The following is a 144,179-nucleotide window of genomic DNA, read 5'->3' on the forward strand; positions in this document are numbered from 1 at the left end:
CGGAGATTAATAGGTACAAAACAACGGCCATTAGGTTTCTCTGGAGGAGCATTAATTTGTGCAGCCAGAATCTCCTCGCCTAAGGGTGAGGTGAGGTTAGTACGGATGGTGGCCAGTATATGGTCCGGAGGAATCACAGGAGTAGGGGTTATCTCCTCTCTAGATGGAGGGGAACACTGTCGGGACAAGGCATCAGCCCGAATGTTTTTAGTACCGGGCAAGTAAGGAACCACATAATTGAATCTTGATAGGAAGAGAGCCCATCTAGCTTGCCGGGGGGAAAGCCGCTTAGCTTCGGAAAGATATGTAAGATTCTTGTGGTCTGTGAGGATGAGAATTGGCACTGAAGTACCCTCAAGAAGGTGCCTCCATTCTTTGAGAGCTAAAATTATGGCTAGAAGTTCTCGATCACCAATCTGGTAATTGCATTCCGCCGGGTTCAATTTCTTCGAGAAATACCCGGACGGATGCCTGGAGCTCTCTGGGTTAGGATGTTGAGACAGGAGGGCGTCTACTCCTGTCTTAGATGCATCGACTGCAAGAATGAACGGTAAGGCAGGGTTAGGGTGTGCCAGTATAGGAGCAGCAGCAAAGGCGACTTTGAGAGACTCAAAGACAGTAATGGCTTTCTGTGACCAATGCTGTGGATCAGCATCTCTCCTGGTCATATCCGTGAGAGGTTTAACCAAGGAAGAAAAGTTACGTATGAACTTCCGATAATAATTGGTGAAGCCAAGAAAACGTTGTATAGAGCGAAGACCCGTAGGTCGAGGCCATTTTAGTACAGCCGAAAGTTTCTTTGGATCCATAGAGAATCCAGCATCTGAGATAACATAGCCCAAGAATGTAACCTGTTTGCAGTTAAACTTACATTTCTCCAATTTACAGAACAGATTATTTTCTCTAAGTCTCTGTAGGACACGAGAAACGTCTGCGTGATGGCTCTCGAGCAGGGCCGGACTGGGATAAAAATTTGGCCCGGGCATTTTTTTATCAGAGCGGCCCACTAAGAAGGGGCAGGGCAGAGAGGGTGTGTTTTGTCGTCACTAACGACAAACACGCCCCCTTCTCAAAGTGCGGGCCAGGGCAGACCATGCGCAGAGCTCTGCTAAAGATCTCTAGCATGAGAAAAAAGCCCTGTATTTGTTCTGCACAGTGCAAGCAAATTGAATAACATGCTTGCACTGTGTTTCCTTGCAACTTGTCTCTGGTGTCTCTATAAATGGATACCAGGAGACAAAAATGCCAGGAAAGAGTATTGTGCTGTGTTTGGAGCCTGCTTGTGGGATTGTGTGTGTGTGTGTATAGTGAGCTGATTGTGGTGTGGTATTGTGTAATAAGGTCGGTTTTAGTCGTGTTGTGTTTGTGGTGTAATGTAATGCATATGTGGCTAGGGGCTGTAGAGAATGTGTGTATAGGGGATGTAGCAAGTGTGTGCATACAGGCTATAGTGTGTGTGTGTGTGGGTGTGTGTATATATGTGATGTAGTGTTTGTAGAGAGTGTGTGTTTAGGGGTGTAGTATGCGTTTGCTTACAAGGAATCTAGTGTGTGTGTATAGGGGATCCAGAGTGTGTATGTCAGGAATGTAGTGTGTGTGCATATATATATATATATATATATATATATATATTTGGAAGTATTGTGTATGTGTGTGGTGCAGTGTGTTGGGGAGGTTCTGTGTGTATGTGAGGGGTGCAGTATGTGTGTATAATGGATGCTGTGTATGATGTGTGTGAGGGTGCAGTGTGAGAGTGCTGTGTATGATGTGTTTTGTGATAGTGCTGAGTGTGATGTGTGTGAGTCCTGAGTGTGATAGTGCTGTGGATGATGTGTGTGAGTGCTGAGGTTTAATGCGTGTGAGAGTGCCGAGTGTGATAGTGCTGTGGATGATGTGTGAGAGTGCTGTGTGTGATGTGCTTTGTGATAGTGCTGAGTGTGATGTGTGTGAGAGTGCTGTGTGTGATAGTGCTGAGTGTGATAGTGCTGTGGATGATGTGTGTGAGTGCTGAGTGTGATGTGTGTGATAGTGCTGTGTATGATGTGTTTTGTGATAGTGCTGAGTGTGATGTGTTTTGTGATAGTGCTGAGTGTGATGTGTGTGTGAGTCCTGACAGGGGTCAAGTTCTGGGATAAAAGTGTGGGAACTCACCCAAGAGTCCCGCCCCCCCCCCCCCTTAAAAAAAAAAATGCAGTTTGTAGTGAATGCAGAGTATGAATAAGAAATGTAGTGTGTTTGTAGTGAGTGCAGAGTGTGTATAACGAATGTAGTGTGTGTAGTGAGTGCAGAGTGTGTATAATGAATGTAGTCTATTTGTAGTGAGTGCAGTGTGTATAATGAATGTAGTATGTTTGTAGTGAGTGCAGTGTGTATAATGAATGTAGTGTGTGTAGTGTGTATAATGAATGTAGTGTGTATGTAGTGAGTGCAGAGTGTGTATAATGAATGTAGTGTGTTTGTAGTGAGTGCAGAGTGTGTATAATGAATGTAGTGTGTTTGTAGTGAGTGCAGAGTGTGTATAATGAATGTAGTATGTTTGTAGTGAGTTCAGAGTGTGTATAATAAATGTAGTGTGTTTGTAGTGAGTGCAGAATGTGTATAATGAATGTAGTGTGTGTAGTGAGTGCAACGTGTGTATAGTGAATGTAGTGTGTTTGTAGTGAGTGCAACGTGTGTATAGTGAATGTAGTGTGTTTGTAGTGAGTGCAGTGTGTATAATGAATGTAGTGTGTGTAGTGAGTGCAGTGTGTATAATGAATGTAGTGTGTGTAGTGAGTGCAGTGTGTATAATGAATGTAGTATGTTTGTAGTGAGTGCAGAGTGTGTATAATAAATGTAGTGTGTTTGTAGTGAGTGCAGAATGTGTATAATGAATGTAGTGTGTGTAGTGAGTGCAAAGTGTGTATAGTGAATGTAGTGTGTTTGTAGTGAGTGCAGAGTGTGTATAGTGAATGTAATGTGTTTGTAATGCGTGCGTATAATGAATGTAGTGTGTTTGTAGTGAGTGCAGTGTGTATAATGAATGTAGTGTGTATGTAGTGAGTGTGGAGTGTGTATAATGAATGTAGTGTGTTTGTAGTGAGTGCAGTGTGTGTATAATGAATGTAGTGTGTTTGTAGTGAGTGCAGAGTGTGTATAATGAATGTAGTTTGTAGTGAGTGCAGAGTGTGTATAATGAATGCAGCGTATGTAGTGTGAGTGTGTTTGTAGTGAATGCAGAGTGTGTAATGAATGCAGTGTGTATAGTGAATGCAGTGTGTGTAATGAATGCAGTGTGTATAGTGAATGCAGTGTGTGTAGTGAATGCAGTGTGTATAATGAATGTAGTGTGTCTGTAGTGAGTGCAGAGTGTGTATAATGAATGCAGTGTGTGTAGTGAATGTAGTGTGTTTGTAGTGAGTGCAGAGTGTGTATAATGAGTGCATAGTGTGTATAGTGAATGTAGTGTCTTTGTAATGAGTGCAGAGTGTGTATAGTGAATGTAGTGTCTTTGTAATGAGTGCATAGTGTGTATAATGAATGTAGTGTGTTTGTAGTAAGTGCAGATTGTGTATAATGAATGCAGTGTGTGCTGGATGAAGTGTGTGTTGGATTATGTGTGTGTGTGTGTGTGTGTTGGATGATGTGTGCTGGATAGTGTGTGTGTGTGTTGGATGGTGTGCGTGTGCTGGATGGTGTGTGTGTGTGTGTGTGCTGGATGGTGTGTGTGTGTGTGTGTGCTGGATGATGTGTATGTGTGTGTGTGTTGGATTATGTGTGTGTGTGTGTGTTGGATGATGTGTGCTGGATAGTGTGTGTATGTGTGTTGGATGATTGTGTGTGTGTTGGATGGTGTGCGTGTGCTGGATGGTGTGCGTGTGTGTGTGCTGGATGGTGTGTGTGTGTGTGCTGGATGATGTGTGTGTGTGTGTATGTGTGTGCTGGATGATGTGTGTGTGTGCTGGATGGTGTGTGTGTGTTGGATGGTGTGCATGTGCTGGATGGTGAGCGTGTGTGTGCTGGATGATGTGCGTGTGTGCTGGATGATGTGCGTGTGTGCTGGATGGTGTGTATGTGTGCTGGATGATGTGTGTGTGTGTGTGTGTGTGCTGGATGATGTGTGTGTGTGTGTGCTGGATGATTGTGTGTGTGTGCTGGATGATTGTGTGTGTGTGCTGGATGATGTGTGTGTGTGTGTGTATGTGTGTGCTGGATGATGTGTGTGTGTGCTGGATGGTGTGTGTGTGTGTGTGCTGGATGGTGTGTGTGTGTGTATGTGTGTGCTGGATGATGTGTGTGTGTGCTGGATGGTGTGTGTGTGTGCTGGATGGTGTGTGTGTGTGTGCTGGATGGTGTGTGTGTGTGTGCTGGATGATGTGTTTGTGTGTGTGTGCTGGATGATGTGTGTGTGTGTGCTGGATGATGTGTGTGTGTGTGTGTGTGCTGGATGATGTGTGTGTGTGTGTGTGCTGGATGATGTGTGTGTGTGTGTGTGTGCTGGATGATGTGTGTGTGTGTGTGTGTGTGCTGGATGATGTGTTTGTGTGTGTGTGTGTGCTGGATGATGTTTGTGTGTGTGTGTGCTGGATGATGTGTGTGTGTGTGTGTGCGCTGGATGATGTGTGTGTGTGTGTGTGTGCTGGATGATGTGTGTGTGTGTGTGTGCTGGATGATGTGTGTGTGTGTGTGCTGGATGATGTGTGTGTATGTGTGCTGGATGATGTGTTTGTGTGTGTGTGTGTGTGCTGGATGATGTGTGTGTGTGTGCTGGATGGTGTGTGTGTGTGTGCTGGATGATGTGTTTGTGTGTGTGTGTGCTGGATGATGTGTTTGTGTGTGTGTGCTGGATGATGTGTTTGTGTGTGTGTGCTGGATGATGTGTTTGTGTGTGTGTGTGCTGGATGATGTGTGTGTGTGTGCTGGATGATGTGTGTGTGTGTGCTGGATGATGTGTGTGTGTGTGCTGGATGGTGTGTGTGTGTGTGTGTGCTGGATGATGTGTGTATGTGTGTGTGTGCTGGATGATGTGTGTGTGTGTGTGTGCTGGATGATGTGTGTGTGTGTGTGTGCTGGATGATGTGTGTGTATGTGTGTGTGTGTGCTGGATGATGTGTGTGTGTGTGTGTGCTGGATGATGGGGGGGAGCATTTTTTTTTTTACTTTATGTGTCTATATTTGTTTACTTTATTCCCCCCTCCCTGCTTCTTACCTTGTCAGGGAGGGGGGAGATAGCCTGCTGGTCCGGTGGGGGAGCCAGCCGCTGCACACAGGGCCCATCACACACTGTGTTTCCTCTCCAGCTCTACTCTCGCGAGACTCGCCTGTGCGGAACGTTGCCATGGTAACCCGTGGCAACGCTCTGACAGCCGCGGGTCTCGCGAGAGTTAGAGCCGGAGAGGAAACACAGTGTGTGATGGGCCCTGTGTGCAGGTAGCAGGGCAGGTCCTGCAGGACTGGCAACGGGAACGGCGTTCCTGCTTTGGAAAAAGTGCAGGAACGCCGTTCCCATGCGTTCCTGCAGGACTCGAGCCCTGAGTCCTGAGTGTGATGTGTGTGAGAGTGCTGAGTGTGAGAGTGCTGAGTGTGATAGTGCTGTGGATGATGTGTGTGAGAGTGCTGTGTGTGAAAGTGCTGTGATGGGTTTGAGAGTGCTGTGTGTGATGGTAGTGAGAATGATGGGAGTGAGAGTGCTGTGTGTGAAAGTGCTGTGATGGGTTTGAGAGTGCTGTGTGTGATGGTAGTGAGAATGATGGGAGTGAGAGTGATGGGAGTGAGAGTGCTGTGTGTGATGGGAGTGATAGTGCTGTGTGTGCTGTGTGTGAATGTTAGAAGGGATTGAGTGTTGGGGGGTAAAATAAAATGTAGCATTATGCCCCCTCCCTTCTTACCTGTAGCCTGGGAGGTGGGGGGGGACCGGCACGCTGGTGAGTGAGAGGGGGGGACCGGCACGCTGGTATCTTCCCTGGCGGTCCAGTGGGTGAGTGAACTCTAGCCTGCGAGGCTAGAGTTCACTCTCGCGAGATCCGGTCGTTGCCATGGCAACGCGCCGGATCTCGCGAGAGGAACCCGGCGGAGCTGCAAGATAGAGCTCCGCCGGGTCCTCTCCCTCCCTCCCCAGCCGCAGGTCTTTCCAAGTGGGCCGGTGAGGGAGATCTTTGATCTCCTCACCGGCCCTTCATTGAAAACAGCGGGGCCGGCGCTCAGATAGTGCCGGCCATGCATAGATCGGCAGGGGAGATCCTTCCCCTGCCGGCCTCGGCCCATGGCCCCGCGGCGCACCGGGCATTTGCCCGGTGTGCCCGATGGCCAGTCCGGGCCTGCTCTCGAGAGATGTGGAATGGATAAGAATTTCGTCAAGATAAACCACCACACATTGCTGCAGCATATCTCGCAGGACGTAATTTATAAATTCCTGGAAAACCACCGGAGCACTGCAAAGACCAAAGGGCATTACTAGGTATTCCTAATGCCCGCTCCTGGTGTTCAATACGGTTTTCCATTCGTGGTCCTCTTTTATCCGGACGAGATTATATGCCTGTAACGGATCGCCTGGCACCCCGACTGGGTACCTCCGTTAAAGGATGCTCCTAGCGCTTCCTGAGGACTCCAAGCACTCTGGCAGACACCACAATCACCGAATCAGAGAAGCATATGAATCCTCTCCAGCCTCTGAATGCTGTAGACAGTTGAATAGGAACCATACGAATAGGTTTGCACTCCTAGCAGTCAAACTGGAACAGCATGCAATAAATCCTCCCCCAATAATGAGACGACACTTCACTTTGAGGGTAAAACAGGAACTCTGGGGGGGCGGGGCCGGGCCGCCGAGCGAAGCGGTCGCAGGAAAGCACAGCTCCTGCAAATAACGACCCATCAAGCCTGGAAATCACGGATTTTATTACCCACAACACTCACCACTGTGACCGCAGATGGGTAAGGGCCACCGGAACTGGGGAGAGGCTTGCTCCCGGAGTTCTAGCCCCCCGGAGGGGAGATCCCTGCGATACCAGGCGGGAACTTTCCTGGCAGTGAGTGGAGTGGACGGCCGCCGCTCCACTATCCTGCCCGACGGAACCCGACAACCATGCCGCACCGGTGCGTGCCCGGCCCCGGTCCCCCCCCCTTTGGGCCGGGGGGGTGATCCCGGTCCTCACCTCGCGGCCAAACCCAGAGGCCGTATCTTGCCAGGCCACTGTGCAGGCCCAAAGCCCGAATCCAAGATGGCGGAGGCCGTGACAGAAAGCGCTGACTCACAGAGCCCAAAACAGGCTGCTGATCCCTGCGGGCAAGACACAGAGGGAGCCAGCAGCGAGCAAACACCTCAGGGCCCCAGACAGACGCTTACCATCAGTGGCAGAGGGGTGAAGAGAAGGGGAGATGCACAGCACAAGGCAGCGCAACAAACACTGCTGCTGGCGCCATGCAACAAACTACATACCTCCAAAGAGCGGGAGTGCCGGAACCCAAAAGCCTGCACAAAAGGCAGCACTCAAAACTGCACAGTTAGTCTTCTACATGATATCTTATACTATTTTCTTTATAAGTGGCCTCCCAGGAAAACTTTTCTCACTCAGCTATAGAGCGTCTGTTGTTCATCTTTATTTTTGTTTCATTTGTCAGATGAGTCACTCACCAAGCTTTGTTTCACCTTTCCATGTATGTACTGACTCTCAAGCTTTCCGCGCTCACGCTCAATATTTCATAAAATGTGCAAAGTATTTGCAACGTTTTTTACATGCCAAGCTAATGTCCTTTACATGTCTTTTAAAAAGCTAGCAAAAGTTAATGTGGCATTGCAGACGTGTCGGTACCATCTATGCACCATAAATAGTCATGTATCGTATCCTACACGCAAGCAGATAGAAAGTTATTGTCATAAAGCTGTTAAAAATATATAAAAATGTGCTCGTTATACCAATGCTCCTAATGTAATGCTTGACAAATTGCTCAAGGAATGCTGTTGGGGCACCAAGAGCTTGTATGTATTAATCACCCTGCACACCAAAATAAAGAATTAAAAAAAAAAAACAGCAACTCTGGACTGGCTCATCCAGCCTGGCTTTTATTTCCATCTCACACATACAGGCCACACCCAGGGGGAGGCATAAAATGACCAATAGTATCACGGGTGCAACCCACACATCCCCTCCCCTTAGTGTGACACATAATCCCATTATGCATACAGTTTAAAATATACTTTTTACACAACTTTCATAACTCTAAAACCATACATCACATTCACATAAAAATACACATCCACAATCAATCCATCCAGGGGAACAACATATTAAAAAATGGCATGAATCCGACCAGGGGTTCAAAAGTTACTAAAAGTATCTTTTGTCCCTTTCTAGCCGCATGGCAAACCGGTTTAGACAGGTTTTACATAGGCCTCTATCCTGGAGACAAAGAGGGAAGTAATCCAATTATCCAGGGCTAAGAAGCAGACTCCATTAACCACATGGTTACAGAAAGACATAAAACACTTTAAAATACAGAAAGTTACTTTTTATCCATAACACACAGACATTTCACATATCCCCAGATAGCTGGGATCTGAGCGCACAAAACTACCGAATAGCGCGCAGATCCTATTCACACAGTACAATTGCCATGGAGCTAAAGTCTTTCCCATAGTCTTTCATTATATGAATAGGCTCCATGGTATAGCTATCTGGGTTAACACATTCACCTAAAGTCTGGTCCATAGTCCAAAGGCAAGAGGCGGGCAAGCAGCCCCCTACAAGGACACGTGGCGAGGTCGGTTTCGCCACACTTCTCCCCTTTTCCAAATAGACTAACAGGGTATCTGACCTCCTGCCGGTCAGTGCCCTGGTTAGTCCAGCAACCCACCCACAAAACAGAAACAGCAGTACAGCACACCCACAATAACTGGTTACTACACCTGGGTAGAGGAGAAATTGGTCCATGTCCAGGTGCCTCACCATGGCTGTGTGGGGGACTGGTAGGCTGCCTTGGTGGGTTGCTGAGTGGGCAGAGACCAGCGGTACTCTGCCCGGATGCCAGCACTACCACGGGAGTAGTCGGGTTGAAGCCTGGTTGCTGGAGATCGACTGTCTCCCCTTTAGATACACCGCTCTGCTGCTGGAGACCGACTGTCTCCCCTTTGGCTAAACAGCCCTGTCGTGGGGGGGCAGGACCGACCGTCCCTACCCCCTGTGCTGGAAGTGCAGAGACCACGGTCCCATCTGCACAGGTGTGGGGCTTACAGTCTCCCCCGGTACATTAAGCTGCTGCTGGGGAGAGGTGGTAACCAGCTCCTCTCCCATTAGAACACTCTGCCGCTGGGGAATGGAGACTGGGCTCTCTATTCCCTGTTCATTAATAATCATGCCGCTGGGGAGAGGTGGTAACAATCTCCTCTCCCATACATACTTCCAGTTTCTGCGGAGGGAGACCGACTGTCTCTCCTCCCAACACAGAGTCCTGCTGTTGGGGAAAGGAGGCTGGGCTCTCCATTCCGTGCTGGATACTCTGCCGCTGGGGAATGGAGACCGGGCTCCCAATTCCCAACAAATCACACTGCCGCTGGGGAGGGAGGACGGCTCCTTCAGCTCCCTGTAACTTGGGCGCAGAGACCACTGTCCCATCTGCGCTGGTGTGGGGCTTACTGTCTCCCCTTGGTGTGCTAAGCTGCCGCTGGGGAGAGGGGATAACAGGCTCCTCTCCCTGAACCGTAGACTGCCGCTGGGGAGCAAGGACGGCCCCTTCAGCTCCCTGTAGCTTGGCCGCAGAGACCACGGTCCCATCTGCGCTGGTGTGGGGCTTACTGTCTCCCCTTGGTGTGCTAAGCTGCCGCTGGGGAGAGGGGGTAACAAACTCCTCTCCCTTACACACTTTCAGCCGCGGGGAGATGGGATAACTGGCTCCTCTCCCTGAACCGTAGACTGCCGCTGTGGAGGAAGGACGGCACCTTCAGCTGCCTTTTTGTCTGCTCGACCCTGCAGATACGCTGCCGCTGTTTTCCTTGTGCTCTGTATGTATTTCTCCTCCGGGGGTTCTGGTCCAAAGAAAGCCAGCAGCATTTTCATCATAGTGTCAAACTCCTGTTGACTGTAACTGGGCGCCATGCTTGCCCTGCCGACGTTGCTTCTTTTGTAGATAGGGGCGCTGTATGGGTACTAGCGTTGCCCTCCCTTTGTAATCCAAACGAACTGTGTCTCCGAGCTGCTTTACCTCGCACTAGGACGCCATCCCACCAATTTATCGGATCGCCTGGCACCCCGACTGGGTACCTCCGTTAAAGGATGCTCCTAGCGCTTCCTGAGGACTCCAAGCACTCTGGCAGACACCACAATCACCGAATCAGAGAAGCATATGAATCCTCTCCAGCCTCTGAATGCTGTAGACAGTTGAATAGGAACCATACGAATAGGTTTGCACTCCTAGCAGTCAAACTGGAACAGCATGCAATAAATCCTCCCCCAATAATGAGACGACACTTCACTTTGAGGGTAAAACAGGAACTCTGGACTGGCTCATCCAGCCTGGCTTTTATTTCCATCTCACACATACAGGCCACACCCAGGGGGAGGCATAAAATGACCAATAGTATCACGGGTGCAACCCACACATCCCCTCCCCTTAGTGTGACACATAATCCCATTATGCATACAGTTTAAAATATACTTTTTACACAACTTTCACTCTAAAACTCTACATCACATTCACATAAAAATACACATCCACAATCAATCCATTCAGGGGAACAACATATTTTAAAATGGCATGAATCCGACCAGGGGTTCAAAAGTTACTAAAAGTATCTTTTGTCCCTTTCTAGCCGCATGGCAAACCGGTTTAGACAGGTTTTACATAGGCCTCTATCCTGGAGACAAAGAGGGAAGTAATCCAATTATCCAGGGCTAGAAGCAGACTCCATTAACCACATGGTTACAGAAAGACATAAAACACTTTAAAATACAGAAAGGTACTTTTTATCCATAACACACAGACATTTCACATATCCCCAGATAGCTGGGATCTGAGCGCACAAAACTACTGAATAGCGCGCAGATCCTATTCACACAGTACAATTGCCATGGAGCTAAAGTCTTTCCCATAGTCTTTCATTATATGAATAGGCTCCATGGTATAGCTATCTGGGTTAACACATTCACCTAAAGTCTGGTCCATAGTCCAAAGGCAAGAGGCGGGCAAGCAGCCCCCTCCAAGGACACGTGGCGAGGTCGGTTTCGCAACAATGCCCCTCTCAGTTCAAGTTTAGTGAAGACTGTTGCTCCCTTGAGGCGGTCAAATAACTCTGTGATCAATGGAATGGGGTAGGCATTCATAATAGTAATGCGATTGAGACCCCTATAGTCGATACAGGGTCTCACTCGCCACTTTTCTTTTTCACAAAGAAAAAGCCAACCCCGGCAAGAGAAGATGACTTCCAAATGAATCCCTTAGACAACGCATCGGTAACATACTCCATGGCTCGATTCTCTGCTACAGACAGCGGGTAAATCCGGCCACAGGGAGGAATGGCACCAGGTTGGAGTTCGATACCACAGTCATACGGACCGTGTGGCGGCAGAACGCTGGCTTGACCTTTGTCAAATACATCTTGGAATTCTTGGTACTCAGCGGGTAAGGAAGAGGCAGAACATGTGCCCAAAACTTTGACCGGTTTCCGGAGACAGGAAAATGTGCATTGCTGGGACCAAGATAATATCTCAGATTTGTGCCAATCAATATGCTTCTGTAGCCAAGGGTATCCCAAAACAACCTGGTAATATGGAGAGGAAATTACCTGTAATTGGATCGTCTCATGATGTAGAGCCCCTACAGCCAGAGATATGGGCAAAGTTTCCTGGGTCACGTGGCATGGCTGTATTGGTCTGCCGTCGATGGCTTTGAAAGCTAGTGGAGAGTTACGAGGCTGTAAGGGTATAGAGTGCTTCGATGCAAATGCACAATCTATAAACAAGCCTGCGACCCCAGAATCAAGCAATGCTCGGATTTTAATGGATGAATCAGGCCAGGAGAGGATAATAGGCACCAAGGGTTTGTCCTCATATATCTCTGGGTCTGCAGAAAGACCACCCAAGATCTGCCCCTGACAGTATCTTGGGTGCGGGCCCTTTACCGGATGAATCGGCCAAAACTTTAACATCTGACCGTGGTGTCCGCAGTATAGGCACAGACCCTCCCTCCTCCTAAAGGCTCTCTCCTCGACAGAGAGGCGTGAGAAGCCTAACCGCCTTGGCTCCACACCGACAGAGGGCTCAGGACCAGGAGGCATGGGAGGTGAGGGAGGTTTGGGTGGGCAAGAAAAGCTCAGTGCCAAATACACAGGAGGCTTCCACAGGCGCTCCCTGGATGAGGATCTCTCTCGGAGTCTGATGTCGATGAGGGTGACAAATGATATCAGTTCCTCGAGATCTTTAGGTAATTCTCTGGCTGCAATCTCATTTTTAATAACATCGGAGAGCCCCTGTGCAAAGGCAGCCACGAGAGTCTCGTTGTTCCAGCCACCCTCTACTGCCATGGTACGGAATTCACTGGCATACTCGACAATAGTTTTCGTGCCCTGAGCATTAGACATGAGTTGTTTGGCAGTAGGGGTGGAGCGAGCTGGAATATCAAAAACCCTTTTAACCCCTTAAGGACACATGACATGTATGACATGTCATGATTCCCTTTTATTCCAGAAGTTTGGTCCTTAAGGGGTTAAAGGACGCAACAAATTCAGGGTAATTGTAAATGATGGGCCTCTCTGCCTCCCAGAGAGGTTTTGCCCAAGCTAGGGCTTTTTCAGACAGCAAAGAAATCATGGACTTTGTCGCTGTCTGTAGGAAATGCCTGGGGCAGCATTTCAAGGTATCCTTTAACCTGATTTATAAATTCTTTGCACTGAGCTGGGTTGCCCCCAAAATACTGAGGGAGCGGGACAGACCCAGTCATTTCTATAGCTGCAACAGGTTTGGAGGCTACAACTGGTGCTAAAACAGGAAGTGAGGCAGAGGCGGCAGCAATCGCAGACTGGCCGGGTGCTGGATCCAGATGGGCATACTGGTCCAAATGGTGGTTCTGCTGGTCCCACCGGGTAAATAGGTTAGGTATAGGTGTATTGCCTGTACCATCTGTATTCATGGCCCTTGCGTAATGTCAGGGACCAGGAACCAGACAGAGACAGAACTAGATGCAAAAACACCTTTATTAATAAATAACAAATAAATAGCCAAAAAGCAAAGTCCAGGAAACAAGCAGGGGTCAGTCACCAGAGCGGGGAGTCAGACAAGCCAGGATCAGGAGCACGGAGAGCAGCGGAGTCAGGAACCAGGAACAAACAGGAAACACAGGAACAAGAAGACTTCAGGGGGGCAGAAAACCACGCAAGGGCAAGGAGGTTCGGGGATTTGCTGCTTAAATAGGCAGAACTGATTAGCAGCAGGGTTGATTACTACTCTCAGGTGAGTAACCGTGGCAACATCCTGAAGGAGCTGATAGTAATTACAGCTGAAAACTCAGTCACTGAAAAAGGAAGTGTTGCTGTTTAAAACAGCAAAGAAACCCTGACAGTCCCTGGATTGTAATCCCTCTGTTTCATTCTCCTATGGGTTTGGGACATTGCACTCTCCTTCGTTTTATTTTTATTTTATTTCCCTACTGAACAAACTACTGAACAACTAGACAAAGTCAATAAGCACCCAACTTTGACCACCCCCCTCCTATTTAAGATGATTCCTCGGACGAGGAAAGAGCAGAGCCCCATTTCCTCTCTGTTGTGGACGAGTGGCGGGCAGAGGTCTCAGACTCTGAAAATGGCGATTGGGGCTCCAACGCCTATGTCGGGGAGACCTTTCTGGGTGAGCCCCAGAGTAAGGAGGATGCAGGGATGACGGAGACGTCCACTGCGCAGGACCAGGAGGTTTTCCTGGATACTACGGGACAGAGGATGCTCGACCCATGGAATATCAAGCATCCCTGCTCTAGGGAGTGGACTCCACCAGAACACCTCTTTAAGTTTATGCACTTTGGATTCGGAAGCCCCTGGACAAAAGTGTCCGCAAGCAGATGAGGGCCGAATGCCCCAGACCATCATTGCCTGATAAAGTGGCATTTAAGCCTGAGTTTGAGCAGATCATGCTGGCATTTATGATACGTGGAAGTCGAGACCCTCGCAGAGGAGTCAAAAGGGGCTTCCGGGGCGCACGCGATAAACTCCTGGACACGATGGGGCCTCTGGCCCGTGTTATCTACCTGGCGGATGACGCATATGCCCGTGCAGACTCTTTCGATGCGGATATGGTGAGCGAGTGGGAGCATGACATCAGAGAATGGACTTAAAGAGGGTTTTGTTTTATAGGCAATACCAATGCGGCCCTCTCGGCTGAGAGGCGCCATGCAGCACTCTACCGCATTGATCCCAAACTGGCGAATCTTGGGGCAAAAAAACTAGGCCCACAGGCTCAGGGAAAACTATTTGGAGAGGCCTTTATGAAGGAACTAAACAAACACGTAAACATGTTAACCTCTCTAAATAAGGCCCATACCTCCATGCGCAGGGTCTTTAGAGGCAACCCCACCAGGGGTGTTTTTTCCAAGGCTGGTTGGCAAAGAGGCCTTGTCACCAGCCGATTTTGGCCATCAGGCCCACGTACAAGACAAGATTATTAATACACTACGCTAGTATAATCTTCAATTGTGCTTAATTGGACGAATATCTGTGATACCTTAAAGCAGGGGTCCTCAAACTACGGCCCACGGGCCTTATCCGGCCCGCCAGGGTCCTGAACCCAGCCCAAGCATTTAGGGCCACCTGATGGGCCCTATATCTTCAGTTCTGCAACTGTGCAATAGCGCAACCGGTCCCTTTAAAAAAAATTGCAGCTGCAAAGTAGTGCTGGGAGAAAGTGACAGCCAGTCTCTTCCTCCAAGCTCTCTCTGCGCGGGAGGGAAGTGAGAGGGGCCGCGAGGACGGGAGAGCCACGCCGACTCCCATCAGCCACAGCCACCCTACTGCAAAAAACGTAAGAAAAATTTGCTGTGTTTGTGTGTATGTCAGTATGTTTGTGTGTATGTCAGTATGTGTTTGTATGTATGTATGTATGTATGTGTGTGTATGTATGTATGTCAATATGTCTGTCTGTGTGTATGTATTTCAGTATGTATGTATCTGTATGTGTATGTATTTGTGTATGTCAGTACGTGTAGGTATGTGTATGTATGTATGTCTGTAAGTGTATGTATGACGGTATGTATCTATCTGTATTTGTGTCAGTATGTCTGTATGTATGTCTGTGTGTATCTATCTGTATGTGCATGTATGTGTGTCAGTATGTGTCTGTGTGTGTGTATTTATGTCTGTATGTGTCTGTATGTATGTGTATGTATTTCAGTATGTATGTGTATGTATGTCTGTCAGTGTCTATGTATGTATGTCCTTATGCGTGTGTGTGTCTGTATGTATGTTAGTATGTGTCTGTATGTCTGTGTCTGTTTTAGGATCTATAGTACGGCCCCAAACAGTGTCTGAGGGACAGTGAACTGGCCCACTGTTTAAAGGTTTTTTTTAGAGCTGAGAAAGCTCTGTCCATTGCAAAAGATTGTATTACTGATGGGAATAGCTTCTCTTCTAGTCTTTGGTGATCACCAGAATTCTCCTGCCATGGACTTATAGTTCTATCCAGACCGAGCCAGCCCAAACTTGTGGAACACTCAATGACTAGACCATACAACGAAGTCAATGCAGAGAATGTTCAATGTTTATTAAACAGGAGAACGATTTTAAGGAGTTCTATTAAGGGGCAGTCTAGAGTGACAATTATTAATTAGCGTGTAAAGCTTGTGCAAACAGAATGGTAAAAGCATACAACAAATCATTGATATAAAACATATATTGAGGAAATTACTAGGTGTGGTATTCTTAGAATAGGAAGGTGTAGACTGTAGAGCAGGGGTAGGCAACCTACGGCACTAGTGCCATGCATGGCACTCAAGGTGTCTTTGCACGGCACTCAAGGCTGCTAGAGCCAAACAGGCTCTGGCCTATCAGGAGTCCCAGTAAAACTTCAGATATCTGCTAATACGAAGGACAATCCTCATTTTATACATTGCAGCACGTAGAGAAACTGATCTCAGATCACTTCATTCCAGCACTTGTGAATGGGAATCCACACTGTAGTAGAGCAGCCCACAGCTGCTGTTGCAGCTCCTGTCCTTGACCTGTACCTGGCCAGCCTGGTCCCCACTGGAACCCAGGGAAGCCACCCACACTGCTAAATATACACAGAGCTGCAGAATAACCCTCCCCTCATACAAATAATACTAACAGCCCACAAACAAACATACACACAATCCATACAAACGTAACCCGCTAACAATCCACATACATGCACACAGCCCCACATGCAGCCTCTCACATGCAATACCCAAAACAGCCCGTCACATACACACACTACCACACAATGTGACATTTCTATTCACACACAATTCCACAAGTAGCCCTCATACACAGCCCACATTCATATGTATCATACACGATACCATAAACTACTAATGAACATATTCAATATATTAGCTCATATACGCACAAATACAACGATACAAAGCAACTGCAGTAAAAATAACACAAGCGGGGGGTAGGGCCTGACCGTCAAGATGGCCGGATGCACATGCTAAATGCTCCGGTGTCAAGGGGCATAATCTGAGCCCTAATGGCGACCTACCGAGCCTGGAACAGCCTACCAGACTGAGGAGGATAACCAGCACATGAAGTGGCACCTAACGGTACGCGAAGCATGCAGCTCCGACCGCAGAAACTGGAGCCTATCAGCAAGGCTTACCACCTACCGAGACAAACGGACCACGGGGGAGACGGCCGCTCTCCTGGGGCCATATTAAGCTACAACCTCGACATGGGTCCCCGTTCCCCCCCCTTTCGACCGGCGGGGGTCATCCTGGTCCCCACCAAACCAGGGCAAACGACACCACAAGCCCCGGCTATACCCTGTAGCCCGAACAACGTGGCCAGTGGGCCACCCAAGATGGCTGCCGCGACTCAGTGGCAGAAGCCCGCGCCAGCCCATCAAAGCAGCCAAAGATACTACACAGAGGAGCAGCATGCTGAGAGACTGGACAGGCTCTTTCAAAGGCTCTGGGAGCGACTGAAGCTATGTTGCAGATGGGAACCACCTGACCCAGTGGGAACAGTAAGGAGGGACGAGGTGCGGAGCTGGAAAAGACCTACATCGGTTAAACCACGCAAAGCTAATGTCGCAGCCCGCCCTGCAATCCTTCCTGGGTTGAAGGCCTCCCGGAGGACACCTCCACGGCACCGACCACACCGCTGGAAGCCCGACCATCGCAGGTGAAGGCAGAACATCCGAGCTCCCCATGGCGCCCAACAGAGGGTAGACCCGGCCTCGACCACGAGAGCTCGAGTTTGTGGACTGCAGGTGCTTGCCTTCATTCCGGCCTGGGGCTGGAGCGCTCCCTCCTTGTACCAACAGCTCACCGGCCTCTTGTTGACCCGTCCAACTCATGGCTCCGACCTTCCCAGCAGGGGTATTGGCTGATAGATGGACCGTAAGCACGCAGCCCCACTACATGCCGCCCACAGCCATGAACTCTTTGGTGGATAATACAGCGTGTTTCCCAATTAGCTAAACGACTCCACTTGAAGTTTGCACCAGGACATTGCTTACCAGACACTCATGCAATTCACCAGTGGGTCCAGCGGTACTACACCACTAAACACTTTACCTGTCGCATCACTCAAACATGTATTAAGCTATGTGCAGTTTGAGCAAGCCCCCATTACGGTGCACAACAGTTATGTTACAAGCGCATTAAATGTGTTCACAAGTTATAACTGCCTGCTCTCAGCTTGTATTACAACACGCAGTTTAGGTACAGTTAGCAGGATACATGGATTACCTATATACAACATACGACTAGCAAATGAATACCAGCTGACTCATAGTTTAACCTAAACTGTATTGCACTGTTGGTACATTAAGACTAGTTAATGCATTGTTAATTTAGCATGTTACATACCGGATCTTACAATCCATAGCTTGTATTTTCATACTACAGTTTAAACATAAAAAAAAAAAAAAGAAAATGAGGCATTGTTATTCTGGAAATGAAACATACTCTTGCTGAATTTTGTATCAACCTTATATTGTAAACCACCCATACATTTCCCCAGCTTTCTCTTATGTATCCCATCTTATATATCCCTTCAATAAAAAAACAGATTGACAAAAAATAACACAAGCAGAATATGGCAGCATACACACCTCAATTAAAAGAAAATAGGACTGGCACGCTACGGGACATAACACTTCTATATCGGCACAGTGCTCCTAAAAGGTTGCCTACCCCTGCTGTAGAGAATAGGGGAGCACAAAGATGGTCATGTACTAAGACTACGTGTATAACGTTCTTCATTTAGGTGGAAAACTACACATTTAATGTCCTTGCAATTCACAAGGCTGTTGGTATTGTGAGTCAGTTGACCAGAAATTAACTCCTTCACTTATTTACGCATTCTTATTGTTTAGGAATATTAAAGAAATCCCAAAACAGTCAAAAATGTAATCTTTATCAAAAGTGACAGAGATTCTTTCATAATGTAAGAAATTTGAATCAAGGTTTGAATGTGTGGTCACATTCACTGCAGTTATCCCAGCACATTTTCTTACCAAGAGAGTAAAACCAGGGCAGGAAAGAATTGTGTCAGAAACAGGGATATTTTACAAGTATCCTAAAAGTCCCAAACAAAGAAGATATCCCGCTCTGACTTAGATAACCCCGTTATTTTGTTCACTGCAGGTAGGGTTGCGTATAAAGTCAATTGAACGTAGCAGTGAGTGGAGACACATTTCCAAGTGATAATTGACAGAGCTGGCTCCGGTGTTTAGAGCTCAGTCGAACTGACAAGCATTAACTGTGCTGAGAGTCTGAGTTTCGGCCAATCCGATGCGAGTTTCCTGGTGACGCTGCCCTTGCTGGTGGCAGTGTTGGTGTTTAGAGCTCGGAGTGGCTGGTGAAGTGATGTCACGCTGAGGCTGTCAGTGACATCTGACTGCAGAGAGAAGGGAAGAGGGAGGAATAACAGAGACACAGGGAGAGAAGACTCACAAAGGGAAAAAAGAGACAATCTTGAGGAGAGGGACAGGTAGAGATATACTGCCCATTGGAGGCAGGTCTGCCATATTATAGATACAGTCAAACTTCAACCTTAACCTGGATGATCTGCTCCCTGTGACGAGCCTACAGACAGCAACACATTATCCCTGCCAGAGACTGTGACAGCAAGGGCAGCAAGAGCAGGGAAGTCTGATCTCTCAGCGGTGACACCTTGGCCCTGGCCAGCCCATCATTGGCCATGGACACCCAGGCTGGAGAGGAAGGCTCAGGGGGTAATGGCAGAGGAGGACCTGTGCTGCACATTGTGGTGGTTGGCTTCCACCACAAGAAAGGGTGTCAGGTGAGCAGAACTGTGCTGTGTCCCCCCACTAATACATTAGTCCCCAGGGTGCACCTGCTCACCCACAGCATTCTCCAGCTACAGAAAAATAAACTTGAGGCATGAATGTATATGGGTCACACCCCCTGCCTTGGTGTGCATGCTCCTATGGTGCTCTTTATAGCAGCACAGGGTTTAGGTGTTTCTTTCAATTCATTACAATCGTTTGTCTCTAGATGATTCTCTATTAGAAATAGTTATACTTTGCTAGTTGTCAAGTCAGATCTCTTCCCAGTTCTATATGTATTTTTATTTACTGTTGACGATGGTATTGTTTTGTGCACCGATTAGCAATATTACGCATATAGTAACGTCAGTGGATTAAGGGATTTCCTTAAAATTACACTGTAATATAAATCAAGTCCTGGGCACCTATACCTATTAGTTTTACAGTATATCTCCCCCCTCCCCCCACCCCTTGCCTGTAGAGCTTTGTATGTGCATTTCTTCTGAAATCCCAAGTGGACATATTTGCCCTGTAGCACATTCTGTAAGTTGTTCCATCAAGGTTGGGTGTTTTTCACTCATCACCTTATGTCCTTGTATATTTACCTTACATTTTATTTTCACGCAGATTGTGTACTTACAAGATGCTTGTTCTTGCTTTCAGAAATGCATCAGTTACTATTTATGCAGGCTATCCTTCAGTACTAGTGGCGCTTATTCCCAAGTATCTCTGTCTCCTAATGGCTAAGTGGCTTGTGGTTAAAAATCAAGATTTATTTTCTGACCTCAATGTAATATACAATTGTTTTGTATAGTGTTTATGTGGATAATGTTAGCATGTGATTTTTTTTTTTTTTTTTTTTTTTTACCCATTATGGTTTTACTTATTTTATGGTATCATGACTGGAATTATTAAAATAACTGAAAATATTTTCCATCACCATTAAAACTGTTTCCTTATAGGCCTAGATGTTTTTATTGTTTTATAAAGCAAACATATACTGCGAGACGTAAAGGTGTTTATTCCTGATTGAGTATAGTTTAATTACAGTAGTGTAATATTTATTCTCACAGTGATTGCTTATTATTATATTTGTAAACTTTCATATAGGTAGGGCCTCTCTGTCTAGACCTGTTACCTCTAGCACTTACTTTGTTGTTGTTAGCTGATGGTTTGTAGTGTATGATATGCAAAAATATGTAGTGATTCTTACCTCCAGCAGGATGTAACATGTATGGTGTAGAATGCTGCAAGTCTTTTGCATTTATGTGGTACATATGCACATAAAACAAATATAATAATTCCAAAGGTGAAAAGGGGGTGGTTATGCTGTAAATTAGTTGCACAGGGGGGGAGAAATTATCATTTTGAAGATAAATAGTTCGACACCATTTTGAATTGCTTTCATTCACAACCATGTACTAAACATGCTGTCTTAAAAAATCTTAAAGGGACACTATAGTCACCTGAACAACTTTAGCTTAATGAGGCAGTTTTGGTGTATAGAACATGCCCCTGCAGCCTCACTGCTCAATCCTCTGCCATTTAGGAGTTAAATCCCTGTTTATGAACCCTAGTCACACCTCCCTGCATGTGACTTGCACAGTATTCCATAAACACTTCCTGTAAAGAGAGCCCTATTTAGGCTTTTATTGCAAGTTCTGTTTAATTAAGATTTTCTTATCCCCTGCTATGTTAATAGCTTGCTAGACCCTGCAATAGCCTCCTGTATGTGATTACAGTTCAATTTAGAGATTGAGATACAATTATTTAAGGTAAATTACATCTGTTTGAAATTGAAACCAGTTTTTTTTTCCATACAGGTTCTGTCAATCATAGCCAGGGGAGGTGTGGCTAGGGCTGCATAAACAGAAACAAAGTGATTTAACTCCTAAATGACAGTGAATTGAGCAGTGAAATTGCAGGGGAATGATCTATACACTAAAACTGCTCTATTTAGCTAAAGTAATTTAGGTGACTATAGTGTTCCTTTAAGTACAAAACTCTTATTATTATTTCTGGCACAATCCTTGTTTATGAACTGATGGACACTTTAAAAAAAATGAGGGAAATATTAAGTAAAATAACATTTATGTACTTCTAAAGATGTTCATATAATGCTACAATGCTAATCTAATTTATAAAACTGATGCTACACAGAAGACATATTTCACTTCCTTAGAACCGGAATGAAATTAGTAGGCGCATAATACTCAAGACCTTCTTTTAGGTACTGCATAGACTAGCTGTGGTCAGGGCAATATTTGCCGTGATGGTGAGATAATACATGATACTTATATAATATAACAATAGATAGTGACACCAGTCGGTTGTGGTGTGCCGGAACCGACAAGGCAGTAGGCCTATAATAAAGAGGGTCCACCTTAGAGGGTGATGTGACGAACGGGAGTGGTGGGAGGGGTCATTCGCCAGACCAACAATGGTAGAGTGGGAGAGGATTGGTAGCCCTTATATAGGGGACCCAAGCCCCTCCCACAACTACAGGCCCAGCCTTCAATTTGTCAAAATGATCTGCAGGTTCATCAACTGGTGTGACACCAGTTTATCATCATCATGAAGTAGAATCTTAGAAACTGTTACAAGTGGCACTGCCATACAGTATAAGTAGTGCATCAAACCAATTTATGCATCTATACTCTCAGATGATAACACAGGATGCTGGGGTAAAGTAGTTTAATTTGCATCTAATTATGTCACCTTTATGCATTATACTATGGCTGGTGATGTAAATGTTGTGGGATCTCATACTCCAAGAGGAACAAACTATTTGATGACCCTGACAAGTCTGCTTTAAATGGATCATAACCCTCTTTGCATATGACTAGCAAGTGAATGCTTAAAAATAGAGAGTCAGATTATTTATTCTTATGAATTAGGGAATTACAAATTGGGTGTTGTGTGCAAGTTCATAATCCCAGCGCATCAACATGTAATCTATGAATGTCTCAAACCAGCTTTTGATTTATGCATTTTGACTAGCACACTGCCAGAGGCATTTATTTTTGCATTACAGCTGCACTCTAAAGCCATAAACAAGTACATTGTAGAAAATGCCACTGTACTATATAAATGCCGCAGATTTTTAGTGTTTGCAAAGCTGTAAAAATTTAAAGAATGGGAGAAAAATATTGAAACCTATATATGTTGGTGTGTGCATGAATGATCCAGTTGATCAATTTTGTACTTCTTTTAATATTGTTGTGCTTTGAAGCTAATGGAGAATTCACTGAGCATGATTTTCAAGAGGCCTCCACTACAGTTACACTGTAGTTTAATGAACTTGGCCTAATTAAGCCACTTTGGTGTATAGATCATACCCCTGCATTCTCACTCTTCATTTAGGAGTTCAATCACTTTATTATAATAATAATAATAATAATTATTTACAATTATTATAGCGCTTTTCTCCCTGTGAGACTCAAAGCACTTTACAAGTATACAAACAAAAAGACATAAAAGTTAGGAGTTTCTGAAGGTCAGATAAGCAGACTGAATTCATGATGGAAGAGATATCTAAAGTTTAATCTTATCTTATTGCACATTTTTATTCTCTAATAATAGTCTACTAGACCCTGCAGGAGCCTCCTTTGGGAGATTAAAGTTCAATTTACAGAGTAGGAAATATAAACTTCTAAAGTAAGTTAACATCTGATTGAAAATAAAACCATTTTTATTTAATTACACCAAAACTATTTCAAAAGGCTAAAGTTGGTTTAATGTCTATAGTATCCCTTTAAAGAATCACTCCAAACACCATAACCACTACAATAATCTGTAATGGTTGTAGAGCCAGGAGTGTCATGGTGCTGTACCACTGTAAGATGTCAGTGTTTTAGCATGATTTCACAGCTGACATGGGTCCCACCAGGCTCCAGCACAGCATCCACTGCATCTGGATCTTAGAACAAAGCAGGGTCGTGGAGGACCGCCCTCTTTGGCTGATAGAGTAACCACAAGGCTATCTCTCAGCCAATGAGTGCTGTCTTGAGCTTTTGTTTTAAAATAGTTTGACATCTTACCATGGGACAAAACTAGGGCACTCATGTCACTAAAACCTCTACGTCGGGGGGGCGGAGCCTGACCGCCGAGCGGAGCAGAAGCAGGGGACACAAGCTCCTGCTCGACGGGCTGAAAAGGAGGCATATACGAGGGCCAAATAGCCCAAAGACCTGCCAGGGTGCATCACCCACATCGGGGGTGCACCCCTGAACAGATAGAAGCCTCTTTGAAGCAAGTGGAAGCTACAAAAGCAAGACGCCGCACGCGGCCTACAGCAGCCGGAGCCGGCGGGAGGCGGCCGCTCTCGCAGACACCGGACCCGCCAAAGCAACCAAACGGGTCTCCAACCCCCCCCCCCCCTTTGGACCGGTGGGGGATATCCCGGTCCCCACTGGGCAGCGAGACCAGGCAAGCTAATCAGCCCTCTAGCTACACCGCCGGCTAGACCGCCGAAATATACACAAGATGGCCACCCAGCAGGAGCTCAGACTGGCGGGCGCACACCCTACAATACCAGCTCGCTGCATGGAGGGCTTTGACAGGCTCTGTACGGGCCTCTGGACGTTGCTTCGTCGCCGCGGGGTGTCCAGCACCCAAGCAGCCAGAACAATCGCCCTATGGATCCGACCTGTGACACGCAGACGCCATTACAGGTACCCACTCCAAGCCAACAGGCCCTCTAAGCGGCCACGAAGGCGCCAGGACCCGTCATGGCGGACCGAGGAGCCAAGCTGCCGGAACCCACGCACTCGCTCCCAGACACACAGCAGCAAGATACACAAGCCATCCCTGCAGCCACATCACCTACTCACACCTAAGATGGCTGAACACCGCGTGGCTATACAGGAGGACGCCTCACGTAGAAACACCACAGATGGAAAGGAACCAGGGGGCCACACTGAGCAGCGAATTTTACATAGACACAGCAAGTATCTGCTAACTATGCCTGTAACAGGCATAGGTTGAGGGGCTACTGGACTACATACATAAGCCCCCAGATCGGGCCCAAAGCTGTGGTGCACGCACCCTCCCTCCACACGACCACATGACCCTGGCTTGAACCAAGAAGCACTAGCTACTTTCATATTGTTTTATTGATATCAGTTACACGTATATCACTTTCATTACATGCAAAATTGTTCCTAGATTGTTTCAATTATGCCTTTCCAAAAAATGTGCACCTCTTGAATGCCATATTGCAATAATAGTGTTTAACCCATGCATGCTTGAATAACTTTTCCAAAGGCATACCCACCCTAGCGTGTTATATTACAAACATTGCCTACTAGCCTGTCATCATAGATAAGCGTTACTTATATACATGATAAATGCGTAGACCAACATGTTCCCTAGCCATTTAGATGCTGTTACCGACAAACACGTTGAATCGTACAATGCTTAATGTTCTCTTAAACGATACTTAAATGAAAAAAACAATACTTAAATAGATTGCTAACACAGTATAATTGTTGACCTTAATATTTTTATCTTTATTTTTTACCTGTTACTCGCCGCGTCTAGTTTATACGCTTTATTATCATTTCTGTGTACAACCATAAGACGTGTATGTATTACTTGACTAACTCTATACTTAAAAAATGTGCTAAAACCTAAATGTCATAACTGTAAAATGCTGTAATAATACCAATCTTGCATATGCTATTGTGGCATTGTGAGATGCTTATGTTCACTCAAGCACTCAAAAATAAAGAATTTAAAAAAATAAAAAAAAAACCTCTACGTCAGGCAGTTGTAGTTATCGTGCTTGGAGTATACTTCACACACACGAGAGAGAAAACGGGGGTAAAAAAAAGTCAACCTCTTTAGACAGGTATTGTAATTTAAATTCTTGAAGGGGCTCTGCGGGCATTATAATTGCTTCATATATTTGAAGTGGTTACAGGGCTGGTGTCTCCTGAAGGCCTGAGCTTCAATGGGCATCCGTGATTAGCTGAAAGTGTCAACTGACTATCACATTTGCCCATTCCTGGTATTATTTAATTTGGCTAAGGATCTCTACCTTACCCATACCTCTAGTGGGGTTAAAGTCCCTCATTCAGTGTTAAACTGCTTGAAAATGTTTTAACACTAAATAAAGGATTACGTCAGGAGATTCGAGGCACTAGAACACATTGAGATGAAATGGTTATAGAGTCCATTTTAAAAGAACACTTCAAGCACCATAAACACTGTGTGCAGTATTGGTACCGATAGTGCACTGGTGTCCACCATTTTAAAGAGTAAAGCCATTTTAAAATGGTTGGATTTCTTATCTGGGGTCTGCCAAGCACTGTTCCCCACCTCCATTACTGCCCAGTAAGTGCCAGAAGCTGTCTTCACTAAACTATGCCTGCTCTCAGACAGTGTGCTAGCCCTGCATGGCTTAGCTCAGGAGAGGCAGTAGAAGCTCCTGAACGGTAGCTTCCAGCTATCAGTAAGAATATGGTGAGCGGTGTCCAGTGGACACCAGGTTAAAAGAAAGTAGGTACTGATTTAGAATGGATTGATTTTTTACAATTGGGGGAAGGAAATAGGGGAATACACTCTAGTGGTTATGGTGCTTGGACTGTTCCTTTAAGTTATTAGCAAGGTTCACTATCTGAAAACACCGCATTTAGTTTTTTTATTAAAGTACACATGCCACGTCCATGTATATGGGTGCAGAGAAAAACATGTGTGGACTGTATGTTATAATGGAGGGTAAGTGTTTGAATAAAGAGGGTATACTACTCATTAGCAGACAGTTCTATCCTCCTCCCCACTCACAGAAGTAGGCCATTCTCCCCTTCCCCATTACCAGTAGTATGCCATTCTCCCCCTTCCCCATTACCAGTAGTAGGCTATTCTCCCCATTCCCCTCCCTGTCCCCAGTGGTAGACAATTCTCCCCCTTACTCTCCATGCTTCCAATGGTAGGTCATTCTACCCCTCCCCTTCCTGTTCCACATAGTTGCCCATTTTTCCTATTGCCAGTTCAGTAGTAGCATCTGGATATTAACCTGGCAATAAAGGCATTCAATTGCATGCTTACTTCTGGTAAGCTAATAATGCATTGTCTCACTTACAAGTCATATGTAATAGAGACCTCCATCGCTGTGGTGGTGTGATATAATCTTCAGGTATTGAATGCTTAGGAAAGCCTCCAGCAGGCTAGTACTGTCATATCTTTTTTTTGTAAGGGACCAAATAAAGCCCTGTCTATACACGCAAATACTGGCATAACTAAGACTCCAGGACACTTGTGTCATCTAACATGTGCAAAAACATCTGCCATTACTAATACAAATTAGTGATGATGTACCTCATACATCATCCGTCAAAAAGCATGATGTATGATTTGTTTGCATTCTTTCATTAGGCACCTGCACATTATTTAGAAATAACTCATCCGACTTACAGTGTACAATTACTAGGATATGTTATTACACACACACACATACATACATACATACATACATACATACATACATAGTTACATAGCTGAAAAGAGACTTGCGTCCATCAAGTTCAGCCTTCCTCACATGTTTTTTGCTGTTGATCCAAAAGAAGGCAAAAAAAAACCCAGTTTGAAGCACTTCCAATTTTGCAACAAGCTAGGAAAAAAATTCCTTCTTGACCCCAGAATGGCAGTCAGATTTATCCTTGGATCAAGCAGCTATTACCCTACATTATTATTACCCTACATGCATACATACATACATACATATCTTTGTTTATGAGCAGTTAACATGTAATTGTTATCCCTTCATTACTGGTCAATCCAGTGTAATATGAATAGGTTTCAATCCCTCTGTCCTCTTAATATATTATTAGGACATTACAAAATGTATGTCAGGCTGACATGCAGCAATATGGGTTAGGACTTTGTATACTAAACGTCTAGTTGTAATAAATGGTCAAACCCTCATTTTGTTTTCCAGAGAAATATGTTTCAGTCTATGGTAAAAAGTAATTATCAGTAAAAATCAATGAATCTTTGAGATATAATAACCAACTTGATGCAATTTTATTTTCCTTATGTCATTGGTAGTTGTACAAATGTATTCTGCAGATTTGTAATCAAGACGATGATCCTATGTGCAGTGTTCATAGTTACATAGTTACATAGTTAGATAGCTGAAAAGAGACTTGCGTCCATCAAGTTCAGCCTTCCTCACACCTGTTTTTTGCTGTTGATCCAAAAGAAAAAAAAAAAAACCAGTTTGAAGCACAATTTTGCAACAAGCTAGGACAAAAAATTCCTTCTTGACCCCAGAATGGCAGTCAGATTTATCCTTGAATCAAGCAGTTATTACCCTACATTGAAAGATTATATCCTTGAATATTCTGTCTTTGCAAGTATGCATCTAGTAGCTGTTTGAACATCTGTATGGACTCTGATAAAACCACTTCTTCAGGCAGAGAATTCCACATCCTGTTTGTTCTTACAGTAAAAAAACCTTTCCTTTGCCTTAGACGAAATCTTCTTTCTTCCAGTCTAAACGCATGGCCTCGTGTCCTATGTAAAGTCCGGTTTGTGAATAGATTTCCACACAATGGTTTGTATTGGCCCCGAATATATTTGTATAATGTTATCATATCCCCTCTCAGGCGACGTTTTTCTAAACTAAATAGGTTTAAATTTGTTAACCTTTCTTCATAGCTGATATGTTCCATTCCTTTTATTAATTTTGTAGCCCGCCTCTGCACTTTTTCTAGTGCCATGATATCCCTCTTTAGAACAGGTGCCCAAAATTGCACAGCATATTCAATATGTGGTCTTACCAGTGATTTATAGAGAGGCAAAATGATATTCTCGTCCCGAGAATGAATGCCCTTTTTCATGCATGACAATACCTTACTGGCCTTGGCCACTGCTGATTGACATTGCACATTGTTGCATAGTTTGTTGTCTATAACAATTCCCAAGTCCTTTTCGTGTGTTGTTATCCCTAATTCGCTTCCATTAAGGGTATACGTTGCTTGTGTATTCTTTACGCCGAAGTGCATAACTTTGCATTTTTCAACATTAAATTTCATCTGCCATTTGAGTGCCCAGTCCTCCAGTCTATCTAAATCCTTCTGCAGCAAAGTAATATCTTGCTCACATTGTATTATTTTACAAAGTTTTGTGTCATCTGCAAACACTGAAACATGACTTTCAATGCTGTCTTCAAGATCATTTATAAAAATGTTAAATAGAAGGGGTCCCAGAACAGACCCCTGAGGGACACCACTTGCCACCTCTGTCCAGCTTGAAAATTTACCATTAACGACAACTCTTTGTATTCTGTTTTTAAGCCAATGTTCTACCCAAGAACAAGCATTTTCATCGAGACCGATTTCCTTGAGTTTGAACACTAATCTTTGTGATCTGGAGGTTTCTGCAACAAATAAAGTTGCTGTGATAGGAGCTCAGTATTTTCCAGCTTTGACCAGCCTTGATCTTGCAATAGTACAGCACGATGCAAATCCAGATTTGTTTGCTCTCTAAAACACATTTTGTGTGTGTCATCAGCTGAGCACCCAGGCATAGACATCTGCAATATTATACCCTTTCCTCACTATGTTTTATTGTCTTATTCATGCATTTCCATGTTGCATCACAGGGGAAAATGTTAGGGATTTATTAAGATGATAATCATATCCTCATTGGAATAATAGAGTGGGCACTGCATCTGGTGTTTTGCCTCTGCCAGAACATTGCATTTAGCCTCAATATTCTGATGTAAGCTACAATATATGTTGGATATGTTGGGCAATGTTTAGATACATAACATATATTGACAAAAGAGTAATTACACTCCATACCCAACTATAGCCTCGATTGTAATATTTTAGGATTAGATTTTATAAATTCTATATTAATAAAGTCTAAATATTTTTCAAAATGTTAAATAATGTAAAAATGTTATTCACATTGATTACAATATTTCAAAAAGGTTTATTCAAAAATATTACATTGAGGCCAGTAGGTAAAATTTACATTGTTGCAAATTTTGACAAGAAAACAGAAACAGAATGTTACATGTAACAATGAAAGCCTAACTTGTACATTACGGGTGCACAGCCTTTTTAGATGATGATAGGCTAAAATTCTAGCTGCAATATGATGTCAATGAGACCGCTGTGCTTGAATCTTGGAAGTGAGCTTTCTAATGTCTGTTTGCAGGCGGTTTGATATCTGTAGAATTTTTTGAAGGTTTTAATCTCTACTCATCCTCTCTAATTTTGCCTCTTGTTAACCTCCCAACCTTCCACATGTCCTTCCCCAACCAATTTTGTCTTTGCCCACTACTTCTTTTCCATGTGCACTCCTCCATGCGTCTTTCCAGAACCCCCTCATTTTACAGTGGCAGCACATCTGGAAGTTGTCTACTTTCTATGTCAGGCTGCTGCTCATCACCATACCATTTACACACACAACACTTTGTGTGAGGAGAAAGCAGGGAATGTGAGGTCATTTCCAGTCCTTACGTCTCATACTTCACACATAGCACTGAGCCATAAAGTTGAGGAAGACCCCCTAGTCCCCAGTTAAAAGGTGATTTACTCACCCTTTACCAGCACTGCGTGGGTCTTGGCCCCTTGACTGAGATCATCAAACTTGATTATGTCAGCCAAACACGAAACACTGCTCTGCACCAATCAGCATCTCCTTAGAGAGATGCATAGAATTAATGCATCTTTGAGGAACTTTCAGTGCCTCCATTTAGAGATGCTGAATATTCAGAACTGACCCAGGAAGCACCTCTAATGGCTGTTTTAGGCACTGTCCTTAGAGGTGTTCCTAGGCAGTAATGTAAACACTGCATGTTCTCCTGTTTAGCCCACTCTCTTCCTGTATTGCTCCAGTGATATTTCATGGACAACCACTACAGGTAGGAGGTTTTGACCAGGGTGCTTATCTGCTGTTGTCTTATGAGTATGCTTTGCCATAACAGAGTGCTGTGATCTTTTATCAGCAGGGCATGACCCACTGAAAAGCTGTATAGCTTTTTTTTTTAAAGTCAACTGGGTTAGTAGACAAACTGTTCTTTGGAAAGGTGGGAGGGGTTGCGTTGGGAACACCTGTTTTGGCAAGGATACCAGTAACAGGACTATTGACCAAGGGTGGAACAAGGAGGAATTTGCCAAGTTGCCAGACGGACCTGGGCTTTCCTGCAGCCTTGTTAGCCATCTCCTGTCTAAACCTCCAGGCATTTGGAGTTTTCTGGTATACATGGAGAAAACCATCACAAAGCTTAACCAGCAGCTAAGGAGAAACCTTTGGTCTACCTATTGCCACCAGTGCTTGCCCTTTGTTGATAAAGGAATTTCACACTTGGACCATTTGCAAGCTAGGTGAATGTTTAGACAGGCCAGTACTGTAGGCCTGTATTGAAGGCTAAGAATTGTCATGTGCAAACGGTTGGTTGCCATGAGATGGCTTACAGGCTTCCGCTGACTGGATATTTTATAACATCCACAGTGACCAAAAAGCCCAAAGTCTGAAGTAGGATGCTTTCCAGACACATTAGCTGCTCCTGCTGCAAAAACCTCTGGAGTCCAGCCCTGTCTCCTTTGAATGAAGTATGGCATGGGCCACCTTAAGGATATCTTTCGCACCAGGGAACAAAGCTGCAGAAGCAATATCATAGCAGAGGTACTTGATGTAGAACATGTGCATGTAAACCACAGCAGTGTTTATGCTGAGCTGAGAGACATCAAGCCACTGGCCCAGGTCCTAAATCAGGCTTGCAGCCTCTTGGCAGTATAGGATCTCCTTGTCCGAGTAACCCCACACCACCTGGATGGGATATTATTCAATTGCTCTTGGTTAAAGAGCCAACACTCTGCTGGAGGTCCATATTATATCATCACTCCTCCTTTTAAGCAGTGCTTCAGACTCAACAGATAGACATGGCATGATTCCACCAATGGGGGCAGCTTTACTGTGTTCCATTTCCAAGGAAACATAACTGATCGTGGAGGAGTTAAAGTATCTGCTACTATTCATTATGTTGTGATGGTAATAGCGGTTACTTCTTCTTCTCCTAGAATTAGCATAATGTCTTAATGTGCTTTGCTTTTGTAGTATAGTTTATTTTAGTCATATGCTACAAAAATAAAAGCATGATCGTAAACATGGCATCATACTACACAAATGTTATAGGCCCGCAGTAGCAATTACATGTTTAGTACGCAGAAAGAGTTTTTAATGATTATACTTGTTCAGTACTTCAAAATTATTCTATGGACAATTTACTGCTGTATTTATTGGATAAAAGTCCTTTTTATAAAATTACTATCCTTTTCCCTCCCATTAATGTTAATTGTTATATTTCTCATTTGTTAATTAATGTGAACATTTAGCAAAACTGAATATATCTCTCATATATTCCTGCACAGCAATTTGACCATCAACACGGAAACTGCTTTAAGCATAATTTCCTTTAGGTATTAAAAAATATCAAGAAATCTACTTAAGCACACACACATACTTCATGATATTTCAAAGGTGTTGACTTCTTTGTTATTTCACACCTATCAGAAGTTTAAAGAGGGTGTGTAGTGAAGATGTGATATGCGTGGTGCGTTAAAGGACTTGTTCCAGAAGTGTTTGAGCAAAGGAATATCTTATATTGGGTGTCTCTCATCTGCCCCCCCTCCCCCCCCCTTGCCACCGCCTCACCCTCTCTCTCCCTCCTGTCGAGCCATGGCACATTTCTTGTATACAAAAACCTCATATTGAGGTTAGCAATCAGTTATGCAGTAGTTCTTACTAGTTTTATATTATAGCTTGTTTCCAAAAGTACAAGAGCCAACGTAGCAGACGTGAACTAGCTCACGTTATTGTAGCTTGTGACAACTCTTCTCTACATAATATAAGTACCACCAGCACCCAGTATGTGTCTATCTACTACAAAACAAATAAAGAACACAAGCCGCTTTGACAAAGCACATTATTTATGCGTTGTTTTGACTTTTAATGTGTCCATGTGTATCTGGATCCAGAACCGTGCCTCGGCTTATACATGTAGATGCCGTTCTATTTTCTACCGTAACTCAATGAGATCAGGTTTATGAACCAGAAAATCACAAAGCATATCTGTTTTGAACATGAACCAGGAGATTTTGTTTTCTTCTAAGTTCTCAGTGACTTATACACAGCAAGAACGCTTATAACCAGAAAATAAAACGGACAAAGCGATTGGAGAGGGGGCTGGAAAGCTAAACAGTTGGTTGAAACAGGGACACCAGAGATTACTTGAGATTAATTACTTGATTTTCTAGTTGAATTTGAGGATGCAGAGCAAATAACTGGTAAAATAGACATGCAGGGTTAAAAATATAATTGTGAATGTCAATGAACAACTAAGCACACCTGTACTTATGGGGGAGTAAAGTGTTAGAGTACCAGGTTAAAAATGGATGCTAGCAAGTAAACACTAATAAGATTATAAAAATAGGCCACTGTTGGAATCCAATTTCTGACCACCTAGTAATGTTTAGAAAAGCAAGAAATAGAATCTGTTCGCATACATACAACTGTGGTTTTTCATGGTTCTTTAATCACATTCATTACATTATAATATTCATTAATAATCATAAAGGGACATTACTTTTCCCCTCAGTAAATTAATTGTCAAAATGTATTTAAACAAAGTTAACAATAACTAAATTGAACAAATGCAATTTTTTTTTTTTTAGAAAGCAGCTATGCTACTATCTAATACCTTCTTTTCCCAAGTGCTAAATCATGTCCTCTCCACACATGACGAGTGTCTGTCCGAGCCCACCAGATAACACCTTTTCGACTTGTATTTACTATCATAATGGGTCAGCAGGTCAATTCGTATTTGCTAAATATTATGCCAAAAGGTTTTTTCTATGGTGGAGCAACTTACTACCGAACATGTTAATCCTTGGAAGCAATCAATGTTAAATCAGACTAATGCAAAGCCATCATCTATGTAGTTACATATATGTACAACCTATCCATCACACTTCATGTCCCGAAATCCGTATATATTGCTATACCGTGACTTGTGTTTTGTTTTGTGTTTCCTCTTTGGGTCCTGCGAGTCCCACCCTGTCTTACTGTACATCCATGAAAACTTTTACAATAAACACTATATTTGCAAAGAAAAGTCCTCTTTCATATTTTGTGACCAGGGTCACCAAGTCCCGTAATAAGCCAGGGGATGACCAAGTGCTCTAAATTTCTTTCTGACCCAGAAGTCCTGCTGCCTGGAACTCTTAGTCAATTTCAATTCTTTATTTTTCATTGTGCAAGTAATAACAATGCGTCTTACACTGCCACGACAGCACATACAAGGATATTTTGACACGGTTGTACATTTGTATGACAGTTTGGTCTTGGCACAATTTTTTAAAAATTATAAAGAGAGACAAGTTGTTATACCACGTTTGCTGCAGGTCTCATCAATTTATAGCATTTAACGTTTTACAAAGAAGAGAGGTAATAGACGTGACCTGCATAAAATAATGATTAGCACTCTATATGACACGTTGAAGTTACACGGGATTAAGTCCCAGGCCATAGGTCTCTATGCATTCTGCCAGTGCGTTAATATATTAGCTAGAACATAATAGGCACAAGTGGAACATATATGTTGGTAAGGCTTTATTTTTAAGCATGTTAAGCAGTATTAGTAGTACTAGGAGATAGGAAGTGTGCAATTGTGGGTACTTTGGTTTTCATTTGAGAGAAGTACTCATATACCCTAATGAAACTACAGATTTTTAACTCGGGAAGAAAACAACAAGTAATGAACGACAGGATAGCATTCGTTTTTGTGTGAGTGTATGCCATAGTCCATAGTTATCGTGGGTGGCCATAGAGTTTGTACAGTTTAGACACTTTACCCGATGCCTGCCTGTGGGTGTACAGTGTCCTGCAGCCATGTTGCTTGCCGCAATCTTACCCGGCTCACAGTGGATCGGCAGGTGGGAGCTGTCGGGGGAGGAGTTCCACCTGGTGCCTTCTTGGTGATGTGCCTTCTGTTGTATCCCCACCGATGTCGCGGCGGTCTCTCAGAAGGGTTCCCGCCTTTTGCTCTGTGAGTGCCAGCAGGGTTGCCAACACTTTTCCGCTTGGGGATAGCTTGTCGATGGCGGGAGCTGGGTGATGGTACGTCGGGCAAGGCGACTTTTAGCTTGCAGGGCTGTTCCCGTTCCAGTTTGTCAGCTAGTTTTTCCCAAAAGGCTGCAAAGGTGCGCTCTAGCCACTTCAAGATATCAGGCTCCTCTGTGCCGTGGCTTATTATCCACGTGGCCACGGCATTGTGGTTTGCCCAGTTGCGGGCTGTCCGCGTGGTCCAGTATGGCCGGGCTTTCTCCCATGGCTGGACCGGGATAACCCCCACCGGTCCGGGGGGGGGAGGGTGTCATGTCTCCCGGGCCGCCAGCGAGAGGACGGGGAAAGCGGGCGTCTCTCCCCAGATCCAGTGCCTGCAGGCCGCGGTTGAACATCTCGGGTTGCTGTGCACCGATTCTCAATCGAGAGGTATCAGGAGATTCAGTGAGGCTCTCTGATCTCAGGTATGGCAAGCTCATGTAGATGCGAGCCTTTAACATCGAGTTTTGGGCGATTTTTCAGTTTTGGCGTGCGTCTACTCAGGAAGACGCCCCCCTCAGTAAATTAGGCATTTTTGTTTGCATGTGTGAATAATGCTGCAAAAACGCTGTGGCTGGGAGAAATGCTTTATAATGTACATATAGTACATGTCAGCTGTTTTTTTTTTTGTTTTTTTAACTACAACTCCCATGATTCCCTGGCTATCTGTTTCATTAAAAGAATCATGGGAGTTGTAGTCTAGCAACATCTGATGGGCTGACAGTTGGAGAGGCCTGCTAGACTGTAATTAATTTAATTTTAATTTCTTTGAGGGGAGGGGGGGATCCATCAAGGCAAACAGAGGCTATTTTGGTGCAAAGTGTTAAATTAAGGTAACTGTTTTTCAAAATGACACACTTTAATATTTTATACCAAGAATAGCCCCTCTTTTACCGTGATAAATCTCCCACATTTTGCAGGTACCCCTTCTGTTCATAGATTCTTGTGATACATAGTAACTTTTTTATACTATAACCAATACAAGGAACTTCTTATTTTGCTTAATAATCCTTCTAATCTGAAATGAGTAATTATTAGAACATACACCCCACCGCACCAAGATAATCTATATACTAAACACTGTAAAGATAAATTGTCAGTTTACTTAATGTGGCATAAACTTTGTAGGATGCTGGTGAAGCCTTTTACAAGCTGTCAATGTCCTAGGGATAGTAATAGTGGTTTTCAAGCAGAGGTTAAAGTTCTGGAATAAATTAGGGTTTATTCTGCAAATGCAGAATAATGGTTTTTGCTTAAATACTGAATAGACCTTTAGTCTTGTGTTCTACTCTTTCCCCTTATTTTAGCAGGTGGGTTTCTAATTGCAGTATTCGAATGAATATTTAATCTCATTTGATCTTTCGCTGCATGACTGTCATTCGCAAGGTCTGCATCCCGCGATGTAGAACAAAGAAGACTAAAGTGAATTCCCAAATGACAGAGATTGTAAGAAAAGCTTGTCTTCAGGCTATATTTATGAAGAAATATCTCTTCTCAGGGGGATTGCAGTTACTGGAGCAACAGGTGGAAAGGCCAAGAATGCTCGGTTTTATATATTCTCTACCTGCCCTGACACACGACTCCTTGTCTGCTGCATTGTCATGCTCTGCACTCCTTCTGTTCTGCATGTATAGGTTTTCTTTTATTTCTTATTTCAGTGGGTTTGAGACATATGTCAACCATGGGATATAGTTGCTATTGTTCTGTAATACCTGCACAATTTAGAGCGGTAATATAGTGCCAGTAGTGCAAAGTTGACACACGTGCAGATACACACACATACAGAAACAAACACACAGATACAACACTGACATGTTGATTCATATTTGCCCTTAATATTGGTCGATCCCATATGTATATCATTATGACTCAAATCAGCATGATTGACTGCCTCAGCTGTCAGGCAGTCCCTCCGATCAGATCCAACAAGGAGGACTCGATCGTTAGGGTATCCTATGCCGCCCTAATGAAGTTATAGCCCTTCTTTTGTAGGATTGCATATTCCTTCCTAACGTTGGGAAGGGATCAAGGGCCTGCAATATGCTATGGCAGTGTTTCTCAACCTTTTACGGAGAAGTATCATTGCAGGTCTTAAAAAAAAAAATTCCTAAGTAACCCTGTCTCAAGAGTCATTTCTAGTGCAGTGTTTCCCAACCCAGTCCTCAAGGCACACCTACCAGTCCAGGATTTAAGGATTACCCAGTTTTGTCTAAGGTGTTTTTTCTTTTTTTTTTTTTCTAAAAACACCTTAGACAAAACTGGGTAATCCTTAAATCCTGGACTGGTAGGTGTGCCTTGAGGACTGGGTTGGGAAACACTGCTCTAGTGGTTTTAATTCCAGATGAAATGTGTAGACACTGATATTTAAGTTAATTCCAGATTAGAGAACAAACCTGATTAAAGATAGTAAATAATATTTGTAAAATAAATTTGACATAATGTAAATATTGTTTATGTAAAGAGAAAAGTATGAACTATTAATCTGAAGTTTAAAAGTCACAAAATAATAATAATATAATGCACACAGAGGACAGTGACATACACACATTTACACACACAGGACACTGACACACGCACTTACATAAAGAGTAACCTGACCGAAAATAGAACCTTGTTTTATGTAACTGAAAATGTGTATGTATTTGAAAATAAAACAAATCAATTTCTTGGGTACTTGGTATTCCTGACAGTTAAATGGATATCAACCTACATTGTATCACCACTGCTCAAGTTAGCCCATTATCCTTCTATTAGGGTCAAAATTCAACAACCAAGCACCAGTGTAGTACTATGGATGCCCTCTGCAGTAAAGCAACCCTCCTACATCTGTTACCATTTGGAATGACTCCAGTACAAACTAGTGTAAATAAATGTAATTGACTCCATTTGCGATAGGTTTTTTCACTGTTTTTGGTTGCGTAGATTATTTGGTTGGGTTATTACTTACTGTATTTTAGACACATTGGACTCCGTTTGTTTCTGTATATACAAATATTGTCTGGCAGGCAGGAAGCTGAGCCCTTCCTGTCACATCTAAAACCAGCCATGGTCACTGTGAGAATGACCTTGCCCTCAAACTCGTACTATCCAACCTCTTAAGACCCGAAGCGTAGGCTGCCTCAGAAGATGACATAATTACGCCAGAGGTAGCTTGGAATGAGGCAATGCACACACCTGTTACCCCAGAGGTGAGGAGGCAAGCCAATTTGGTGAGTTCAGCTGCCGTTAGAGGCTGCCTAACTCTCCTAATTAGACACCTGCCTCTGCGTGCAGAGTAATGGCGGGACAAGTCTCTGACTATTTTGAACTGGAGCTCAATCAGCTCCTAGCGTACCCCCTTTTGGTAGCACATGTTATGAAACCAGGTGCTAGGATATCATCATGGGATTTGCCCAACTCTGATTCAAGAATTATAAAATAGAAATGTGTAATTATCACCAGTTTGCATTTGGATGTTCATATAAGATGAATATATAATTTTTGAACATTTTATTATCTTCATCCTCCATGTACTTTCAATCTTGACGTGTTTTATATTATTTATTGAAATTGAGCTGTTAAGCCAAGAGCTGACATGCTTTTTAATTTTTTATTATCCGTCCAGGGAAACCAGCAGTAATCTAGCTTTCTGTTTCCTGGGATTTGTTGAGCAATAACAGTCTCATCAATCCCCTTTTATAGAATTATCTCCTGATTGCAGTGATATCGTTATAAAGCAGCGGAGACCTGGAGTTTGAAGAGCAAAGTTCTGCAGGTGTAACTGTAGGGTTGTGTTTGTATTGGTGGGAAGGGCTCTGCAAAGTTTCTGATGTGTAATTATGTTCTACAAATATCTGTGTGATATAGTAAAACTGTTGTAGGTAATATTTTCAGCTCTGATGGTAGTTGTTGACTGAGTACATTTTGGGTTATACATTTTGCAAGCATGTTGTAGTGGTTATAGTGTCAGGATAGCTCTGTGAGCCTTCTATTTATTTATTTTAGCCTGTTTAGGAATAAATTGAGCATTGTAACATAATTGGGGCCCTCTCTGTTTTCCTTTTGTTCTATTGCTACAGTATATGTATAAAAATGAACCAAGAGTTCTGTGGGGTATTAACCACTCTCCCTGTAAAGCTGTCTATATGGAAAACTGTGGTTTTATAAATTAACCTTGTTACACCCCTGGCTGTCAATCAGAAAACTGGTCCTGATACAAGGAATTGTTGTTTAGCTCAGTGGGCTGCAGTGGACCATCTTTGATTGGACAGCCTCTGAAAGTCTGGGCTAAGAAAAAAGGGGTGGGGACGTGCAATAGATCTGCAGCCTTTGCAGGACATATCTTAATTGGGGACATATCTGTTAGGCAGTGATTTTTATTTTTTTGTGTTTTGGACTAAGCATACTGTAACAAACCTCGACACATACAGAAATTAACCCCTCTACTGCCAGAGGTGTAACTCCACTTCTTGCTGCGTTATATGAGTGTCATCAGCCAGCCCAGAGCTAAAGTTCCAGGCTGGCTAATATCAATTCTGTACAACTTTTGTAGCACAGAATGACGGTCAATGACGACCCCTGTGGCTTTTGGCTTCTGCAGTTAAAGCCATATCACTAGTCTAGTCTACCAGGGAGCTTTGGAGCCCGCCATGGAACCAGGTAAGGGGGCAAACCGTTACTAAACTATTTTCCCCATTACCAGGGAACCGGACCATGGTAGTCCTGGCATCATAACTACTATGGCAGGCTGTAGTATTTATTATGCTTGGAGTAACTCTTTAAACGGACTTTGCAATAAAGGAAATTACAAATTTGATGTCTCTTTGCAGGCAATGTGTAGGTCACGTGCAGGGGAGATGTGGTTAGGCCTAAATAAACAGTGAATTAACTCCAAAATGGCAAAGAGTTGAACAGTAACACTGCAGGGCAGAGGTGTGAGCCCCCTTTGTGAGGCTCTTTTCTGTGCATGCTGCATAGCACCCAAACTGGCTGTGTGAGAGCCACACAGTCATGACTCCCACACCTGCATGGCTTCCAAACCAGGCCTGATTTAGATTTAAAAGCTTAATCCAACCAAAAACAGTGCATCACCTCACTTTCAGTGCGATAGGTTGCAGGGAGAAAATTGTGGCTTTCTATGCTATCGCCAGCCAACTGCCTCGGGCCCTCGATCCATGATCGATCTGTAGTGGCATTATGTATACACCAAAACCACTCCATTAAACTGACGTTTTTTAGGTGCTGTTCATGTCCCTATAATTCTCATCAATTTACAGTTGAATAAATGTGCTTGAATGTCTGAGTTTTAAGACACAATAACTCCTTATATTATTAAACAATTAAGTAGCTGTTTTCATATTTTTTTTTTTTAGAAAAATATGTGTGTGTCCACACTTTTTATGGAAAACATGTATCACTCACAGTATGGTGTTCCATGGCAACTCATTTACCCCATGCAGCCTCCCCATTACCTCTATAGAATTGAAGCTTTGGCTTTCACAGAGGCATTCCAGTTTTGTAAAAATTGTATAGGGAATGTGGAAGTTCTCTGCAACTGCAACTGACTATTAAAGGAACACTATAGTCACCTAGATTACTTTAGCTAAATAAAGCAGTTTTAGTGTATAGATCATTCCCCTGCAATTTCACTGCCCAATTCACTGTCATTTAGGAGTTAAATCACTTTGTTTCTGTTTATGCAGCCCTAGCCACACCTCCCCTGGCTATGATTGACAGAGCCTGCATGAAAAAAAAACTGGTTTCACTTTCAAACAGATGTAATTTACCTTAAATAATTGTAATTGTTCTAAATTGAACTTTAATCACATACAGGAGGCTCTTGTAGGGTCTAGCAAGCTATTAACATAGCAGGGGATAAGAACATCTTAATTAAACAGAACTTGCAATAAAGAAAGCCTAAATAGGGCTCTCTTTACAGGAAGTGTTTATGGAAGGCTGTGCAAGTCACATGCAGGGAGGTGTGACTAGGGTTAATAAACAAAGGGATTTAACTCCTAAATGGCAGAGGATTGAGCAGTGAGGCTGCAGGGGCATATTCTATACACCAAAACTGCTTCATTAAGCTAAAGTTGTTCAGGTGACTTTAGCGTCCCTTTAAGTGAGTGTTAACTATTTTACTGAACATAAAAACACTAGTCTCTCTGTAAGGTGTCTATTAATTATATTGTTTGATGGTCATGCATAGGATCTAGCTTCATATTTTATTCAAGGCACAGATGTAAGGCCTCCAAAGAGATACATGTATGTGTCAAAAAGGTTACAGATATTTAAAATTTGAAGATACTTGTCATAGATACTTGGAATTCGTCTATTAGGCTAGTACATTTCCCATTAACTTTTAGAGGGTTCTGGTCCAGATAGTATCTGTGCAATGTCCTCACAAAACACCAAATAGAGTCGTTGCTGCATTAGTCTGATCAACTTTGGGCACCAGTGATATTCTGAATATAGGAAGACCATTTGGCTGTGCAATGTCTAGAAGGCATCGTTGAGTTGGTTTAGTTTTATCTCACATGTACCGGTAATGCATAAAATCAAAATCTATAAAAAAAAGAAATATGCATCTCACCATGTTGAAACAAATTATTATATCTGTAACAAGTAGCTATATCTATGTTGGCTCCAGTGAACGAGTTATATAGCTGCTGTACAAATATTGACAATTTTCATCGTTATGATAGCTTCTTTACATTGTGGTCTATTCGAGTAATACTCCACGGGTCAACCAGAGCTTCAAAGTGGTTGCATTAAGTAAAAGAGTGTCCGCAAGCCAATAATGCGATAAACACCACACAGAGTAATTGCAAATATCCTCCCAAGATTGCCACATATTTATGCAGTAAAAATTTATACAGAGATGGAGCTTGCAAGACATACACGTCAATATTACCAGTACTGTGGTTATAAAGAAACTGTCAATTAGGTGTCATTAGCTATGTATAACAACTCCAACATGCAGTGTATGTAAATAATGGTCTCACCTAATCAGTATGTTAATTGAGTTTAATATGTTTAAGTTTCCATTCCCTTTTTTATAGAACTTGGTAACCCCATCTATGTCTCCTATTGTTCTTCCATATGCATGATGGGTTTAAAAAAAAATAAAAAAAAATGGAGGAGAAAATAAATTAATGTACATATTAAACTATATACATAGTGTGTATATATATTCCAGAGAAGGTAAGATACCACCCCGACGTAAAAGTACACTAAATTAATGTTTGCGGGACAGAGATAGCAAGTACAATAGGAATACTGTCCAGGGCTTCTTAACCATTTGTTTATGCAATGTAAATACTATTGTGTTCCCTTGTTGACCTACTCGCTAGTGGTGGTTCAAAAATATCTGTTATCTGTCAATTGTTCCCGTTTAGGAGTTTCCATACAATAGACAGTCACAGACAGCTAGAGGCTCTAGATTTACTTTGCCAGCAGGGGAACTGGGGTATAAAATCCATTTTAACACAAATCCCATTAAACACGCTTTTTTTTTTTTTTTTTTTTATATTAATGTGGCTAGCTGTATGGTTAGATACTCATGTGTTCACTACTGAGTTGCATTATCCTTCCATTTTGGTTTGATGATTTGAGTTGAATATCCAGTACAGGTGACTACAGGTGAATATCCAAATCAAGCTCATTATGAAATGTTTTGTAGGACTGAACATAAAGTACTGGATCAGAACTGGTCAAGACAAGACAAAAACACATATGCAAATATTTCCGAATTCATTTGATGTGCTCAGATGCCATGTCATATGAGCAAAACAGGAAGAATTGCTCACTTCCTGTTTTGAGAACAATCCTATTCCAGTAGTTGTCTCACACTGTCTAGTGCTATGGAGAACATTAAAGGAGCACTCTAGGCACTATAACAACGTAATCCAGGGCTTGACAAATCCCAGGTCGCAATGACGACCAGAAATTTATTCCTAGCACCTGGGATTTGTGAGCTCGTTTCCTGACCGCCCACTGGACCACAGGGAAAACCAATCCACTCCCGCTCTCCCAAAGATAGGGAGGCTGGATGCAATAGAATTGCAATCAAGCAAATAATAATATGTGTGTGTGTGTGTGTGTGTGTGTGTGTGTATATATATATATATATATATATATATATATATATCTGTGAGTCTGTTTGTCAGTCTTGGGGTGTGTGTGTGTCTGGTTTTTTTTTTTTTTTGGGCATCTGTCCGTGTATGTGTGCGTCTGAGACAAACACATACACTGACAGAAGCACAAACACACATACACTTAGAAGCATCCTCAAGCTGATCAAAGCATCAGTGTGTAAGCTGATGCTCTCAGCCTATTTCATTCAGAAAAGTGAGTGAAAAATTTACGTTTCTTTCATAAGTTGAGAAATGTTACTGGCAGAATGAAGCAATCGAGAATGGTTTTGAGTTATTTCCTCAATAACTCACAACCATTCTCGATTATTGTTTAGGGCTTTGTTTGTTGGTTTCAGTAGTTTAAATTGAATTCTGAATGCTATAGAAAGCCAATGGAAAGACTAGCAAAGGGTAACATATGTGAAGAGTGGTGGGTAAGAAAGATAAGCCTGTCAGTGCCGTTCATAAAGGATTGTAGTGAGGTAATACCAGAGTTCCGCTATAGCTATTCTAATTGCCAGGGCTGTTCTGTTTGTTAGTTTGTTTTGTGCTCTGGTTAAGGGGTCCCAGGGTTTCGAGAGGAGCCAGATCCAGGGATCTAGGGGGAGGGCCACTTGAAGTAAGTTGATCAGGTTTGCACCCTCCGCCCATAGTGGTGCCAGCTTAGAGCAGTGCTACCATAGATGGATGTATGTTTCTCTGTGTCCACATTGTTTCCAGCATAGGTCTCAGACCATGTGGTATAGACTTGTGGGCGTTAGGTACCATCTTAGCATGGTTTTGTAGGCCTGTTCCTTGTGGTTTACACAGATGTATATGGAAGCGGTGGCATCCCAAATGTCTTGCCAGTCTGTCGGGTCTTCCAGGGGTCCCAGGTCCCTCTCCCAAGTCGACACATAGGCCTGAGGGTAGGTTAGTGATTAGGAGTAAGTAATTGTCGGTGATCTGTCCTTTATAGGTTGTTTTGTGTTGTGTATGCATGCTCGTTCGAAGGTTGCGAGTTTGGCGGTGGCTGCAGTTGTGTTTTCTGGAAGTTCTAGGAAGCTTTTTATCTGTGTATATCTAAAAAAGTTGTGTGTGTTGTAAGTTGAGTGTTTTTAGCGGTAGGTCATTGTATTGGAGTAATTTCCCTTCGGCAAAGAAGTGGTAGAGCCTTTAGAGATCATTATATTCATAATGCGCGAAATCCTTAGGATACAAGCCTGGGGGAAATGCTTTGTTGCGCAGTATGGGGGTCATTGGCGTTAGATCATTGATGATAGGGAATTTTCTGGTGAGTTTGTCGCATGCGCTTATGGAGTTGGTTAGTGGTGGAGGTATGGTGTTGGGATGGGATTTTCGGGGCACCCAAAGGTAAAGAGATGGGAAATCAAAGCCAAAAAGGTCATGTTCTAGTTCTACCCAGCATTTGACCTGTGTAGATTTTGTATGTGGGTGAGTTCTGTTGCATGGTAATAGTGCTCCTGTTCTGTTAGGAATATACATTGTTTTTCGCTTCACTCTGGGTCGTTTGTTTGACCATATGAATTTATCTATTTGTGTTTGTAGATACTTGAAGTCCAAGGTAGGAGTTGGGATTGGGGGAGAAGGGGGGGGGGGGTTGAATAGGGAATAGGTGTGGTGTGGATGTGAGTAGAATGTATAATCCTTCGTTGTTGGATTGTGTATTCTCCATATGTCTAGCAACTTGGTCTGGGATTTGAAGTCTGCCATGAGTTCGTCCGATCTGGAGGGTTGGGTTTGTGCTTTGGCCTGGGATGGATGTTTTAGTCTATCTATCTTTGGGGTAAGTGTAGCGTTGAAGTACCCTCCAATGATTTTGTAGCAGTTGGGGTGAAGGCTTAGATGGGCTTGTAAAGTGATCCAGTATTCTGGGTCTGGGATTCTAGGGGACGTGATCGTGTATTTGGATGGGCCATTTGTTCCTACTATCAAAAGGAAACGTCTGTGGGGGTCTTTGTGTGTTGGTGACTTGAAGAGGGCATGATTTCCTTAACATAATTGCCACTCCATTGTGTTTGCCTGAGTTTGAATTGGCTAGGTGGCAGGCCTTAGAGTGTCGGCTCATGAGAGGGAAGGGGCGTGCATTCAAGTAGTGTGTCTCCTGCAGGAGGATAACGTTTGCTTTGGTACGGTTGGCCCAACGCATGAGTTGGTCGTTTCGAGTGGTTATTTAGCCCTTTGCAGCTAATTGAGATGCATGTGAGATTAGTAGGCATTGTAGTATGGGTGGGTGTGTTTTAGCGGCATGGGGCTAGCGGAGAGACCGATACCCAAGCAACGTGCAGTCCCCCGACCCCCCAACGAGATGGTATTTCATGTAGCAACCTGATGAGACCAATATAAAACATAGAACAAATAGTAGTAACTGCAGTAGTAACTGAATTATATTTTTAAACTAGCAATCAAACACTTTTAAACCGATATACAAACCAAAATAAAAGAAAACCGTTGCAAATTATGTAGTAAACTTTTATAAACTTAATAAAAACTTTGTCAGATTGCATTATTGGATATGTCTCTCTGCTACAGACGTTTCTTCAGCCTCCCCTCCCCACAAATATCTCTTACCCACTTGGCTCAGTTTCAGACCAGTCCACTAATGACAAAATGGCCACCATTGTGCAGGAAAGAGAAACCGAACACTTAAGTGACAAAGACTTGAGCATTGAGATAAAAGGGGTGCGATTTAAGCACCAAGCTACTTCATTGAGCTACAGTGGTTTGTCTAAAAACTCTAATGGCTTTGCAGTGGCATTGAAATCCGTATCCCAGCCAGTGGCGGAACTAACGTGGCAGCAGGGGTCGCAGCTGCGACCAGGCCTGTCACTCCAGGGGGCCCGGCAACCCTGCGGACCCCTGTGACCGGGGTGAACGCCGGCTATGTAACGCAGCCTCAGCCAGCACGGTATAACTGCTGGGGCCGCAAGTTCTGGGGCCCATCGGGTGGTATGTGCTGTTAGAACCACCCAATGGCAATGGGGGTGCCTGGTTAGCAATGCAGCGCTTTAACAGCGCGACCGAGCCACCTTTTGATAATGTCAGACGCTGGGAGGAAGTGATTGCCCTGGTCACTCCCTCCCAGCTATCATAGAGAGCCGCGCGGGAGGAGAAGAAGGAGTCGAGTTCCCAATCTGACTCATCAGCCTGAGCCATTACTGGACCCCAGGGAAATTCACCCTCCCTTGCCTAAAAGGTAGGAAACAGGAGGATGAATAAAACATTTTGCGTGTGTGTGTGTGTCTGTATGTATCTCTGTAAGTATGTGTTTCATGTGTGTCTCTGCATGTGTGGGGGCGCAGGGTGTATGGGGAAGGGGCGTAAGGGCAATTTTTACCCATAGTTTCTATTCACGCCTCTGATCCCAGTATTTACAAATGGCACACAGGTAAACTAATCCACTCTGAATTGGGATTCTCTGCAGAGAGAATTGAGCAAATGAGTAACTAAGCAAGCAAGTAGATAAGAAGATAAGATGCATTGTAAATAAATGTAAAAGCACTGAAAATACAGGATCTGGTTACGAAATTAACAAATGGAATACTACATTTTATTCTGGAGAGACTGCAAAAGTTGCTTTTGTTTAGACAAAAAATGTGTGTTTGAGGGGATATAACATATAAAGATTCCAGTAACTATAGTGCAAATGTAATATTCATGTAACAACATTCAGTGTTAAATGCATTGAACACATAATATAATAAAACAAATATTTAACTTTTTAGCAGAGGTACTTTTTATTATTTTACACCAAAGCAATTCTACACACTTATTTATCGGTTATGGAGCGGTTTAAATGGAATCCAGGAGATATGGGATTGTCTAAAAGTTGCACTACTAAAGGCAATTGAAAATTGCGTTAGACTTGACCATAAGAGCAAAAAAGTAAAGAAACCAATGTGGTACTCAGTAGAGGTGGCCAAAATAGTAACAAATCAAAAAACAAATTAGCACTGAGTAGTTATAAAATGTATTTATATTTTTAAAAAAGTGAGGGAACATATTTTAGATACATAAATAAGAAAAGGAAAGGAAAATAAGGATTAGTTAGACTAAAAACAAAAGAAGGACGGTGTGTAGAAGAGCCTCCATGAATATTTTTATTCAGTATTTACAGATGAAGAAAATTAAGGAAAGGGACCTCAATTAGGGGAACAAAGTGATTTGTTACATTTGAGCTTACAGAGGAAGAGGTTCTATTTCAGTTGTCTAAAGTAAAGATAAATTAATAGACGGGGCATGATGGAATACACCCATAGTTATTAAAAGAGCTTGGTGGTGTACTAGCAAAACCTTTAACGGATTTATTTAACCAATCATTGTTAACAGGAGTAGTCCCAGAGGATTGGAGTCGGGCAACTATAGGCCAGTAAGCATTACTTCAGTAGTGGGGAAAGTAATGGAAACCATGTTAAAGGATGGGATTGTTGAACATTTAAAGTCACATAGATTTCAAGATCAGAGACAATATGGGTTTACTTCACAGAGATCATGCCAAACTAATCTTATTGAGTTTTTTGATTGGGTAACTAAAATAATAGATCAGGACTGTGCAAGACGCATTGCTTACCTAGATTTCAGTAAGGCTTTTGACACTGTTGCACATAGAAGGCTTTTCAATAAACTGCACTCTTTGAGTTTGGATTCAATATTATTGAATGGGTAAGACAGTGGCTGAGTGACAGGCAACTGATGGTTGTAGTCAATTGAGTATATTCAAAGCAAGATCTTGATACCAGTGGGGTATTTCAGGGAACTGTACTTGGACCCATTCTCTTTAATATTTTTATTAGTGATATTGCAGAAGGTCTTGATGGTAAGGTATATCTTTTTGCTGATGATACTAAGATATGTCACATGGTTGATGTTCCAGGAGGGATAAGCCATATGGAAAATGATTTAGGTAAACTAGAAAAATAGTCAGATTTGTGGCAGGTGACATTTAATGTGGATAAGTGCAAGATAATGCATCTTGGGCATAAAAACCCAAGGGCAGAGTATAAAGTATGTTGACAGAGTCCTAACCTCAACATCTAAGGAAAGGTATTTAGGGGTAATTATTTCAGATGACTTAAAGGTAGGCAGACAATTTAATAGAACAGCAGGAAATGCTAGCAGAATGCTTGGTTATATAGGGAAAGGTTCAAGGATTGCAGGGTAAAACTTACCAGGAAAGGTTAAAAGATCTTAACACACAGCTTGGAGGAAAGACGAGACGGGGGAATATGATAAACATTTAAATATATAAAGGGGCCAGTAAAGGAGGAGAGTTTATTTAAAAGAAGGAAAACTACCCCAACAAGAGAACGAAGTCTTAAATTAGAGGGGCAAAGGTTTAAAAATATCAGGAAGTGGGGGCAGAGCCTGACTCTCAAAATGACCGGACGTGCTCTCTAGTAGCTCCAGCTCTCTATACACTATACAATGGCTAAATCGCCTCTCAGTGACATAGAACTCACCTTCTCTTGGCAGGCAACTGACACTAGACCTGCCTACAACATTCTCTGCTTGGAACGATTTGGCTAGATGGGCCATTATCGCGACTTGGTTCTGCGGCCTGGCGTGCTCAGAGACAGGGAGAAGCATGGGATCTTCCAAGCCAGTGTGTGCGATGAGCTACAGCCTCTTTGCAGTCCCATTACCCCCCACCCCTATGGGCTGGTGGGGTTATCCCGGTTCCCACTGCAGTGCTGGCCTGCTTCCACCTGAAGGATCTGACAGAGCCAGCAAAGCTAACCACTGACCGCATGATGTCAGTTGGAGGGAGGCCTGCAGCAGGAGTCTCATGTGAGGAATGTATTGACAAAACCTTTGAGCAACTATGGTCATGACTCTGGTATACAATATACCATCGAGAAGTGACACATCCAGCAATAGCTGAGGCCCAGACTTGCCATTCAAGCACCCCTGAGGTACCGCGGCCTGCAATGTGAGACTTTGTAGAGGCGCCGACACTGCTGATGCAGAGGAGAGTGCTAAGCGCAACATATGCCCGCCGAAAACCTGGTCCTATGGGTCCTCGTTACTACTCTAGACCGTGATCCATGAAGGGGCATCCCCCTAGGCATCACCTGCTTAGATGACTGATACTCCTTCCAACAGAAAGCAGCCTGGAAGCAGTTTTTGGAAGCAGTTTTCGAGAGCTGCTCCTGATCGCATCTGATGCTGGGTCCCGGGAGCCTATGTTGCTGGACTGTACAGAAGTCTGGGACTGGAGGGGTGCTGACTTGTTGGATTCTAGTTATTCTTCACTCTGGGGTAGCTGTTGTGGGCATAGGCATATTATCCTCCAATTTTTTGAAGTCTGAAGGGCATCGGCTGAATTACTTTTCTCACGGAGAACTCTACTAGCCTGCACATTTTTAGCATGTACCTCGTGACTGGCAGATGTTTTATCTTGTCTCTGCTACATTAATGGTTCCTGACAATCTCTTTTATACTGTGATGCCCTGTTACTGTGTCAACTGCAGTAGTTCAGCATCCAGTGGTATTTAGCACTTGTAATTCTCCACAGTTCCATCTTATAACACTTCTTAATTTCTGACTACCCTAACAGAATTCTGCTCTTCCTTTTATTTCTTATAAAATGTGCACTACTCATTTCATGTAACCTCTACAATATTTTCATATAGTGTACCGTCTTGTGAAATGACCATGCAAACCTGTCTGGAATTATTTGCTAATCAAAAATAAAGAATACAAAAAATATATATATAACAGGAAGTATTACTTTACTGAGAGTGTAGTGGATTCATGGAATAGCCTTCCAGCTGAAGTTGTAGAGGTTATCACAGTGAAGGAGTTTATGGGATAGGCATAAGGCTATCCTAGATATATGCGTTTAATGAAAGTATTTAGAAAATTGGGCAGACTAGATGGGCCAATTGGTTCTTATCTGCCGTCACATTTGCATTTTCTATGATTTTATTTAAAGATGTTAGGAGATACTGAAAATATAAAATGTATTTAGCTTCCGTAGCTCTTCCTTGAAGAAATGGCTAACTCTTATATATGAACAATAATTTAATTGTGTTTATTCTAGTCTTGTTTTGTTTTATGTGGTCTATTTGTTTTTATGTGTTATGCAGGTTGAATTTTCATACCCGCCACTGATTCCAGGCGATGGACATGATAGCCACCGGTTACCTGAAGAATGGAAATACCTGCCTTTCCTTGCTTTACCCGATGGTGCTCACAACTTCCAGGAAGGTACTACCTAGATCAAGAGAAAAATAAGACATTCAATACAATACAGATTTCTTATAGACATACAAACCAGAAAGGCTATTGCTATATAATGGTCACTAGTGCAACCAAACTGAATTTATGCTACTTTTTATTATAGCTCTTATAATAGTGCTTGACATTTTGTCTATACATTGTGCAAGCAGTTTTACTAGCAAATGTATAGATTGGGAGAAAAACCTTTTTAAAACCATCTGTCTTTCATATCCGTGGCAGACATTCAATAATGTTGAGGAATTGAGAGACTGGGAGAGTAGAAGAGACTTCACACAGTCCCTCTGCTCTCCACCCATTGAAACCACAGCATATGTGCTCTAGTTGCTATGGTAACTCACTAGTCGCTGTTGCTTGTGCTGGCTAGGGAGTAAAGAAACAGAGTGAAGTGATGTGACTGCGTTCAGGCACCAGCACTTTGGTAACAAAGCCATTGGTTGACTTCATTGAGGAAGTTTGCCTTGCTTGGGGAAGTGTCCCAAAGCAGGGCTAATCAACGAAGACCAGAGAAGAAGAGTGAGAGAACCAGAGGTGGGTGTTACAGACATGTAACACCCACCTCTTTAATTAGATAATGGTGGGGGAGCGGAATGCCAGGTAAGTGATGACAATTTCACTTTAATGACAAATGTATATATGTGTAACAATCATTACTTTTTAAATGCTTAAAACATTCTAGTACATAAGTTGCATATAATATCAAAAGTACAGTGATGCTTGAGTAAATATATTTATGTTTGCAATAATTTAGTGGTTCTGAACTCCTAGGTAACATTCCAAAATTGATTCCCTGTGCTATTTCAGTGGCTTCCTAGTTGTTCCAGGGGAACCATCACTTCATTTTACAGGAACACTATATTTTCCTTTTTTACTAATTAGACTATTTGGGGTCCCCTTCAAAAGGGTTAAAATAAGCAATTTACTTACCCTATGTTCCTCTGCAGGCTGGTTTTGCCATAGTCGCCCTACCTGTTTGACTGAGATTATCAATATTGATAATCTCAGCCAATCTCATGCGGATGCGAATGCGCATGTGTGGCAAAAATGACTGCGCTGCACCAGTCAAATGCTTCCTTAGGCGCAGAATTTGATTATGAACAGTTTGACAGCCACTAGTGGTCTGTTAACCCTGCTGTCGTAACATTGCCGTCTCTACTAAATGCCAATTTTATTGATTGCAGGGTTAAAACTAGCATCATGCACCCAGACCATATCATTGAATAAAGGATTACACCATTGAATAGAAATGTGAAATTACCCATCACTTGTGTTATCCTCTTTAATGTGATGTTCTGACAAACAACATCACAGTCCATTTAAATCTAGGCAAACCTGGGTCACAGGACATGCATTGTAAATTATGTGTGGAGAAACCTTGTATCTTTACTCATCTTATTTGTATGCTTTCTCTGTGCTTACTGCTGAGTGCAAAAGGCAGAGCTAATTGACTGCCAAGATGAAAGTACCTAGTTGCAGAATAAAGAGCGACACATACAGGAAGTAGTCAAACTGTATATGAACACTTCTGACATTTTACCTGGGGTCTGTCAGGCGCCCATTGCCACCTCTTCTGCTGCCAGCAACTTTTGCAAAGAACTAATGTTTGCTCCACTAAGCGAAGCCCTGCAGTGCAAGCTACTCAATTCTGATAAACTTGGATCTACTGAATATTAAATACATTGAAATAAGTATTATATAAGTTAATATGGTAATTGAAATCTCAGTACACTCGGTGACCACTCTTTTATGTACACCTATGTTCCTGCTCATTAATGCAAATATTTAATTAGCCAAATGTAGTAGCACCATAACAGCATGCAGACATAGTCAAGAGTTTCAGTTGTTGTCCAAACCAAAAATCAGAATGAGAAAGAAATGTGATCTAAGTGACTTTGACTTTGGAATTGTTGTTGGTAAAAGATGTGGTTGTGGTTTTAATACCTCTGAAAATGCGCAAAATCAGAAGAGAAAGAACCAGACTGGTTCAAGCTGACAGAAAGGTGAGAGGAACTGAAATAATCATGTTGCAATAGTCCTATGCATAAAATCTACCTGAACACACATTATGTTAAAGTTTTTAAAGTGGATCTGTTACAGCAGAAAAAAACATAACACTTTACAATGCAGCTAACTTAGATCTGGAAGTTGAGGCATGATGGGCACAATTGTAGCGGAGAGGTAGTATAATCCACAGTATCTCTACTGGGTAACAGGAACAGCATAAAATAATCCAGGCAAATAAATACATCATACAATAATCCTGGTAGCGTTGTAAGAATCCTTCCTTCCCAAGAACTAGACGACACATAGGCTGGGAGTCAACTGAGGTCTTTATTCACAGCTCCAGTATTTATGCAAGTCCCCATGCAAGGAGAATTTCTCCCATCAGGCACTGCTGGACGAGAGGGATACTCCCACTGGAATATACAGTTAAGTGGATTATCCCTCCGTGCAGCAGAACCGGCATTTTACATTAAAACCCATAACTTTTAGAATATGCACTTTATTTAAACGAATGGACGTTTCATGAAAGTACCGCTCAGATCCCAGCATAAATAACCGAACGCCGCACAAAACCAACAATACATATAATTTACTTTCAAACTACCGATTGACTTTAGGGAACCACTTTACCGAAGGACCGGGGCTCCCGAACGGCTTGGAAGTCCAGCGGTATTCGTGCCGCCGAGTAGCCGATTTTAGTTCCAGGCGCTCAACGACAAAATACCGCTGGGCTAACAAAGGATCCAAGATGGCCGACCGCCGCGTGGTCGGTAGCCGAACGGCGGCCACCCTTAATCCTTCTAATTACCGATTGCAACAATGTTGCAATCCTTAATGGGAGTCACACGACCTCCTGTGTGTGGTCTCCCTTCGGTAGTGTGTTGAAATTCACTGTTCGTGAAACTATTGTATGAATGCTGGCGGTTTTCCATGCCGCCAGCATACGAACGCTATTGTTTGCATGGAACCTATGAAGCATACATATACTTGGTTCTTAAAGTGGTACACACATCTTTATGAAAATACAGTAACAAGTGGCTAATTTGCCACACACAAGTGTACCAAAACTGAACAGTTGAATATTGGAAAATCACTTTAGACACAATAGGGTAATCCCTAAATACTTTAATGGTAGGGGGTACTTGAGGACTGTGTTGGGAACCCCTGATCTAATGGCTATTAACAGTACATTTGACATCTGGCTCTTGGGAGATAGTAGTGGAGGCGGAGAGTGGTTTCTGGCAGACTGCAGACAAGATGTTGGCGCCATGCCAGTCTGGCACCATAGTCACTACAGTAAGCTGTTATGGTGATTGGAGTGTTTCTTTAAACAGACTGAAGTAGATCCTACTTTTATAACCAAAATAACAGATACCTTGACATACTCCTTGCATTTTTTTTTAATAAGGAATGGTTTTAGCTTCACATGTATCAACAAGTAATTCTGTTGGTTGGGTACAGTAATCCAGGGAACCACCCATTTTAAATACATTGACTCTATAACTGAGAGATCAAGAGTTATAATATTTACCTGATATCTAACCCTGTATAAAATGCATGGTAATGGAGGAAAAAAGGCCCTATATAGGGATACCCAAAAATTCTAATTAGATAAATTCTGTGTCCCATCACTATGTAAAATGTGAAGGTTTGGCACATGTTTTGGAGTGTGTAGGCACGCTTTTCAAATGGAGCAATTGTAATAAACATGATAAAAGAATCTTGTGGAATCATAATTTAAAGGAGCACTATAGGGTCAGGAACACAAACATGTATTCCTGACCCTATAGTGTTAAAACCACCATCTAGCCCCACCGGTCCCTTCTTGCCTCCCTTAATATTGTAAAATCTTACTTTTCAGGTCTGCAGCTCCTGGCTCTGCCCCCTGTCTGCACAATTCAATCACAGCCCTGGCCAAATAGCAATTCCTCATAGATATGAATTGAATCAGTGCATCTCTATGAGGAAAGTTCAGTGTCTGCATGCAGAGGGTGGAGACCCTGAATGGCAGTGCTGCACATTAGGCACCTATCCAATCAGAGTGCTCTGTGGAATTTTCCCACCCTGTGTAAAATGACAAAGAACTTGCCCACGCTGTGTAAAATGACTAGTCAACCAATCAGAGTGTTCTAAGCCTAATTGCAGGGTAGGGCAAGGCTTTATTTTTTTCTCCCCGCCCTGCGGAGCTCAGTCTGCGCCGTGCCCTCGCCGGGCGAAGATGGATTAATTTTTTAGCGTCTGTTTTTTTTCTTTTTCGTCAGATTTTTTTATTTTATTTTTTACTGGTTCGACGGGTATTATGGTTTTTATTTGGCCTTTTTTGGGGCTGAAAAATTAAGATTTTAGAAAAAAGACATCAAATGGTAAGCTTTTTTTTTTCTTACAGGTAGTTAGTTATTTTATTCCCCCCTCACTATTTTTAGGGTGAGGGGGGGTAGGTAGGGGATTCTTTTTTATTTGGGGAGGGGGGGGGGGTGACTAGGGGCTTGTGGGTACCCCTAGAAACCTTGGAAGGGGGGCATTTTAATTTAGGGCCACCCACCCGCCGCTCAGGGGTGGGGGCCAGGGGGAGGACAATAGGTCCCCCCCATTGTCTTTCATGGCCCCCACCCACCGCTCAGGGGTGGGGGCCGGGGGGGGGGAGGACAGTGTAATCGAGTAGCAGGAAATGCTATCAGAATGCTTGGTTGTAACGGGAGAGATATTGGCAGTATAAAGAGGGAAGTGCTAATGCCATTATGCAGAACACTGGTGAGACCTAACTTGGAGTATAGTATGCAGTACTGGAGACAATATCTCCAGAAGGATATTAATACTTTGGAGAGAGTTTAGAGAAGTGCTACTAAACTGGTTCATGGATTACAGGATAAAACTTACCAGGAAAGGGTTTTTTTTTTGGGGGGGGGGTTTCTGTGCTCCGTTTTTTTATTTTTTACTGGTTTGACGGGTATTATGGTTTTTATTTGGCCTTTTTTTGGGCTGAAAAATTAAGATTTTAGAAAAAAGACATCAAATGGTAAGCTTTTTTTTTTTTTTTCTTATAGGTAGTTAGTTATTTTATTCCCCCCTCACTATTTTTAGGGTGATGGGGGTAGGTAGGGAATTCTTTTTTTTTTTTTTTTTTTTTTTTTTTTTTTTGGAGGGGGGTGACTAAGGGCTTGGGGACCCCTAGACACCTTGGAAGGGGGGCATTTTAATTTAGGGCCCCCATCCGCCGCTCATTGGTGGGGGCCAGGGGGGGAGGACAATAGGTCCCCCTCCCCCCATTGTCTTTCATGGCCCCCACCCGCCGCTCAGGGGTGGGGGCTGGGGGGACAATAGGTCCCCCCCATTGTTATTTATGGCCCCCACCCACCGCTCAGGGGTGGGGGGCGGGGGGAGGACAATAGGTTCCCCCCCCTCATTGTTATTTATGGCCCCCACCCGCCGCTCAGGGGTGGGAGCTGAGAGGGGGCGGACAGTGTAATCGAGTAGCAGGAAATGCTATCAGAATGCTTGGTTGTATAGGGAGAGGTATTGGCAGTATAAAGAGGGAAGTGCTAATGCCATTACGCAGAACACTGGTGAGACCTCACTTGGAGTATAGCATGCAGTACTGGATACCATATCTCCAGAAGGATATTAATACTTTGGAGAGAGTTTAGAGAAGTGCTACTAAACTGGTTCATGGATTACAGGATAAAACTTACCAGGAAAGGTTAAAGGATCACTATAGGGTCAGAAACACAAACATGTATTCCTTACCCTATAGTGAACCCCTTCCTTAGCCCCTCAGAATGGGTTAAAACTCACCTATTTTCAGCTCTCCAAGGGTCTGGCCGCACATCATCAAAATGGCCGATATTTAGCCTATCCAAAAGCATTGAATTGGCTAAAATCTGCAAGGGGGTGGGGCCAAACAGTGTTTTGGCCAATCAGCACCTCCTCATAGAGATGCATTGAATCAATGCATCTCTATAAAGAAAGTTCAGCGTCCCCATGCAGAGCGTGAAGACGCTGAACGGCAGGGCTGCTTATTGTGCAGCCCTGAGCCAGGAAGCCCCTCCAGTGGCCATCTGAGGAGTGACCACTTGGAGGTGTCCCTAGGGGCAATATAAACTCTGCCTTTTTTTTGAAAAGGCAGTGTTTGCATGAAAATGCCTGAAGTGAGCTATTATACTCACCAGAACAACTACATTAAGCTGTAGTTGTTCTGGTGACAATAGTGTCCATTTTACATGTATAGCTTGGAGGGAACACAAGACGGGGGATATGATAGAAACATTTAAATACAGTAAGGGAATCAACACAGTAAAGGAGGAGACTATATTTAAAAGAAGAAAAACTACCACAACAAGAGGACATAGTCTTAAATTAGAGGGACAAAGGTTTAAAAATAATATAAGGAAGTATTACTTTACTGAGAGGGTAGTGGATGCATGGAATCGCCTTCCAGCTGAAGTGGTAGAGGTTAACACAGTGAAGGAGTTTATGCATGCATGGATAGGCATATGGCTATCCTATCTATAAGATAAAGTATTTAGAAAATTGGACAGACTAGATGGGCCGAACCTACATGAAGACATCCAGCGTTGGCTAAAACTACATAGGAAAGCATTGATTCAAACGTTGTCCCACGTTTTTAATCCTTTCTGTGCTTCATGATCTTGCTATGAAAACCATATCGTATAGAGACAATGTTTCTTTAGAAATTTTTGTGCTTCTCATTTTGTAAAACCTTTGGTTCCCTATTTTGTTTGACATATTAATCTCTTCGTTCTTACTTCCTCCACAAATAGTTATAGATTATTCCCAAAAAAAAAAAAAAAGAAGCAGCTTGCCCACTGATCTAGATTTGCATGTCTGAGGTATTATGTTTTTGTTTTGTTTTTTGTTTTCTTTTGTACAGTCAATTTGATACCATAGATAGACACAAAGAAATGAAGGGCAGAGAACCATGTTATCTGTTTTGCAACGTATCTCTTTTTTTTAACCGGTTTCTAAAAACATTTATTTAAAACCGTTATGTACCAATTCACTTAAAGGAACATTCCAAGTACCATACCAGCTACAGCACGCTGTAATGTTTATCGTATCAGGAGTGCCCTAGCACTACCCACCTGTAAGTAGTCAAACCATATGGTAATGTTTTCATTTCATATCTATGGTGCACCAGGACCCACTTTCTACCTAATCTCTGCTGTAAGCTCTGATTTGCTGAGAACCATAAGCCGGCTATTAAACATACAAATCACCTTTGCCTTTTAGTTGAAGGTGATTTGTAAGTTTTATAGCCCTATTTAGGGTTAATAAGTATGTAGAGGTTTATAAAACAACCCTTCACGTGTCATTAGAGATGTTTACACTTTGTCTGATTCCAGCAAATTGTATGTGTAGAAGCCCTATAAAGGGTTAAATGTGAAAGGGTTTATAAAACGTCCTGTCTCATTGGAGATTCTTGGCGGATATCAGCAAATCTAATGGCTAGTGTAGGACTCACCTTTTGGGGCTTGCCTTGACGTGGCAGGTGAGCTTATATTCAAATGGCCATTGGAATAAAACTAAAGAGCCTCCATTTTGTTTAAATGTACATGGGGAATTAGGCCAGAGCGCAGGTAACGTTCTTTGTTCATAAAGTATTGTATTGCTAAATAAAATCCACTGACTTGCTGTATTGGTGATCATTTTGCAACACTGTAATATTATGGAAGAAGTTAAATGGACACTCCAGGCACCCAGACAACTTCTGCCCATTGGAGTGGTCTGGGTGCCAACTCCCACTACTCTTAACCCTGCAACTGTAATTATTGCAGTTTTTTATAAACGGCAATAATTACATTGCAGGGTTAACTCCACCTCTAGTGGCTCTCTAGCCACCTCTAGTGGCTGTCTAGTGTCCACAGCACAGAAAACCTGTGCTAGAACGTCGCTGGACATCCTCACGCTATGTAATTATTATTATTAAGCCCTGCAATTAGGCTTAGAGCACTCTGTTTGGTTGATACCGCCGCTCGGGTGGGGTAGGACAATAGGTCCCCCCCCTATTGTAATTTAGGGCCCCATTTTCATTTAGTTCATTTAGGGCCCCCACCCGCCGTTCATAGGTGATGGGTGGGGGCTTGGTGGGGACACTAGTTAATAGATGCCCCACCATGGGGGGCACTAGTTAGGGGGGGGGGGGGGCTTTTTTCTTATTTACAACAGTGAGCAGCCACTCGCGGCATAGCGAGTAGGGGCATTCGGGAGATTTTTAATCTCCCTTATGCTATTATGGGGGTCATATTGATCCCCATGGAGTGAGAGAGGACATGGGGGGCTTAGGAAATGGCGGGGAGCACTGGTCCCTGCCGCTTCTATTTTTACATATTACAAGGAGGAAGCTGTGCGCTGGTAGCTTATTCGTTTGAAATGTCTATCCATTTATTCGTCTTTCTGACGAATGAATGAATAGATGAAATTCCCATTCGAATGCCCAAGTGTTTAACTGGGCATGCGCAGGAATTTCATAGCGCTATCTAGTGTGGGCAGATGACGTGTCCCACAGGGACTTCATCTACCCACACAAAGATGGCGGCCCCCAGGACCTAGGTCCGGGCACAAAATAAAAATGCAAAAATAGGTAATATGAGGGGCTTAAGGGCATTTGGGGGTGACTAGTGGGACAATTAGATGTAGTGGGGTTAAAAAACGGGGTTCGGCCATGACAGTGTCGTTTTAAAGGGGTCATCTAGTTTGGGATATTTATTCATTCACCAGTTGATTGAGGAAATTGGCTATTAAATTTGCTTATTGAAAATTGATTCCTTAGTAATGTGTTTCTATGGATGTATTTCAACTCTTTTTTGCTTTAGTCTAGTAGCTATAAAAAAACAAAAACCTAGGATGCATTTCCCACAGCTCACTTAATCACAAGCAGGAAATTTCTTTTAACTGCATGCAATCTTTGAGGATGAATAATTTGACTTTCTGATTATTTAATTATCTTTCTTCATTGCAGACACAGTATTTTTTCATCTCCCTCCAAGGAGCGGGGACCGGAAAACAGTTTATGGTGTTTCTTGCTACAGACAGATTGAAGCAAAGGTAGGATTTTTACCTGCTTATTTTTAGAATAAATACATATATACCAGCCTGTGGCATTACCTGTAGAGTCTACAGGTAAGATCAATTTGCAATTGATTTGTTCCGTTTAACAGGAATTTGATTTGGACAAATTGCTTTACACTAACTTTTTGCAAAAGTCTAGTATTTTCCCATTCTAGTGAAGGACGGATCTCACGTATAGTGTAAAGCAGCAATAAACATCACCTCATTCTGTTGAAAAAAAGTATTAGGAGAGTTGAACATGAGTAGTTAAAGAAAGTCTCATTCAACCTTTGTGTTTTGAGAACTTTTTATAATGCATGTTTTATATAGCTACTAGCAATCTGTCTTTAACTTAAAAGAAAAAAAGACAAATACAACTGTTTGCACAAATACAACTGTATGCCATTTGTGTTTAGGTCTGTACACAGGATTGGATTTGGCGAGCATATTCACGTGTCCGGTCATGCACGCACGCAAGCAAACTAATTCTCAGTTTGAAGAAAGGGGGAAAAAAATTTAAAACTAGATTTCGGTGCTGGCAAATATTAAATGTTAATATCTGGCATAAGTCATCGACAGTGGCGGCACCCTCCAAACCCTCTCACCTTCCACTGCTGTCCTTGCCACCCAATACCTTTCTTCCTGCAGTGATAGGAAGTGACTTCACCAGAGGAGGATTGGGCTGCAGGGAATTTCAGGTTAGATTTAGCTTAAAGGATCACTATAGGGTCAGGAACACAAACATGTATTCCTGACCCTATAGTGTTAAAACCACTATCTACCCCCTTGGCCCCATTTGCCTCCCTAAAGATAGTACAATCTTACTTGTATTCAAGTCTGAAGCTGCTGCCCCTGCCTGTGAACTTTCTCTGACATCTGACATCATAAGAAGGGGTGTCCTGATCCAATCACAATGCTTCCTCATATGATTAGCTGAGACTGACAAGGAGGTAGATCAAGGGCAGAGCCAGCACAATTCAAACACAGCCCTCGCCATAGAGGTGAAATGAATCAGTGAACCTCTATGAGGAAAGTTCATTGTCTGCATGCAGAGGGAGGAGATACTGAATGTTTGGATGCATTTTAGGCAGCCATGACCCAGGAAGGATCTGTAACAGGAGTGGCCAGTGAAGTTATCACTAGGCTGTAATGTAAACACTGCATTTTCTTTGAAAAGACAGTGTTTACAGCAGAAGCCTGAAGGTAATGATTCTACTCACCAGAACAAATTCAGTAAGCTGTAGTTGTTCTGGTGAGTATAGTGTCCCTTTAATATCTATATTTTTTTTCTTTAGGAAAGGGGTTACCATGCTAACAAGTGTTTCTCTAAGCCAGTGGTAGTCAACCTTTTTCTACCTACCGCCCACTAATGCATCTTTCTTGATGGAAAAATGTCCTTACCACCCACCAGTTTTCACGCAAGTGCAGAATATTTTTTAGAGAGGAGGGTGTTTTAAAAAAAAAATGTACGTACATTTATCTTTTTATTTCTACTTAATGTTTATAATGTTTTTAACTTTATAAAGTTTAATGAGAAAACATAAAGTAAATTGAAATCACCTTTACTAGTGATTAATGAGATCCTCGAGGTTGATGCTGCGAGACTAAATATTTGATATCTGGTTCAATTTTCGTAAGGAACAAACGAAGGTCTCCTCTTTCGGAGATATTCAGACGACTTCTCTGTTTGCGCATAATGATTTCTCATCTGTGCGTCAACTCCCCTCCTCTTCCTCCTCAATTCCCCTCCCAACCTTTTTTTTCTTTTCTTTTTTTCCTATTTTTTAACCTTCTTTATAGCAATGCCCAGTAGGAAGGCTGAGCTAGGTAGCCACTTACTATAGCCCACTATAACAGACAGGCACACATGCATACATACATACATACACACACACACACTCACAGACACATACATACAGACAGACAGACACACACAGACATAGACACACACATAAGACAGACATACATACATACATACATACATACACACACAAGACATACAAAGGCACACACACAAAATATTTTAGTCACCCTCCTGTTTCCTACCTTTTAGGTGCAGGAGGGTGACATTCCCAGTGGTCCAGTGGTGGCTCAGGTGGATGGGAGTCAGAGTTCCCACTGTGACTCCCTCTGCTTCCTCCCGTGCGGTCTGTGTGTTAGCTGGGAGGAGTGACGTGCAGTCACTTCCTCCCAGCTCTGTGATGTAATCACAGGGGGTCCAGTCGCGCTGTTAAAGCGCCCATCGCTGACATGGCCCCCTTATAATCCACATCCATCGGGTGGCCCTGACAGCATGGGCCACCCGATGGACCCCTTGGACGGTGGCCCCAGCAGTTTGCCGCGCGGGTCGGGGCTGCAAATGGTGATGGCGGTACCCGGTCGCATGGGTACTGCCGGCTCGCACCTGCCCGCCGGCCCAGTCTCTCAAAACGAGGAAATCCCTACCACCCACCTGGAATCCTGAAACGCCCACTAGTGGGCGGTAGGAACCAGGTTGATAAGCCATGCTCTAAGCAAAGAGAGATTAACAAATGACAAGGACAGTCCGTTGTAAAAACACATTTATTAATGTTTGTTTATCCCCTTGTTAACCGAATATATCCAACAATACCTCTTGCAGTCCAATGTCAGACCCTGGAGAGTTCCGCCGATCCTCCATGCCAGGTACAGTGAATGTGCAAAACAGGCTTGGAGATCCCAGCACAGAGGATCAGCGCTACTTTCCAGGGAAGATTCGACGTTGGACCGCAAGAGGTAAAATATTTTGTTGGATGTAGTCACATCTCTTAAAGGTATATTACCTATTTGAGCAGCACCTCACCAACACTTATTTCAGTATCTACCTCTATTCTGAGCCATTAATATTGGTTAGCTCCTGGATTATCTACACTATCCTTCTGAGTGTTTCTCCCTGTCAGTCATCCAACATAGGACTGCAAAGGATTAATAATGAGTCCATGCATAAGATTCAGCTACCATGTCCCTATTATTTAGTGCAGTAATTACATGACACATTAGGGATAACACTGTGATAATTGTTTACATGAATTTGCTTTTGCTTCACCCCTCTGCATTTGTATATTTCTTATGTATCAATTTTTAAAATGTGTTATTCTGGGAAGTGTGGTGTCTTTTAGAAAAATAGTACATTGACAAAAATCTTTGTTGTGTTTTTATTTTTTTCACAGACATTGAAAGTGCGTCAGGCAGATGTTACCAGGGAAACTGTGCAAAAAAGTGTTTGTGTATTGAGTCAGCTGGTAAGACACTGATTTTGTACATTTTACAGGAAATTAATGAACTAATCTGTTTCTTTAAATAATTAGCAATGCAGACTGTAACAGTGTGCATGGTTATTAACAATGTCTTAACCATTGCAATGGATTGATGTTCTATTTCTGCCAGAGTGCAATTTAATTAAGCTAAGATGTGCGGGGATTGGGGGGAAGGGGTGCATTTAGGATATAAAGAAATGGCATTACTATACTAAAATAAACAATATATATTAAACCACTTAGCTCTGTCTGTAGTACTGGTTGAATCTGGTGTTTTTCTAAAATATATATAGCAGTTTGATAAGGAAAACAGCTTTAAATCCATTAGTCAGAATATAATAAAATTGCACAATATAAAATAATAAGCATTAAAAGAAACTTAATGACACGCCAAGAAACTTTCTTGCGTAAGCTTTTGACCTAAATAAGTAACCTGTATTTCTTTGCTGCTAAGTATTACGTATATTGTTTTTGCAAAATAAATGTTTTGCCACATTTTTCATCTTTCTGAATACATGTCCATGATCTCACCACTCTAAACATCCTACTTTTTCCAGACGTCCAAGCGGCAGTCATAACAAGTGGGATGTAGTTGCCCATTTATCACAGGACAGGTAGCATTGAAAAGGTTAAAACAACAAAATTCAGTTCCCACCCCCAGTCTCCTCCCCTCCTAGTCTTATAAAGGGCAACTCCACCCTGAGCTCCCCAGTATTTGCCTGTCCTCGAGAGAGACCGGACAGGTAGCAGAGCTCTGCCTTCCTTTGGCATAATTGGTGAAGCTATTCACCTTTTTTTGTGTTTTGGATAGACGTGGTGAGGGGGCTGCGGCTCCTGGAGGGCGCTCCGTCTTGCTTTTGAAGGTCTGATTGGCCAGTGCGCTTGTCCTTTAATTATTATAGGATATGAACACACGACGGGCTCCTGTGTTTCACTCCTTTATCATTCCGCCCAATCCGTGCCGGGTGACGGAAGAGGCGAAGGTGCATCTGTACGCACAGCTGGGAGGCTCCATATGTAGACAATGCACGTGCACAAAGCGATCTCGGCACCTGGTGAGAACTCTTGAATCTGGAGACTGAGGCAGGATAATTAAACCCAGCAGTAACTATCTGATTAGTTACTGGTGTGCTTTCACCAGCCCTCCAGCACACCAGAGTCTTATTAAGGTGAGACGCGTAGCTTTCATCTTAATAGTCTTTTTCTTTCCTAAATAAGTTAATTTGGAAACGTGTCTGCCAGGTGCAATCCACATTAGCCTCTGTGTGTTCTGCCAATTTGTCCAACAAACAGAGCGGCAATTAGGCAACCAATTCCTTATAGCCTCGTTTTCCATATAGAAGGCACAAGCACTTTTAAGGTAAGTACCTATTGGTTTGTTTCAGCAAGCTTGTACCAAATTCAAGGCTATTTCCAAGGCTGGCTTATCTACGAAGGAAAAGGCTGTACCCTGCCATGCATATGCTGGTCTGAGTGTTGCAGAAAGGCTGGGTTTCCTATAAATGAAAATTTCAATCAGGGATATTTCTCCGAAAGATTTAATTGCAATTATGTATATATTGCCAACATACTTTGTGACGCTGTACAATAAGTTAACTAACACAAACAATCCTATAAAACCTGTTTTGCCATACAGGATTGGAAGGTGAAGAGGGGCCTACCCAACTAAGCTTAATATCTAAAAGCTTAGGTTTTTCTCTATAGTTTGACCATTATCAATTCTGTTTGCTGCCAATCTTAATTACTGGTGGAATTTTATTATAACCTGTGGTTATCCTCAGTTTTGTCTGATTAGTATCAGATCCCCTGCTATCTGTGCAGGAAAGGGATTAACGAGGTAAAATATATTTTACCCTTGAGATTATAACTTCTATAACATATGAGATGAAGCATCAAGACACGAGTTATTAGACTGATAATTTACTTTCCTGTAAATCATCTATATTTTGGATCTAGTTTTATTCTACTTATGCAAGGTGTATCTTAAATTGGTTTCCAGGGCTTTTATGGATGGATTTTATTTTGTTTGTTTGTTTTTTTGTATTCTATGCTGGCTTGGTGTTATAAGGGTTAAATTGTCGTCTACTAATACAATTGAGTTACACCTACATTTAATGGATTCCCTATTTCACATTTCTGATATGTCAGATTCAGGTCAGATGAAGAGCAAGGGTTCTGGAACTTGGGCACTAGGCTGTCTTAGAGTCTCTTTCTTTTCTATAGTGACTGTTATTACTAAGTCATCCTCTGATCATTCAAGCGGCAGATTGTGAGCCCTTCTGTGGATTTCTAAGTTTCATTTTAGCTGTGCTTTGGATAATATGTGTAGTTTCTCCCTCTAAGCAATCAAATGTTTCTTTTTTTTTTTGTTTTTTTGTCCTAGATTTATATTTTAGACTATACATATAACAATTTTAGGATGTGTTTCTCTGTCTAGTATGAAACCCAGACTTGCTGGTAGTAGGAATTCACAGCTTTTTATTTTTACTTTATGTCCATAGTGAGCATTTTGTTTTCCTCGTTTCTTTTAATAACTTCCACTTTCCCCGAGTTGCGTCAAATTTATATCATTATCTTCAGCATGGCCATGTTTCTTAGATTGGTAATTGAATTGGGAAGTGTCTGCCACCTTCTGTGAGTTGGGCTAAAATAGAATATTAACTTCCAGTTTGTAATCATTTTAAGAGGTTAATTTATATTTTATCAAACAAGGTTTCAGTATGTTTATGGTTTTATTTTTTTACCTCACCAATTTATTGAAATACCATGTCTTACACCACAAGGTTCTGCTGCGTAGGCCAGCAGGGCCAGATTGTTATAGGTGTCGCTGGAGTAGCTAGTCCAGGCCTATGCTTTAAAATAAGCTCAAATGGCTAACATGTATGTGGACAGTTTTATTTATGATTTCTTTGTTTCTATGCTGAAATGAGCTGCACCCAGTTCAATGGTGCTACAATCAGAGCAAACTGACTTTATTATCCGTTTTCCAATAGTCAGCATGTGCTGTGCACAGAGGCTGGGCTTCATTTTGTGTGTGTGTGAGTGTGTGTGTGTCTTTACTGTGAGATGGTGGCATCTCAATCACACCTGGAGGAGTCCAGACATTGTATAAACTAGCAGTTGGTTTGAGTTTTATCACACATGTAGGCCATTAATGCTATGCAGTGGAAATGGTAATTCAACATCTCTTATTAGTCTCTAGGCCTTTGCAGCCCAAAATACCACAGTCCAACATACTTCATGTTTAGAGGTGTAGTTTGGGATATTTCCATTTTTTTTTTACTTCTGAAATGTATGTGCTATTATGTATGCATCTATGTATATGATTTTATTTTTGTTGAATCCTTTGTTTCTAGTTATATCACATTACTTATGTGCAGATATATCTTGCAGATTTCCTCTCATCTTTTTCACCAATGATTTTCAAAGATTAAGGCATGGTTTACGGTATTCACTGTACTGCAAACATTTTGATATCACGACTGTAATAAGCTTGCTACGTTAAGTTTTTATAACACTTAACTCTAAAATTGAGATCAGCACAATTCTTCCAGACTTTAACACCTCCAAATGCATTTATTCCCCCTCATCCTATTTTGTAACCACAAACTCACAATCCACTTCTGGGTATATTCTTACCTTTGATCTTAGGGGGCCCTTTGTAGTTTTAATTTTTATTTTCCTATATTTATTCATAGAGTTTTCTCCATATGTTGAAGAATCTCTACAATGGCTAGTTGTGAGGCTGATCACGCTAATGGTTAATTATTTGTCTTATTGTCCCGCATGTTCATCACGGATAGGGATTTATATCTTTTTTATTTTCTGTTTGGTTTTGGTTGGTATTGGGCTATAATAATTACCCTATAATGATGGTAAATATATATTTTTTCATATATATGTACATTTGTCTGTATAAGTGACAAAATACACTAAACCAAACACCTTTAAAGGCCACCAGTGAAAATATGAATAACGAGCAATGGCCCTTCGCTATTCTGAAAACTGGAGAGTATAAGATTCCTCCAAATCTTGACTAATGTCTGTATAAGTGTTTATTTCCATTTATTTGCATATTTAAATAAAAGTGTTGTATGTCCCATTTGGATTTGAGCTCTGGATGAGCTGATTACTAACTGTGTGTATGTTCTTACCCTGCATAAATGAATAAGGTTCTTGTAACGGACCCTTCCGTTAATGGACGCTTCCTAGCTTGCGTCGAGGACCACAAGCACCGGACACCGCAGACTGCGCTACCGCCGTAGCTTGACTGGAGTCTCACGTCTTCCTTCCACCCTGGATCAACTTCTGTCCTCCAGGACCGTGTAGGAAAGACCTTTTCCTTCCATCCTGTATGAACCTCCAGCATCCAGAACTGTGTGGGGAAGACCTCTCCTCCAAGGAGAGCGTATCAGGAACAAATTCTTAAAAGAGCCAAGTGATTCAAGATCAGGGGAGTATGCTGAGCATAGCAATCCCCAGTGTGATTATAGCAGCTCCCTCCAATAACAAGACAAGGCTACATTTTGAGGGATCAAGTAGAACTGTCTAAAACTTTATTTTACTTGGGACTAGCCCATATGGTCATTACATTAACATTGCTGTGAAAACTCAATAAAATTACAAGCAGTCAAATCAAAGCAGGCAACATACAGTGACTTATTATAACACCATGGCATATTTTTAAAGGGGTGGGGGAGACAATATTTAACAGAAAATATATCACGTTCCTGCAGAATTAGCAATATGCAAATCTACCTGAATATGCAAATTAACCAGTCTTGCTATTCAGGTAGTGCATATTGCTGTTGCTACCAACAGAAGGTACTAGACAAGCTCCATAGCCAAATCCACCTAGTTGGTAGCAAACCTCAGCAGTACAGGAGAGCAGGCATTACATTTCACAGTACACACACACACTATAAACAATTACATTACACACACCCTGCACCTATAATGGGTGCAGGGTGACTAGAACATAAGAGAAATAAAGCAACCTACATAAATAGTCTGTCTGAAGGTAGAATAGGGGCTTTAAAGCCAAATACATCAAAGAGTCATAGTCACAGGGGAGGAGGCTGGCAAGCAGGCCTCTCCAGGACCAAGTGGCGAAGGGCACTTCGTCTCAGTTCTAATTTACAGTTTAATACTGGTGTTGTTCCAGAATTACTCCAGTAGGCAGTCCCATCAGTGACCACTTTGTGATTCAGGAGCCATAATTCACAGGCTCCTGTATGGTGGGTTCCTGCCCTGTGTTTTTATCTTGCTATATCATCCCACTTGTTATGACTGCCGCATGTACGTCTGGAAAAACCTAAATTTTACTTACTGTAAATTTCTTTTTCCATAGTCCAAGCGGCAGTCATGATTTCCCTCCCTTTATACTATAGATCCCAGAAAAAAAATGTAAACCTATATCCTTTTATTAGCTTGTTATATACTGGGGGGCTCAGGGTGGAGTTGCCCTTTATAAGGCTAGGAGGGGAGGAGACTGGGGGTGGGGACTGCATTTTGTTGTTTTAACCTTTTCAATGCTACCTATCCTGTGATAAATGGGCAACTACATCCCACTTGTTATGACTGCCGCTTGGACGATGGGAAAATTTACGGTAAGTACAATTTAGGTTTTCTGTTGTTAGGAAGCATTTTTACACATAACTGTTTGTGTCGTGAGGTAAATTGTGATACACATCAAAAGTGTCTGGAAATTTTAGTTCAGCTGAAAGCTTCCGCAAGTAGTAAGCTGATAATTGTGATACATGTTCCAGAAATCCATGCCTCGAGTAGATCTATCCATGGAATAAAGGCACCGCTTCCTAAATAGTTTAGCACTTCCTACACACTCTCCAGTCAGAACAAAAACAAAGGGGGAAAAAACAACCTAGTAGAGTATAATTAGAACCACTAAATATGTCTGTTATCAAAGTAGCAGCAAAGATCATCTGAGACACTTTCGAGACTCTGCTTTTTCAACTGACCTATTGACTGACTAGACATATAATTATTAGTGTATATTCTAGCTGCTACCTTAGCTGACCGCAACACCAGCAAGGTTTCTGAATGCTGCTTTAACAGTTTTTGTAAAAGGGGCAACCTGACATGATCACACATGCACACAACTTTGGCTCAGACTTCTTCAGTAAGCTTTGAAAGGATCTTCAGAGGCAAGGTATTTACATGAATAGATTCTGCCACTGATCAGGCATGCTTATTACAGCATTTTCATTATGAGCACTTATGTGCAGGGATAAACATTTTACCCCGTAAGGACCAAACTTCTGGAATAAAAGGGAATCATGACATGTCATACATGTCATGTGTCCTTAAGGATTTAAAGGACAATCTTGTTTAATAATCTACGGACGATTTGCTTTGATTTTTGGACTGTGCCTTAGTTTATATGTGTAATAAATAAATTACACCACTAGGATTCCTGTAGTATAAGAAATTACTGTAGCAATCTATGATTTTATTAAGACACGGAGACTCCTATTATGCTGCACTCTTTCTCTATTTTCCTTAGCAGCAAAGAAATAGAACATTAAATAAATCATCAAACAACATATATGTATAACATCAGAGGTAAATTTTCCATCCATCGGCATCCAGTTCTTGGTATAATAGGTGGTAACCATTAGATCTTTCTTTGCTGCTCTCTCAGTTAAGTACACTGCTCCCATAGTTCTCTTAACTGTGGGATATTGATAGAATACTGTTTATATTATCGTTGTAGTTTATCACTTTAATTTACCATTTTAACTTATTTACTGTTATTTATTACTTTCTTTTTTATTTATCCAAGTATTGTTAATTCAATAAAATTGCTCTCCTTGCGTTTACCTTTGCCCCCTGGTCCCTTTAGAGAAACCTTTGGGACCAAACAGAAATTCATAGGTTTTAGGTCAAGATCCTCGAATCGTGCATGCGTGCGGTTCGGTACTTTTTACCGTTTGTTTATTCAACTTTTCTTTGAATATGATATTGACGCGAACAACCGTTCGTGTTAGTTACACGAAATTTCAACATTTGGTGAAATTTTGCTCCCTTTGAACACCTCAGTGTCCAGGTCTATGACACAGACTTTGATGTCTGCTATGGGCATGATGTCGACTTTTTGTCACACACCTTTACTCAAGCCTTATTACAGGCTCAACAGTCTTCCCAGCAGACTACCCTGTCGACTGCATCCATACCAACACCGGTTCCACAAGGCTGTAAAGCTACGGCCAAGTCTAAACATTCCTCCAAAATAGACTTGACAGACAGCCTTCCTGCTGTCACGGATGGAGCGCAAAATCAGCTAGACTTTGGAAGCAGGCGAAAGCAATATTGAGGAGGAGAGTGATGGGTCCATAATGGACGCCTCAGATGATCAGTCTGAACCAGACTCCGACAGTGCAGGGGGAGAGGCAACCGCTTCCTCCCGTAGCACCTTCCCCGCTACGGTTTCTGGGGCCCAGGTAAGTGTGTCGGGCTCTGGTGACAGCAAGAAAATCCTGGATCCTCTGGGTTTTCCCCTGTTTGATTCAGAAGAATTGAGACACCCACGTTCAGCAGAGTGGTGCCCTTTGGAGCATGTAGCGAGGTACATCGACTCTAGAGTGCGTAAACCTTTGGACAAGGCAACACGGAACAAGTTGCAGGCAGAATGCCCTCACACTATGGTCCCTGATAATGCATGTAAAACGCCAGTTGTGGATCATAAAATTGTTACGTTTTGGGGGGAAACTAGATGGAAACTCAAACGGTTTGGATTTTTCATTGACCCACTGTCAGGACAAGGTCCTGGACATATTGGGCCCTGCTGACAAAGTTTTTGATGTGGTTGAAGACGACTGGGATCTTGATTGTGACACCATCCATGGTTGGATCCAACGTATCATCTGCCTAGTTGGCAATGTAAATACCGCCCTTGCTACGGACTGCCGCAAGTCCATCTTGCTTAAAATCAAACCTAAACTAATCAATTTAGCTCTTAACAAGCCAGGTGTTCAAGCTAGAGGGTTACTATTTGGTTACTCATTTGTTAAAGAGTTTGGGGTCATTTGTCCACACCTTTGGATAAAGGCCAAAATAATGAGAAACATTTTTAACCCCAACATTTTTGCCGGGACCAGAAGAGGAAGGAGCAGTCTGTCCGGCCGTATACAAAGAGGTTCTTATAGACTGAACCGAGGCTCCTATTTGGGACAAGCTGGTTTCCAAGAGCAAAGGGCAGCACCAGCATTTTTCCAGCAGAGCGGCAGACCCTGTGTCGCCAGGGGCATTCGAGGAGCTCTTTCTGGAAGACGACCTTGTGGTAAGTGTCAACACTTCCCCTTTTTTCCTACTGGTAGTGGGGGTGGGGGGGACAGACTCATACATTTTTCTCAAGTGTGGTCGCATCTGACATCAGATGCTTGGGACTTTTAGGCCGTGTCGGGTTATTAGACGTTTTATCATTCCCGGTCCAAACATCTCCTCCCAGAGAAATTGTTTTTTCCCAAGGAAAATTGTTGTATCCAAGGACATTCTAGAACTGATGCACAAACAAGCCATCATTGAAATCCTGACCCATACTCCGGGTTATGTCACAATCTATTCCTGGTACCTAAAAAAAGGTGGTGGGGTTAGACCAGTCATAACCTAAAACAACTGAACAGTTATGTATCCTACCACCATTTCAAGATGGAAGACGTACATTGTCTTCGCGACCTACTCCAACCAGCGGATTGGATGGCCAAATTAGATTTACAGGACGCCTACCTCACGGTACTTATAGCGGAGCAACATCAACATTTTCTCCAGTTCACATGGCAAGGTCAAAAATCGAGATTCAGGTGCCTCACATTCGGACTGTCTTTGGCCCCATGGTAATTCATCAAGATCATTAAAACCTGTGGTTGCTCTATTAAGGAGTCGGGGTATCTGACATATCCTCTACCTAGACGATATCCTCATCGTGGCTCAGCCAGCCAGTCTTCTCCACACACACCTAACAATGACTCTGACGCTACTAACACACCTAGGTTTCCTAATAAACTGGGAAAATCTGTGCTGGCTCCCTCCCAACATATCAAATTCCTCGTAAATATCAAAAAAGAAATCAGACGTACGCTGGCTACTCCACAACTCTCCCTCAAACATTTGGCCCGAGTAATTGGACTCCTAGCTGCTTCCATCCAAGCCATATTGTCAGGCCCTCTCCATTATCGGGCACTTCAACAACTACTGGCCTCGTACCTCAGAGGCGGAGTACCTTACAAATGTTAGACCAACAGGTGATGTTAGACCAAGAGGCAAAAGACGAACTTCATTGGTGGCTTCCCCTCATGGAAGCCTGGAATGGACACACTATCTTCAGAACCAACCCAGAACTGACCATAGAATCAGATGTCAGCTTACACAGTTGGGGTACGGGTTGTGGAAATATCTCCATGGGAGGGATATGGTCAGATCTAGAATCTACACGGCATATCAATTGCCTAGAGGTTCTGGCCTGATCCTTTGCTGTGCGCAGCCTCTCTCCAACTCACTCCCAATTCATAGTCTTACTGAAGATAGTGTTTCAGCAGTCAGATACATCAACCATCTAGGAGGCACGAGGTCCAAAGTCCTGCCGAACATGACATTCTCTTTTTGAAGCGTACCGCACGGTCAACCTATACCGTTCTGCGCATTCCGCCGAACATAAAGTCATTGAGGGTATCCCTTTTGCATGACATCCCTTTGTCTGTCGCCTCCTTCGCAGAGTGTGTTTTTCTTGTCCTCTTTTTGCCTCGTTACTCTTTTCTCTGGGGCGTTTCTTTTGTCTTGAACTTTCTGGAGTCCTGGCCAGACAATGTATTGCTGTTCCTCAAACAACTTTCCGCTAAATTAGTCATGCTTTTTTGCCTCATATCATTCAAAAGAGTCTCTGATGTGCGTGCTCTTGACATGAACGCCCGTTCTTTTACTCCAGTAGGAGTACTTTTTGACCTCTCTAGAAGGACCAAGTCTGTTCTCTACCCAGCCTTTCCAGAGAGACCTCTCGTCTGCCCATTGGCATATTTACGGGAATATGAAAGTTGTACTGTTTCCTTATGGAATTCTCTGAAACATCAGCTGTTAATCTCCTTCCGCAAGCCACACCTTTCAGTATCCTCTCCTTCGTTGGCCCGTTGGGTTAAATGTATTATGACTCTAGCAGGTGTCGATACTTCAGTATTCTCTCCACATTCTGCACGTGGTGCTATGGCTTCTAAAGCTTCTGCACTTGGCTGCTGATTAGACGATATTTTGCGAGCTGCTGATTGGTAATCAGAATCTACTTTTTGAGATTTTTATTTTAAATCGATTCAACATTTTGCTGGAATGATCATTTCACAGCTGCATCATAGGAGCCTTCGTGTTTAAATAAAATTACCAGATTTTACTATTTCATGGGGTAAAGTCATGATTTTATTAATGACACGGAGGCGAGTATTATCCCTCCCGCACTTCCCAATTGACATACTGGCTGGGTAAGTTGTTGTCTCGATGCATGTTAAGTCTATACAGATTCTATTGGATGTAGGTTAATCCTTTACAAATGTTTTGAATACTATTATATGATATATATATATTATGATTGTTGTATATTTTGCGGAAATTAAGATGCATACATCCAGTTACGGCTTGGATATTACCATATTGTTTCTATCTTACAGCTTAACTTCAAGGTCACGTTGGTGATTCCGTACTGGCTGCCTGTTGTAGATTTGGTTTCTACATGGTTCTGGATGCTCTGTTTCTGTTCGGGATTGCAAGAAAGAGGAAGTGATCTAATGGTTACCACCTATTATGCCAAGGACTGGATGCTGATTGGCTGTTCCCGTTACTAGGAAGATTGATCTCTGTTTTATATATGTGTATGTATGTATGCATATATGTGTGTGTGTGTGTGTGTATATATAATATATATAGATAGATATGTTGTTTGATGATTTTTTTTAATGTTATATTTGTTTTCTGCTGAGGGAAATAAAAAAAAAAAAAAAAGAGTGCTGCATAATACTCGCCTCCGTGTCATTAGTAAAATCTGGTATTTATAGTTCTAAAGGTGTGTTATTACTTTTCCCTGTAACATTTTATTCCAGTAGACTTCTATAAATACATCAAATATAACTTGGTTCTGTGTAGTAGAAGTGCATTAATATGTGCTGCTACATTGTGGTAGAACAAAGTTTTTCTGGTGGTTTGTTTTGTTTTGGGGTTTTTTCAATATATTTTTAATTTAAGAGCATGTTATAATTGGAAATTCTATGTTTTCTTTAAAGTCGCCCAAAGTACAAAGTTTGCTCTTAAACTTCCCATGTTCCTTACTACCAGTCCATGAACAGGTAGAAATGTTCAATTTTTAACAAAGCTTTTTCAACAGCAACATAGTAACATTTAACATTTTTCCTCTCCTAAGCCACTCTATGGATTACTTCAAGCAAAACTCCAGCTTATTACTCATGCCTACTTTGAAGAAAAGGATTTTTCCCAAATATCTATTCTTAAGGTATGAAACATAACCTCATCTTTGGTAGCCTTGTGCATCTTAAATTAGTGTTGTATGATTTGATTGAACATTTTAAAGGATCACTATAGTGTCAGGAAAACAAACTCGTTTTCTTGACACTATAGCATCCTAAGGACCTCAACCTCAGGGTCCCCCTCCCTTAGCGCTGAAGGGGTTAAAACCTCCCTCGACGCTGGTGACCTCTCCTACCCCCGCCGACGTCAGCTCCCGAGTGGAGCGGAATGCACGGCAAGAGCTGCGCGCGCATTCAAACAGTCCATAGGAAAGCATTTCTCAATGCTTTCCTATGGACGTTCTGCACGCTGGATGCAAATTTCGCATCCAGCTTTGCAGAAGCACCTCTAGCGGCTGTCGGGAAGTCAGCCACTAGAGGTTGGATTAACCCTGCAATGTAAACATGTTTACATCTGAATGGTTAAAACCTGGGGGACCTAGCACCCAGACCACTTTATTGAGCTGAAGTGGTCTGGGTGACTATAGTGTCCCTTTAACCCCTTAAGGACACATGACATGTGTGACATGTCATAATATACCTTTTTATTCCAGAAGTTTGGTCCTTAAGGGTTAAACTCCATCCTTCATCTGAAAAATATACAGTATGTAGGAAAATGTATAAGCACACCAGTATCTACAAATATAAAAAGCTAAACATAGTTAAGACTCAAATTAAATGGAAATGGGTTTATATTGCACTCAAAAACGGAATATCAATAGAAGACCTTAAAAAAATCAATGAATATATTTTTCTTGATTCTCAGTTTATACCAAATCATATAGGGAAAATAGGAAACCACAGACACATAGAGTACATCTTTAATAATACAAGTACTCCATACTTTATTACACTTACAAGATTCAAATGTATACAAGCATATCACTAACTCCACTGGTTCCTCATACAGTCTGGATTCCAAGTGGGAAAAAGGTCAAACAGCCATTTGAACACAATATATAAAATCAATAAAAAAAAAATAGCACTACGCATTTCCTCCATGTGCATGAACTTCTTAAAGTATTTTTACCCCCTTATTCCTATATTTTCATTATTTTACTGGTGTTTCTATTTGTTGGGTATAATAGTGTATGTTTTCCTGGAAAATACATAAGTAACAATATTCCTTATACTGTACCTACGATGACAGGGATTACTATTGGGTGTAAATCACTTGACCAAGAGTGTACACCTCATAGTGAAGGTATGAGAGACTGTATCCCTAAATTGAGTTTTAAAGTTATAGTCCTTAATAAAACTCTCTTTTGATACATTCATTTAAAGGAAGAATTTTAATCATTCATAGTTTTTGAACAGTACTTCTAAAGCATGGAACATTAATGGTCATTAAAATCTGGTTTAAGTTAAGAAGCGTTTGATTAACCTATTGATGACAGCTGAATGTTTATTTAAAGCGGCACTGTCATGCCGAACTTACCTTTCCTCAATCTCTTCCTCTTCTCCCCCTCTCTCGGGATCTGTTATTCTTTTCTTCCATTCTTCTTTAGTTTTCTTTAAAATCATAAGACAAAGTAGGGACTCTGTCTTATGGAGGATTCCTCCGCTTGACCAGCTCTGAACAGCGGAGGAGCAAAGTGTGCTTCATTTCCGCTGGTCAGAGCAATTTTCCCATGATCCCTAGCTTTCCTCCCTGTTCCCACAATGCTTCCTGTCAGTATTGCCGAAAGTCCTGTCACTTAGACAGAACGCCGGCAAAACTGCCGAATTGCATCCTAACAGAATGAGCACTGTTTCTCCATTGGTGTTAGGATGCAATTCGGTACTTTGTTCGGATCGGAATTTCATTCAAATGAATGAAACTCCGATCCTATTCATTGCTGTGGCTGCATCTTGCAGCCGCTTAGTAGATAACTCCCCAATTCCCACGGTATCAGGGAGCTATCTACTAAAAGGCTGAAAGACCTAAATTGGTCTTTCAGCCAAATTTACTAACACCAAGTAAAAATGACTTGGTATTAGTAAATAATATGCCCCTACTCGCTATAACGCGAGTAGGGGCATGTCTAGTAAGCAGTGAGCACTGGGCGGCGGGTGGGGGCCATAATAGTAATAAGGGGGGGGGGACCTACTGTCCCCCCCCCCGGCCCCCACCCCTGGGCGGCGGGTGGGGGCCATAATAGTAATAAGGGGGGGGGGGGGACCTACTGTCCTCCACCCCCCCGCCCCCACCCCTGGGCGGCGGGTGGGGGCCATAATAGTAATAGGGGGGAACCTACTGTCCCCCCCCCCCCGGCCCCCACCCCTGGGCGGCGGGTGGGGGCCATAATAGTAATAAGGGGGGGGGGACCTACTGTCCTCCAGCCCCCGGCCCCCACCCCTGGGCGGCGGGTGGGGGCCCTAATGGAAAAAAAGGGGGGGGGGGACCTACTGTCCTCCCCCCCGGCCCCCACCCCTGGGCGGCGGGTGGGGGCCATAATAGTAATAAGGGGGGGGGGATCTACTGTCCTCCCCCCCCCCTGGCCCCCACCCCTGGGCGGCGGGTGGGGGCCATAAAAGTAATAAGGGGGGGGACCTACTGTCCTCCCCCCGCCCCCACCCCTGGGCGGTGGGTGGGGGCACTAAGTAAATTCCCCCCCCCCCATCAAGGTGACTAGGGGTGCCCAAGCCCCTAGTCACCCACCCCCCACCCAAATAAAAAATGCCCCTACCTACCCCCCTCACCCTAAAAAATAGTGAGGGGGGAATAAAATTGCTAACCTGTAAAGTAAAATTAAACTTACCATTCGACGTCTTCTTTTTTCTAAAATCTTCATTTTTCAGCCCCAAAAAAGGCCAAATAAAAAACCATCATAGCCGTCGAACTAAAAATAAAATAAAAAACCCGAGCGCAAAAAAAAAAAACCCGACGAAAAAGAAAAAACCCGAGCGCACAAAAAAATAATCCATCTTCACCCATGGAGGGCTCCGCGCAGACTGGGCTCCGCAGGGCGGGGCAAGGCTTATAAAGCCTTGCCCCGCCCTGCAATTAGCCTAAGAACACTCTGATTGGTGGGTTTAAGCCAATCAGAGTGCTCTTTGTCATTTTACAAGCGTGGGAAAGTTCTTTGGAATTTTCCCACGCTTGTAAAATGACACAGAGCACTGTGATTGGATGGCTTGAAATCCATCCAATCACAGTGCTCTGTGTCATTTTACAAGCGTGGGAAAGTTCCAAAGAACTTTCCCACGCTTGTAAAATGACACAGAGCACTGTGATTGGATGGCTTGAAATCCATCCAATCACAGTGCTCTGTGTCATTTTACAAGCGTGGGAAAGTTCCAAAGAACTTTCCCACGCTTGTAAAATGACACAGAGCACTGTGATTGGATGGATTTCAAGCCATCCAATCACAGTGCTCTGTGTCATTTTACAAGCGTGGGAAAATTCCAAAGAACTTTCCCACGCTTGTAAAATGACAAAGAGCACTCTGATTGGCTTAAACCCACCAATCAGAGTGTTCTTAGGCTAATTGCAGGGCGGGGCAAGGCTTTATAAGCCTTGCCCCGCCCTGCGGAGCCCAGTCTGCGCGGAGCCCTCCATGGGTGAAGATGGATTATTTTTTTGTGCGCTCGGGTTTTTTCTTTTTCGTCGGGTTTTTTTTTTTTGCGCTCGGGTTTTTTATTTTATTTTTAGTTCGACGGCTATGATGGTTTTTTATTTGGCCTTTTTTGGGGCTGAAAAATGAAGATTTTAGAAAAAAGAAGACGTCGAATGGTAAGTTTAATTTTACTTTACAGGTTAGCAATTTTATTCCCCCCTCACTATTTTTTAGGGTGAGGGGGGTAGGTAGGGGCATTTTTTATTTGGGTGGGGGGTGGGTGACTAGGGGCTTGGGCACCCCTAGTCACCTTGATGGGGGGGGGGGAATTTACTTAGTGCCCCCACCCACCGCCCAGGGGTGGGGGCGGGGGGAGGACAGTAGGTCCCCCCCCTTATTACTTTTATGGCCCCCACCCGCCGCCCAGGGGTGGGGGCCAGGGGGGGGGGAGGACAGTAGATCCCCCCCCCCTTATTACTATTATGGCCCCCACCCGCCGCCCAGGGGTGGGGGCCGGGGGGGAGGACAGTAGGTCCCCCCCCCCCTTTTTTTCCATTAGGGCCCCCACCCGCCGCCCAGGGGTGGGGGCCGGGGGCTGGAGGACAGTAGGTCCCCCCCCCCCTTATTACTATTATGGCCCCCACCCGCCGCCCAGGGGTGGGGGCCGGGGGGGGGGGGACAGTAGGTTCCCCCCTATTACTATTATGGCCCCCACCCGCCGCCCAGGGGTGGGGGCGGGGGGGTGGAGGACAGTAGGTCCCCCCCCCCCCCTTATTACTATTATGGCCCCCACCCGCCGCCCAGGGGTGGGGGCCGGGGGGGGGGACAGTAGGTCCCCCCCCCTTATTACTATTATGGCCCCCACCCGCCGCCCAGGGGTGGGGGCCTGAGGGGAGGACAGTAGGTCCCCCCTCATTCCCATTATGGCCCCCACCCGCCGTCCAGGGGTGGGGGCCGGCGGGGGAGGACAGTAGGCCCCCCGTCCCCCCCTTATTACCCTTTTTTTTTTTTTTACAGTGAGCAGCCACAGGCTGCTCACTGTTTAGTGGACATGCCCCTACTCGCGATATAGCGAGTAGGGGCATTGGGGAGATTTTAATCTCCCTTGTGCTATTATGGGGGTCATATTGACCCCCATAGAGTGAGGAGGGGACCTGGGGGGCTTATGAAGTGGAGGGGAGCACTGCTCCCTGCCGCTTCTGTCTTTACATATTGCAAGGAGGGAGCTGCACGCCGGTAGCTCCCTCCTTGTAATAAACCGAACAAACAAACGAACACTGATACTCAGTGTTAGTTTGTTCGTCTGATTTTTTCTATTCATTCATTCGTCTGTCTGATGAATGAATGAATAGGTGAAATTCCCGTTCGCATGTCCAGATGTTTCACTGGGCATGTGCGGGAATCTCAGGGCTATCTAGTGTGGGTAGATGACGTGTCCCACAGGGACTTCACCTACCCACACAAAGATGGCGGCGCCCTGAATATAGATCGGGGCAGAAAATAAAGAATAAAAAATAGGTAATGTGGGGGCATAGGGGCATTTGGGGGTGACTAGGGGGTCGATTGGATGTAGTTGAGGCGGGAGGGGGGTTAAAAAAAAAACGGAATTCGGCATGACAGTGCCGCTTTAAACAAGAAATATAATCGTATCCACACACCAGTAACCTACTACTTTTTTTTTTTTTCTGAAGGAACTCTATGAACATATGAATGGCTCATTAGGCGGAAGTGCACTGGAAGGATCACAACTATATCTTGGTAAATAATGTTTTGTTGATCCTGCAAACAGAACTGTCACTTCCTATTTCATCTTTCATTTTAATTGTCTGTCATGCAAGCCTTGCTGTTAAAGGATTTTTTTAGAACATGTGGCCACATATAGTATTTTATGATGAGTCATTGTGAAGATTTAAAACATCACCTGCAGCTGAACCTTTCACAGACAACTCTCATTTGCAGCATTTGTATAATTTTTCTTATGAATTTATTATATTTTTGAATATGGTTTTTCTATAATCCATAGTGATTATTTTTTATTTTATTTTTTACTTGTTCGATATTTAAGTCCTTGTTTTCTTCCAGGTCTAAGTTAATATTATAATTTTAAAGATGGATTATCATAACATTTGAAAATTATATTTTCAGCACATTTTGCATCTTTATCGTAGGTTCTGTATATAAGATTTTAATCAAAGGCTTATTGTCTTCGTAGCTAACGAAAATGGTGTGTCCTGTTGAAGAAATGGAAAAACACTGACATTTCTTTAGTTTTTTTTAAAATAGGAACATTATAAGGATTAATTTGTAATGTGATTATTGTTGGGAAATCAAAGCAAACTGAAATGAATTTCAAGCTTAAGGCTAAAATAGCCAAAGTGGAAAAAGACCCAAATGCCATTACATAGCCTCCCATACCATTATTATTATTAACATTTGCCAACAGATACACTGGTTCAAGGTGACTGTTTCTAAAATTAAAACTATAACCAGTTGAAGAAAAAATGGCAAACAACAACTAATTTTATTTTATAAACTAGGTCACAATGTTCAATTTTGAGGCTGTACCTTAAAGGACCACTCTAGGCACCCAGACCACTTCAGCTTAATGAAGTGGTCTGGGTGCCAGGTCCAGCTAGGGTTAACTAATTGTTTTATAAACATAGCAGTTTCAGAGAAACTGCTATGTTTATCAATTAGTTAAGCCTTCCCCCTAATCCTCTAGTGGCTGTCTCACTGACAGCCGCTAGAGGCGCTTGCGTGATTCTCACTGTGAAAATCACAGTGAGAGCACGCAAGCGTCCATAGGAAAGCATTATGAATGCTTTCCTATGTGACCGGCTGAATGCGCGCGCAGCTCTTGCCGCGCGTGCGCATTCAGCCGACGGGGAGGATCGGAGGCGGAGAGGAGGAGGAGAGCTCTCCGCCCAGCGCTGGAAAAAGGTAAGTTTAACCCCTTTTCCCCTTTCCAGAGCCGGGCGGGAGGGGGTCCCTGAGGGTGGGGGCACCCTCAGGGCACTCTAGTGCCAGGAAAACGAGTATGCTTTCCTGGCACTAGAGTGGTCCTTTAATGGTATTCAGCAACTCTAATTTAAAGTGTCTGTTCTGTTTTGACTTTTGTGCAATTGGCCCTCTTTGCAATTTATTATGTTTGGCATATCAAGTCAATACAGATGAGAGTTGTTTCCTTTTATACATAATCATTTTGTTGATTTTAGTTTTTATTTTATTTTTTTGTTTTTTTTTTCTCATGACTAATGTTTCTGTTCTTGGTTCTTAGACTGCTTTGGCCTTGATAGAACCAATGCCATTGTTTGCCTAATGTTGTAAACCTTTATAAAATGAATACACTGTGTTCATTTTCAGACATATGTATAAAGGCCACTAATGTATAAAAGGTGGAGTAACTGTTTTGTACATAAGGATCACTGCAAACATGTGCACACTATTTATACGCAAAATCCTATGTTTCTGTCACTTTTACCTAAAATATATTTCATGTAACTTTTTTTTTCACACAGGTCTGTCACCTCGGGACCTCGTCTTACAGTTTAGGCATAAGGTATTGCACTTTGTATATTTATTTGGCCACTACTGAACCAATATTTTGTTCTATGTGCTTTTTTGATTTAGAGGGATACTCTTGTCACCATATACACATTAGCTAATTGAAGTGATTATGGTGTCAGAGTGCAGTATTATATTTGCACAAAATGGAGTTTCCATAAAAGAGCCTGCAATTACACATTCTTTATACGAACTCATACCAGTCTGTTGGTATGTCAGTACGGATGTAAGGGGACTTTCAAATGCCTCTTTCCTAAAGGGAGCATATTTACAATGCTATGTGTTCTGAGAGTCTGAAATTGTAATTGCTGGCTTTAATTCAGAGCTAAGAGCTTTCCTTTTAAGCCCTATTTGGCCTAACATAAGACTTCACGAATGGTACTCTGGCACTGTAACATTTTCAGTAATCTGAAGTGATCATGGTTTCTAGAGTGTATAATTTAAAAATTATATTACAGTTATAAATGCAGAGATGAAAACTGGAATAAAATAAATGAAGTCGGGGCAATACAAGCACTGCCGTACTTATCTGCGCAACAAAAATAAAGAATCATAAAAAAATATATAGCGCAAGATCTGCTATTTAGAGATACTTTTATGCAGTTCAAGTAGGCACCAATGTAGAAAATTAATACAATAATATGTGGTGCTAAAACTACCACACGCCTTTGCTGTGGTAAGTAAGCCGAAAACTAAAATAAAACATTAGAGCAGCCATTTTTCTTTAGCTCTTGGTACTTTCTCACAGGAGCTATATTGTACACTGGTTCTTTGGGATCGCGTTGGACTGCTGGATTTTCCATAGATAGTCTAGCACTTGCGGAATAAAGTGCCTTAGGCATATATTGCGCAATCCTTGAGATTATGCCTGTTCCTATTGGTCATTGCGACTGGCAGTTGGGGTGACTCCTTTTGCCGGAGAGTGTCAATTACATGAGACAAAGAAGTGCCTAAAAATAAATGCATACATAACTAGCAGCTCACATTCTGCAATGCTTACACGTGTCAGGCTGCTGTTATGGCATCTGTGCACCTAGAACACTACATTAAACTATGCTGATTTTGTAGCTTAGAGTGTCCATTTAATGTTTGTTAAACATGTATACCTTTTTTGTGTGCAGGTCTTAATCTTGTTTAAACTGATTCTTCTTGAGAAAAAGGTAAGTTAAAGTCAAAATGTTCTGATTTTCATTTTATTAAAGTGTGCATGATATGTGATAATTACATAGTGGCACATGCATTGTAATAGGCCTTTATGTATGTATAGAATGGATAATGCATGATAAACTATTTGCTAAACAATACATTTCAAAAGATAGGCTGAAAAATAAGCATTTCATCTGTTTCTGATTTGGAGCAGTTTGGAATTTTACCAGGATATGGAGAAACAATATTTCTTGGTATTCATATTATTCATCAACACACTATTATACCACATAACTGTAGTAGCCTTGAATATTCAGTTTTTTTCAAAAAAGCATCTAGATTTTATTAAGGAACACTTTAAGCACCATAACCACTACAGCCTGCAGTAATGATTTATGGTGCCAGTACATTTGTGCCCTCTCACATTAAGTAACCAAATTATTTAAGAATGACAACTTATCTGAGTTCCATCTCCTCCTTTGCTGCTCAAAGTTCCTGCAAGGAGGTTTTGTTGGCTCCACTGAGTTAAGACTTGCAGTTCAGAGCTGTTAATAGGCTGGTTAATAGGTGCTGCTCTCTACTTCCTCACAGCCAGAAGAAAAGCCAGTGACTCCTAAGCAGGAGTTTCTGTTAGATCTCATGAACTAAACCCTACAATGCAGGCTAGTGTGTTGTCTGACAGTGTCAACTGATTGCTCTCATCCATTGAACTATGCCCTGAACTGTTAAGCTTAGCTGAATGAAGTGAGCTTCCTGATAAGTGGAGGTGTGGAGCAGTGCCCAGTTGACCACATGTAAGAAGTAAACTGTAAACCTTGTGGCTTGACTCCTTATATTGTGGGGGGCAGGAGGGGAGGGGTCACCAGGGCACTCCCAGTACCATAACCACTAGATTGGAATGTTTCTTTAACCCCTTCCTGACCGCGGATGTATCTGGTACGTCCGACAAAAAACAGTCCTTAAGGACCCTGGCCATACCTGATATGTCCGCGGCTAATTAGAGCGCTGGAAGCGATCATGATCGCTTACTGCAGCTCTGATGGTATTGCAGCGATACCTCGATGTCGAAGCATCGTATAACACCTCTCCTTACGGCCGGGCACCGGGTGATCGCTCCCCCCGGAGCGATCACTTCTGGGTTGCTCCACGTGGAGCCTGGCAGTGAGACAGAGCATCGGAAACCATCGGGCAGGCTTCCGATGCTCTGCCTGTGTGCGGAGTGCATCTACCCCTCGAAGAAAGAAGAAGATAATTAAAAAAAATACAATTAAATAAATTATTTAAACCTATTAACCCTCCCGCCCCCCTGCCATGTGGCTCCCAAGACAGTGCATCATGGGGCTTCTGGGGGCTGCCTCATCATAGAGTCAGGCTAGGGACATCCAATCAGAGCTTGCCCCTATAACATTGTTTATTCTGACTATAATCCCCATTTGTCTGATCAGGTCAATATTGACTCTGTTCAGTGTGGATCTCCCTCTCTTCACTTGTGTTTTAGTGACAGAGGGAGAGAGATCTGTGTTTTAGGTAGAGAGATTTAGGTAGGGATTTGTAAAATTGTGAGCTCTTTTCACAGCCATTATCTCCTATCTTGCCAGTGATCACTATAATCACTGGCTCTTGCACAGCAGCACTTATTTTGCTGTCTGTGCATTTTTTTTTAGGGGTTACATTTCTTATTTTATTTTTGGTGACAGATCATGAAGTAAAGTGATTGTGATCATGTCACAGAGGTCGTATAACGCTGAGGAGGCGTATGCCATCCTTGCGTTAGTCTGACGCGTCTATGTCTGACTCTGACCCTGATTTTGACCCTGCCAGGTGCTCCGATACATCACTAGATACAGTGTCTGCTGCTAGTGATGTATCTAGTTATGATGTATCTAGTTATGATGTATCTGTGGCTGCTAGTCCCTCTGCCAGAAGGAGACGTGCTTCTCTAGCTGGTAGTACTGCTGAGGAGTGTTTAGTGCCTCATCACCAGAGGCCAGATATCCCACCCTTCACTGCAAATCCTGGCATCAATTTGGATGTCGCAGGATTTAGCCCTCAGCAGTTTATGGAGGTGTTTCTGGGTGATGATGTATTGTGGAACATTGTCGCCCAAACTAATTTATATGTCGATCAGTTCCGTGCTGCAAAGCCTGACTCTTTTTTGGCAAAGCAGCAATGGGCCCCCAGCGATGTGCCAGAATGTAAAAAAATTCTGGGCTTTGACTATGCTGATGGGAATCATAAAGAAGCCCTCCATCCGCTCCTATTGGAGCAGTAGCCCCATCTGCTCTACCTCCAGTGTTTGTCGAGGAAGAGGTATGAAATGATTCTACCTTTTTAATGCACTTCAGCGACAACAGCCTGTGCCCCCCAAGGGAGCATCCCCAGTTTGACAGGCTGTATAAAATCCACCGTCTGATGACCCACTTCGCTGCCAGGTTTGCAGAGGCTTATACACCTCGAAGGAATATATGTGTGGATGAATCCCTGATGAAGTATAAGGGAAGGCTGGGATTCAAGCAGTATATTCCTTCCAAGCGCTCAAGGTATGGTGTAAAGGTGTATGTATAAGCTCTGTGATAGCGAGACTGGGTATACTCAGGCCTTCTGTGTGTACAAGGGAAAAGATAGCCACTTGTCCTTCCAGGTTGCCCAGAACATATGGCAACCAGTGGCAAGATTGTCTGGGACATGATATTCTCCCTGATGAACAAAGGGTACCACTTGTATACTGACAATTTTTATACAAGTGTCCCTTTGTTCAAGCTACTGTATTGTTTTGATACAGTAGCTTGTGGTACAATAAAAAAAGAATCGCGTAGGTTTCCCAGGACAACTTGCACGCCCACGGCTATGAATTGGGGAGCTGTTGGCAGTTAAGTACAGAGACAAGAAAGATGTGTACCTTCTTACCACCATCCAAACTGAGAAGACTGTGGAGGTCTCTGTTCGTGGCAGAGCTGAGAGCCCAAGGAAGCCATTGTGTATCAAGGCCTATAACCGGCATATGGGTGGGGTAGATCTGGCAGATCAGCTGCTGCAGCCCTACCTAATTATACGCAAGACCAGGGCCTGGTACAAAAAGGTTGCAATCTACTGATTGCAATCTCAATGCTTTTTTCTTGTTCAAAAAAGCAAACCCCGGAATGCAACTGAGTTTTTTTTACAGTTTCCGCTCCAGATCATTTCAGGAATTTTGTACCGTGATACACCTGCTCCCCGGGTGGTGATGGGAGAGAGCAGAGTTGGGGCTACACGTTTTATTTTTACGATAAACACAGACGGGTCCATTTTTAATTTTTTTTTACTGCTTGCCGCTCAGTTTTTTTTTGTTATGTTTAGCCTATGTATGGGGGGCATGGGTGTACCCAGGAGGCCTTGCAGAAAACAACCTGGAATGTTTTCTTGCAATAACCAACAGCAGGCTCTCCCAAATCACAGTCAAAAAGCAATGTGTGTGTAAAAACGAAAACTGAAAAATTACCGCCACACACTTTCTACAATTTATTGGGCTAGAACAGTTGCATCAAAGCACTCCATATACAATACCTTGTGGTGTCTACGTTTCAAATATATACACTTTCATGGCAATAAATAAAACTGGGGTACGTGATAAGCCCCAAACTGAAGATAAGCCTATCAGAAGAAATACTGTAAATTTCAACTCCAATTACAATTACAAGTCGTACAATTGTAACCGTGGTTTTATCAGAGTCCATACAGGTATTCAAACAGCATACTTGCAAAAACAATATTCAAGGATATAATCTTTCAATGTAGGGTAATAACTGCTTGATCCAAGGATAAATCTGACTGCCATCTGGGGTCAAGAAGGATTTTGTGTTCCTAGCTTGTTGCAAAATTGTGCTTCAAACTGGGTTTTTTTGCCTCTTTTTTTGGACCAACAGCAAAAAACAAATGTGAGGAAGGCTGAACTTGATGGACGCAAGTCTCTTTAACTATGTAACCGAACATAGAAACATAGAAACATAGAATGTGACGGCAGATAAGAACCATTCGGCCCATCTAGTCTGCCCAGTTTTCTAAATACTTTCATTAGTCCCTGGCCTTATCTTATAGTTAGGATAGCCTTATGCCTATCCCACGCATGCTTAAACTCCTTTACTGTGTTAACCTCTACCACTTCAGCTGGAAGGCTATTCCATGCATCCACTACCCTCTCAGTAAAGTAATACTTCCTGATATTATTTTTAAACCTTTGTCCCTCTAATTTAAGACTATGTCCTCTTGTTGTGGTAGTTTTTCTTCTTTTAAATATAGTCTCCTCCTTTACTGTGTTGATTCCCTTTATGTATTTAAATGTTTCTATCATATCCCCCCTGTCTCGTCTTTCCTCCATGCTATACATGTTAAGATCCTTTAACCTTTCCTGGTAAGTTTTATCCTGCAATCCATGAACCAGTTTAGTAGCCCTTCTTTGAACTCTCTCTAAGGTATCAATATCCTTCTGAAGATATGGTCTCCAGTACTGTGTACAGTACTCCAAGTGAGGTCTCACCAGTGTTCTGTACAATGGCATGAGCACTTCCCTCTTTCTACTGCTAATACCTCTCCCTATACAACCAAGCATTCTGCTAGCATTTCCTGCTGCTCTATTACATTGTCTGCCTACCTTTAAGTCATCAGAAACAATCACCCCTAAATCCCTTTCCTCAGATGTTGAGGTTAGGACTCTATCAAATATTCTGTACTCTGCCCTTGGGTTTTTACGTCCAAGATGCATTATCTTGCACTTATCCACATTAAATGTCAGTTGCCACAACTCTGACCATTTTTCTAGTTTACCTAAATCATTTTCCATTTGGCTTATCCCTCCTGGAACATCAACCCTGTTACATATCTTAGTATCATCCGCAAAAAGACACCTTACCATCAAGACCTTCTGCAATATCACTAATAAAAATATTAAAGAGAATGGGTCCAAGTACAGATCCCTGAGGTACCCCACTGGTGACAAGCCCAAGCTTCGAATATACTCCATTGACTACAACCCTCTGTTGCCTGTCACTCAGCCACTGCCTTACCCATTCAACAATATTGGAATCCAAACTCAAAGATTGTAGTTTGTTGATAAGCCTTCTATGTGCAACAGTGTCAAAAGCCTTACTGAAATCGAGGTAAGCAATGTCTACTGCACCACCCTGATCTATAATTTTAGTTACCCAATCAAAAAAATCAATAAGATTAGTTTGGCATGATCTCCCTGAAGTAAACCCATGTTGTCTCTGATCTTGAAATCCATGTGTTTTTAGATGTTCAACAATCCTATCCTTTAACATGGTTTCCATCACTTTCCCCACTACTGAAGTTAGGCTTACTGGCCTATAGTTGCCCGACTCCTCCCTATTACCTTTCTTGTGAATGGGCACAACATTCGCTAACTTCCAATCTTCTGGGACTACTCCTGTTATCAATGATTGGTTAAATAAATCTGTTAATGGTTTTGCTAGTACACCACTAAGCTCTTTTAATAGCTTTGGGTGTATTCCATCAGGTCCCATTGACTTATTTGTCTTTACTTTTGACAGTTGAAATAGAACCTCTTCCTCTGTAAACTCACGTGTAATAAATGACTCATTTATCCTTTTTCTTAACTGAGGTCCCTTTCCTTCATTTTCATCTGTAAATACCGAACAAAAATATTCATTGAGGCAGTCAGCTAGACCTTTATCCTCATCTACATACCTTCCTTCTTTTGTTTTTAATCTAACTAATCCTTGTTTTACTTTTCTTTTCTCATTTATGTATCTAAAAAAGGTTTTGTCCCCCTTTTTTACTGACTGTGCTATTTTCTCTTCTGTGTGTGATTTGGAAGCTCTTATAACTTGCTTAGCCTCTTTCTGCCTAATCTTATAGGTCATTCTGTCTTCCTCACTCTGGGTTTTTTTATAATTACTAAATGCTAACTTTTTGTTTTTTACTATTTTGGCTACATCTGTGGAGTACCACAGTGGTTTCTTGAATTTTTTGCTTTTACTGACAAGCCTAATGCTATTTTCTGTTGCCTTCAGTAGTGCAACTTTTAAATAATCCCATTTCTTTTGGACTCCATTTAAATTGCTCCAGTCTGATAATGACTCCTTTACACATATTCTAATTTTGGAAAAGTCTGTTTTTCTAAAGTCTAAAACTTTTGTTTTTGTGTGGTGTGACTCAGTCACTGTTCTTATATTAAACCACACTGACTGATGATCACTGGATCCTAAACTTTCACCTACAGTAATATCGGATACCAAATCTCCATTTGTTAACAGTAAATCTAGTATGGCCTCTTTACGAGTTGGCTCCTCAACGACTTGTTTTAGAGACAATCCCAGTAGGGAGTTTAGAATATGTGTGCTCCTGGCACAAGTAGCTATTTTTGTTTTCCAATTTATATCAGGAAGATTAAAGTCGCCCATGATGATAACTTCCCCCTTCATTGTCATTTTAGCTATTTCTTCAACTAGTAGATTATCTAACTCTTCAATTTGTCCTGGGGGCCTATAAATCACACCTACACGAGTTACTGTGTGATTACCAAATTCTAACGTAACCCAAACTGACTCTATGTTCGCCTCACTAACCTTTATTAGGCTAGATTTTATGTTATTCTTTACATACAGGGCCACCCCTCCCCCTTTCTTGCCTTCCCTGTCTTTTCTATATAAAGAGAACCTTCCCCAAATCCTGGCAAACCTATGCATTGGGGGCATGACTGTACTGCTGGAGTGTTTTCTTGCAATAACCAACTGTCCCCTAAGTCACACTAATGTGTGTGTAAAAATGAAAATTGAAAAATTACCACCACACATTTTCTCCAATTTTTTGATTAAAACGATTGCATCAAAGGCATCAAAACACTCCATATACAATATCTTGGGGTGTCAACTTTTCAAATATATGCACGCTCATGGCAAGAAAATAAATTGGGATCTCTAAAAAGGCCCCCAAAAAGAATATAGGCAAAGAAGATATGTCAAATTTGAAAAACCCATGTCAGAAGTTTGGCATTGCACACCCCCCTCTCCCGCCCCCCAAACAACCCAACAAACCTATGCATAGGTGGTATTGTGGTACTCAGGAGATGTTGCTGAACATGGGTGCATGATCAGCTGTGAAAATTCCAAGTTGGAAAACTGGAAGGCGCATCTTTAAAAACAGGTATTTCAGCCCCCCAGAGAACCCGACACACCTGTACATGGGTGGTATCACTGTACTCAGGAGATGTTGCTGAACACATATTTTGGTGATATTTGGCAGTAATCCTTAAAGTTCTCAGTACATGTATTCTTAAATTGCTATGTGTGTCAAAAAAAATCACCAATTTAATTTTTTTTACAATTGGTATAGATTGGTGGTAAAATGGTAGCATAAAAAGAGCACGAAAAGAGTCACTATATAAGTTTAATACCTTAGGTTGTTTTTTAAAACAAAATATATACATTTGAAGGGTTATTCAGGGATTCCGGACAGATACCAGTGTTACAATGTAATTTGTATTAATTTTGAAAATAAAAAAATGGTTTGGAAAAGCAAAGTGCTACTTCTGCTTATTGCCCTATAACTTGCAAAAAAAAAAGCTAAGAACATGTTAACATTGGGTATTTCTAAAATCAGGACAAAATTTAGAAACTATGTAGCATGGGTGGTTGTAGATGCACAGCAGATTTGGGGGGGTGAAAGTCTGAAAAGGTGTGTTTTTGTTTTTAATTTTTTAAACCTATTTTATATATATAAAAAAAAAAATTATAGTAATTCATATGATATGATGAAAATAATGGTATCTTTAGAAAGACTATTTAATGGTAAGAAACACTGTATATAATACGTGTGGGTACAGTAAATGAGTAAAGGGAAAATTACACCTAAACACAAACACCGCAGAAATGTGAAAAGAGCCCTGGTCCTTAATGGTAAGAAAATTTAAAAACGGTCTGGTCATTAAGGGGTTAAGAATGACAACTTACCTGGCTCCCATCATTTTCTGCCCTGCTGCCAGAAGCTTCTAAAGGAGTTTCCTTTAGCTCCACTGAGCTAAGTCCTGCCTCATTTGCTGATTGCTCTCAGCCAATGAGCAGGGCCCTGCACTGAGTAAGAGCTTGCGTAGAGGCAGTTGCCAGCACTTGGCAGACCTGTTCTTAAACAGTTTGACTTCTTGTTCTGGGAAAGTGCCACTACAAAACTTAACAAATGCAAAAGCATTTTTTTAAAGCAGAAATGTCATAAACAATAAGTGAGAATTATACAGAATATTATGTTACAAAGATTTCTAAAAGTCTACACCTGCCTTTTAAAATGGTGTTTACCAGAGAGACATAAAACAGAACTGCTAAAATCTGATGCATAAGTTAATGTTTAATTATGTTTTTATTATGACAATATAGCCTATTGTAATTGGTGCAATGGAAAAAAAATACTTTAAGAGTAAGATATGCATTATTTTAACTGACAGTTGGTAACATTTTAACATTAATCAATGCTTATCTTCTGTAGGTTCTGTTTTTTGTTTCTCCTGTTAACAGACTGGTTGGTGCATTGATGACTGTCTTGTCTCTCTTTCCAGGTAAGATCATTTTACAGTAAAACAAAGCAATAACCATTGATATAGATATGTATTTATGTAACCTCAAATGCAGGTAAGCTGACAATCAGATTTTACCTGCAAATTTTAAGGCAGGGGTGTCCAAAAGGTAGATCCCCAGATGTTGTAGAACTACAACTCCCATAATGCTTTGCATACCTTTAGAATGACAAAGCATCATGAAAGCTGTGGTTTTAAAACATCTGGTGATCTACGTACTGGGCACCCCTGCTTTAACCTCTTAAGGACCAAACTTCTGGAAGAAAAGGGAATCATGACATATCACACATGTCATGTGTCCTTAAAGGATTAAGACAATCTAAGTGTGCTGGGTGGGGTAGAATAACATGGCTTAAATTGCACAGTTTACCATGTAGTAAATAAGGATTTTTTTGAGTACTTCCTGCAAAGCAAAAGAATGTTAGATTTGATCAATTTTGTGATGTTCAAGGATTAGTTTGCCCTTGTGCATGTGGACATAGTAACAATACTAGATCATTCTGAACATTATTGGGGGTTGTAGTAGTTATTTCTTGTGTGTGAAAGTTTACACCTTTCTAAAGAAAAGTCATGCAGGGTTCACTGTATCAAAACCTGTGGTTCCATTTCAGCATATTTTAATGAAAGTTTTGATCGTCCCATAAATAGGTATGATTGAACATGGGTTAACAGACAGTTCACAGTACAGACCACGGAAGAGCATGTCGGAAGATGTGGAATTACCTGCTGTTGTGCCTACAGAGGATTATTTCTCTCCCGTTACTACCCAGGCATCAACTGCAAAAGAAGTAGAGCAGTTTCACAACATCCCAGCTGAAGTGCCTCTTTTTAAATCAGAGATGGACATTAATGGTAGTGTTGAACAAATACGGCCTCCTTCCCACACATCTCCAGAATCTATAGAGAGTGATTGGGAGACTCTAGATCCAAGTATACTTGAGGAATGTATCACAAAGGATGAAGAGGAAGTAGGAAGGCCAGAACAGACTGATAATTTTAACAAGGACCTGGTTTCTTCAGGGAGCATTCCCATTACAGTTCAACCTCAATCTGCCACAGGACAGACCATATTCGTTCCAGGACTTATATCTGGGCTAGAAGAAGACCAATATGGAATGCCTCTGGCCATCTTTACAAAGGTCAGTTGCATGAAACCTTTGCAAAATACAGGTTTTGGCTACTTATCTTGAGACCATAAAAGAATTAACTCTTTTCCGAACACTAGACAAAGTTGGTTTGTTAAAGACCAATGCAAAGAATAATTAAAATGTAACCATTTCTCCTAATAAAGTTATCACATTTTATCTAGGGCTTGAAATTTCAAGTCCTTCACCAGGAGTTACTCACCTCTGCAAGCCCGAAGGGTCCATGGCACACTAAGCAGAGGTGAATTTCTATTTGCCAGGTCTAGATTTTATCTCACCAATGTCAATCCAATACAGTTTAGAAGATGGCACACTCTTCAACTTATCAACCATTGTGTCTGCAGACCTGGGTAGGCAAAGCACATGAAATCAGTAGCGACAAAAAAATAATAATAGACTGGGCACCTGAAGCTGGTTTCTGGCAGGTTTATAGGAAAACAACCATACAACTTTTCACCTCCAAAAGCTCGAAAAACTCTCCTTTTTGGAGACGAAACGTTGCTTTGTTCTTTTTCAATAAATCAGTCTCATGTGCCCCGTCTGTTTTCTTTTTAAGTTTATAAAAACTTACAGAAATATAGTATCAAATGAGTTGCAAAAAGAATGGGCAGTAAAATTTAGGAATCATCAAGACTAGCTTTGGCTGCTTGTTTTTTTTGTTTTTGTTTTTTCTTAAAAACTAGAAGGACTTGGACTTCTTGCACTACATTCACTAAGCTGTATTGGTTATGTTCCTCAGAGTGTCCATTTCAGGTTGCCTGTAATCCTGTTTAGGCAATTAGTATTTGAGTTTAAATACCCATCCACTAATTATCTCTTAATTGTCCATTTTTTTCCAGGGCTATTTGTGTTTACCATACATGGCACTGCAGCAGCATCATCTACTCTCTGATGTTAGTATTCGTGGATTCGTAGCTGGGGCAACAAACATTCTATTTCGCCAACAAAAGCACCTGAGTGATGCCATTGTCGAGGTGGGTAATTCCCAAGAACACAAAGGCTATAAGTAGGGTGTGCTTTAGAATAAATCTGTGTGCATTGTTTTTGAACAGTTTTTAGATTGATTAAAACACAATCAGGGTTATTTACTAAAGTGAGAATTCAGAGTAGCCAAAAAGAAAGTATAGTTGAATTAGAGAATTTTTCCATTGCGACAATTTTAACCTTAAATTTGAAATTCACTTTGAATTCACGTAGGTTTCTCACTTTAATGAATATTCTTGAATTACTTTTCAATAGTGAACAAGAGAAAGAGAGTTTACAGTGTTGATCAAAACCAGCACCGGTGTCTCACATAAAGGTTACGTAGTTACCCAAGGGCATGAACCCTAAACATACGTTTAACAAAGAAACAAAAGAGTGGGATGGGGAGTCCGTCTGCATAAAGCAGGGCGGATGCCCACTCCACCAAAAGGGTACCTCTTAAAATTAAAATTCGTATAAGTGGTAAAAACCTTTTATTAAGCCGAATATTTAAACACAAAAAAAATAATAGTACAAACCTAACAATAGTGAAAACCAAGTTATAATACACCTTTAAAATATGGGTGGAGTTGTCCAAAACAGCCACATTGAATACTAGGAGGGTATTATGTAGCTAATGTGAATGTCCTCCAAAAAAAATCCTATAGTGAATACATAGATAAACACCTCCAAAATATCGGTGTTCTGCAGGGTCCTGGCATTCATATGGAGGTTACTCTGACCACAACGCCTATACATAGAGATTGCTGGAGACCAGAAACACCCCTTAATGGCAATGGTGTTCCCTGATGGCAGTGGCCTCTATCAGCAAGATAACACACTTTGCCACATTACACAAATTGTTCAGGAACGGTTTGAGGAACATGCCCAAGAGTTGAAGATCTTGTTTTGGCCTCAAAATTCCCCAGATCTCAATCGAAGGATCTGCTACTAATGTCTTGATACCAGATACCACAGGACGCGTTAAGAGGTCTTGTGAAGTCCAGCCTCGACACATCATAGTTATTTTGGCAGCAAAAGGGGGACCTGCATGATATTAGGCAGGAATGTTTAATTTTGTGGCGGATTAGTTTATCTGCTTTACAAAAATCATTGAACAATTGAGTTAGCCAAGATGATTAGCAAAATAGAGATAGTATGAATTGTTAGGAATGCCTTGCCTATTCAGCCATACAATATTTGGTGCTGCTGAAAATATGAATGACTAATTGTATACTTATTTGTTTAATATAAATTGTCAACAATGCATGAGGTCACACATTCAGGGTTGTCCACTAAAGTGAGAATCAAGAATCTAAAGTGAATTCAAAACATAGGCCAAAATAGCCAATTTAGAAAAACAAATTGAAATTATTTCTTTGGTCAATTTGGCTATTTGGTCCTTACATTTAATTTTAATTTGAATGCAAGAAGTTCTAACGTCTGTGAATAACCGTATCGTTGAGAGTGAGTAGAGTGAGCAAGTCTGTGATATTTGCAACAATTGTCATTACAATGTTTATAATGTGTGCATGTACGTGTGTGTGTACATTTGTGTAAATAATGTCTGTTTGTGTGTGTGTGTGTGTGTTTGAGTCAGGTTTACAATCATTATTTCTGATTATTGGCTAATTAGGTAGAAGAAACCCGAATCCAAATTCATGACCCAGAGCTCAGGAAGATCCTGAACCCTACAACCGCTGACCTCCGATTCACCGATCACCTAGTAAAGCACGTTACAGAAAACCGGGATGATGTGTTCTTGGATGGCACAGGTTGGGAGGGTGGAGACGAATGGATAAGAGCTCAATTTGCCCTCTACCTCCATTCCTTACTTTCAGCCACGACACAGCAAGGTAATTGTCCTGCTAGAGAACGATGAAAGGTATTTGATTTCTAATGAGTTCTCGTTCATCTTTGTATAAAAAAAATCATTACTGTTATCGGTTAAATTGATATAATCATAAAACATAGGTTTGCTAGTCGAGGCCCTCGAAGGCCGTTCTGGATTAACCAAGTTGTACTGGTACCATCTAAGTACCTAGGCTATTTTGACAACATTTACATGTCTATGTCTCTATGATGGCAATATGGCCTGGCCTGTACATGGTGAACTACTAATTGCACTGTGGATTCTGGGACTACCTAAATGAAGCCTATTTAGCAGATGTTGAATTGGGTACAAGTGGTCCTGGTTTTGTTTCCCTACTGATCCAGCTCTCTTGTGCTGATATTCCTATCTCATTGAGCAAACTGAGAGATTGTGCATGTGCTAAGTTTGCTTTTTTTATGTTTACACATTTACTTTGATTTAGTTTGTTTTTTACTACAATAGATTGCTGTTTGGCATGCGTATTTTTGGACTGTATCTTTATATGTTACTGTTTTTTCGTGCCATAATTTGCAGTGTACTTTTTCCTTCTTATTGCTGAATGTACTACTTTTAAGGTTTACCACCTTGTTTTTTTTGTGTGTTTTCTATTCTGGAATTTTTTTATAGTACCCCATTAGCCCTTTTAGGGAGTTTACACAGATCCGCCTCCTCTTTACTTGTTTAAAGGGACACTATAGTTAGTCACCTGAACAACTTTAGCTTAATGAAGCAGTTTTGGTGTATAGAACATGCCCCTGCAGCCTCACTGCTCAATCCTCTGCCATTTAGGAGTTAAATCCCTTTGTTTATGAACCCTAGTCACACCTCCCTGCATGTGACTTACACAGCCTTCCATAAACACTTCCTGTAAAGAGAGCCCTATTTAGGCTTTCTTTATTGCAAGTTCTGTTTAATTAAGATTTTCTTATCCCCTGCTATGTTAAAAGCTTGCTAGACCCTGCAAGAGCCTCCTGTATGTGATTAAAGTTCAATTTAGAGATTGAGATACAATTATTTAAGGTAAATTACATCTGTTTGAAAGTGAAACCAGTTTTTTTTTTCATGCAGGCTCTGTCAATCATAGCCAGGGGAGGTGTGGCTAGGGCTGCATAAACAGAAACAAAGTGATTTAACTCCTAAATGACAGTGAATTGGGCAGTGAAATTGCAGGGGAATGATCTATACACTAAAACTGCTTTATTTAGCTAAAGTAATTTAGGTGACTATAGTGTTCCTTTAAGGTGCTCTACACTGCTTGTTACTACCAATTGCCATGCCCATAGAGATTTATGCTAAACTACAGAACTTCTATTTGTAACAACAAATTAGTTGTTCTTCTGGCTTTCATTTCTGAACTGTTTCTTATTTGTATCTAGCATTACCCATCAAACTTATGTATATTTTCTACTTTCATATATCTAGCTAGCACTTTCATTGTTTTATAGGATGATGAAAACTTCATGTAGGATTGAGAATATACCCATGTTGCTGAAGGGATGATACTGAGATTATACCTAATTTTCTACATGTTTCTTGGACAGTGACTTAAAGGACAATTGTCAACTGAAAACAATTTTTAATGTATTCATTTTTTTAATATACCTTTACTGTATGACAGGAGCCTTCCAATATTTCTGTAATTTATACGTTTCATAATGTGTGTATATAGCATTGATAAGTAACTGATCTTTTTTTTAATCTGGTAATGAACAGCAATTGCCATTATCAGTCATTTTTGTTCACAACCATATGCTATTTTGCAAATGGTAGTTCATTGCCCCTTTCGCACCGGTAGTATATTGTGTTCAAACTTAATCAGTAATGGATATCTCTGTTCCTGGGGCTCGTGGAGGGGTTTGGCCTTCTCCACACAAACTATGTACCGTGTCCCAGTACCATCTAAAAAAAAAATACTCCGTGGGATATTCTCACTGTGAGGTGAGAGTAGGATGGGCCACGGGTGCTTATTCTACCCCCCTAGCTGGAGCTGGTCGAACTATGGGGATTGCCTGGACCCATTCACAAATTGAGCTTTTGACGGAAAGGTTCCTTGAATCGCTATAGAACTGTTCACTGCATTGAAACTGTGTCACATCCTGGTGAACGTTTGATCGGTTGTCTCTCGGTCACCCAACCGCTGGTGCTATTTGGAGAGGATGTGGAGTAAGTTGATGAGGCATCTAAGGATACCCAAGACTTTAGAGCATGCCTCTCCCCAGATCTCTAGGAACCCCTTTTGTGAGATAGGGAACAACCAACCAGTCAAAGGCATGGTACACCACGCCGGATCAGAGAATAGCAAAGACCCAGTGAAATTTCAACACACTTCTGCTTAACCCTCTAAAAAGCGCCCTGATTGCTAAAGTTTTAGCGTGCCACGGTGACTCTGCGATCCACGTTAAAGTTCCAGGAAAGTTCGGGGTTGCTCCCAGTCAGGCGCACCATGTTGCAACGGCCCCCTGGCCGGTGAAGGGTGACTCTTGAGCCGCTAGGAAGGGGCGCTGGGCTGTGAGACATGGGCTGGATGGTATGTTGGTAGTGAAGGTAGTCTTTTAAAAGAGGGGTGGCATTTGGGGAGGGATCTAAGTAGCTTAGGTAGCGAGAGGGTCCGTCACAGTATAGTATAGTTGCATCATGATAAACTGTAAAATTGCTGGTAATGTATTGTGATCTACAGTGAGATTTCAGCCTTATGGTGACTACTCATACAGCAATAATCATGGCAAGCAGACAAATGCATTTTAAATGTTGTTATATTAACAATCTTATCATATCTAGTATGTTAAACATTTTTATTAGAACCAGTTTTTGTGCCTTTTCACCTACACACATTTAGTAGGACCATTTTTCTTTACCATTTCTTTTTCTACCTAACACTAAAAACTGTCATTATACAGACAATGAAAAGCTATCAGATTATGGATCTGCTTTTGTAAGCACTTGGAAAATTACACACAATTACAGAGTGTGGAACAGTAACAAACACCCAGCTCTCGCAGAGGTGAATCCAAGGTAAGAAATCAAATGTTCTGATTAAATTAATAACAAATGCAAAGGCAAATATATATTATATTTATTTTCACCTCATGTTTTGTGACATACATATTTTTGTACATTAAAATAACTCCAATATGGGCATCTGTCCATGCTTCCTTAATCCTACTGAATACAATATAACCACAAACAAAACAGCCAAAATTGTGTGTGCGTGCACAAGTGTGTGTGTTAGCTAAAAAAAATTTTAATCTTTAGAATAGTGGCGATCCTCTGCTAGATGTTTAGGTCCACTGAAACATCTACATTTTGCTTTGTGGTTGCTGAAGATAAGCCTGCAGGAACTGAGTATACTCAACAGAACAACTACATTAAGCTGTAGTTTTTCTGGTAACTATAGTGTCCCTTTAATGGTTGGATGAAATTATTATTAATCCATCTCAGATTGTCTTTTATATATCTCCAAGTAGCATAGAGAGAGCACTTTCAGGATTCCAAAGGTATTAAAAATAATACTTAACTTTTATTATCTTCAATTAAGAGATCAACGTTTCAGTTTGTCAGCCAAACTTTCATCATGATAAAAATAACATCTTAAAAGACAATCAAATATACCCACCACCAATATACACTTACTCAATAAGTGAAGGGATACTGTCTGAGACAAACTTGGTCGGAGCCAGAATGAGTGATTGACTGACCCCGATTATGTCATCACGTAATGTCCCGCATCATGACGTCATCACTATGGAAACCTGACGCCCAGTCCGTTCTGTATATCCAAACATTAAGCAAACTATGATAACCTGTGCAGAGAAGAGAAATCTTCCTACTGCACATATAGTCTCTGATCCTGATGAAAGTCCCTGCTGGGACTGAAACGTTGATCTTATTTTTAATGGATTACTAATAAACTGTAAGTTTTAACCTTCAAAAGTCCGAGCGTGCTGATCACTACCTGTACGTGTGTGTGTGTGTGTGTGTGTGTGTGTGTGTGTATATATCACCTGATGCGTTTTTTTTATTTATTTTTTAGCTGCAAATCCTAATAACCCCTTAAAACCGGAGGGCGTACTATTACGCCCTATTCTAAGCGGCTCTAAACGCCGCAGGACGTAATAGTACGCCCTCCGGTTTTCTGTTACTTACCCGGTTATCGCGGTTGGGGGGGACTCACCTGGGATCCCGTATATAAATACCGTATATACTCGAGTATAAGCCGACCCGAATATAAGCCGAGGCCCCTAATTTTACCCCCAAAAAATGGGAAAACTTATTGACTCGAGTATAAGACTAGGGTGGGAAATGCAGCAGCTACTGGTAAATTTCTAAATAAAATTAGATCCTAAAAAAAATATATTAATTGAATATTTATTTACAGTGTGTGTATAATGAATGCAGTGTGTGTATAATGAATGCAGTGTGAGTGTATGAGGGCAGTGTGTGTGTATGAGGGCCGTGTGTGTGTGTGTGTGTTGCAGAGCCTTGGTGGGGGGTGGGCAATTTTTTTTATTATTTAAATTTATTTATTATTATTTATTATTATTATTATTATTATTTATTATTTAATTTAATATTTTTTTTATTATTACTATATATTTTTTTTCGTCCCCCCTCCCTGCTTGATATATGGCAGGGAGGGGGGCTCTCCTTCCCTGGTGGTCCAGCATTGGTAGTTCAGTGGGGGGGAGAAGGGGGCTGTCAGAGCTGTAACTTACCTGTCCTGCAGCTCCTGTCAGCTCCCTTCTCCTCCGCGCCGTCCGTTCAGCTCACACTGTAAGTCTCGTGAGAGCCGCGGCTCTCGCGAGACTTACACTGGGAGCTGACCGAGGTGCTGAACGGACGGCGCGGAGGTGGAGGGAGCTGACAGGAGCTGCAGGAGAGGTAAGTAAACTCTTTGACAGCCCCCACAGCCCCTGTCTGTATTATGGCAATGCAAATTGCCATAATACAGACTATTGACTCGAGTATAAGCCGAGTTGGGGTTTTTCAGCACAAATAATGTGCTGAAAAACTCGGCTTATACTCGAGTATATAAGGTAATTAAAAAATATATAGATGTGTTATTTCGTTCTAACTGTATTGTGATATTAATATATATATATATATATATCAAAATACACATAGAACGAAATAATATATATCTATATACATAAATATATACGTGTATATATATATATATATATACCTATGTATAAATAAAAAAAATATTATATATATCTATATACATATATTAATTCTACATATATATTTATGTAATATTTTTCTGTCATATGGTGGCAGTAACTTATGGGTTTTGCTCCTCCCTGTGGACAAGACATCTTAACAAGCATCTTGATTAAAAAGGACCCTCCCCCTTTCCCTATAAGCAGCATAACCGCAAAACCTACCCCAGTCTTCTTTCTTGTCCCGATAGGGAAGGACAGGACATCCACAGGGTGAGACATACGGGCTGTCTGTCTGGGGGACCCGGTCCGAGAGCTGCCTGGGCGGTACGCTGAGAGACCCATGCTCCTATTCGTTACGGAGCAATCAGAGGTTTGTCTTCTTATGCCGAGAATGTTTCCGGCAAAAGGCTCCTGGGAGGCGGAGCTCGTTGCTGAGCAAGCGCACAGCGGTGGAACGCACGCCCGGGTGGTGATGTGTTCCACCTAAGCTTCCGGGTGCGCAAAAACGCATGCGCAATCCTGAAGCTTAAAGAGACATACAAAAAAAAAAAAACGCGAAAATTTGAATTCTGGCGCAAAAAAGAGCTGTGCAGGTACCCACTGACTGCATGGATGCAGGTCAGAAGAGGTACGCCGTGTCACCTGCATGGCTCAGAGGTATTTTGAGGTAAGATTAATAGAAATCTTTACTTTAAAATATTTTCTGAAGAATTTATGGGAATTTTCAATCATTCTAAGCCTCCGTTTATATATTTCTCCAACAGATATGTCTAGCCCAGCCTCTCCTGAGATGGACAAGGAAAAACTGACTGCCTCCATGCCTAGAAAGGCTACGGTGAAATCCAAACATCTAGTTTGCAGTGAATGTGCAACTCCTCTTCTAGACGGATCAAGGAAGAAAATATGCAGTCAGTGTACTGCAAACTCTTTGGAAAGAGATAAGCAAAAGGATATGCAATCTTTCCTAACCTGGTTCCAAGAGAATCTGGCCCAAACCTTGGAGACTATTAAAGTGTCTAAAAAGGTGGAATCCCCTATACAACAAAAGATCAAAAAAAGAAGATAATCTACATCTGAATCGTCATCCGGAGAATATATTTCCTCTATAGATTAGGATGAATCGGGATCCTCATCAAGTGAACCGGCGGGGTTTCCTTCGGATGAAATCCGAAATTTATTAAGGAAGTTAACCTAACAATCCTGCCTCAGGGATCTGAGAATCCCAAAAGAGGTTTTTCTGTTCAACAAAGCCTGGTTGATCTAATTTTCAGGGAAAAATCCTGAAAAACATGCCTTCATTTCCAGACACTTCAAGGATATCTTCAAACTGGCTGGCGAAGTTATCTGGGAAGATCTCCCAAAAGTAGATGTTCAGGTGGCGCAGATTGCTAAAAAAAAAAAAACACTATCCCTATAGGGGAGACTTCAGCTTTGAAGAATCCTATGGATAAAAGAGCCTAAACCTCTTGTAGGCGAGCTTATCAGACAGCCGGTTTTCAATGCAGGGCTTTCTGGCAGGAGCAGCAGTGGCCAGAGCAAATGGCATTTGGCTAAATACGGTACAAGAGATTTTATCTTCTGACCAGGTTAATGAACTTAGTCACATGTTTCAGAAAATGCACTTGGCAAACGAATACCTTTTTGGATATGTCGGTAGAAGTTCTTAAATTGGCGTCCAGGATTATGGGATTGTCTTCTGTAACAAGAAGTGCCCTATGGTTAAGGTCTTGGACGGCGGATACAGCTTCCAAATCGGTCCTTTGTGAACTCCCACTGGAAAAATCTAAATTAATTGGCGCTCCCTTATAGGAAATCATTAGGCAAATGTCAGAAACCAAAAAAGCGCTTCCTCAAGCTAAGAAGTTCTCCTGGATATCAGGGTACAGGAATTTCCAGTATTAAAATAGATCTTATCAAGAGAGACCACATTTTTTTCAAAGATGGGATAAAAATCGGAGATTTGAACAAAGAGGTGAGGTCAAAAGAACCTTCAGAAACAAAGAGAGACGTTTCTGACGCCAGAAGTGTGGGAGGAAGGCTCCAATATTTTTTTCCAGTATGGGAACAGACCACAAGAAATCCCTGGGTTCTAAGGCTTATCCAACGGGGACACAAGATTATATTTACGGAGAAACCAAGAGCAAGGTTTCTGGTATCCACATACCAGTCTTCAAAGAAAACACAGGCCCTATATTGTCAGACCATACTTCTGTTACACAAAAGGGTGATAGAAAGAGTACCACTAAAGCAAACGTTTCGGGGAGTCTATTTGAGATTATTTCTGGTTCCAAAACCAGACCTCTCTTTTCGTCCCATTCTGGATTTAAAGAATATAAACCGGTTTATCCCCTATCACAGATTTTGCATGGAGTCAATCACTTCTATTTTTCCTCACTTCCTCAGAGGCGACTTTATGGTAAAAATAGACTTAAAAGATGCTTATCTACATGTGCCGATTGCTACCGCTTCAAGAAATTTTTTAAGATTTGCGATTAAAAAAAAAAGAAGATCCACCGTTCATTTCCAGTTCAGGGCTCTGCCGTTCGGTCTGTCCCAAGGATATTTACAAAGATCCTATCTCCTCTAACAGTTCATTTGAGGGAATTGGGAATATCGATTATCCCTTATTTGGACGACTGGCTTCTAATGGCACATAAAGAAGAACAGCTGCGCAAGGACCTGCAGGTCACTATAAGATTTCTTCAAAACCATGGCTGGATCTTAAATCTAAAGAAGTCAGTTTGCGTTCCAACAAGAGAAATAGTTTCTCGGCTTCAAGATCAATTCAGTCTCCATGTCAATTTTTCTTCCCAAACGAAAAAGGATGGGAAGTTGTTACTTCAGACAGGCCATGGGCGTTTTGGGACTTCTAATTACCACCTTTCCAGCAGTCAAATGGGCAAGGTCAGAGGTCAGACCATTACAATGGAACATCCTGACTACCTGGTCAAAAAATTCTTGTTATCCCCTCAAGTGAAAACTCAGCTTGCTTGGTGGAAAACCTCAGAGTGCCTTTCAGGAGGATTATCTTTTCGTCCAAAAGACTGGCTAATAGTCACTACAGACGCTTCAAGGACAGGTTGGGGAGCGCACTTAGGCTCCACCATGTTCCAAGGAAAATGGTCGTCCAGGGAGGCAAAGGAATCTGCAAATTTCAGAGAATTATTAGCAGTCCTGTACGCTCTACATCACCTCAGGCCTTGGTTACTTCAAAGAGCAGTCAAGATCCAATCAGAAAATCGTACAGTAGTCTCTTATATCAATCGCCAAGGAGGAACCAAAGTAAGGAAGCTTTACAGTTTTTGTGCAGATATTATGGAATGGGCACAAAGAAATCTGGAAGACATTGCGGCAGTTCACATAAAAGGCAGCGATAATATAATAGCCGACGATTTAAGCAGGGGGAAGTGGGACCAAAAAGAATGGTCGTTGAACCCAGCAATTTTCATAATCTTGACAGAAAGATTCGGAGTGCCGGAGGTAGACTTGATGGCAAGAGCTTCAAACAAGAAGGTTTACAATTTCGCCTCCCTATTCAGAACAGATCAACCCAATTGGATAGACGCTTTATCAATAAAGTGGGACTTTCGCCTAGCTTATGTTTTTCCACCTCTGCCATTAATCCCAAAGGTCCTTCTCAAGATACGAACAGACAGAGCGAGAGTATTGGCAATAATCCCATATTGGCCAAACAGAGTCTGGTTTTCGGCTCTAAAGAAGATGACCATCAATTATTGGGAACTTTCCAGATCAAACCTTCTCATCGTGAACAGGGACCTGCCCTTGAAAGTGCTAGAAATATTCAGGTTGACGGCTTGGCTACTGCAAGGCTGATCCTTCGAAACAAAGGTTTGCAAGAAGACAGAATAGCGGTCTTACTCCATGCTACTAGAAAATCGACGTCTGAGATATACTTTAGGATTTGGTCTAAGTTTCTTCACTGGTGTAAGGATCACCAGTACCCGGTTTTACATCGATCCATAGATAACATTCTCCATTTTTTACAGAACGGGTTTGAAGCTGTTCTGGGAGTCTCCACTCTCAAAGTTCAAATATCAGCCTTAAATATTTTTCTGCTTAAGGATTTGGCATCCAATGTCTTCATCAGAAGATGTTTTAGGTCCATCAGCCTCAAAAGACCACCTAAACAATCAGTGTTTCCAACTTGGGACTTAGCCCTGGTCCTACAAGCTCTTAGTGTTCATCCTTTTGAACCTTTGGAGGAAGTTCCATTAAAGATTTTCTCTCTTAAAGTTTTGTTTCTGGTTGCCATCACGTCGGCCAAAAGAGTGGGAGAACTTCAAGCTCTATCCTCATCGGATAAATAAACCATATTTCACGAAGACAAGGTTGTTCTTTATCCAAGACCGTCTTTTCTACCTAAAGTATTGTCTTCAAAGAATATTAATCAGCCAATTATATTACCTTCATTTTTTAGCGATGCCTCGTCTCCTCAAGAGCTCAGATGGCAAAAATTGGACGTCAGAAGAGCGTTATTTGTATATTTAGACAGAACAAAAGAATTCAGAAATTTGGACCATCTATTTGTTAATTTTCAGGGGCACCTCAAGGGTAAGGTAGCTTCCTGCGGTACCTTATCCCGTTGGCTCATTCAAGCTATCGAATTGGCGTATTCTTCGACAGGTCTTCAGTCTCCAGCTACAGTCAAGGCCCATTCTACCCGAACAATGGCTACCTCATGGGCGGAAAAAGCACTTGCATCTCAAGAGGTCATCTGCAAGGCAGCGTGCTGGTCGTCTTTCAACACCTTTATCAAGCACTATCGGCTAGACATATTCTCTGTCTGTGAAGCTGCTTTTGGGCGTAAGGTGTTACAAGCTGTGGTGGCCTAAGGTCCCGCCCAGATGGGTATCTTGCTATATCCCGTAAGTTACTGCCACCATATGACAGAAAAAACAGAAATTTTTACTTACCGTAAATTCTTTTTTTCTTAATATGGTGGCAGTACTGCTTCCCTCCCTCTTTATTAAATAATTTTTTGCAGTAGATATTTTTGTCTGTGTTTCTTTTCTTGTCATGTACTGGGGTAGGTTTTGCGGTTATGCTTCTTATAGGGAAAGGGGGAGGGTCCTTTTTAATCAAGATGCTTGTTAAGATGTCTTGTCCACAGGGAGGAGCAAAACCCATAAGTTACTGCCACCATATTAAGAAAAAAAGAATTTACGGTAAGTAAAATTGTCTGTTTTTTACATAATTAGGTATCTTAATTAATTACAATTAGCGGGACCTGCCTGACCACCCATGCTGAAAGTATAGGGAATTTAATTTGCTAGCACTATATTTAACCCTATAACTTTCCAAGACACCATAAAACCTGTACATGGGGGGTACTGTTTTACTCAGGAGACTTTGCTGAATACAAATATTAGTGTTTCAAAACCGTAAAATGTATTACAACGATGATATCGCCAGTAAAGGTGACTTTTTTTGCATTTTTCACGCACAAACAGCACTTACACGGACGATATTATTGCTGTGATACTTTTTACTTTTTTGAAACACAAATATTTGCGTTCAGCGAAGTCTCCCGAGTACAACAGTACCCCTCATGTACAGGTTTTATGGTGTTTTCAAAAGTTACAGCGTCAAATATAAGGCTGGTGTTTCATTTTTTTCACATTAAAATTCGCCAGATTGGTTATGTTGCCTTTGAGACCCTATGGTAGCCCAAGAATGAAAATTACCCCTATGATGGCATACCATTTGCAATAGTAGACAACCCAAGGTATTGCAAATGGGGTATGTCCAGTCTTTTTTAGTAGCTACTTAGTCACAAACACTGGCCAAAATTTGCGTTTTTTGCATTTTTCACACACAAACAAATACTAACGCTAACTTTGGCCAATGTTGGTGACCAAAAGGTTACTAAAAAAGACTGGACATACCCCATTTGCAATACCTTGGGCTGTCTACTATTGCTAATGGTATGCCATTATGGGTGTAAATTTAATTGCTGGGCTACTATACAGTCTCAAAGGCAACGTAACCAGTCTGGCGAATTTCAATTTCAAATGTAACGTGCTATATTTGACCCTGTAACTTCCCAAAACACCATAAAACCTGTACATAGGGGGTACTGTTTTACACGTTAGACTTTGCTTTTACTGCAATAAAATACACATATTTGTATTCAGCAAACAGTATTATGACATTGACAGTTAAAATGTCATGTAGAACTAAAAAAATAACATTTCTTATTTTCTCCCATTTTTTTCATATTAAATTATGTTTCATAGCTAAATATTTGATATTAAATGAAAGCCCAGTTTCCCTTGAATAAAATGATATATAATAAGGGTGGTTGGATTTAATATGAAAGAGGTGAATTACGGTTGGACAGACATATAGCGCAAATGCCAGGTTTTGTTTACGTTTTGTTTTGTTTACAACGTGTACATTTGGCTCAGTCCTTAAGGGGTTAAACATCATGATAACCAGTCTTTTGTTTTTCTTTGTTTCCAGCCATCCATTCCAAGGACATTACAGTGTTGCTGATGTAAAGTTAAGATTTTCACAGTAAGTATTTACATTTAGACATATGAATGCAGACATACATGATTTGTGAATTAACATAATATATCTCTGCACATTACAAAACAAGAAGTAAATGAAACCAGGTAGGTGGGGTGGTCTGTGTGGTGAGGGATGGAGTATATACAGTTGTAATCAAAATTATTCTACTGATTTTTTACTATTTTACAAATAGTAAAAAAAAAAAATATATATCAAATGTGGTTCACTGGTTTTGCATCTTTTCCTAAATTGTGTTCCAAGCAGTTGTATACTGCAAACACAGATTAAAAGGAATCCATGTTTAAAATGGAATGAGGCAAAAATGTGATTCTTTGTTAAACTAATTTGCATATGCCCACCCAGAATCCTTTGCGGTTGCAACATCACTGCAGTTTTGGGATTTATGTGGGCAAGTCTTATGGCTTGACTGGTGTACAGATTTTTGTTTAACATTGTATTAACTATATATATATCCAAATACAAGGTATGACCAGCACTCACGGTTTTGTTGAAGGGTTAAAATCTGTAGATTTTATTTAAACATATTTAAAAATGGCAGCTTTTCGAGCTGCCATTTTTAAATATGTTTAAATAAAATCTACAGATTTTAACCCTTCAACAAAACCATGAGTGCTGGTCATACCTTGTATTTGGATATTTGAATTCACCCTGGATTGCAAGCACCCGGGTATTATAACTCAAGTCTGTGTGCAAGGATTAGGTGTTTTTTTATATATATATATATATATATATATATATATATATATATATATATATATATATATATATATATATATATATATAAAAAGGGATTGCATTCTTAATGTTTCTCTCTCCACAAAAGTATGTCTGGGAGTGGATTTTCCATAGCGGAGTTCATAGAAATCATTGTCTGTCTCTGTTACAGCTCTGTTCAGAACAGTGAGCGTGGCAAGAAGATTGGTAATGCCGTAGCTACTACCAGCAGAAACATGGTTCAGACTGGAAAAGCAGTGGGTAAGAGCAATGCTTAGTCATGGAAGACAGAATGATTTTTTTTATTTCTAATTTTGCATAGAACATAGAAGTGTTGTAAATTGAATAAATCTATAGAGGTTGTTTCATAGATCTGTCTAGCCTTTACCGGGGAACAATGTCACCATTGCAGTTATTGAAATTATTACTGGTTTGTGTCACTGTCCTAATACTTTTAGTATAGAGCATTCGATCAGTAGAGGAGTTTCTCAATTTGCTCATTCCTCACACATTACAAAACTCATTAACTTAATGTGAGAGGCATATCTTCCCAGTGCATGTTTATGCATGGAAATCGGATATACACACTAATATGATTCTAATGCATGCTCTGTGATGGGATAACCTCACAAACTGCATGCAGGCAGCAATTCATTCCACGAAGACCTGTTAGACAGGCTAGAGTTCACTGTGATGAACAGGGGTAGAGCTAGTTGTTATGCAGGGTTTTTTGATGGAAACTCTATATGACGAGTACTTAATCCAAAATTTCTGTCCATTTAAGACTGTACCCTGCTGTACTAATACATTTTCACTGATAAACCAAAATAGTTTGGTGACACACTTACCTATTATCCTTGCATACGCTATGTTTCAAGGAGCTTCCATGTCTCCCTTCATTCTGTTTATTGCAGTTTTACAGATTTACAAAAGTCTAGTTCATAATTTTCTTAGAGGGCATGTAAGGCAGCCAAATACATTCACTATAATTAAAAACATACATCAAACTGAACCTTGTTATTTTATTAAAAAGAAAAACTGCTGGGCAGTCATTTACAAGTTGTCTACAGACCTCCAAATGTAAACAATAGATGGCCCAGTGTTGCCTGAACAATCTCAGACAGCCTGATTCCTTTAGAAGCTGCAGACTTGCATTACATCAAGGGAATTCACAAGTGTCTCTTTTTCATTCATTTATGTTTACAGTTTTAATGTATTTTCCAAAAAAGTTAGTGTGTTCTTCCCAAATATCAACAGCAAATATAGTTCAGCACACATACTAAGTAATAACGGACTTCCTTTCACCATGTGAATGTGTAACATTGAGGTAGTCACTATTCTCAACTAATTCTGTGTGCACTGCATAATTTTTTATTTGCTTCTTTGTACTTTGTGGACACACTCGTCACACGTAGCACTTCAGCCAGCTAACATTCTTTATGGGTCTGGAGCATGTGTGCCAAGGCAGAGGGCACCTGCTACTATGGTAGAACCTGCATGGTAATGAATAAGTAGTGTAGACTCACAACTTCTCCTCTCCTCTGCTTACAATGTGACAGTGTGTGTTTGGGGAGGGAGTCATTTTCGCTCTCTAGATAGGATCCCACGAATACTTGGAAGAGATTTAATCGGGAAACTCTGGGGATCAAAATGTGTTTTATTCATGTTCCAATTTGCATTAGTTTTTCAATACAACTAACCGATGTGATCTGGTACTAAGGTGTCTCCTGTTTCCTGTACTTTGTAGGCCAATCTGTGGGAGGAGCTCTAATCAGCGCCAAGTCTGCAATGTCCTCGTGGCTTTCTACATTCTCTCAGCCATCAACACAAGAGCCAGATGAAGACAAGCACTAAATAAGGCTGTGCTCTTCATGGTGTATCTATATAGCTGCACACCAGTGTCCGTGGCGCCAATTTTTATTCATTGTTGGTGTTGGCAAAAGCCTGTTTCATTGTAAGGACAAATAATGTGAACAGTTTGCTCATTTTGCTTGGCCAACCACGGCTTACCCATATTACACAGGTAGCAGTTATTGAATTTGTTCCTCTATAGTTTACATTGCAATTTATCTTCGACTTGAATTCTCTCACAAATTGATCTGCTTTTATTTCTATCTCATTTTATTGATAGGGGCAATTTGTTTGTGGGGTTTTCTGTCATATTTAGCATTAAACTAAAATAGATTTTCTGCAAATTCCAAGATAAATATATGCTAGTCCAAAATTGCAATTTACTCCAATTCCATTGGATAAGCAATCACAGAAATGTTGAATTTTAGGTCTAGATTTCTCAAAACTGTTCTGAAGTTCACTTATCCGGGATCTTGAAAACAAAGTTAAGTATTTGGTGTCTAGGTAAAGCATCTATTTTCCAAAGTATTTTAACATATTATGATTATTATTGTAAAGCTCTCAACTTGCCCCTAAAATCGCAAGAGAAGAGTAGTTATTTCTGTCCGTTAATTATGATGCCCAATCTCTTAAAACCCCATGAAGAATAAAAGCAGAACACAGAGTCTATGAACTTGCTAAACTTAGGGAGAAACGTCAGAGTGTACAATGAATTAAGGAGATGCTGCTATGGATCATATGATTCAAAGAATAAGGGTATTTTACCAAACTTGTAATTCATGTGGCTCTTGGTTTATTACTTGGAGATCAGGAGGTGTTTTTTTTTTTTTTTTTTGTAAGCTTCAATCTATTGTTGGCTTCTATATATACACTGGATTTACACCCCTGTAGTACAGAAATGAAAGGTTTTACAAATCATTGATGATTTTTCTATCTGAATTTGTAGATATGGTCAGTATTGATTAGCACGGTAAATGTTTTTCCTCTAACATTGTTATGTAAAACCGACCAGCTGTGTACCATGGAGTGACTGTTTGTTTTTTGTTTCCTCCCTTTCTCATCTTTTATCCAGTTTTCTTTATAAATTCTAAAACATTTTGCAACAAACATTTTAGAGTATATATATAAAAAATGTAAAAAAAAAAAAAAATACACAACAGTTTTAAATGTTGAGAAGTCATGGTCAGAGTCCTTGTATCATAACCACTACAAAATGGTTATGGTGTTTGGTGTGTCCCTTTTAATAAGTAGGTTGCAGAAAATGTTTGTTTGAAGTGTATTTTATAAGACTGGTTTATACTTAACCAATTCTTTTCATTTTGGATACTGTAATTCCAGTTTTCATTGGATGTTGTCAGGAAAGGTCTCTACAAACATTATTTCAATTATGCACCATTTTAAATATAGTTTTTTGTTTTACAGAAAATAAGATATCCAGGTTTTTTTTTCTTATGTAATTTTAATTGATTTTGTAAAGCATGTCTCTTTAATGCACCAATTATTGCAATGTCTATCGAAGATGTCAGGTGCAATTGGTGATTGCATAATATACATTTTGTTTGGTTTGCAGCAGATGATAGAATCTGGAATGAGCTGTTCATATTTTTTTTTATATACCATATTTAATGCTTTATTACTACATGTGTAGGTAAGGTTAAATTGTGTATATAAAGAGATGGCTCGTAATTACTCTTGACTATTGGGTAGAGAGCAACAAATATACACATCCCCTCCCCCCACTCTACAGTATGGTTAAAGAGATGGGGTGCAAAGAGCATGTATGACTAGTCTTCCGTTACACTACTGTTTGTCTATGTTCAATGCACTAAGTAGAAAGGATTAACACAAGAAAAATCTTAAATGGTTAATAACAAGCTAGCGCTCAAAATTATGTTTTAAGTTCAGGGATAAAAATTTATTACCCACATATCATGCTATAACTTTGAATATACCTGTATGAACTTTTTGTTCTCTCTAAAATGATCTGTTTATTTTCCAAATCCATTTGTGGACAAGACAGCCTTCGTTGTGTGACTGAGTCAAGCCATCCTTATATTTCACAATGGGAACTCTCACAATATTAGAGACGAGACAGGGGGGATATGATAGAAACATGTAAATACAGTAAGGGAATCAACACCGTAAAGGAGGAGACCATATTTAAAAGAAGAAAAACTACCACAACAAGAGAGCATAGTCTTAAATTAGAGGGGCAAAGGTTTAAAAATAATATCAGGAAGTATTACTTTACGCAGAGGGTAGTGGATGCATGGAATAGCCTTCAAGCTGAAGTGGTAGAGGTTAATACAGTGAAGGAGTTTAAGCATGCGTAGGATAGACATAAGGCTATCTTAGATATAAGAGACTAATGAAAGTATTTTAGAAAATTGGGCAGACTAGATGGGCCGAATGGTTCTTATCTGCCGTCACATTCTATGTTTCTATTAGAGTATGTAACCTATGAGAACATGATGGTATAGCACACACATACACACGTTTTCATAACCTAGTTTGTGTACGCATACATGGAGAAAACATAATGATTCTGGTTAGGTATTCATTAGTCCACAATACAGTGCTGAATTTTTAATCAAATGTTATCCTTTTCAGGAATCTTTGCTTGTAAAGATGACCGTGATCTTTCTGTTATATATTGGTCCTGTTCTTAAAATCATCTTTGCGTTCTAGCTGGTATCCTTTACATTAAATATCCAATTGGTCTTGCTTTGATTAGCAAGCACTCCAAGAACAAAAAGTACCCTGGGATCTTGCATTGATATAGCGCAGTGCATGAGATTTCCTTATGTACGGATTTGTGTTTATTCATTTGTGACTGTTGATACGTGGCAACATTCCTAGATTTATTATGTCTTCACGTCTTGTTTTGTAGACAAGACTATGTGTTTGAATGAGAAAATAAATCTATATGTTGTTCAATACTGTGCAAACTGTCATGCCCCATATTTAGTGTATGTTTAGTAAAGATGTTTGGGTCATTTGGAAATGTTTGAATGCAGCCAGTTAGTAGGTTAGTAAGCAAACTGAATGTACTTTTCATAGACCATGCCTGAGATTGCAGGACTTTTTATTTTATTTATTTATTTTAAAAAATTTTTTTTTTTGGGGGGGGGTTATTTTATTTTTTTTGAACCACAAAATGAAACTGATAATATATTAAAACCACAAATAAAAACATTTCCTATGCAGCTGTGCTACAAAAGAGAGGGCATACACAAACATAAAAACGTGGTGGCATTTATGGGAGGAAAGATTTATAACACAGGCTGCTCTTCTCAAAGATAAAATCTGGTGACCAGGCCTTTCATGACATTCAGAACTATCTCTGTTTTTACCACCTTCATTGTCTTTAATACACGGTGTATTAAATCCTCCTTGCTCTTCCTATACCATTCCGCTTCATACAGTTCTCCATTCATACCCACAGTCTGAGATTCAGATAATCCTTAACTCTTCTCCAGTATGTTTACCTACAAAACCTGAATGGTTGCATTGAGAATTGGGTCATAAATAACTACAGTATATTATGTCAAAACCCGCTTTAACTATCTGAACGGATTTCTTAATTAGAAAAAGCTTTCTAGGAGGTCTCGTCTTCTCCAGAATTTTCTATACTTTTAGGTACTAGACTTGTTCAAAAATTAGTTTGAGCATGTTCAATAATTAGTTTGAGCATGTTCAATAATTAGTTTGAGCATGTTCATCCAATTAAGACTTCACGGGTAAATCCTGGAGAGATCAATTAATTCAGGTATGGATTAAAAGGAATTTGATTCAGACAAACCTGCTCAAATTATTTTTTGCACAAATCTTATTGGATACTTTATGGAGCCTTTAAAGCCATGTAATTTACTTCTTATTAAATATCCATACATGCACCCATATTTTGGAATGTATCTGTTAGGCTTAAAGGAATTTTTTTTTTATTATTATTATTAATAATTCATGCATACCTTAACTTATCCTTAAGTTCTCATAAGTTCAATACTGCTTTTCTTACCACAGATCATGTAGGTAACAGTGAGACATCAGGACTTGTAAATGAGCACTATCATGAGCAAATGCTGGCATCTCAAAAACCTAAAGATGGCTGCACCCATGTAGTAGATGATAAGCTTGGGAGAATCAGCATATTTAGAAGGAAATACTTTTCAACACATTTCAAAATAAAGAAAGAAGCTATTATGTGCAATTTTTTCGATGGTGACATCTTTGTTCATGATCAAATAGTGTTGAGAGTTGGTGATGGAGAATGGATTGCTTCAGTTCCTCAGAACTGAATTCTGAACTCTTTAGAATAGATCTACATGATAATTACTTTTTTTTTTTTCTTGTTTGTTTCTAAAGAGGGGGAGGGGGGTGGAATTTGTCTTAAAGGAGCACTATGGGGTCAGGAACACAAACATGTATTCCTGACCCTATAGTGTAAAAACCACTATCTGGCCCCCTTTGCCTCCATAAGGATATTGTATTCAAGTCTGAAGCTGCTGCCTCTGCCTGTGAACTTCCTCTGACATCATCAGAAGTGGTGGCCTGATCCAATCACAATGCTTCCCCATAGGATTGGCTGAGACTGACAAGGAGGCAGATCAGGGGCAGAGCCAGCACAATTCAAACACAGCCCTGGTCAATCAGTATCTCCTCATAGAGTTGAATTGAATCACTGAATTTTCCTCATAGAGATTCATTGTCTGCATACAGAGGGTGGAGATACTGAATGTTTGGGTGCATTTTAGGCCATGACCCAGGAAGGATCTCTGACAGCTATCTGATGAGTGGCCAGTGAAGTTATCACGAGGCTGTAATGTAAACACTGCATTTTCTCTGAAAAGACAGTGTTTACAGCAAAAAGCCTAAAGTTAATGATTCTACTCACCAGAACAAATGCAATACGCTGTAGTTGTTCTGGTGACTATAGTGTCCCTTTAAGCCATAGATCACGTATCATAATGAAAAGAAATGTGAAGGCCCAATGCGTTTGCTTTATACATCAGTTGCAGCCTTAATGCCATTAAACCTGGTATGCCCCAACAATAACCTGCAAAATATTGTATGGAAAGTTATAGCCCTTAAAACTACTCTTTTTGCCTTCACTACATAAATCTATTTAGACACCACCCCTCCCCCTCACACACACCTAAATCTCTATCTGCCTCCAAGTGTGAGGATGCTGCAGTCCAGTAAAGAGACTGATGGTGTTATTAGATGTGACTGGACAAAAGCATGGATATATCTGTAAGCCTACCCCGGATGGTTAGTGAAAAGTAAATAGTGACTAAGGGGCATCTGAGCTGTCCCCTGCAACACACTGCAGAAGGCCATGTAGTTGCCACATACAGCATGTAAAAAGAAAATGTCTGAGATCTAAATGATAACCAAGGAAATTACAAAACCACTCTGGGTATTTCATAATAATACATTTTACAAACAACATAGAAACAAAACAATTTGACACTGTTATATAAATTGTGGGGAGAAAATGTAACTAGTTTGGGACCATCAGCATGTCCCTTTTAGAATGATAAGAGCTTAATGTGTCTGAGTGTCTGTTCTGAACTGGTTAACTGCAAGTCATGGGAGACCATCACAAACCATTTCTAGAACCTATACGGGTTATATACCAGACAGACTTAAAACAAATTCTTATAAGCCAAACTATACATAGATTGTCATTTTTTGCCAAAGTAAACATTAAGACTGCACAATATTTTTTCATTACAACCCATGTGGAGCGCCATAATTCTGTGAATATACTATTAACCTGGCTATACACACACCGACTGCGGTTATGAAGATTTTAGTTCTCCTATTAACATCAGCTGTTTTCAGTATGTATATGCATGTAAATGTAGGAGTTTTATCTATCCTAAAAATGATTGTTTTGCTAGGGGTAGAGGGTACATTCACTAAATGCTGAGCTAGCCCTTCTGTGTATGTGGAAGTCCTTTTTAATGATAACCCATGATTCCTCCTATTTACTTACTAAGCTAAGTAGAAGTCCAACTCAGGGACCTAGCAGCTCAAGATGGTAATCAGTCACAGGTAACCTGCTGATTTCAGTGAAAGACAAACTGACGGCCACAAGCGTCTGCAGCAGAGTCTAATTCTCCTATATTCAGTGTTCTCTCCTGTTACTTTCTCACATTGTATATGTCCTATTTCTGAATCGTGAATCAGAAACCTGATTTTTCCAAAGTCCTTGAGTTATGCAGGTGATGCTCAACAGTAATTTTTCTATTTTAACTGTGGGGATATATATATATATATATATATATATACACACATACACAATTTGAAGGTATGTTTCAATATGTAGTGAGATTCTATCTGATGGGCATATCACTAATCTTTTAGAAGGTGTAATAATCTCACTGTTAAAAATAAAAACGTACATACTTTAGAACAATTCTAATCAGAAGTTCTGTGCCTAAAACTGTTTACAGTGCTGTTTTATTGTGAAAAGTCTTGTTAATCTATAGAATGTTTGGTTTAAACTTTTCCAAAGTATATTATATGATAATAATGCCTCTATCAAAACCCTTTATGGGATACAATTACTGTGTTTCAATACTCTTTATTTTTTATATTTATTATAAAATACATTTCCCGCAAAACAAAAGTAATCTTGGTTCATTATCAATATCACAATAAAAAAAATGTAAAAATTGTTGAAAACATTCATTGGTCAGTATATATTGGATTACTGTCTCAATTTTTGTCATGTTACTGTGCCTTCAAATTTTAAAACTTGTATTTTTACCCAAAAAAACACATTATGGTTTCTTGGGGTTGTAATATTTACATTTATATGTATGGAAATTTTGTGAATACACAGTAAGAAATATCTACTGGTAAATAGAAAAAAAATCTATTCAGCCAAAATAATTGATTTTTTCCCCTGGTAAAAAAATAAATAAATAAAAATATTGCACTGGATAAGTTTAAATTGCTATATAAAGTTTTTGAAACCTTATTTATATTGACAATCTGCAACATCTTTACTGGAGTCCTTTCCTTGTCCAGCTAATTGGCTAAATGCATCAGCTGATTGCCCCAAAAAGCAAAGCCATGTTTAGGCAGAGAGCTTCTGGGAGTGGTGCCTGAATAACTCCTTAACGACAATACGGTGTGCTAAGCCATCCAACAAAAGGAGGGCTTTATTGCAGTTAGGGCGACATTGCACACACTAATGGTTGGTCCCTCCTGCCAGAGCTGATATGTTGTTTGGTTTTTACCAAATGTGGTGCTGTGCATTATGGATTATAAACATCTCCACTTTGGTTTTGCCTGTTTAAAGGACATTCCAGAAATTTTGTGGTTTGTTCAGATGAAACTTAAGTTATGTTAAACCATACTTGTACAGTCTTTTTCTTTTTTTCTATATCTTGTTTTTTTTGTTTTGTTTTTTTTAGATTTTCAAATAAAAATTCACACAATAACAAACATTCTGTGCGCAAATACAAGGAGTACATATATCAGTACTTTGAGACATTCCCATGAGCATTTCAGCAAAATCAACAGAAGGGTACATATCATGTAGTGACATTTATAAAAGCCCTATTTACCAAGATTAGTGCCTACCTGAATGGAAACATCCCTGAGGTTACCACCAAAAACACAAAACTGACATAGTGCTACCCAAGTGAAAACAAAAAATCAAAAATAAAAGAAACGCAAGGTGACTGGTCCTTGGGTCTAGTAGAGATCCTCCTGAGTACACCTACTTTTTACTCCTTATACACCCTCTCCATTTCATTTTGTTGTTGTAAAGGGTTTTTTATTATTGCTACTCCCAGTCTACGCACATCTACCTGTCCAGGGTTAGTTGATATTAGGTGGGCACTTTATATTTCAGATGTATTGTCTGTATTTCTTTTTACTCCCCTTCTGATCCGATCCCTTTATATTTACTTTAGAGCTACCTTATATGTGTCAAACTATCTATATGTAGATTCAATAAATATTAGGGTTGTTTTTTTTTTCTCTATACACACCACTGTGCTCTTCCTGCTATGCACCTCTTAGTAGAGCGTATTGGGTTCTGTTTTTTTTTTTCTTCTTGTTTCTAGCCTTGTTTTCTTGTATGTAGTATGTGCATTTAAGAGTGCATTTCCAGTGTCCTTTAGTGCCAGTTTATCTAGATATGTTTAACATTAAATACATATATATACATTTATTTTATATATATGAGCCATATGCACCGCCCTTTTACCTATCGAACCCAATTTACTGATGACACCTCGCAAAACAGCCTTATGGGCAACCCACTGAGAGGTCACCAAAGTGACAGCGTATTTTCCGCTAAATAGTGAAGAATCGTGTCACGGATCTCCTCCGCATATTTTGAATTATCTAACAAAGACTCATTTAGTCTCCAAGTCACTCACCACATCCAGGGTACGGTGAGCGAAATGTGACAGTAAGTGGACCATGTCTGCTGACCGATCTTAGTCACTGACACATTTAGCATCATGGCCTGATCCACCATACACATATCTATACGAGAAGTGGACTGGAGAATATTACGTAAGTTCCCTCGCTGCAGGGTATAAGCATCGCCACGTGTCATACACGTTATATTTATGCATTAACACAGCCAGTTTTTGAGTAGCTGTGTTCGTAGAGGGATGCTGGCTTTTGCTATTTATTCAGGATACATCCACGGTGGGACCAAGGAATGTCCCACGCACATCTACTGGGTAGTCTTAAAAGCTCTTGAGAAAAAAATGGGTTTGCATTATTAGGCGCATAAATGGAGGTGATCGTTAGTTACATAGTGGAAAAGAGACTTGCGTTCATCAAGTTCAGCCTTCCTCACAAATGTTGTTGCTGTTAATCCAAAAGAAGGCAAAAAAAAACCTAGTCTGAAGTGCTTCCAATTTTGCAACAAACCAGGAAAACAATCCTTCTTGACCCCAAAATAGCAGTCAGATGTCTCCTTGGATCAAGCAGCTATTACCCCACTAATTAGAAATTATATCCCTGTTTGTTTTTGCAAGTATTTATCCAATTGCAGTTTAAACATCTGTATGGGCTCTGATAAAACCACCTCTTCAGGCAGAGAATTCCATATCCTTATTGCTCTTACTGTAACAAACCCTTTTCTTTGCCTTAGATGAAATCTCCTTTCTTCCAGCCTAAAGGAGTGACCTCATGTCCTATGTATAGCCCTGTTTATGAATAGATTTCCAGATAATGGTTTGTACTGGACCCTAATATATTTGTTTAATATCCCCTCTGAGGCGCTGTTTTTCCAAACTAAAGAGATTTCAATGTTTTAACCTTACTTCGTAACTAAAATGCTCCATTCCTTTTATATTCCTTTTTTTGTAGCTCGTCTCTGCATTTTTTCTAGTGCCATGATATCCTGCTTTAGAAATGGTGCCCGAAATAGCACAGCATTTTCAAGGTGTGGTCTTACCAGTGATTTTATAATGAGGCAAAATTATATTTTCAACGCGAGAATTTATGCCCCTATTTATACATGACAAAACCTTACTGGCCTTAGCAACTGCAGATTTGCATTGCATATTGCTGCCTAATTTGTTGTCTATAACAATTCCTAAATCATTCTAGTGTGTGGTTATCCCTAACTCACTACCATTTAGGGTGTAAGTTGCTTGTGCATTCTCAACCCTGAAGTACATAACTTTGCATATCTCTTCGTTAAATTTCATGTGCCATTTTAGTGCCCAATCCCCCAATCTTTCCAAATCTCTCTCTCTCTATCCTGCTCACAATTTATTACTTTACAAAGTTTTGGGTCATCTGCAAACACTGAAACATGGCTGTCAATGCCTATTTCAAGATCATTTATAAATATGTTAAATAGAAGTGGTCCCAAAACAGAACCCTGAGGGACACCTCTTACCACTTTTGTCCAGCCTGAAAATGTACCATTAATGACAACTCGTTGTACTCTATCCTTAAGCCAATGTTCTACCCGAGACCAAGAATAATCATCTAGACCAATTTCTTTTAGTTTGAAGACTAACCTATTCTGAGGAACCGTATCAAATGCCTTGGCAAAATTCAAGTAGATCACATCCACTGTAACACCCTATCTATACGTCTACTTACTTCTTCGTAGAATGCAATTAGGTTAGTTTGACATGACCTATGTTTCATAAAACCATGCGGATTATTGCTAATAACAAAGCTCTAAGTTAAGCTCACAGGTCTATAATTTCCAGGTAAGGATTTTGAACCCTTTTTAAATACAGGAACGACATCTGCCTTCCTCCGGTACAATATCTGAAACAAAAGAATCTTGAAAAATTAAATACAGAGGTTCACTTATTTCCCCACTTAGCTCTGTAAGTGCTCATGGGTGAATACTGTCAGGCCCCGGAGCTTTATTTACATTCATTTTATTTAACAGCTGTAGCACCTTGTCTTGAGTAATCCAATCACATTTTTTTGCAGCAATCATTTGCATTTCTCTTGCCATAGGATCCTCATTAATATATACTGAAGAAAAATAATTATTTAAAATGTCTGCCTTTTCCTGGTCTTCATTAGCTAACAGACCCATCTCTGTTTCCAGTGCACCTACACTTTCATTTCTTGTTTTTTTAGAATTGATGTATTTGAAAAAAAAAATTGGGGTTACTTTTGCATTCTTTGGCTATCAATTTCTCATTTTCTAGTTTAGTAACTTTAATTGCCTTTTTGCAAGCATTATTGGCGTCCTTAAATCATACATAGGCTGCCTCTGATTTATTCGATTTAAATGCTTTAAATGCCCTTTTCTTATTTTTAAGCTCTTGTTTTACTTGTCTACCAAGCCACATTGGTTTCAATTTGTTTCTTTTATATTTATTACCCAATGGTACATACTGAGAAATGTAAGAAAATATTAAATCCATGCAAGATAAAATAGCGGTGGATTGGCGCTTTAGTGTATAAGAGTAAATGCAGCTACCCCCAGTGTAATGATAATACCCAATACGCAGTGTGAAAACCACCAGAACAATAAAGACAGATAGAAAGCCCCTATACCGGTCCTTAGAATGGCCGGACTAAAAGGAACTAAGAAAGCCAGGAACAAGCCGAGGTCAAAGGAATACAGAAGTACACTAAATCGAGGAACGAGCCGAGTCAGGGAAACCAGAAATAAGAGTAGTCAAAGGCAAGCCGGGTCAATACACAAATAATAGCCAAAAGAATACAGGAACGTGCTGAGTAGAAACTAGGAACCACAAAAGGGCACTGATTTGGAGGGAAACTGGGCATTTAAATGATTGGGGATATGATTATCATAACCACGCCCCCAAAAGGTACGTGTGTTGAGCTCTTTTGCTGAGAGCTCCTCTGAGTGCACTGCCTCTTTAAAAGGGGCGGGCGCATAGCGGCCGGCGGCCCTGATGCTTAATGAATCTATTCTCTGCGTGGGAGCGGCGGTCCGACTGATCCTGATGTCGGCAGATTTGAAGACCGGCAAGGTAAGTGATATGCGGCTTACACCCCGTGCCTAAAATCACTCAAAACGGCACTTAAGTGTTTTTAAAACGAAGTAATAGATAGTGGGGGGTGCAAAATTATACAACATCTAAGCCAGAGCCTGCTTGTTGTGGCTCTGGAGAGTGTAAGTGACCCATTACCTCTGTAATAGATCTATAAATGTGTAAATAACAGTATTATTACTGTTAGTTCTCCTTGCATTAGTAAGCATACATTTAATATTATCGTGAGTCATTTGTACTTTTTGTGAAATATTACATACCTCTGTTCTGAGTATTCCCCTGCCCCCATCTCCACCACCCTTACACTGAGCTAAAGCCCATCTACTTTCTATCCTATCTCCATTTTCTAGATTGCTTTGACCCTCCCCCCCCCCCCCCCCACTACTAATTTAAAATCTCCTCCAACCTTCTAGCCTTCCTATCCCTTCTTCCGTTTAGGTGCAATCCATCATGACTATACAGGTTGTACCCAAGCACAAAATCGGCCCAGTGCTCTAAAAACCCGAGACCCTCTTTCCTGCACCAAGACTTCAGCCACGCTTGACCTCTCTAATCTCCCGCTGCCTTTCTGCTGTAGCGCATGGCACAGGTAATATTTTCTTTAGCTTACTTCCTAGTTCCCTGAACTCATTCTTTAGGACCTTCTATTTTCCTCTGACTTTTTCATTGTACCAATATGGACCATGACAGCTGGGTCATCCCCATCCCAATAATCCCTCCACTCTGAAGGCAACATGCCGGACCCGAGCACCCAGGAGACCACAAACTGTCCGATTGAGATGATCAGAGTGGCAGATTACCCTATCTACTCTCTTAATATTAGTCAACTACCACCACAACCTGTCTAGCCTTCCTTACCCTCTCAACCCCACCCGTACTAGAGGGGCTGTTCCCACGGCTGTTAGAAGGAACAGCTTCTTGCAGTACAACTACTCCTGAGCTGATGCTCCCAACATTTTCACTCAAATGGGCAAAACTGTTAGGCTGCACAAGATCAGAACTAGCTAAACCTTTCCTCTTCCCTCCCCCTGCTTCCTCGCCCCACTGTTACCCAGCTATGTGCCTGCTCACCAACTGTCTCCTCCTACTCCACTACCTGCACCAAATACACTCTGCTCAGTGATTGCCAATCTACCTCAGTGTTGCAATTTGCCTCTCCAGATCTCCAATCTGAGCTTCCAGAAAAGCCACTCACTCACACCCTCCACAGAGGTATGGACCCCGGACAGATTCATCCAGGCATACATACATGCAGCAGGATGGGCACTGAGTAAAACTTGCAATCTTGCTAGCACTCATCCCCAGTTACCAAAAACACAAGTGAGAAATATTTACTCTCTTGGTTTAAACTCCCTTGTAGTTTAAAATCCTGTTGTTTTAACTCCTACTTAAAAGAGGCTACTTGAAATAGCCTACTTTGAAGCAAACTCCAGTGAGCAAGCTCTGTGCATGCCGTTCAAGGAGCCTACCAAAATCAGGAGGCGGCCCAGAGGATCTACGTGCTGTTTGTCTAGTTGGAAGACCCAGTCTGCCTGAAACATTATCGACACACCTTTTGTTTTATTCGGAGAGCAGGCATGATAAGCCTGAGGGTATTGCCTAGACTGAAATTTTGGAGGGTTCTTTACACAGAAGTGTGTCTCCTGCAGGCAGACAAAAGCAGCCTTAGATCTATTCATTTTCGAGAGAGCCAGTCATTGCTTTTGGGCTATTAAGGCCGTTAAGATTCAACAACATGATACTAAAGGAGCTAGCCATGACAAGGTATTTTAGGATTCGCCCGGGGCTGCCCCACAAATAATAGGTCAGCTCTGATCATGAACACAGGACTCCACCAAGCCATGGGGAGTTGCCCCGGTCTTCCCTACAGATAATAGGTCTGCTTCGATCGTGCATGCAGGACACCACCAAGCAACAAAGCGGATCACCTAGGGAGCACCCAGGGCCCCCACAGCAGTAAGCATTGAAAGAGGTAATATGATAGTACCCGTCATAATACTATCATATTACCTCTTTCAATACTTACTGCTGTGGGGCCCCTGGGTGCTCTTGCATGCACGATTGAAGCAGACCTATTTTCTGTGGGGCGGCCCGGGGCGACTCCTAAAATACCTTGTCATGGCTAACTCCTTTAGTATCATGTAGTTGTTTTATTTTATTCTTTGTAGATCTACAGCTGTATCCTCATTTTGCATATATCTATTCTATATTGGAGAGATTATTGCTGGGATATCCCTGGAGGAAGCTGTCACCTCTGTCTACTAAGATAAGTGTTGTATATTCATTTTTTTGTTTTAACAGCAAAAAGTGATTGTTCTTTTGTATCATGTAGTTGGTCTGCATTGGTACACATTGGAATTGACACTAGCATAAAATGGTTGATATAGGAAGACCGATCGCTCCACAACGTGTGGTTCAGGGTTATTGCTGATACGGACGCCCTGCCTGCATACATTACAGCTTTGTGCAAGACACTGGTACCAACTTTGGACGATGGAGCATGGACTCTGGACAGAGTCTCGTTCCCCCTTCCCAGCGGCAGCCTAGCCCACCAAGGGGAGACAGTAAGCCCCACAACAGTGCAGATGGGAGTCGCAGGGAGAGGAACCTGTTACCTCCTCTCCCCACTGGCAGTCTACGGTTCAGGGAGAGGAGCCTGTTACCCCCTCTCCCCAGCGGCAGCCTAGCACACCAAGGGGAGACAGTAAGCCCCACAACAGTGCAGTAGTGACCGTAGTCTCTGCACCTGCACCACTGGAGATATGGACAGTCTGTCCTGGTCCACAACAACAGGACAATGTATTGGAAGGAGAGGCAGTCTATTTTCCCCTACAACAAGAGAGGGTGTCGCAGAGAGAGGAGCCTGTTACCCCTTCCCCCCAGCAACAGCTTTGTTCAACCGGGGGGAGAGGGCACCCTGGTTACCTTCCCCCCAAGCCATGGATCTACAACTGGGCACAAGTGGCAGGGGGCCATAGGGACAACTACACCCTTTGAGAAAGGCCGGCTGACTATCAGAGCCTCAGACCGACTGGAGGTCTGGAGTCTGGATAGTCTCAATGGGAAAGGGGAGAAATGTGGCAGAACCCGCCTCGCCACTGGGCATTGGAGAGGCCTGGCTGCCCGCCTCCTACCTGCTGACTATGGCCCCTGGTAAATTTGTATATTTGAATGCAATATTTTGGCATGTGGTATTTTATATTGCTGCTACTGGCCCTTTAAGGGCCATCCGTGGACATATTATGACTTTTAGGAGCAATGCCCCTTTAAGACTGTGTAGCAGATTGCATTCAGGCTGTCTTAAATATTATGTATGTTATTATGTGTTCGGTTAAATTGTATATGTGTATGCAGCATTCAACTGATTGTTCGGTAGAATCACTCCATTCATTATATTGAGTGAAACTACCGAACAACCAGACCACCCAGTAATAAGTGTGCCTCCAATTACCGTTTGCAACAATGTTGCAAACGGGTAATTGGCAATCTATGTAATGTGTTCGTTGTCCTCTGGGTGGCCGCCATTCGGGAAACAAAAACGTGGCGGCGGCCATCTTAAATTACCGAACAGCGGTGTTTTGCCGTCGAGTGTCTGGAACTAAAATCGGACACTCGACTAGGCAAACACCGCTGAGACCTCCAGACTTCCAGCAATTCGTGTAGAAACTACCGAACGGCGTGCCGTTCGGTAGAAAGAACCCCACGAACAAGGGGATTCATTTGAATCCTCCCCAGGCTCCATAACCCAGGCAATTCGTGTGATTTTATTCCCTTTTCTGTCACCGACCGCATGGCCAAAATACATGGAACTATTTTCGGATACTTTACCTATGCGGTCGGTCAAATCTTTACCTGCCCATATCTCCCAAACCCCTGGTCTGATCTGGGTGAATTTTGGATATGTTCTTCACCCAGATCAGGGCTACCAGGGGGTACCATATTTAAATGTGTATCCCCCATATTTGGGGTACATCCAAGAATTGGGGAAAAGTGTGTACTATATAATTATGTTAAGTGTTAATCTAAGGGGAGGAGATGTGTGGGAGGTAACATCTTTGGGATTGGTTGTTGTAATAATATTGTAGATCCCTCCCTTGCATGGGAGAATGTCTTAAAAGGAGGTTGTGTGAATAAATCTGGAGTTCCTGCTTAACCCTCAAAGTGAAGTGTCGTCTCATTATTGGGGAAGGATTTATTCTATGCTGTTCCAGTTTGACTACTAGGAGTCTAAACCTATTCGTATGATTTTGCCTATTCAGCTGTTTATAGCATTCATATGCTTGAGAGGATTTATATGCTTCTCCGGTTCGGTGATTGTGGTGTCTGCCAGAGTGCTTCGAGTCCTCAGGAAACGCTAGGAGCATCCTTTAACGGAGGTACTCAGTCGGGGTGCCCGTCGATCCGTTACACTGTTTAACGTTATTAGTGTGTTTATCCCTCCATAACTTCCCATTGAGGGCCTTCAATTCAATGTCTTAACGCTGTGTCCGGGGGCGCTACATAGTTCCCAGGCAGAGGATTTTTTTTTTAATTTTAACATAGTATGTTTTCACGGGTAATCTTTGCATATATATAGTATGTTTTCACAGGTAATCTTTGCATATATACTTACACAATTAACTTCTAGCGAATTTCACTTATATCTAACTTCTGCTAGGGCCCGACATGAGTGGACCTCTTTATACGCCACCCCAGGCTTATGATAGAACCAACCCTCAGTCAAAAAAATTAAAAAAAAACTCAAAGATTTCATGACCCTCCTTTGCTTTTTAAACAACTTCATATGGCAAACAGATTATATTTTAGTAACATGCAATGTCCAATCATTATACATCATCATCCCCCACAAAAAGGATGCAAAGTGGTCTTAAAATTATTAAAAGCAGAAAACATTATCCCCGATGCACAATAGATTTTATCATAGAAGGTTTACAAATTATTTTAAAAACAACTATTTTTGGTTTTTAGATTCCTTTTATATCCAAAAACAAGGCACAACTATGGGGACAAGGTTTGCCCCAAGCTATCCAAGCCTTTTTTATGGCTGATTGGGAGATAGAAGACATTTGGGGTGACCATGCTTGGCAGGCAAACCTGGTTACCTATTTCCGCTATATAGACGACCTTTTTTTTATCTGGAAAGGCTCAGAAGATTCCCTAAAATCATTTTTAACCCATCTTAATACAAACAACAACAGTATCATTTTAACCTCAGAATTCAGCAGCAGTAGTATTAACTTTTTAGACTTAGACAGATTTTGATTCATAACGGCACAATTAATACTAAAACATTTTTTTTTAAGAGTCTGTACTAACACTATTATCGACAAATCCAGCTCTCACCCCTCCGTAGAAATTGCTCCCATGACGAAGATTTCAATGAACAAGCCCTTACTCTTAAAGGAACATTATCGATAACAATTATTCCCTATATAACCTCTTACGGTGGTCAAACCAAAAAATAGATCAGACCTCTTAGAATATAAAACAAAAAAAATGACAAAGATTCCTCTTTCATGCCAATCATTTTAAATTTTCAAAACTATAGTCACAATATGATTTAAAAAAAAAAAAAAAGACACTCTCAAAGAATTTATCCCAGATAAACCCAACGTAGTTTTAGAGGTGCTCCTAGTTTTAGATCTATTTTAACCAAAAAGTACACCAAAACCACCTCCAACCAATCCTTATCCTTTTTATCTCAATCTAAAGTTTTGTTTTTTTAAATGCAATCGATGTATAGTATGCAAAACTACAGATCAAAACATTAAGTCCAAAACCACGCAATTTACATCCAATATCACTAAAAAAAAAAACATCAAAGACCATATATGCTGCAATACCGAAATATATATATACTGGAGTGCCCATGTGGCCTCCTGTACGTTGGAATGACAACTAGGTGTTTAAAAACCAGACTAGCTGAACACTGTCAAAATATAATCAGAGGATACCCAAATCATTCAGTATCAAAACACTTTCTAATCCACGATAAAAACCCTAAACATATAAAATGCATTGGTATCCAGAAATGCAAAATTTCCTGGAGAGGTGGCGATGTCAAGAAAATCATAGGTCAAAAAGAAATGCATTGGGGCGTGGTTTCGGCTCCGTCTGAAATGGCCGCGTGAGAGAAGTGCTCCGCTCACCTACACCCCCGATATAGCATTTTACAGCGGCAACTCAGCTTTCATGGGGCGCACTAAACGCCCTGAGCATCCCCAGACCCCAGGGAACCCCCAGCAAGGCCCCCTGGACGGTTTCTTACAGCCACAGCCCGGGGCGAGCGGCGACCCCGCAACACCCAAGATGGCGTCGGCCCCAGCACAAGGCCCGACACATGCTGCCCTGGAGAGGATTGAAAATTCCCTCCGGGATTTAACTGCTGCTATGGTCACTAAAACCGACCTCCAAGCGATGGCCACTAACCTGCAGGATGCCTTGCGGACGGAGGTGGCTGGGCTCCGCGCCGAACTCACGACGCATGCAGGCCGCATTACCGCACTGGAGGAAGCAGATGTGGCTATGACGACCCGCATAACTTCCACGGACACCGCGCTCGCTAGGCAAGGCGAGATGATCCTATCTATGCGCCGCCACCTCGAAGACGTGGATAACCGAGGTAGGCGATGTAGCATCCGCGTGCGCGGTGTACCAGAAGCGGAGGGGACAGAGGAGGCTGCGGACACTCTAAGGGAGCTCTTCCACTCCATTATGCAGGTTACACCACCACCACCAATCCTCTTTGAAAGAGCGCATAGGGCGCTGCGCCCCAGGAACGCAGAGGACGGCCCGAGGGACCTCATTTGCTGTGTGAGCTCTTTCCCGGTGAAGAACGCCATCATGCTTAAAGCCCGGGAACGAGCTTTTTGGCCCTTCAGAGGAGCCCAAGTTGCACTCTTTAACGACCTGTCTCCTATCACCCTGGAGGCCAGGCGAGCACTCCGACCTATTACAGCGACACTGCGGGAACACAATGTGACTTACAAATGGGGCTTCCCCTTCGCCCTGATGGCACGACATCAGAACCGGTGGGTTACTCTGAGATGGCCTGAGGAAGTCCCGCGTTTTCTGGGGGAATTGGGCCTTCCGCCTCAGCCAGTCACCAACTGGATTTTGGGCCCGCTGGGGCCGCCACCGAGACCGCAGAGAGAACCCAGACAACGATCGACTGGAGCTTCCTATGCCCCCCGGACTGGCAGACATAGAGACCCAACGTCCCCGGAGGAATAATCACGCTCCCCTGAACTTCCCATGGTACAACACCCACTGCTCTAAGTGATGAAACCCTGATGCTGGACGACGACGACGGTTTCCGACCTGGTTATTTCTAGATGAATGAGTTTCACACGACAAACTTTGAGGTACTGTGGGGCCCCCTCTTTTCCCTGACATCTTGGGAGGGGGGTTATTGGGACATATGGGCTCTTGACTGGGTCCTCTACCGCTGTGATTCCCGTAATTAATTGCCTTATGCTCTGGCATCCCTGGCTCCGTGATTTGTGACATTACCTGCATACGTGCGTGTTGAACCTTTGGGTGGGGGGATTGGGGGGGGGGGGGGGTGATGCGGACTGTTCCCCCTGAAATTCCTCTATGAACAACACGGACTTGTGGGACACTGGCTCTTGCCCGGTCTATGGGATGGGTGTGGGTTCGGGGGGGGGGGGGGGCGGGGGAGGGGTTGTGGGACGTATTCTATGCTCTGTTTGCCGTTTTCCATGGAGGGTCACCTGTTGTTGTACTTCACTGTATATTACCGCGGGGTTTAGTATGTACAAGTGTCAAAATGGATGGCCTGCTCCGCACTCGCACCCTACTCCTGGGACATACATACCCATAACTACTTTGTGGGGGACCGGCTTGCGGCTCCTGCCTCGCTCCTTTCTCCCCCCCCCCCTCCCCCCCCCCTCTTTCCCCTCCCTCCCCCCCCCTGTGTCTCTTTTCCCATCCCCCCCTCCTTTCCCCCCCCTCTCCCCTTCCCCCCCCCTTCTCTCCCTCTCTCTCCCACCCCTCTTTCCCCACCCCCTCCTTCCCCTTTCCTCCTGCCCCCCCCCCCGCTCCCCCGGCTCCCTCTCCGGGTACGTGCGGCAGCCCCCCAGTCCCCCTCCGCCCGGACACGCACATGGGATTGCAGGGTTATCAGACCCATTTGTTCGTCCCGGGATGTATTTGCCTGTTGGCCCCTACCCGGGAGCGCCCCCTCTCGCGCGTGTGTATTCCCACCCCCCCGCTTGCCCCCCCTCCCTCTCTGATGCGGGGCGAGCTGGGGGAGGGGAACCGTGGTGGGGGAGCGTACTTAAAAATGTTAACACTGTTTTAAGGTTTGATAAACTTGTTTTGCCGTATTAAGTGTTGCATGGATCACTACATATGCACGTGGTTATTTTTTGGTTTTGCTTTCCATAGACTCATCCCCCCTCACAACCCGGGGATCTGACATATGTAAAATGTTTATTAATCCACAATATGTTCGTTAGCAGTCCCGCAAGGGGCGGACCAATGGGATAGGTGGGAGGACTAGAAGGAGGTGCTTTATGCTGGGGCTGTACCTGGGGACACGGGATAGCTTTGGAATTTACTGATTAGCCTGGACACTTGTATTTATTGCCTAACCTACTTAACGATTACTGTCCGTGGGCTCCTTCATCACTTGCCCAATAGGCCATTCACACTGCCCACTAACTCTCAATACGGGGGATAGGTTGAGGCGGGTGCTGACTATCCTCTCGTGGGAAATCCTTTGAGCGGAGCCTGAACCGTGCTTCCACATAAATACACTCGTGCTAAAGGTGGTGCGGCCGCGCAACGGGTACTTTAATCTCCTGGGCTGGTACCGGAGTGAAGACCCATTGACGTCGGTTGCTGCACGAGACTACCCTCCTCCACCTTGGTGGGGGGTATAGATTTGGGATAGATCCCAAATTCTGTGAGGGTATCGACAATAGGGATACTTACCTCCTTTTAATCTCCTTACAGACGACTGGACCTGTACCTCGGGCCCCTGGACGAACCTGCTCCTACACTCACTTTACCTATCTCTGATCTCCTCTCTTCCCCCTATCCGTTCCCTCATACCACCCCCTTCTCTTTTTTCTCCCTCTTTTCTCTCCTCTTCCCCCTCCCTCCTTCCCTCCTGCATTGGATTGCCTGGCGTGTGGACTGGTTGCTTCTCACTGACCCACATTCCCGACGATACTGGGCACTATGGCCTACCGCACAGCACCCCTGAAGGTTGTCACGCAGAACTGTAGGGGACTTAACATCCCCGAACGCAGGACGCACCTACTGAGGGAACTACAACGAAAGCGGGTGTCAATCGCCCTGTTACAAGAAACACATTTTAAGGAAGGGTCACAACCCAGATTACGCAACCGACACTATGCTACCAACTACTTTTGCAATCATCCCGCATCGCATAAGACCGGTGTAGCCATTCTACTGGCGACCAACCTGGGATTTGAAGAACTCGACCGTGTACAGGACTCAATGGGGAGGTACCTCTTCCTTAAAGGGGTCATCGCGGACAAAATCTATACCATAGCCTCCATTTATGTACCTAATAAGAGGCAAGCTCCTTTCCTCCGCAACGCTCTCCAGCAATTGGAGGATTTCTCCGATGGAATCCTAATAGTAGGAGGCGATTTTAACGCCCCACTGGACCCGACGTTGGATTCTTCCACGGGTCACAGTTGCATATCGCAGCGCCATATTAGGTCCATTAGACAATCACTAGAGGCACTCAGACTAGTGGACTGCTGGAGGACATTGCACCCCTCGGTGAAGGATTACACCTACTTCTCGGCGCTTCATAACCGATACTCACGCATTGATTATCTTTTCCTTACTCAAGAGGGATTATCATGCTTACTTGGAACCGACATCACCCCTGCCACCTGGTCGGACCATGGATCTGTTACCATGGAATTGGCCTCCCCACTCTACAAACCAACAGGATGGACTTGGAGACTCAATGAGGCCCTGCTACTAGATATGGAAACGAAGGACCAACTACATCAGGCACTAGAGCAGTACTTTAGGGAAAATGACACGACGGATGTCTCCCCGATCTCGCTCTGGGAGGCACACAAGAGCGTGATCCGCGGGACCTTCATACGTATCGCCTCGCAAAAACGGAAGGCTTTCATGTCCGAACTGACTGAGCTACACCGCACCATCTCGGCACTGGAGCGCAGTCATAAGAGATCCCAATTGAATGCGGTCTATGGAGAACTGATGGAACATCGACGACAACTTAAAGCCCTCCTCTTGAAGAGACACCTCAGGTCTGTACAACGCTCTAAGGGCTTCTACTATGCCCACGCCAACAAAGGTGGCAAGTACCTTGCACGACTATTAAAAGGCCCCATGCCCCTTAGGCAAATTCGACAGGTCCGCTTGACCTCCGGGGAGATATCTCCCTTCCCGGAAAAGATTGCGGAGGAATTCAGGCGGTTTTATGAAAAACTGTATAATCTATATCCACCTAAAGGGGAAGCTGAGACTGAGATGCACCGCTCGATGGTTCAGGATTATCTGTCTGAAATGGGCATTCACAGACTGGAGCAAGACTCTGCGGCACTATTGGGAGCTCCAATTGATGTTGCAGAAATAGCTGCGGCCTTGAAATCCTCTAAGACCGGTAAGGCACCAGGACCAGACGGCTTCTCTGTGGGGTACTATAAAAACTTCTCCGACATACTTTTACCACGACTCACTGATGCCCTCAACGCAGTTGGAGAGGGGGGACACTTGGGGAGGGAATCCGTAGCTGCTACCATCTCCGTACTCCTGAAACCTGGGAAGGATCCGTTACACTGCGGCAGTTACCGCCCAATCTCATTACTCAATGTGGATTCCAAACTGTTCACAAAAGTCCTGGCTACTCGTCTCAAATGCCTACTACCCGAGCTGATTCACGAGGACCAGACAGGGTTCATACCGGGTAGGGAAGCCAGAGACAGCACCATGAGAGTATTCGCCATCCAGCGTCATGCTAGGAGACATGGGACCCGTTTGATGCTTCTCTCCACGGACGCGGAGAAGGCGTTTGATCGGGTCAACTGGTCATACCTTATGGAGATGCTGAGATGGCAGGGATGCGGTGACAGGCTCCTCTCTTGGATAGCTGCACTATATATAGACCCTCGAGCAACTGTGAGAATCAATGGGGCCACGACGACAGACTTCGCGATCCGTAATGGAACTAGGCAGGGATGCCCGCTCTCCCCACTGTTGTTCGCACTATACCTGGAACCCCTCTTGCAAGCTATCAGGCAAAGCCCGGACATCAAGGGCTATGAGTGGGAAGGAGTGCACCATAAGGTGGCAGCTTACGCCGATGACCTCCTCTTTTTTGTCCGCAATCCCCGAACGACATTACCTTGCCTCCTCACAGAACTGGACAGATTCGGACGCCTATCTGGATTCAAACTCAACATCCCTAAATGTGAAGCACTAAACATCTCACTCCCTGCAGAGGAGGCCCGTTCCCTGGAATCGCAATTTGCGTTCCGCTGGTGCTCCAACAAAATGAAGTACCTAGGCGTCTGGGTGACTACAGACCCGGAGGATATATATGACTGCAACTTCACACCCCTCCTCAAGAACGTCCTGATGGACCTCTCCAACTGGTCCTACCCGCATATTACATGGCACGGCAGAGTTGCCGTACTTAAAATGAATGTCCTACCGAGGATCCTCTATCTCCTGCAAACAACGCCCGTTGCCATCCCGGAGTCTTTCTTCTCAACCCTAAAATCGGGAGTGCTTAAATATGTCTGGCGAGGCGGTCGACCTCGACTTCGGCATGATATCCTGTGCCGACCCAGGAAACAGGGTGGTCTAGCGCTCCCTGATTTTAGAAAATATTATCAGGCCGCGGTAATGCAACGTGTTTTAGACTGGCATGTAACCTCGGCACCCAAACAATGGGTGACACTGGATAGGGGACTCATAGGCTCAACGCTGGAGGCCCAGGTATGGGGGAACCCCAGAAGACACATCACCCCGACTCGCACTGAGGGACTGGTCTCTCAAACCTTGATTGGTTGGCGAACACTGAGGAAGCAAGAACACATCTCCCCAACGCCTAGCCCAATGCTACCGATCACACATAATGTAGAGGTAGGAGGTGGACTCCCAGCGAGAGCATGGCCCATCGAGAGTGAACGTACGTATATACCCATACATACAATCCTCGCTGATGGGAAACTTCGGGATCTCCCATCGCTGCTTGGAGACAGGCCCTGGACCCTTCTCTCCCAATTCCGTTACATGCAACTGAAACACTTCATTGCCTCCATCCCACACAATGCACGGTTGCACAGGGACCTCACATGGTTCGAAAGACTCTGCGACCAAGGACTAGATCTGGCCCACGCAATCTCGACACTTTATCAAAACCTATTAGTGGGAGGCACCCCCGCACCGTTGGCGTTTAAGAGGCAATGGGAAGGACAACTGGGGAAGGAACTTACCACCCAACAATGGGAATCCGCGTTGCTTTGGCAACATAAGAGCTCAATGAGTTCTTATTACCAGGAAATGAATTACAAGCTGATATCCCTGTGGTACCGGACACCGGCACTACTTCACCGAATCTTCCCATCAATCCCACCAGTGTGCTGGAGATGCCAGGAAGAACGCGGCACAGTACTTCATATCTGGTGGGAATGCAAATTCATTACCCCATATTGGACCATGGTCAGGGCCGAGGTGACGCTCATCCTGAGGGACATACCCAATTGGACGGCGGAACTGGCCCTGCTACACGCCTCTACACAGCCCATACCAGTGTATAAAAAGTCGTTACTGCGGCACTTGCTCAACGCCGCTAAGGCCAACATTCCAGCACATTGGAAAACAGCTACGGTGCCAACTAAACAAGAATGGATTCACCGGGTCGAAGATATTCAGGGGGCGGAGGAGGCACACGCCACCATCACTGGTCGGAAACCAGACACACCGACATGTGGATGCCCTGGTTTTACTATATTGCTCAGTATCGACAAGATGGAGACAATCAGAGACGCACGGCACAGGCACCAATGCCCCCCCCCTCCTAATTCCCTTTCCTTTCTTCTCCTCCTTCTGATCGCAGGGTCTCGAGGGACCTGAGATAGACACTGGACAGACTGAACTTATGCAGATAGGTGAAGCTCCATGACAACGGACAGAATAGAAACCACTGACTAGAAACCTACGAGTTAGGACTTGGCATTGGACGGAAGACTCTGGGGGTAGACATCGTCTTCAGAGACACTTACTGTACTGGACATTCCGAGATCTGACTACGCACTGACTCAATTCCCTAGCATTCTGACATATGGACTGACAGAAATCCTACACGTGCACACGCAACGGTGAACACCGCCCATGACAGGAGGGATCAGGGACCCTTAGAACCATTCGGTGACTCAGCGCTATTGAGGCAGAGGTGCTCGGTGAACATGTTTTGGGCTCCGCCTTGGATGGGTATCGCGGGGGAGGGGTCAGCACTCGCATCTTAGTTTTCTACCTTTTAATTTGAGCATTTGGCCACTTATGGTGGGGGTGCCGGGTCATGGAGGTTCTGTAAGATAGACCTCTCACATACCTTACCCAACGGGAGGTACTTCAACATCACTGAACAGATTATATCTCCCCCCCGGAGGTGCTCCGGATCGCACCTGGGACCCTACCACCAATGATCTCACATATGTGGAAGACTTGCTGGTGTCATTGCCCATACGCTATCTTCCGGCCTTTGCTGACCCGACCCTGCATGGCTCTAAACTCGAGACTCACTGGTCTCCCTACCCTGACACTGTATTACACCCCGAACTAACCTCGACTATCTAAGGTAATAACTACCTATGTGACATATCCATCCCCTGTCCACCACAGGCAAGCGCCATCTGTAACCCATTTCTAGCCAGAAGTACATCAGGCCGTGGGTAAATACTCATATACACACAAATGCTACATGAAGGCGCTCAATACTGGTCCATGCCCTCTGCTTCCACAAATAAAGGGAAGTAATCACGGAATTTGTCAACCGAGGTCAATACTTTGTTCACCTGCTTTTGTGATGTTTAACTGTACTTAAATTGTTTTACTCAGACTGCTCTGATACTAGAATATTCTATGCTGGCTTTATCTTGTTTTGGAAATTTTACGTTTTTGTCTGGCCTGCGAGCCACCTCTGTTGATTATACCATTTCAATAAACAGATTTACAAAAAAAAAAAAAGAAATGCATTGGGTCTATCTTTTAAAAACCCTTGCCCCAAATGGATTAAATGTAGACTTTGACCTTTTTAATTTTCTTGATTTTTTTTTTTTTATAAAATATACTAAATCAAAGATTCTATTGAGATAATTCCCTTTTCTATATATATATATTTTTCATTTTTACCATATGTTTTATGTTCATATGTATTTGTTTTCATTGTATTTATCTGTATTAACTTTTTTATCTTATAATTATTCACTTTTAGCCTATTAAACGATGTCTAAAAATATATATTTTATATTTATATGCTAATACAATGTAAAAGTCAAATATACCATTTTACACAGTTATACATATATTAGCATGTCAATTCTGGACTCTAAAGATGTTTTGCCTATATTGCTATATTTTCTAATAATCATAAAATCTTTCCATATTCTTTTTAAGGTCTCTCCCTAAGGCTATTTGCATGTTTAAAATGATTAATTTATAATTTTTATATACCCAGAACTATTTTGTATGTTTATATATATATATATATATATATATATATATATATATATATTCTGTTGTAATAAGGTGCACTCACAGGACTTTTTTCAATATCTTACTTTTATTCTAAGAAGTGAATTACATGTGAAAATATCATAAATCGACGTTTCGACCCCTATAGGACCCCTATAGGGGTCGAAACGTCGATTTATGATATTTTCACATGTAATTCACTTCTTAGAATAAAAGTAAGATATTGAAAAAAGTCCTGTGAGTGCACCTTATTACAACAGAATATTCATACTGACGCTGAGGTCGGCACCCAGGCAAGAATATTGGAAAAAAAATTTGAAAAGGGTGAGTGCCAAGTTTATCTCTTTCTTTATATATATATATATATATATATATATATATATATATAGAGAGAGAGAGAGAGAGAGAGAGAGAGAGATAGAAAAAAATCTTGCACTCCATATAATAGAAAAAGTACTTGCCCGGTGCTTCTCAAGCAAAATGTAGATCAATTTGAAAAGGATAGCACTCTCAGGACTCCAATGTAAAATTTAACTTTTAATTATTAAAGTAAAAAATCGACGTTTCAGTCTGCTATTCACAGACTTTCATCAGGACTAATACATGCAAAGCCAAATACACACATATATACAGATATGAGAACAAGCAATTAACTTACCCACCACCGGAATAAACTCCTACTCCCTGTCTGCCCGGTCGGAAAAACGCGCGGGTTCCGCCGTCAGTCACGTGTGCATGCGTGGCGTCATCACGTGGCGTCGGCGTCATTACCGCGTCACGTGATCGGCCAGAATGCAGCTTGATTGGGAGAATGTTGCTATGCGACCAAAACGTCCATAGCAACTAATTACGGCACAAATTATGGGCATTGCACAGTAGCTAATAGTGCCAACTATAAACAATACAAAATCTATGTGTCTTATAACAAAATTTGTTAGAGCACAATGTTAAGAATGTTAAGAAATGTTAAGAAAAAGAGCCACTATCACAACTAGAGATGTATCCCAAGTGATAAGCACAGCAGTCAAAGCGGCAAAGTATATGGGTGAGTGCCTGTCCCCCAGGGTGGGCAATACTACCCGTACTTCAAACTCGCCGTTACACAAAATAAACTTAGAGATAAACACAAATAGCTCCTGGTATTGAACACCTCAAAATTGAATGGAACTATTGCGTGAACACACAGAGTATTGTTAATTCCAAAAAAGAACTCTATTTTAGGACAGGGAAGATATCAATCTCCCACTAAAGATTAATACTATATACAACACAGGTACATGTACGGACCTACCAAAGAAACGAGAATTACCCTAACCTGCAGGAGAGTTAGGGTGTATGCCTATCCCCCAGGGTGGGCATCGCTATCCCCACTCTGCATCAGCAGGGTAAATGGGTGCACATGAGAACAAAGAAAAATATGTACCGTGAAAATACAACCACCAATGTAACCAACTAATATCCTACACGGTATAGCGGTGTACTAGAACTACACAGGACTCCTAAATATGCAGGAAAGAGTCATATTAAGCATAGAGTCTATGTTACCATAATATCTTCAGATAATACAATATGATGAAATGGGCCATACAAGTGACTTCTACCACACAACACGCTGAGCCATAGAGATGGTGCCTAAACCCATTGGATGGGTACCAAACTCCCACAACAGCTAGTGTCAGGGTAAGCATATCATAGAAAAGCAGACAAGGAATACTTCTCATTCAATCCATTCGGGTGGACAGTTTGTAATGTCCTGATCCAATACAGCTCTCTCTGCAAGAGCATCTTTTTGCGGTCACCTCCCCTTCTAGGCATGGGAACATGATCGATAGCCATCAACAGGTTTAACCATATTAACAAAAGTTACAGCACGAATGTACCCCTCCCTAAATGTCTGCTGACAGGCACTTATAACATCCTGTTAAATTGATATTGGCACAAAACTAGGAAAAGTCTCACTCAGGTGAGACGTGGCAAACACAAACATCCTTTGCAAATACACTATTGGATTTACATAAATAAAAAATACAAAAAATTAATTTAAATAAAAAATGTATAAGATTTCATTAAATAAAAATTGGCTTTTGATCACTATAACATTGTGCAGCAAAAAAAGTGTTATTGGTGTACATTCTAGGTACAGGAGTGACAAGGCCAGCAGTAATCAGGGCTCACTTGCAAATTTGAGGAGTTTAAATGTCAGATATACACTGTACATTATCAACAGGTTTAACCATATTAACACAAGTTACAGCACGAATGTACCCCTCCCTAAATGTCTGCTGACAGGCACTTATAACATCCTGTTAAATTGATATTGGCACAAAACTAGGAAAAGTCTCACTATTTCAATTCCATAACTATGTTATTGAATCTAAATCATGTCAGATGTTTTGTTATCAAAGTACAGCATAATTTTAACCAACCTGTTTTCTGTGCAAGATAATTATACTGGACCTCTTGTTCACATATTAAACATCCAGCAGATGGAGCTCTTTTCTCAATTATACAAAAAAATTAAATAATATATATTCTATACAATGAAAGTAGGTGTGGGATGACAAAACACACAAGTTTACATTAATTCTCAAATATTTTGCTATACATTACATATGGTAAATGTAAAACTTCCTTAGATGCTAAAAGAGTCAACAATTCATCTAAATGCAATGCAAAATATTCCAATATGCACACACAACTTTGTCATATTTTCAGGTTCCGGACCCATATTTCACAATAGACTGTTTTGCCAACTACCCAATTGTTATGCCAATTTACTGGTTGGGATTCAAATGATCAAATGCCCATCTATAGACAGAAACTGCTGTTAAAAGTAAAAGTTATTCAGCAATACTGGAGAATAGCTGAGAATGGAATCATCATTCAATAACTAAACGCTAGACAAAACCTCCCCCCCATATTGCAAATGTATGCAAGAGATGGTTTTGCAGTCATAGCCAGCGAATGAAACACTTGGTCAATTGGTTGTGACGAAGGGCAAATATTTGGTGTAAGGACAGAGAAAGATACTTGCAAGCCTTAAGTGCCAGAAGCGACATGGACTGCTATACCTACAGACAGGAAAGCAGGTGAATGGTATGCACGCACTTTGCAGCATCTGCAAATAAAGTCAGTTGTATCTTTTCAGCATCTAAAATTAGGCAACCATATTTACTACAAACATTGTTGGTACGTATCCCCCAAATAATTTTTAGGACCTCCATTTCTGCATACGCAAATTAATTTAAAGAAACAAATCCCAGAGATTGGCCAGTGTTTATGACCAAGTGGCTACTACAAAACACTGGGCATACCCCATTTCCAATACATTGAGTTGCCCACTATTGCAAATGGTATGCCATCATGGGGGTAATTCTCATTCCTGGGCTACCATACGGTCTCAAAGGCTACATAACCAATCTGGCGAATTTCAATGTGAAAAAACTGAAAAATGTAACCTGCTATATTTGACCCTGTAACTTCCCAAAACACCATAAAACCTGTACATAGGGGGTACTGTTTTACACATGAGACATCGCTGAATACAAATATGTGTATTTTATTGCAGTAAAATCAAACAGTATTATGATATTCACAGTTAAAATGTCATGCAGAACTAAAATAAATTACGAAAGTTCTTAATTTCTCACATTTTTTATATTTTATTCATATTAAATTATGTTTCATAGCTAAATATTTGATGTTAATGAAAGCCCTATTTCTTTTGAATAAAATTATATATAATAAGTGTGGGTGCACTTAATATGAAAGAGGTGAATTACGGTTGAACAGACCTGTAGTCAAATTCCAAGTTTTGTTTACGTTTTATTTTGATCAAAACTTGTACATTGGGCTCAGTCTTTAACCCCTTAAGGACACATCTTCAGAAGCTTGTCTTGCACTTGCAACAGCATTTTTTGTTGTTTGCGTTCAAGTGCAGTTTGCATTTGACTAATTTATTGCACCGACACATATTATATACCGTTTTCTAATGGACAGAAAGGGCTTTAATTTGATGTAACATATATATAAATGCTTATTTATTATAAAAAAATACAGAAAAATTCAAAAAAAATGTGTGTGTTTTTTCTTTACAGTTTTTGCAATAATAATGTGTGCATAATTAGTGCAGGTTAAGGAAAGTAATTAAAAATTAATTTAGTTGTTCTGATTTACAGAATATATAATGTGTCTAGGATTATAAGTTTTTTTGGTAGTTACAGGTCACAAAACACAAGGAGTAAAATAAACTTTTAATGTGGAGCGATTTTAGAATTTGGTATGTTTGTCTTGTAAGCTGAAAACCCATAAAAGAAAACAAAATTGCCACACAAAAGTATATATTTATATAAAGTAGACATCACAGGCTATTTACCTAAGGTTATTTTGTCACTTTCTACGTAGCCATTTCACCGCCAATCTCTGCTAAATATTGGAGTAAAATTGTGTTTTTTGTTGACACACAAACTTATAACAAAGAACTTCTCATGTGTATTTTGTAAAGTTGGTGTGTGTTATTCCTGTACAACGATACCCCCATTGTATGTCTTTGGCACTATTTCCTGAAGCTACAGTGCCATATAGGGGACCTGTCCAATTCAGTATTTAAAGTAGAATGTTGAGAGACGGATTTAATGGGCCTATGCTTCAATTTGGGGTAATATAGCAGTTTGACTGTTAGAAAAAAACCCCAGAAAGGCCTACCATTTGTAAAAGTAGACACTCCAGGGTATCTTATATTGTGCCTTAACATGCCCCCTTTTTTTCACCGATATATGCCAAAGTATGTGGTAAAAAATAATTTGGGGCATTTTTTACATACGGATTGCATTTTTGCTGGGCATTTTGTATATTTCATATGTGCCACTAAGTTCAAAGCCCACAAATTATGCTCAGCTAAGTCTTCTGAGTAAAATTATATCCCCAATGAATGTCTTTGGCGCTATTTCGTGAAGCTACAGTGCCATATATGAGACCTGTCCGTTTCAGTATTTACACTAGAATTTTGAGAGATGGATTTAATGGGCCTATGCTTCAATTTGGGGTAATATAGCAGTTTGACTGTTCAAAAAAACCCACAAAGGCCTACCATTTCTTAAAGCAGACACCCCAGGGTATTTCAAAAGGCATATTTTAAAGCCTTAGCGTAGGATTATTTTTTTCCTAGTTTGTACCAAGTGTAGTATCAATTAGCATATTTTCTGCCTTTTTGACACACACTTGGAGATGTTACTGTATATTTTGCAATCCTTATGTGTGCTACGGCAGTATAACACCTAATATGTTGCTCAGCTATGTCGTCTTAGTGCAACAATACCCCCATGTGTACCTTTTTCCTGGATATGTGGATGTTGAAGGGGCACATGGGAGACACACCACTTTCATATTTTTCAAAAGTGGATGCTGGGCCCAAGTCTCATTTTAGCAGCTCAGAATTGCAAATTACCTCCCTAAGTCCACATCTATTTTTAAATATAAGCAGCTCATCAATTCAAATTATGAACAAGTGCATACTATTTGCTGTGTAGAAATGAGGGGGAATTGTTGGCATAAACTTATCAGGGGGTAGTACCTAGTCATCTGCATCCTGGGCAAAGCTGTCATGGATTCCGAAACCAAAATACAGACAGACCACAAAGAGAGAGAACACAGAGAGAGAAACTTGTAATACCGGTCCTTAGAATGGCCAGGCTATACAAGCAGAGAATAGTCAAGGTACAAGCCGAGGTCAAAGGAGTAAAGTGAAACGGAACAACGATAGGACAAGCCGAGGTCAAGGATCAGAGAAGACAGGATAAACGGGAGACAAAGCCAAGATTCGGTAACCAATCAGACAGATGACTAAAATCACACCTCTACTTATTCGGCCTTGGTGTGAAATTTTTTAAACCAGTGGCCAATACATAGGAAGGGCTGAGTGGGGCAATCAGGGCAGTAATAACTGGCCTCAGCTCTTATGCCCCTCTTGTAACACACCCTGTACCTTTTCTGGGGGGGTTTCTTTTTGGGGGTTGGTGGAATACTGCAGCAGAAGTGACCTGTCCCCATATTTCTGCTAGGCTCCACTAAAAATGAGCTGAAGCTGAAACTGAAACGAGAGAAAAGTGCATTAGTATTAGTAAATTTGACTGAAAGACCAATTTAGGTCTTTCAGACTTTTGTTAGATAGCTCCCTAATACCGTGGGAATTAGGGAGTTATCTACTAAGCGGCTGCAAGAGAACATCCGAAGTGCCGAAGTTCCGAAGTGTCGAAGTGCTGAAATTCCGATGTCCCAAACTGAACCAAAGTGCCGCAGTCCCGAATTTCGGAATGCCGAACCGAACTGAATATTTTGCCCATGCAAATCCCTATTGGATTCCTGTTATCATTCCCTTAATTTTCCCTTCCTCTCCTGTTTTGCCACTTTTCAGAAATCCAAAGCACTTTGGCACTTCTAAAATTCGGTACTTCTGAAATTTGTTATTTCGTCAATTCGGTTCGGTTTGGTTCGTCTTGGCACTTCTGAATGTCCGAATGTCCGAATTGCCGAAATTCGTCCGAATTTAAATTTGGACCAAAACGAATTGCATATGTTTAAAGGAAATATTAAATTATTTAAGAATCAATTATTTTGTTCAACGTAGTATTTTTTATAGAGGATGAACAAACAAAATATAAATTCTTGACAAAACTGTTTAATAATGAGCCCTTAAAAAAGATGTTTAAAAATCGGTATTAATATATTTAATACACTTGTTTGGTACCCACAACTAAAAATGTGGAATCTATATAGGTGAAAGAACGTGAAACTTTTAGGATCATTAAAGGAGCACTATAGGGTCAGGAAAACAATCATATATTTCTGACACCATAGTGTTAAAACCACCATCTAGCCCCCCTGACCGCCTCTTGCCACCTTAAATAGAGTAAAATTGTACTAGTATTCACGTCTGCAGCTGCTACCTTTGCCCCTGTTTGCCTGTGAACTGTCTGCTGACATCATCAGAAGTGGTAGTCTGAGCCAATCACAATGCTTCCCCATAGGATTGGCTGAGACTGTCAAGGAAGCAGATCAGGACAGAGCTAACATAAGTCAAACACAGCCCCCGCCAATCAGCATTTCCTCATAGAGATGAATTGAATCACTGCATCTCTATGAGGAAAGTTCAGTGTCTGCATGCAGAGGGTGGAGACACTGAATGGCAGTGCTGCAAATTCGGGTTATTCTAGCTTCAGTGACTGAATAATCAAAATTGTATTAAAGACAGGAGGTAAATATTTGCTTTATCCTTCTTTACTGAACCTCCCAGCAGCAAATAAATATTTAAACATATAGATAAAAAATCAAACAATCAGGACACATCTTGGAACATATTAGTCTGTCAGGCTCCTCCCAACTCCTCTTTCTTGATGCATCCGATCATAAGTGTAGTCAACCGTGTAAACTTGAGTGATCAACCATGTAAACCAGAACTGAACCGATACTGAAGACCAAAGGAAAGTAGTCTTTGTGGCTCATGTAGACAAAACTTCACACTATCATGAAAGTATCATGAAAGTATGGTCACTTGGTGTCCGCAAGATTTCTACATACACAGATATACCACATGGATATCACGAGTATAATACTATGGTAAAATCTAAAAACTAGAACCAGGTAGATTAAGAATCACCTAACCAGAGCAAACAGAAAACAGGCAGTTTAATATAAAGTCTTGCGAGAAACCTAGAGAATAAGAATATACTTTACCTGAAAGTATCTGGGATGGGTTACCAGGGTGGGAAAATATTCACCTCCTGTCTTTAATAACATTTCGATTATTCAGTCACTGAAGCTAGAATAATCCCTATTTTAAAGCGTGGAAAACAAAGAAAAGGAAGCATGGGACGATTGTTGAAAATAAAAGGTCCGGAAGGTAGATTCTCTAGACCAATCAGTGGATGATAGGATGTCTGCAAGGGATCCCCCAGCCATAAAGGCGGAAGAGGCGGCAGCAGCTGAAGCTGAAACGGGATCAATACTCCTTTCCAAACACCAGCAATGCCAAACTCGCCAGGCCGAGAGGTAAGAGCGTCTAGTCCCAGGGGCCCATGAGTCCCATAAGAGATGTCTAGTAGTCTCAGAAAGTCCTGCTTCATTCCAGGATCCCCTGAAACAGTCCAGGCCACTAGCTGGAGATGACCCTGCAACACGAGAGGGTGAGAGTTGCCTGCAGGATCTTTGAGAAGATCGTGCGTGGCAGGAAGCAGTAGTGGATAATCCACTGACATCTCCAAGAGGTTGGGGAACCATGCCTGGGTACGCCACAATGGAGTTAGCAGTGTTATTGTGGTCCCCAGAGTTCTGAGATGATGGAGAGTGTGAAGGATCATGGAGAATGGAGGGAAAGCATAAGCCAAGGCTGAAGGAAGGCGTTGACTGCCAGAGAGGTCAGATCCGGCAACCAACTGAAAAAAGCGTCTCTCTGACGATTCATCGTAAGATGCAGAGCGACATAAAGAGCCTTCAGACATGGCATTGCTCGATAATGTAAAGGAGCTGGGAAAATCACCTGTATAGAGGCAGAGAGCAGTCCGATTATGCGAGCTAAGTCGCGAAGACGGATAGTCGAAGAGGCTAGGATTTTCCTGATGTCTTTTTTGATGTTCCTGATCTTTACTGCAGGAAGCTGTAGGATAGCCAAAACGGAATCTATTTGGAATCTGAGGAATTGAACCATCTGAGACGATGTGAGGACGGACTTTTGGACATTGATCACGAACCCCAAGTTCTGTAATAGAGCTGTGGTCATGTCTGTATGGAGGCGTAGAGTGCCTGGGTCCTGGGCCATAAGGAGGATATCGTCCAGATATATGATAGATCGAATCCCCTGAGAGCGTAGCAAGGCCATGACCGGTTTCATCAGCTTGGTGAAACACCAAAGTGCGGAACAGAGTCCGAAGGGGAGGCATGTGAACTGCCATAAATCTTGATGCCATCTGAACTGTAGGAAACAGCGATGGGCAGGTGTTATACGAACCGTGAGGTACGCATCTTTCAAGTTGAAATGGGAGAACCAGTCTCCCTCGCAGAGTTGGTCTCGCAGAAGATAGATGCCCTCCATTTTGAAATGTCTGTAAACGATA

At 41.9% G+C, this 144,179-nt stretch overlaps 1 protein-coding gene across 1 annotated transcript; it reads left to right on the plus strand.

Annotated features, from left to right (window-relative positions):
• The first annotated feature begins 19,012 nt into the window (after window positions 1-19,012).
• Window positions 19,013-110,235, plus strand: AVL9 (AVL9 cell migration associated). Its single transcript, XM_063450634.1, has 16 exons — window positions 19,013-19,444; window positions 49,750-49,870; window positions 58,881-58,966; window positions 62,158-62,229; window positions 73,658-73,747; window positions 78,991-79,057; window positions 80,818-80,858; window positions 81,985-82,023; window positions 90,500-90,569; window positions 91,236-91,726; window positions 92,572-92,706; window positions 94,332-94,551; window positions 97,466-97,580; window positions 106,214-106,267; window positions 107,172-107,260; window positions 108,747-110,235. The coding sequence occupies exons 1-16, from the start codon at window positions 19,343-19,345 to the stop codon at window positions 108,851-108,853; spliced, it is 1,899 nt and encodes a 632-aa protein (XP_063306704.1). The 5' UTR covers window positions 19,013-19,342; the 3' UTR covers window positions 108,854-110,235.
• Window positions 110,236-144,179: the final 33,944 nt, after the last annotated feature.

This window comes from Pelobates fuscus, chromosome 4 (genome assembly GCF_036172605.1).
Source record: "Pelobates fuscus isolate aPelFus1 chromosome 4, aPelFus1.pri, whole genome shotgun sequence".
Lineage (NCBI taxonomy): Eukaryota > Metazoa > Chordata > Amphibia > Anura > Pelobatidae > Pelobates > Pelobates fuscus.

Excerpts from the sequence above, each read along its gene's own strand:
- AVL9 (XM_063450634.1), top strand. The coding sequence starts at position 19,343 with ATGGACACCCAGGCTGGAGAGGAAGGCTCAGGGGGTAATGGCAGAGGA. Across the intron at positions 91,727-92,571 it reads CTCTGGCCATCTTTACAAAG|GGCTATTTGTGTTTACCATA; the intron begins GTCAGTTGCATG and ends ATTTTTTTCCAG. Across the intron at positions 97,581-106,213 it reads CTCGCAGAGGTGAATCCAAG|CCATCCATTCCAAGGACATT; the intron begins GTAAGAAATCAA and ends CTTTGTTTCCAG.